Source organism: Salmo trutta, chromosome 30 (genome assembly GCF_901001165.1).
Source record: "Salmo trutta chromosome 30, fSalTru1.1, whole genome shotgun sequence".
Taxonomy (NCBI): Eukaryota; Metazoa; Chordata; class Actinopteri; order Salmoniformes; family Salmonidae; genus Salmo; species Salmo trutta.
The window spans coordinates 656,894-801,072 of NC_042986.1; the positions used below are offsets into that span (position 1 = coordinate 656,894).

The 144,179-nt window shown below is 41.7% G+C and overlaps 3 protein-coding genes across 4 annotated transcripts; 2 read left to right on the top strand and 1 right to left on the bottom strand.

The window, feature by feature from the left end:
• Positions 1 to 1,869: 1,869 nt before the first annotated feature.
• Positions 1,870 to 4,306, top strand: LOC115168927 (whey acidic protein). The gene is made up of 4 exons (XM_029724450.1): positions 1,870 to 2,104; positions 2,474 to 2,620; positions 2,906 to 3,043; positions 3,337 to 4,306. The coding sequence occupies exons 1-4, from the start codon at positions 2,002 to 2,004 to the stop codon at positions 3,471 to 3,473; spliced, it is 525 nt and encodes a 174-aa protein (XP_029580310.1). The 5' UTR covers positions 1,870 to 2,001; the 3' UTR covers positions 3,474 to 4,306.
• A 527-nt stretch (positions 4,307 to 4,833) lies between these two features.
• Positions 4,834 to 39,874, bottom strand: pigt (phosphatidylinositol glycan anchor biosynthesis, class T). The gene is made up of 12 exons (XM_029724449.1): positions 39,281 to 39,874; positions 38,495 to 38,672; positions 34,759 to 34,886; positions 34,127 to 34,227; positions 33,809 to 33,895; positions 27,563 to 27,650; positions 26,088 to 26,185; positions 25,666 to 25,825; positions 21,610 to 21,810; positions 9,808 to 9,973; positions 9,405 to 9,488; positions 4,834 to 7,921 (listed from the first exon to the last, which is right to left on the bottom strand). Exons 1-12 carry the CDS (start codon positions 39,822 to 39,824, stop codon positions 7,672 to 7,674), a joined length of 2,085 nt encoding a protein of 694 aa, XP_029580309.1. The 5' UTR covers positions 39,825 to 39,874; the 3' UTR covers positions 4,834 to 7,671.
• An 18,264-nt stretch (positions 39,875 to 58,138) lies between these two features.
• On the top strand, positions 58,139 to 118,851 carry phactr3a (phosphatase and actin regulator 3a). 2 transcript variants are annotated; one of them, XM_029724451.1, is made up of 12 exons: positions 58,139 to 58,710; positions 88,171 to 88,335; positions 91,407 to 91,571; positions 92,376 to 92,585; positions 93,869 to 94,088; positions 94,740 to 94,981; positions 96,975 to 97,128; positions 116,201 to 116,256; positions 116,936 to 116,997; positions 117,345 to 117,485; positions 117,905 to 117,981; positions 118,386 to 118,851. In XM_029724451.1, the coding sequence occupies exons 1-12, from the start codon at positions 58,599 to 58,601 to the stop codon at positions 118,399 to 118,401; spliced, it is 1,620 nt and encodes a 539-aa protein (XP_029580311.1). In that variant the 5' UTR covers positions 58,139 to 58,598; the 3' UTR covers positions 118,402 to 118,851. The 2 variants fall into 2 exon arrangements, with proteins under 2 accessions (XP_029580311.1, XP_029580312.1); XM_029724452.1 differs by having other exon boundaries at positions 94,812 to 94,981.
• The last annotated feature ends 25,328 nt before the right edge of the window (positions 118,852 to 144,179 follow it).

Here is a 144,179-nt window from a genome sequence, read left to right on the forward strand (position 1 = left end):
ATGTTTTGCAGAGGGGTCAAATACTTATTTCCCTCATTAAAATGCAAATCAATTTATAACATTTTTGACATGCGTTTTTCTGGATTTTTTTGTTGTTATTCTGTCTCTCACTGTTCATATAAACCTACCATTAAATTTATAGACTGATAATTTCTTTGTAAGTGGGCAAACATACAAAATCAGCAGGGGATCAAATACTTTTTTCCCCCCACTGTAAGTTGCCGGAAAGGAAGGAAACTGCTCAGGGATTTTACCATGAGGCCAATGGTGATTTTAAAACAGAGTTTAATGGCTGTGATATGACAAAACTGAGGATGGGTCAACATTGTAGTTACTCCACAATACTAACCTAAATGACAGTGTGAAAAAAAAGGAAGCCTGCACCAAATAAAAATATTTCCAAACACGCATCCTGTTTGCGACAAGTCACTTTAAGTAATACTGCAAAAAAATGTGACAAAGAAATTAACTTTTTTGTCATGAAAACAAAGCATTATGTTTGGGGCAAATCCAACACTACCCACCACTAACCAGGTTTCCATTCAACCTATTTATGCGAGTAAAATCTAATGACATGCCTTATAGAAACAGAAAATGTGTCGGTAAACTTTCCAAATGTCTACAAAACATGCTAGACAAGGTGGGATCTTTTTGTGTCTGTAAAATTAATTATGCGAGAAATGTCGGTGGAAACGCATTTATGCCTAAATATTGATATAATAACCATCATATTGAAGTAAACTTGGAGTCACACGATGACATGTGTGGTCCTCCCACTACGACTCGTCGGGAAAGCATGCAGTTTACTGGGCAACAGATGAAATAAGTTATGATGAACTTCACAGATGAGCTTTGATGCTCCTTTCCAATAAATATCGAGAGTCTTATTTGGGTGACATGATTGTCGATGCTTGGCTTCCGTTTCACAAATAAAAATAACTTGGTTTTTGAATACTCACATGAAAATGTGTTGCTAATTGGACAGAAACCTAGCTACTAAGTACCACTTCATATTTTCAAGCATGGTGGTGACTGCATTCTGTTATGGGTAGGCTTGTCATCGGCATGGACTAGGGAGTTCTTTAAGATTAAATTAAATGGAATAGAGGTATAAGCACAGGCAAAATTCTAGAGGAAAACCTGGTTCAGTCTGTGTTCCAACAGACACTGGGAGACAAATTCACCTTTCAGCAGGACAATAACCGAGTTTCTGACCAAGATGACATTGAATGTTCCCGAGTGGGCCTAGTTACAGTTTTGACTTTAAAAGCTTTAAAATCTATGGCAAGACTTGAATGTCTGTCTAGCAATGACAGAGCATGAAGAATTTTTTAAATAATAAATTGGCAAATATTGTACAATCCAGGTGTGCAAAGCTCTTAGAGACTAACCCAAAAAGACTCTCAGCCGTAATCGCCGCCAAAGGTGCTTCTACAAAGTATTGACTCAGGGGTGGGAATACTTATGTAAATTATGTATTTCTACATTTAATTTTTAATACATTTGCAAACATTTCTAAAAACATGTTTTCACTTTGTCATTATGGGGTATTGTGTGTGTATATGGGTTAGAGAAAAAAAATCGATTTAATCAATTTTGAATTCAAGCTGTAATACAACAAAATGTGGAATAAGTCAAGGGTTATGAATACTTTCTGAAGGCACTGTAATATTAATCAATTTCTTATCTAAGGAAACCACACAAAAATCCTTAGTTTTAGGTTAACAATATTTGCTCATGGATTTGGGAAAGGCGAGTGCCTTTCTGTCCAATTATGAATTTCTATCCATTTGGGGGAACCCTTTTTCCATCTATTAATTGTTATTACATGTGACCTTAGCTCGTGTTCGGCTCCGAACTCGGAATGTAAATTGAGGGGCATAGGGACCCTACAGGCGCATTGTTCCCTGTGCATTCGTCTCTCTTTTGGTCTCTCCCCCTTTTTATGTAATCGATTTGGAGTATTTGCTCCAACAAGTAGGCTCCAGTCTTGAAGTCAGCATGGAGATGAATTCCTCAGCGCTTTGTGCTTTGGCTATTGTTCTGTTGGCAATTGTAGATTTGAAAATAGTCTCTGCTTCTGAAACTGGAGGCAAATCTACAGGTGAGTTGTTCTCATTACTTTGCATTATTTGTCATGAAACATATTTTTTGAAGTAGTGCCTACTACATTTGACTGCTTTGTTGTAGACCTACCTATGTGGTGAGACACACTAGGCTATAGTTGTGCATAAGCCCCTTTGCAACCTATTTTGTTGTTACTTACTAAATATATGACTTTCATTTGCTGTTTGAAAGCATACACCGAGTCTGCGTGTGAACTGAAAAGCTTCTGTTGAGAGAAAATATATTAGGTGAAATTGGTTTTGTAACGAATTGCCGCAAGGTTGCTATGTTACTGCGTAATTACACCGTAATTAACTTGATTTGAGGTCTCCACAGTTCACTCCAACGATTCCTCCTGCTCTCACAGTGCCGACCCTCCAGAAGGCAGGTCACTGCCCGCGGCTTCTGAACGTCGTGCCGTCACACAAGGGATGTGTCTGCGACGAGGACTGTCCTGGAGATGACAGGTGCTGTGTCTTCGACTGTGGCGCCGTGTGTGTCCCACCTGCCTTCAGTAAGAACCTGACTGATTTATTAACAGTGTTCAGAATGCTGTCATGCATTTTCATGTGTGATATGTGAAAAACATGGATGATTCCTATACTTAGACACAAAAATACTTGGGGTATATATAGTGTGCAGTCTTCCCACAAATGCCTATTTATAGTAGGCTAACCATCTCCACACAAATATGAGATTTTCAGAAAATGGTACAGTCCAATTGTATCCATATGTTCATGTCCTTTTGCAGTAAGTTGGGTTCCCTGACATGTATGCTCTGCAAATTGTGTACCAAAAGCAAAGCCAGGAGTGTGCCCTCGCAGACTATGGGGCTCAGGGATGTGTGCGGAGTTTTGTTCCAACGACAGTGACTGCTCCAGTGATGAAAAATGCTGCCACAACGGTTGTGGGCATGAGTGTATTACACCTTACACAGGTAGGAGATGGTCCCAAAGTGACAGATACGCCCCATCCATTATTGCTGCATTACTCTGGAAACAAGAAAGCTGGGCTAGTTATGTACATGTCATGCACATGGGAAGATACATTTCATATACTCTTTTTAGAGCTGAGACACTTAGGAATTCCCAGAGCCATGTATGTCTATATGACCTTGAGCATTGTAATAGTAAGACTTAAAATGGGAACAGCCCAGCATAGACTGACAAGCTGTTACTATAGACCAATGTTGCTACAGTATAACTGAACACCTCTTTTCTGTTACCATAGTGAAGCCCGGTCGATGTGCCCTTCCCAAGGGGACCCCTATGTGTGCTGAATACTGTTACCATGACGGCCAGTGCCCAGAAGAACAGAAGTGTTGCCGGACAACCTGCGGCCACGCCTGTAGCGAGCCATGCTCATAGGACAGCAAGGTTTGGGTCGGGAGATTAATAATGCTAAAAGACTCCTTCTCTTTCAAGAACGCTTGTTGGCTTTTTTGTTTTTTTTTAGAGGGGGTGTTTTTTGTTCTTGTTTGTATTCCAATCAATAAAACGATCTGTGTAGCCTTTAAATACATTCCTGTGCATTTATGACCTTGTTGGTGGAAGCCTTGAGTGCCTGAGATGCCTTTTTATGGGCTTTTTATGGCAGCACTGAGCTACAATAACAAATTATGGAACACTCCAAGAATGGAAATTGCTCAAGTATGTACACGTTTCCTGGCTGTCCACCAGAGTCAGTACATATACTTCTATTTGACCAGTGATTTTGTCTAAAGAAAACCTTCTGGTGTGCTACTACACCTCCCCTAACCTTCAACTCTGCACAAAGTGTCTATGCTCCCTGCCAAGGTATACCCACTTCCCTGCCTAAATGGACTGAGTTAAGCAGAGCTGTTAAACCGGACATGACCATCACTGATTAGGAATGCGGTGGGCTTTTTTTGTTCCACTCTAGAGTGCCAAACACATGCAAGAGAGAAAATTACTGGCTGGCAAAAAAAGGGATCTCTGTGTCTGTCTGTTCTGCTGGAACTTGGCAGGAGTGAGGCCAAGTTTGTTTATAGAGAAAAGAATCAGCCGCTCCCTACCCTACCCTCCACATACACGCATTTCCATAACTGAGGCAATTGAGATGGAATACAGAAAGTGAACTCCTGGACCTGGGGTGTATTCAGTGATGTGAAATGTTCTGAACATTACAGATAGAAATAGAATGAATAGTGATGACACATTGTCTACTCTCAGATAGAAAAGGGAAATGATCTATTCTTCATGATACAGAACCTTCAAGTAGAAATGTAATGTTACATTCTACTGAATAGATCCATACTGTATGGCTTGTCATAAAATTACATCAGTCGTTTTGAATGCTTATGACATGTTATGTCGTCAGAGGCATCTGTGCCCCTTCAGATTTGTCCAGTTTAAATATATATATATATATATATTTTTTTAAATGTTTATTTAAAATAAATGTGTCTATGTAATACTATCAATCAAATGTGTTCATAATTCCTTTATGTCAGCAGATGTCACAAAGTCCCTATACAGAAACCCAGCCTAAAACCCCACCTAGCAATTTTATGAAGTTGGCTTAAACTAGCCCAGATACTGTAGGTTCCCAATCTCCCAACCTCATAACTAGCTACCAAGAAGCCTTTTCAGGTTATCAAGTTAGTGTAGCTAGCTTGTCTAACTAACTTAGCTGGCATGCCTTCTGGAAAGGTTGGTAGACTTTAGAAAAACAAGCAATAACTAAATGTAATGACGAAGACTCACATTTCTTTAAATCTTTTACCAAGATTTAGCATATTTTGTTTATTTCAAAAAATAACCACCACTTAGGAGGATAAAGAGAGCTCAAGAAACATGCAGAAAAAAAATGAATTAATCATAATAATTATGGCTCTAGATTGCAGGAAAAAGCTATTTCAGGTATTTGAAAAACGCAAAATTGTCCAACTTCCAGAGCACCCCCCAGCCATCCTTACATACTTTGTGGCCCCTCAGATTTTTGGGGTGATGATGCCCCTGTATGTCATGAAGACTCTTTTGCTAGATATTGATACAGTTGATCCATGCTTAGTTGCAGCCAAGTGGTTCCTCATAATTTATTCTCAGGAATCCTCATGAGTTCTCTTAGCAGTCCAAAAATGTTTGACTGAGAAGCAGGGATTCACAGCATTCATCAAGGGCACAATCCGATGTTCAATGATCTAGGGCTGTATGTATCAATCGAGAGTAGGAGTGCTGATCTAGAATGAGTTTTGACTTGGATCATAATGGATAATATTATATGGACAGGAGGGACCTGATCCTAGTCTGAGACAATTGAGATTCATACGGCCCCTCTACAAGCCTCCATATATTTCTTCTTTTAAGGCGAGGCACCACAGAATTAAATCTACTTATCGATTTAGATATTTTTTATTTTTTTGTTCCTAAATATGAGTTATTTCAAAAAGTAAACATAAAAATGTCAAAACTTGATGTAAATGTTTATTTGATTTAGTTTATCATACTACCGTCATTCAAATGGACATAAATCCATAATTTTGAAGCTTACTACATTTAGTAATACATCATTCAAAAGCCTTGCCTGGCTACCTAAACTCCTTGCTCCGGCAAAACGTTACATGGAAATCTATTCTAGACCATCTGATTGGTCACAAAAACCGATGGGTTGGGCCAGAGCAGAACACACGTGGGTAAAGTTTGAAAATGCATCATTGGCTTTGATAATGTGACTGGTTAGAGACAATTCAATCGCTAATGACTTTGCATTGTACAACAACCCTCATTTTGACGTCACCCGAAACAACTTCAATGATTACAGTCTCAGATTTTATGTAGGGAACGATTGAGCAGCGGAAGAACAGAACTCAGTTTGAGTCGTCAGGCAATTAAAAGCCCATTTCGTAGAGAATGTTAAAAATTGGACTATATGTAGTAACTAACTTTGAAGAGATTGCGATTGGGTCTAAATAGGTGTTTTGCATTTGGTAAGATTAATTCCTTGTACTGCTCTTTAACTGCCATTTCCCAAAAGTCAGACCTTCTCACATGAAAACATGTTTTTTCTCAGCTTCAGAAGCTTCTGCATTCACCAAATTTTGTGTGGTTATTCTTAGATATATTCTCCAGACGTGTGTAGAGGGAATTGCTGATATGTTGTAAATGTTTTATTCTAGATCACATTTTCTTAAAAAAAACAAAAAAAAACGCACTTTACATATGTGAATTTAGTATTTCACAGATAGAAAGATTAAAACAATATTTATCCACAATTGTCTCTATATACGTCCGGTCCTGGAGTGTCTTAACAAAATGACACCAAATAATTTAGGCTGACATCATCCAGTGTCCAGAAAAACAGATTTGCGGTATATGCAAATGTGCACATATTTAATGAGAGCCTCATTTGCATATTGTAATAGAATATTTCAGGAAAGTTGTAAAACAAAAAGTATTATGTTTTTGTCTACATTCAAGGGGGAAAAAATGTACTTTATTAGGGTGTGGTGCCTTGCCTTAAAGCCATTGGATTAAAACAAAATGACAAATGTTTGGTCAGTTGACCAGTTTTATAGATGTATTTTTTTTTTTATATACCCAAGGTTACCCAATATATCTTCACACATTGGAATGTTGTTCAGTAAAATTAATGTATCAAGAGCAGTTTAATATACAAAGAACGAGCAGTGTTAAAAAGTAAATGCTTAGCCTTAGTCAAGTTCCTAATATAAATGCATGGCAAACTCATTTTTTAAAGTTGTCTGTTGGGTATTTGTGCTACAAAAGCTTACCAAAAGGTAATGCCAATTAGAGAACACTACAACTTCAAACAGAAATTTGGACAAATGCAAGTTAAAATCAACAGTCGTTTCCAGTAGAGATTTTTGGGTTTTCTACAAGTGCAAACGTTTTGACTGGTTCTATGATTAATGAACAAATGTGATATGAAATCCCACGTATCAAAACAAAAAGACAACTGTTTATGAAAGTAATGTAAGTCAGTGCATTTAACATTTCAACATCAACTAAAAATACAAATCTTATTTCTCTCAGTAAAGATTTAAGAGATGAATCTGGAGCCGAAATGTACCAAACGTCTCAGGACCAGTGGTCTTCTAGATCAGCACTCATACTCTGAGACGCTTGATATGTATGGCCCCAGATCTCAGAGGAATGGCTTCCTAGTGATCTATAACAGACAATTACTTTTTCCAGGAACCAATATGAGTTGCAACCAACTGTCCCCACTGAAACCCTGGAGCAAACACTTTGGTTCCTGCCTTAAACGTGAAAAATACTTTATTCTCTGTTTAACTAGACCAACAGCAGTAGTAGTGCACTGAAGAAAGGCCACCCTTTTTGCTTCTCATGGGCAAGAAAAAGCCTTTAACGTCCATCGAATCCATGACACTTCATTAGAGACGTCATTGTTCATCAACTCCTTTATCCTTCACGAAACAAACTTAAGAGTAATTTATTTTCTTTGTCGAAGCTTCCAGAACTTAAAGCGTTATCTTCCTGAAACTTACATTCACAGTTCCCAAGTGATGTAGCCACTGACCTCTGCTGTTGTTGTTGTTGTTTAAGTTAGCATTCTGGCTCATCACAGCAGTGGCACACCCCGTAGCCTGCGGATGATGTTGGCTAGCCGTTTGGCCAGGCCCGGACTGGGCTCCTCCACCTGGAAGGTGCGGGTCAGAAGATTGTAGAGGGAACCGTAACCCACGGCCACCACGGTGCAAGTGAGGCAGATGACGTTGTAGGGCATGCTGAAGTCAGGGGTGGGCAGGTTCACCAGCAAGGGCTCCGTGTAGACCCGCATGAAGTAACTGGACTCCTCTTTACAGGGGAAACTGGGAAGACAGACAAGATAAGGTATTTTTTTATGTAAAAAAATGTGTTTTTAATATTTAAAATTGAACGCCTTTATTTTTACAAATGTAGAGCTAGTGAGATTCCTCTGTGAAGAAAAGTACTATGCAAATGAAATGTCTTATTACAATAACCTACAGTGGTTCCTCCTTTAAAAGTTGCGTCTTACTGCAGTACACCTTGTGTGCTACCGCAGCATTCTGTGGCACGTCATTTAATTCTCAGCCATTTTTTCTGTTACTGCAAGTTATTGCTAGTTTCATCACCAGATGGCATCTTTGAGAAGCATTTGATAGCATTCCGTATTGGCATTACCAGAGAATTTAAAACCTTTTTTTTGTAATAACATAGTATATGGAATTGATTAAGAAATTTGGCTTAATTTATTTGATTAAAATGATGGTGTTTCTATTCAGAGAAAAACGAAACCCTCAGGGTTTCCATTAGGATGGAATGGAAAATACGGCGATGTACAACATGACGGTCGGGAGTAGGCTATAGGATTGGAGGATTCTAAATTGTTTGCCTTCATTAGACAACTGTTCCAATATTTCTGTAAATCAGTGATATTTATTGCCATAGTAATACGTTATCGATCCATAACTAAATCAACATCTGCATTTTGAAAGAATATTTTTTTAATCATTATTTTATTAACGAAATGTGTTTTATTAGGCTACTGAGCAGTCTACAATACATATTGTAGTAAACATTGGAAAGTGCCTAATTCTTTACTTAAGGGAGAGCAGGCCATGTCTGTACTACAGAATGCAGGGCACGTGGGAGACCGGGGTTCAAATCCATGTTGGGGAGGAAGGAGTATGCTGTCCTTATAAATATTTTGCCACAACTTTGGAAGTATGCTTGGGGTCATTGTCCATTTGGAAGACCCATTAGCGACCAAGCTTTAACTTCCTGACTGATGTCTTGAGATGTTGCTTCAATATATATCCACATAATTTTCCTACCTCATGATGCCATCTATTTTGTGAAGTGCACCAGTCCCTCCTGCAGCAAAGCACCCCCACAACATGATGCTGCCACCCCCATGCTTCATGGTTGGGATGGTGTTCTTCGGTTTGCAAGCCTCTCCCCTTTTTCCTCCAAACATAACGATATGATTGGTCATATAAAAACCTTGGGACCCAAACACATGAGTGCTTTAACCCCCCTTGTGGTGGTCTGGAGCAATGAAGGTGTGACGCAATGAAGGTGGGTACTTCTAAGTCCCGTGGTGTAAGCTTGCAACTTTTAAAGGAGGAACCACTGTATGAGAGTTGGGGGTCAATTCCATTTAAAAATCAATGGAATTGAGGAATAGTACAGTACTTTTAAAAGAGGATTTTATTTGGTGTAATTTCTTTGAGATGCATTCAAATTGCATTACCTCAGGTGATAAACTCACACTTAAGACAACTATGTAAGTGCTCAACCACTACTTAAAAAAACAGCCTCATTACTCACAAGCTGCTGAAAAGTGGACATTCCCGAGTGCTGTTGGTATCCATGGCAACGACACTGGGCACGAGAGCGCTGATAACAGAAGACCTGAAGTGAGGGACAACATTGAATCAAATGTCTTCTACTGCAAACCTTAACATCAAGAGACTACAAGCAAGTAGTATCTCAATTTCAGCAATGGCCCCATCTTCATTCAGAATTGAAGCAAGACAAGAGCAAAGGGCACTTATAAAATCTGACAGCACTAGGCACACATTAAAAATGTATTTATACGTAACATTTCCATCACAGTTTGCATTTCATTAGACAGAGACGGATAGAGTACAGAACTTCACCCATAGCATTGCCCTTTTTCAGTTTCTGTAAAAAGTGAACATGAATCAATAAAGTCAAAGTCAAGTGGTACCCGACGTAGAAGCCGTGGTTGGGGTCGGGGGTGTACTCGGTCCACTTGAGGAGTGCCCTCTCAAACTGCACGGTCACCTCGGTCACAGAGTTAGGGGGCAGCTGGACCAGCATCTCGAGCAGGTGGGGCCGAAGGCGGTCCTTGGACGGCTGGTAGTGAATGTAGCCTAGGTAGAGAAGAGGGGAGTAAGAGAAATTGTATTTATTTACTCGCACAACAATGAAAGACAAGTAAAATGATGACTAGGGCTGTTTTTATATGTTTTTTTACCTTTATTTAACTAGGCAAGTCATTTAAGAACAAATTCTTATTTACAATGACGGCCTACCCGGGAACAGTGGGTTAACTTAAATGCCTTGTTCAGGAGCAGAATGAGATGTTTACCTTGTCAGCTTGGGGATTCGATCCAGCAACCCTTCGGTTATTGGCCCAACGCGCTAACCACTAGGCTACCTGCCGCCCCAAATGTGAAGGTCATGGCATTTTGGATGGAGGTTATTTGTCAGCCAAATGACCGAAGTCACCATTATAAAAATCGGTCAAATAGCAATCATTATATAGTTGGAAAAAGTATATGAAACACTAGGCTAATGACTTCTCCAAAAGCTAACTGGAGTCAGGAGTCAGCTAACCTGGAGTACAATCATTGAGACGAGATTGGAGATGTTGGTTAGAGCTGCCCTGCCCTATAAAAAAACTGACAAAATTTGAGTTTGCTATTCACAAGAAGCATTGCCTGATGTGAAGCATTGCCTGATGTGAACCATGCCCCGAACAAGAGATCTCAGAAAACCCAAGATTAAGAACTGTTGACTTGCATAAAGCTGGAAAGAGTTACAAAAGTATCTCTAAAAGCCTTTGATGTTCATTAGTCCATGGTGGGAGAAAGTTCAGCACTGTTGCTACTCTCCCTAGGAGTTGCCGTCCTGAAGAATCCTAGAGTGTCAGCAAAAGACTTACAGAAATCTCTGAAACATGCTAACATCTCTGTTGGCGAGTCTACGATACGTAAAACACTAAACAAGAATGTGTTCATGAGAGGACACCATGGAAGAAGCCACTGCTGTCCAAAAAAACATTGCTGTACATCTGAAGTTCGCAAAAGAGCATCTGGATGTTCCACAGTGCTACTGGCAAAATATTCTGTGGACAGATTAAACTACAGTTGAGTTGTTTGGAAGGAACACACAACACAATGAGTGGAGAAAAAAAAGGCACAACACACCAACATCAAAACCTCATCCCAACTGTAAAGTATGGTAAAGGGAGCATTTGTTAATTCTTACATTGTTACCCCAGGTAATCTTAGGTTGAATTACATACAGTCGGGAGGAACTATTGGATATAAGAGCAATGTCAACTCACCAACATTACGACCAGAAATACGACTTTCCCGAAGCGGATCCTCTGTTTGGCCTACCACCCAGGACAATGGATCGGATCCCAGCCGGCGACCCAAAACAACGACGCCGTAGAAGAAGGGGCAGACGGAGCGGTCTTCTGGTCAGGCTCCATAGAAGGGCACATCGCGCACCACTCCCGAGCATACTACTCGCCAATGTCCAGTCTCTTGACAACAAGGTAGACGAAATCCGAGCAAGGGTTGCATTCCAGAGAGACATCCGAGACTGTAACGTTCTTTGTTTCACGGAAACATGGCTCACTCGAGACACGCTGTCTGAGTCGGTACAGCCACCTGGTTTCTTCACGCATCGCGCCGACAGAAACAAGCATCTCTCTGGTAAGAAGAAGGGCGGGGGTGTATGCCTTATGATTATCGAGACGTGGTGTGATCATAACAATATACAGGAACTCAAGTCCTTTTGTTCTCCTGACTTAGAATTCCTCACTATCAAATGCCGACCGCATTATCTACCAAGGAATTCTCTTCAATCATAATCACAGTCATGTATATCGCCCCCCAAGCAGACACATCGACGGCCCTGAAAGAACTTCATTGGACTCTATGTAAACTGGAAACCACATATCCTGAGGCTGCGTTAATTGTAGCCGGGGATTTTAACAACGCTCCCCAAATTCTATCAGCATATCGATTGTGCTACTAGGGATAGCAAAACCCTAGACCACTGTTATTCTAACTTCTGCAACGCATATAAGGCCCTCCCCCACCCTCCCTTCGGAAAAGCTGACCACGATTCCATTTTGTTGCTCCCAGCCTATAGACAGAAACTAAAACAGGAAGCTCCCGCCCTCAGGTCTGTTCAACGCTAGACCGAACAATCGGATTCCACGCTTCAACATTGCTTCGATCACGTGGACTGGGATATGTTCCACATTGCGGCGAACAACAACACTGAGGAATACGCTGATTCGGTGTGCGAGCTCATTAACAAGTGCATCGGTGATGTCGTACCCACAGCGTCTATTAAAACATTCCCCAACCAGAAACCGTGGATTGATGGCAGCATTCGCGCAAAACTGAACGCACGAACCACTGCTTTTAAATCAGAGCAAGGTGACCGGAAACATGACCGAATAAAGTGTAGCTATTCCCTCCGCAAAGCAATCAAACAAGCTAAGCCTCAGTACAGAGACAAAGTGGAGTCGGCTCAGACACGAGAGGTATGTGGCAGGGTCTACAGTTAATCACGGACTACAAAAGAAAAACCAGCCCCGTCGCGGATCACGATGCCTTGCTCCCAGATAGACTGAACAACTTTTTTGCTCACTTTGAGCACAATTCAGTGCCACTGACACGGCCCGCTACCAAAACCTGTAGGCTCTCCTTCACTGTAGCCAACGTGAGTAAAATATTTAAACGTGTTAACCCTCGCAAGGCTGCAGGCCCAGACGGCATCCCCGGCCGCGTCCTCAGAGCATGCGCAGACCAGCTGGCTGGTGTGTTTACAGACATGTTCAATCAATCCTTATTCCAGTCTGCTGTCCCAATATGCTTCAAGAGGGCCACCATTGTTCCTGTTCCCAAGAAAGCTAAGGTAACTGAGCTAAATGACTACCGCCCTGTAGCACTCACTTCTGTCATCATGAAGTGCTTTGAGAGATAAGATAAGGACCATATCACCTCCACCCTACCTGACACCCTAGACCCACACCAATTTGCTTACCGCCACAATAGGTCCACAGACGACGCAATCACCATCACACTGCCCTAACCCATCTGGACAAGTGGAATACCTATGTAAGAATGCTGTTCATCGATTACAGCTCAGCGTTTAACACCATAGTACCCTCCAAACTCGTCATTAAGCTCGAGACCCTGGGTCTCGACCCCGCCCTGTGCAACTGGACTTCCTGACGGGCCGCCCCCAGGTGGTGAGGGTAGGTAACATCTCCACCCCGCTGATCCTCAACACTGGGTCCCCACAAGGGTGCGTTCTCAGCCCTCTCCTGTACTCCCTGTTCACCCATGACTGCGTGGCCATGCACGCCTCCAACTCAATCATCAAGTTTGCAGACGACACTACAGTGGTAGGCTTGATTACCAACAACGACAAGACGGCCTACAGGGAGGAGGTGAGGGCCCTCGGAGTGTGGTGTCAGGAAAATAACCTCACACTCAATGTCAACAAAACAAAGGAGATGATCGTGGACTTCAGGAAACAGCAGAGGGAGCAGCCCCCTATCTACATTGACGGGACAGTAGTGGAGAGGGTGGAAAGTTAAGTTCCTCGGCGTACACATCACGGACAAACTGAAATGGTCCACCCACACAGACAGCGTGGTGAAGAAGGCACAGCAGCGCCTCTTCAACCTCAGGAGGCTGAAGAAATTCGGCTTGTCACCAAAAACACTCAAACTTTTACAGATGCACAATCGAGAGCATCCTGTCGGGCTGTATCACCGCCTGGTACGGCAGCTACTTTGCCCATAACCGGAAGGCTCTCCAGAGGGTAGTGAGGTCTGCACAACGCATCACCGGGTGCAAACTACCTGCCCTCCAGGACACCTACACCACCCGATGTCACAGGAAGGCAAAAAAGATCATCAAGGACAACAACCACCCGAGCCACTGCCTGTTCATCCCGCTATCATCCAGAAGGCAAGGTCAGTACAGGTGCATCAAAGCGGGGACCGAGAGACAAAAACAGCTTCTATCTCAAGGCCATCAGACTGTTAAACAGCCATCACTAACATTGAGTGGCTGCTGCCAACATACTGACTCAACTCCACCCACTTTAATAATGGAAAAATTGATGTAATCAATTTATCACTAGCCACTTTATATTATATAATGTTTACTTACCCTACATTACTCATCTCTTATGTATATACTGTACGCTATATCATCTACTGCATCTTGCCATCTGATGTAATTAAATGTATCACTAGCCACTTTAAACAATGCCACTTTATATAATGTTCTCATACCCTACATTGCTCATCTCATATGTATATACTGTAGGCTATACCATCTACTGCATCTTGCCATCTTGATGTAATGCATCACTAGCCACTTTAAACAATGTCACTTCATATAATGTTTTCATACCCTGCATTGCTCATCTCATATGTATATACTGTACTCTACACCATCTTGCCTATGCCGTCCGGCCATCACTCACTTATATATTTTTATGTGCATATTCGTATTCATTTCTTTACACTTGTGTGTGTATAAGGTAGTTGTTGTGAAATTGTTAGGTTATATTACTTGTTAGATATTACTGCATGGTCGGAACTAGAAGCACAAGCATTTCGCTACACTTGCATTAACACCTGCTAACCATGTGTATGTGACAAATAAATTTGATTTGATCTTGGTTTGGCGCTGATTTGCTGCCTCAGGGCCTGGACAGCTTGCTATCATCGACAGAAAAATGAATTCCCAAGTTCATCAAGACATTTCGCAGGAGAATATAAGGTTATATGTCCGCCAACTGAAGCTCAACAGAAATTGGGTGATGCAACAGGACAACAACCCAAAACATAGAAGTAAATCAACAACAGGATGGCTTCAACAGAAGAAAATCCGCCTTCTGGAGTGGCCCAGTCAGAGTCCTGACCTCAACCCCGATCGAGATGCTGTGGCATGACATCGAGAGCAGTTCACACCAGACATCCTGAGAGTATTGCTGAACTGAAACAGTTTTGTAAAGAGAAATGGTCCAAAATTCCTCCTGACCGTTGTGCAGGTCAGGAGCTACAGATAACGTTTGCTTAAGGTTATTGCTGCCAAAAGAGGGTCAACCAGTTATTAAATCCAAGGGTTCACATACTTTTCCCACCCTGCTTTGTGAATGTTTACACGGTGTGTTCAATAAAGACATGAAAACATAATTGTTTGTGTGTTATTAGTTTAAGCAGACTGTTTGTCTATTGTTGTGACTTAGATGAAGATCAGATCAAATTTTATGACCAATTTATGCCGAAGTCCAGGAAATTCCAAAGGGTTCACATACTCTTTCTTGCCACTGTATGTGTGTGTACAGTTGTGGCCAAAAGTTGAGAATGACACAAATATACATTTTCAAAGTCTGCTGCCTCAGTGTCTTTAGATATTTTTGTCAGATGTTACTATGGAATACTGAAGTATAATTACAAGCATTTCATAAGTGTCAAACGCTTTTATTGACAATTACATGAAGTTGATGCAGAGTCAATATTTGCAGTGTTGACCCTTCTTTTTCAAGACCTCTGTAATCCGCCCTGGCATGCTGTCAATTAACTTCTGGGCCACATCCTGACTGATGACAGCCCAGTCTTGCATAATCAATGCTTGGAGTATGTCAGAATTTGTGGGTTTTTGTTTGTCCACCCACCTCTTGAGGATTGACCACAAGTTCTCAATGGGATTAAGGTCTGGGGAATTTCCTGGCCATGGACCCAAAATATCGATGTTTTGTTCCCCGAGCCACTTAGTTATCACTTTTGCCTTATGGCAAGGTGCTCCATCATGCTGGAAAAGGCATTGTTCGTCACCAAACTGTTCCTGGATGGTTGGGAGAAGTTGCTCTCGGAGGATGTGTTGGTACCATTCTTTATTCATGGCTGTGTTCTTAGGCAAAATTGTGAGTGAGCCCACTCCCTTGGCTGAGAAGCAACCCCACACATGAATGGTCTCAGGATGCTTTACTGTTGGCATGACACAGGACTGATGGTAGCGCTCACCTCGTCTTCTCCGGAAAAGCTTTTTTCCAGATGCCCCAAACAATCGGAAAGGCGATTCAGAGAAAATTACTTTACCCCAGTCCTCAGCAGTCCAATCCCTGTACCTTTTGCAGAATATCAGTCTGTCCCTGATGTTTTTCCTGGAGAGAAGTGGCTTCTTTGCAGCCTTTCTTGACACCAGGCCATCCTCCAAAAGTCTTCGCCTCAATGTGTGTGCAGATGCACTCACACCTGCCTGCTGCCATTCCTGAGCAAGCTCTGTACTGGTGGTGCCCCGATCCCGTAGCTGAATCAACTTTAGATGGTCCTGGCGCTTGCTGGACTTTCTTGGGCACCCTGAAGCCTTCTTCACAACAAGTGAACCACTATCCTTGAAGTTCTTGATGATCCGATAAATGTTTGATTTAGGTGCAATCTTACTGGCAGCAATATCCTTGCCTGTGAAGCCCTTTTTGTGCAAAGCAATGATGACGGCACGTGTTTCCTTGCAAGTAACCCTATTTGACAGAGGAAGAACAATGATTCCAAGCACCACCTTCCTTTTGAAGCTTCCAGTCTGTTATTCGAACTCAATCAGCATGACAGAGTGATCTCCAGCCTTGTCCTCGTCAACACTCACACCTGTGTTAATGAGAGAATCACTGACATGATGTCAGCTGGTCCTTTTGTGGCAGGGCTGAAATGCAGTGGAAATGTTTTTTTGGGGATTCAGTTCATTTGCATGGCAAAGAGGGACTTTGCAATTCATCTGATAACTATTCATAACATTCTGGAGTATATGCAAATTGCCATCATACAAACTGAGGCTTTTGGCCGTGTGTGTGTGTGTGTGTGTGTATATATATATATATTTTTTTTTGTATTCTCTCCTATGCATAGCCTAGGCAACTGAAGATGTGTTTGCTTCAACACCTTGCTGAACCAAGGAGCAGCCAAGTTTAAACATGTTGTAAAGAGTCCATGTTAACGTGGAAACAGACTCAACCGCACCTGTCATCTTTTTTTATGGCTGGGTTTTTCCTCATCCCATCTCTCCTTATATCAGCATTTAGACGTAAAACAGGCTTCCTTTTATTTTGCTGCTTTTGAGTAAAGTTTGCCGACTTGAATATGAAGTTGATTTTAAAACAACAATCATCCATTATCATTGATTACATGGTTATACAAAAACCGTCACAGCCCTAATAGTGACAGTAACATAATACATAAGTGTAGCAGAGGTGAGAAACCCAATAGCTTAAACAAAACCTTCTCCCATAAAATTATCAATATAAAACATTAGGTAAGTAAGAATTGTGTACAAAATTGTACCCACATTTCTATTATGTAAATAGTTTATGATTAGTGAATACCATAATGTAGTTATTTTGTTAGTTACTTCTCACTATTAGATGAAATGTTACTTTTTTAAAGCCAATTTATCTGTACTGTCCGGATAGATTCACAAATCATGGGAATATGCAGACCTTGTCTCCCACCGAGGCATGTGTTGCTAGGCAACCCCCCTGCACTTGCCCTAGGAACATATAGAGAAGGAACTGTCAGATGCGTCATAATAGCCCTGGAACTATACACACTGGGAGCCACATTTTAAATGGAATACATTGAATACACAGAGCAGGGTAAAAAAATTGCATTAAAACATGATTTAAATGTATTTTTGGAAGGGCTATGGCCACCATTCATGTAATATATTAATTATATACATTAGACAATATTAGGGAGCTATGTCATAGTTTGTTCACTGCAACAACAAAAAAAATGTATAGTGACCCTATGCTTGGTGTGACTTACGAGCAAGAGCAGACCATCCGATATGCTCTTAAATATTGTGATATGCAACCTGGAATTAAAATGTAAGAGGACCAGTGCTATATAGCAATAAAAATAGAACTGGTGAGCAACTACAATTTCACAGAGACAAATCACAAGTTCTTCAAGTTTAGTACTAGGCCTATATCCACACATTTGAATGATCTGCATGATGATGACTGAACTTACAATATACAGCTAGGTTTGGCCTCCAGCCAATTTGTTCCTGAGCTTGTAACTAGTCTGTGGGCTGAACATAATTAGCCTATTAGCAAATAGCCTACTAGCTGCCCAATTCAAAGCCCTTCACAGTAGGTTAAACTAAACAATTAACATGTGGTTAACGGGCTAATTCAATGAAAATCTGATTACAGTGGTAGAATCACCAATAACTATGTTAATAGGCCTACCTACTTTATTAAAATATATTAAATTGAACAGTGTTTCTCCAAAGCAAAACTAGAGTGTCTTGTTTGGAACTAAACTATCGCTGTTTGCAAAGAATTCAATCTGAAATGTCATTATGAATCTAAGCATGTTACTTTCAGAAGACAATTTTCCACCCCAGACATGAGGGCCGAATCCGACTGCATGGTGACAAAATGGGAGGAAAAAGCTATAGGCCTATCGACAAAAATATATGGATAACATAATTGCATCTGTCAAACCGGTAAGCCTCTCTTTCATTTCTTAAATAGTGCTCTAACAAAGCCCCCTTGTTAGTAAAGTGCCTATTCAACTTCAAGCACAGGGCACTGTCCATATTGATCTTAGAAATGGCGATCCACACGCTGCATCAATCTGAACTAACTTTCCTGTAATTATCCAATTATATTCCATTCCCACTAATATTGTAATTAAGCTTTCACATGTCACACATTTATCAAGCTTTTGGTGATTGCTTTTATTTACGCCAAATCATTTGACTGTCAATTTTCTGCTGCGAATAGAGAAGACCATACAGCTGAAGTCGGAAGTTTAAATACATCTCAGCCAAATACATTTAAACTCAGTTTATCACAATTCCTGACATTTAATCATAGTAAAAATTCCCTGTCTTAGGTCAGTTGGGATCACCACTTAATTTTAAGAATATGAAATGTCAGAATAATAGTAGAAAGTGATTTATTTCAGCTTTAATTTCTTTCATCACATTCCCAGTGGGTCAGAAGTTTACATACACTCAATTAGTATATGGTAGCATTGCCTTTAAATTGTTTAACTTGGGTCAAACATTTCGGGTAGCCTTCCACAAGCTTCCCACAATAAGTTGGGTGAATTTTGGCCCATTCCTCCTGACAGAGCTGGTGTAACTGAGTCAGGTTTGCAGGCCTCCTTGCTCGCAAACACTTTTTCAGATCTGCCCACAAATTTTCTATAGGATTGAGATCAGGGCTTTGTGATGGCAACTCCAATAGCTTGACTTTGTTGTCCTTAAGCCATTTTACCACAACTTTGGAAGTATGCTTGGGGTCATTGTCCATTTGGAAGACCCATTTGCGACCAAGCTTTAACTTCCTGACTGATGTCTTGAGATGTTGCTTCAATATATCCACATAATTTTCCTACCTCATGATGCCATCTATTTTGTGAAGTGCACCAGTCCTGCAGCAAAGCACACCCACAACATGACGCTGCCACCCCCGTGCTTCACGGTTGGGATGGTGTTCTTCAGCTTGCAAGCCTCCCCCTTTTCCCTCCAAACATAACGATGGTCATTATGGCCAAACAGTTCTATTTTTGTTTCATCAAAACAGAAGACATTTTTCCAAAAAGTACAATCTTTGTCTCCAAACCGTAGTCTGTTTTTTTTATGGCGGTTTTGGAGCAGTGCCTTCTTCTTTGCTGAGCAGCCTTTCAGGATATGTCGATATAAAAAATGTTGTACCCGTTTCCTCCAGCATCTTCACAAGGTCCTTTGCTGCTGTTCTGGGATTGATTTGCACTTTTTGCACCAAAGTACATTCATCTCTAGGAGACAGAACGCGTCTCCTTCATGAGCTGTATGACGGCTGCGTGGTCCCATGGTGTTTATACTTGCGTACTATTGTTTGTACAGATGAACGTGGTACCTTCAGGCGTTTGGAAATTGCTCCCAAGGATGAACCAGACTTGTGGAGGTCTACAATTTTTTTTTCCTGAGGTCTTCGCTTATTTCTTTTGATTTTCCCATGGTGTCAAGCAAAGAGGCACTGAGTTTGAAGGTAGGCCTTGAAATACATCCACAGGTACACCTCCAATTGACAAAAATTATGTCAATTAGCTTATCAGAAGCTTCTGAAGCCATGGCATCATTTTCTGGAATTTTCCAAGCTACGTAAACTTCGGACCCACTGGAATTGTGATACAGTGAATTATAAGTGAAATAATCTGTCTGTAAACAATTGTTGGAAAAATTACTTGTGTCATGCATGAAGTAAATGTCCTAACCGACTTGCCAAAGCTATAGTTAACAAGAAATTCGTGGAGTGGTTGAAAAACAAGTTTTAATGACAACATAACTATGCGATTATGACTAGTCTCTCCTTGGGTATGACGCTACAAGCTTGGCGCACCTGTATTTGGGGAGTTTCTCCCATTCTTCTCTGCAGATGCTCTCAAGCTCTGTCAGGTTGGATGGGGAACGTTGCTGCACAGCTATTTTCAGGTCTCTTCAGAGATGTCCGATCGGGTTCAAGTCCAAGCTCTGGCTGTGCCACTCAAGGATGTTATTCAGAGACTTGTCCCGAAGCCACTCCTGCGTTGTCTTGGCTGTGTGCTTAGGGTCATTGTCCTGTTGGAAGGTGAACCTTCGCCCCAGTCAGGTCCGAGCGCTATGGAGTAGGTTTTCATCAAGGATCTCTCTGTACTTTGCACCGTTTATCTTTCCCTCGATCCGGACTAGTCTCCCAGTCCCTGCTGCTGAAAAACATCCCCACAGCATGATGCAGCCTCCACCATGCTTCACCATAAGGATGGTGCCAGGTTTCCTGCAGACGTGACGCATTCAGGCCAAAGAGTTCAATCTTGGTTTCACCAGACCAGAGAATCTTGTTTCTCATGGTCAGAGTCCTTTAGGGGCCTTTTGGCAAACTCCAAGCGGGCTGTCATGTGCCTTTTACTGAGGAGTGGCTTCCGTCTGGCCACTCAACCATAAAGGCCTGATTAGTGGAGTGCTACAGAGATGGTTGTCCTTCTGGTAGGTTCTCCCATCTCCACAGAAGAACTATGGAGATTTGTCAGAGGGACCATCGGGTCCTTCTCCCGATTGCTCAGTTTGGCCGGCTGGCCAGCTCTAGGAAGGGCCTTGGTGGTTCCATACTTCTTCCATTTAAGAACGAAGGAGGCCACTGTGTTCTTGGGAACCTTAAATGCTGCAGAAATGTGTTGGTACCCTTCCCCAGATCTGTGCTTCAACAAAATCCTGTTTCGGAGATCTATGGACAATTAGTTTGACCTCATGGCTTAGTTTTTGCTCTAACATGCACTGTCAATTGTGGGACCTTATATAGACAGGTGTGTGCCTTTTCAAATCAATTGAATTTACCACAGGTGGACGCCAATCAAGTTGTAGAAACATTGCAAGAATGATAAATGGAAAAATGATGCATCTGAGACTAATTTCGAGTCTGATAGCAAAGGGTCTGAATACTTACCTTATTTACGCATGTTCTTTATTTTTAAGACATTTATAAAAATGTCAAAAACCTGGTTTTCGCTTTATCAAATTCTCTTCAAAATATAACATTTTAGGTCAGGCACATTTTGTGGCTGCATGAGGCTTTATGATACTGAAGCATGTGCTCCCCCATGTGGGAAGAAATGGCTTTTCCCTCAACTGCTATCAATAGGTAGCTGCCATTTATATCAGGCTTAGGTGGAACAGTGTCAGCAGGTGAACAGCAGCACTGAAGTACTCACTGGGTTTGTTGTCACGGCCCTTGCTGCTGACAGTGAGCGTGTGGATGTAGAGGCGCAGGTACCAGGGCACAGTGTCTAGCAGGAGTACGGGGAAGGCCCGGTATGGGTGGTTGTTGTACATCAGGGTGTGGATCTCTCCCGTCTGCAGCCCGTAGCCGGCCACGTAGCGCTCTCCATGCAGTAGGGGACGCAGCATGTCTCCTGGGGAGAGGGAAGGAGGGAGCGTTCATATTGTCAATCATAATATTACAAGAATATAAACATAATTTCTATGGTGAGTTTTATACAGACACCATTTTATATGCTCTACATGGAAATTAATTTATATCACCATTTTTTTCGGTAACACATTACCTGATCTTACTGTGCAGTAACTAGGGCTATGTAGTCTATTTCAGAAGAAAATAATTGCATACTATGAGTTGTCCCTATGTTATGTCCTGATCTGGCTATGCCAAATGGCTGTGGGCTACACTAGTTCATTTAGCAGACAAGATTTGCTTAGAATTCCATGGCATTATTTTATAGTATGAAGAATACAATTGAACAAAGCTCTAAATGATGAGGGACTGCTCTATTCTGTGTTGAGCGGTTAACAAAGAAATAGATACTCCTAAATGCTTAATTTAGAGTTATTCATGTAAATTTAGTTGTTCTACAAACGTTGGGCTATATGGTTAGATGTTTAATTCATTGTAAGGCTGTATGATATGACTAACGATGATTAGTTTTATGCGCAGGTTGTAGACTCCCATTCACAATTTGACAAGCACTTGATAATGCCTCAAATTTCCCAGCGGCATCCCCTTTGTGGACGTAATGCACCCTAAAAGAATCCATGCTTTTTGCGGCCAGTGGCCGTTGTGCCCTATGAAGAATAGAACAGAACAAAGCTCCAAACGATTTGAGGGACTGCTCACATGCGGCTATTCTGTGTTGAACGGTTAACAAAGAAATAGGTACTCTTATATGCTTAATTTAAAGATATTAATGTAAATTTAGTTGTTCTACAAACTTTTTTTCAAATCATCATTAGTCATATCATACAGACAAGATTTGGGTAAATTGTGAATGAGAGGGCTGTGTTGTGCCTTCCTCCCTGAGTGCTGCATGCTCCTAGGCACCTCTCACTCACATGGCTCTCCATCACGTGTTCGGGTCTTTCTCACAGGCTACAAGTGAAGACAGACATATCAGGGACGCAACTGCGTGCATCCTTATCCAATTCCGAGGTACATATTGAAGATATTGGAAGAACTGTTTATTTACTTTTCGTCAGCCAACAAGATGAGTAGGCCTAACGAACAACATAGTACAAAACTCAACCTATTCTATGTGAGAAATAAATATCCCAAACATATTCTGAGACCATTGTGGGAAGCAATAGATCCCAAATTAATACAACCACTAGCATCAAAAAACCTTTTATTACACAATGTGGCTGATGCAACAGATCAGAACATTTTAGGTTAAAATTGTATTTCTTTACATTATAAGCGCAACAATGTGCACGTGGTAGTAGGCTATAAGGGCGAATGTTCCGTTAGTGGGAAAACACCATTATCAAAACTGACCACAAACGCGATTATGCATGTAATGCTTTCATTATAAAGGTGCATTTTTATAGAAAAATTATTTCCCCCAAACTTGAAACTAACACGGTGCTTATGTATGCCAGTTAGGCTCTACACCCCTTGTAAAGCAGATGAATGTGCTTAATTTTAAGAAGTTATTTGGCCACATTACTTGTGATTAAAAACCTTATCAAAACATATATGCCTATGGTCTAGGTTACATGAGGTGAGCGACTATGATTCGGAAAAGTTGCAAAAAACAAAAGGCAGTTTCTTTTGCTGGACATTTCACAAGTGAAAATACAGTTGAAGTCGGAAGTTTACATAAACAAGTTTTAATGACTCCAACCTAAGTGTTTCAACCACTCCACAAATTTCTATAGTTTTGGCAAGTCGGTTAAGACATCTACTTTGTGCATGACAAGTACTTTTTCCAACAACTGTTTACAGACAGATTATTTCACTGTATCACAATTCCATTGGGTCAGAAGTTTACATACACTAAGTTGACTGTGCCTTTAAACAGCTTGGAAAATTCCAGAAAATGATGTCATGGCTTTAGAAGCTTCTGATAAGCTAATTGACATAATTTGAGTCAATTGGAGGTGTACCTGTGGATGTATTTCAAGGCCTACCTTCAAACTCAGTGCCTCTTTGCTTGACACCATGGGAAAATCAAATCAGCCAAGACCTCAGAAAATAAATTGTAGACCTCCACAAGTCTGGTTCATCCTTGGGAGTAATTTCCAAACGCCTGAAGGTACCACCATCTGTACAAACAATAGTACGCAAGTATAAACACCATGGGGCCACGCAGCCATCAATCCGCTTAGGGAGGAGATGAAAAGCGCAAATCAATCCCAGAACAGCAGCAAAGGACCTTGAAGATGCTGGAGGAAACAGGTACAAAAGTATCTATAAACACAGTAAAACGAGTCCTATATTGACATAACCTGAAAGACCGCTCAGCAAGGAAGAAGCCACTGCTCCAAAACCGCCATAAAAAAAGCCAGACTACGGTTTGCAACTGCACATGGAGACAAAGATCGTACTTTTTGGAGAAATGTCCTCTGGTCTGATGAAACAAAAACAGAACTGTTTGGCCATAATGACCATCGTTATGTTTGGAGGAAAAAGGGGGAGGCTTGCAAGCCGAAGAACACCATCCCAACCATGAAGCACGGGGGTGGCATCAACATGTTGTGGGGGTGCTTTGCTGCAGGAAGGACTGGTGCACTTCACAAAATAGATGGCAGCATGAGGAAAGGAAATTATGTGGATATATTGAAGCAACATCTCAAGACATCAGTCAGGAAGTTAAAGCTTGGTCGCAAATGGGTCTTCCAAATGGACAATGACCCCAAGCATACTTCCAAAGTTGTGGCAAAATGGCTTAAGGACAACAAAGTCAAGCTATTGGAGTGGCCATCACAAAGCCCTAACCTCAATCCTATAGAAGATTTGTGGGCAGAACTGAAAAAACGTTTGCGAGCAAGGAGGCCTACAAACATGACTCAGTTACACCAGCTCTGTGATATATTTGTCTAAGGTGTATGTAAACTTCCGACTTCAACTGTATATAATTCACAAGTGATAGGCTAATATTGTCACCAATCCTACTATTCTTCATTTAATCTTGTCTTTACATAGAGTAAATAATGTGTGATAAATTTGTTTTGATTTAGAATGGACCATTACCATGCACCAGTCTTGAAACAGAGGCAGCGGGAAACAATACATGTCAACTACGCACTTAAATAGCAAATGGAGGACGCTTTTCCCGTGGTTAATTTTCATGCCAGCCAGATTGTTTATCTTCCAAACAGGAGTATAGACTATGTGCTTAATATTAGGAAAGTTAAGAAATAAATATAGTAGGCCTAGCCTATAGAAAGCTGATGGGACCCTCCTCTTTTTAGTAGAAGCCATCACTCTGTTTTCTTCCGCAATTGCATAGCCTACAGAAATGTTGCACAACATGAGCTCATGGGCTTTCATTTAGTGTTTGTTCAGATTTTCAAACACATTTGCATTGATGTCAGAGTGATTAGAGGGACAAGAGAGTGCTGAGTACTAGGTAGTCAGCAAGTTTGGTAGGCTACTAATGACCATCAGCAGCATCAGAGCTTGGAGAAGCCTAATTAACATGACTAAGCGGTCATGTGGAATTTGACGGTCTTCATGACTCGTGACCGCCGGTGTCACAGTAATACGGTCACCGCAACAGCCCTAGCAGTAACTGCAAATTATACTAGTAACATTGTATTAACATGCAGTTTCTTAGTATTTTAGTAACTGCATAATAATTGTATTCTAAATGGGGTTGAGCAATTTTTGTAATTATACAAGACGGATAGGGATTGTTCCTTATTCCACTTGTGTAACAGCAATTTGTGAAGGGAGGGGAACAGACAGTCGAGGGAAAGAAATGTTTTCTGGAATTAATGCTGCTCACGTGTTGTGTTCTTTACAGGTCACTCACCACTCTCAGCTGCTCTCCAGCGCAGCAGCATGTTGAGGGAGCGCGTTTGTCCGAACGTGGCCTGGTTAGTGAGGTCGTAGACAGAGTAGGTCCTCCGGTCCCCAAGCACCACAGCTTGGCTGAGCAGGGGAGTGGTTGGGCTCAGCTCAAACACCTCTCCCTGTAGGGGAAATACAATAACAACAAATGCCTGCATAATTACCATAGAATAACACTTCTCCATAGTGTTGTCTGATGTTTTAAAGTTAACAAAAATCACACACATGCAAGCATTCATATACAAACAGACAAACATTGATTCGCAAATCAATGAATTAACAATAATGCGTATGCACTCAAGAGTAAGATTGTCTGCCAACTGAATAGAATGGAGTTGGGTAAAGTTAGCAGTCATGTAAAGTTAGTAATGTAAAGTTGTTGACCTGAGGGTTGTCTGTGACGTCCACGTACACTTTACTGGAGGAGGCCAGCGGGCAGGCTTCAGTCAGGGTGCGAGAGAACATCTTGAACAGGGACCACTCTGTCAAAACACCCAATAACCAACATCACCATCGTAACATCACATTCATCTTGGCCCCTTTTGTATTTAAAAAGTTAGTGAACAGTCTTTTTCAAGGAGCACAGAAAGGTCAATGTCTGTACACCGCATTAGACAAACTACTTTTATATGAAAAGTTGTTTGTTCTTTATTTCTTTAATTTTATTATTTCACTGTAACAGGTTTTGCAACTTTAAATGCCCTTTAAATCAAGTTTGATATTATTTGAAAAACATGCCCTTTTTGCTTTGTAACATCCAGCTAGCATGCAAATACACCTACCTGGGTTGGGGGGTATCCAGATTTTTATACCGTCCTTCTGTTATCACGGGATTTACAGTATTACCGTCTTAGTACACAAGGGGCGCACATTTTTCTTTTTTAAAGACCACAGGGGGCGACCATTACCAGAAAGCTAACAACATTTGAAAATAAACTAATTGCAAAGACAGACAATCCAGCTCATAACGTTCATACAAGTGTAGGTAGGAGCCACCGAATGTAACGTTTGGTGAGTCTGGGCATTTTCAAACAAATGTGAACGAGAGACATTGTGCAAAAGAACGAAGTTTTGATGCATGCTTGTCTGAAGGAAGAATAGTACTGGCTCTGGAGCAGCATGTGTACACACTGATGAGTCTGTGTGGAGTCGCTAGGGCCACAGGCCTGCCTGCTCTGCTCAGAGAAGAGGGGGAAGGAGCTGACGGGCCGAGAATGGAGAGGAGAAAAAATAAACGCAAGGAAATCAAGATGGCAGCAGTGGCAGCTGTACAGATTACTCATCCAAAGCGATTTGACTTCTCAACCACGGCAGAAAGATAAAACTATATGACGCCCAATCTCCTTATTAACTCAGCCACTTACTTAGCTAACTAGCAAGTTAAACCTAATACACAGCTGCACTCACGAGAAAGGTGAAATGAAGAACGCAATCTGCTTCATCTCCTAAATTATTGCACTGCAGGTATTTGCCTAAAAAGCTAAAAATATTCAGATTTATTGAAAAACTTCAAATAAATAGTTGACAGTATTGAAAAACCATCCCGTATTTTTTTCCACAAATACCCCAGTATGCAGTACATATATATGATATACCGTTCAAGCCTAGCACCTACATGAATCGGTGCAAGGTACATTAGAGCTTGGTAACACCGGTGTGTTTTAGCAATAGTGAGGTGAAATTACTTATACCATTTTCACACTATCATGCAGACCCGAACCGTATTGTGCTGGCTCTGTTATTTTCCTTTAAGTTTCCAGCAAATATATGGTGGATGCATAAACAGGCCAGTGCAGTACAGTTCGGCTCAGCTTAGGTGTGTGAAAGGGGTATAATACTGAATGCAAGAGGCCTCTCACCTCGTTTTCCCTGGCCAGAGGTGTGCAGGTCGAACACCACGTTCAGTGTCTGTCTCAGCTCCCACACTGTGGATTTGCACTTCCAGTCCTGAAACAACCGTAGAGTGTCATATCAAAGCTGGGGCTCATCAAAAGAGACAAGATTTCAAATGGGATTAGGATAGGATGGAATGATGTAGCATGGAAGGAGAAACCAGTGGTTTTGTTTGAGACAATGAAGACAGTGAGACAATTAACGAAGATTCTCTATTCCTACACTCTTACATTCAAAAATTACTACGACCAACTACACTGAACCAAAATATGAACAGAACATGTAACGTGTTGGTCCCATGTTTCATGAGCTGAAATAAAAGATCCCAGAAATGTTCCATACGCACTAAAGCTCATTTCATATCCCAAAAGAAAGATTCTCACTATAATACATTTAAATAGAAAGTTACCACAAATAGATAGGTATTTTCCTTTCCATGGTAGCAAGATCTATCTATTTGTGGAAAGAATTCACCCTGATTTAACTCTTTAGTCATATCCCAGTTTACCTATTTGCTTATGGCCTTGCCTACAGCTAGCGACTTGTTTTTTAAATGATATGAGCAAAACATTTTTATTTTATTTGGAACGGCAAGCCAGACAAAATTAAAACGGGCTTATTTATATAATTAATTTGAATTCGGAGGGCAGAAATTCGGAGGGCATTAGACCTCACACAAGTTATACTTAAATCAGAAGTGGTTCTCTAGCAGATTAGTAAAAATGTCTCAACGCATGTTCAAGAATGGCCTTTTTCTCTTAATTCAAATTAAAACCTCTCACATTCGGTTATTTGAAAAGTAAATCTCCAAACAAAGTCCTCAACTGGCAGCTTCATTAAATAGTACCCGCAAAACACCAGTCTCAACGTCAACAGTGAAGAGGCGACTCTGTCCAGTGTCTGTGTTAATTTGCCCATCTTAATCATTTATTTTTATTGGCCAGTCTGACATATGGCTTTTTCTTTGCAACTCTGCCTAGAAGACCAGCACCCCGGAATCACCTCTTCACTGTTGACATTGAGATTGGTGTTTTGCGGCTACTATTTAATGAAGCTGCCACTTGAGGACTTGAGGTGTCTGTTTCTCAAACTAGACACTCTAATGTACTTGTCCTCTTGCTCAGTTGTGCACTGGGGCCTACCACTCCTCTTTCTATTCTGGTTAGAGCCAGTTTGTGTTGTTCTGTGAAGGGAGTATTACACAGCGTTGTACGAGATCTTCCGTTTCTTGCATGGAATAGCCTTCATTTCTCAGAACACGACTAGACTGACGAGTTTCAAAAGAAAGTTATTTGTTACTGGCCATTTTGAGCCTGTAATCGAACCCACAAATGCTGATGCTCCAGATACTCAACCTTCTCTCTGTGTGTGTAATTTTATATATATATATATAATTATTATTATTATTTTTTTTATTACCAGTCAAAATTTTGGACACCTACTCATTCAAGGGTTTTTCTTTATTTTTACTACTTTCCACATTGTAGAATGATAGTGAAGAAATCAGAACTATGAAATAACGCATATGGAATCTTGTAGTAACCATAAAAGTGTTAAACAAATCAAAATATTTTTTACATTTGAGATTCTTCAAAGTAGCCACCCTTTGCCTTCAATCCAGCTCTGCACAATCTTGGCATTCTCTCAACCAGCTTCATGAGGTTGTCACCTGGAAAGCATTTCAATTAACAGGTGTGCCTTCTTAAAAGTTAAATTGTGGAATTTCTTTCCTTCTTTATGCGTTTGAGCCAATCAGTTTTGTGACAAGATAGGGGGGCATACAGAAGATATCCTTATTTAGTAAAAGACCAAGTCCATTTTATGGCAAGAACAGCTAAAATAAGCAGAGAAACAACAGTCGGACCGCAGAGTGAAGGAAAAGCAGCCAACAACTGCTCAGCATACGTGGGAACTGCTTCAAGACTGTTGGAAAAGCATGCCAGGTGAAGCTGGTTGAGAGAATGCCAAGAGTGTGCAAAGCTGTCATCAAGGCAAAGGGTGGCCATTTGAAGAATCTCAAATATATTTTAAATTAGCTTAAAACTTTTAGGTTATTACATGATTCCATGTGTGTTATTTCATAGTTTTGATGCCTACACAATTATTTTACAATGTAGAAAATAGTAAAAATAAAGAGAAAACCCTTGAATAAGTAGGTGTCTAAACTTTTGACTGGTGTGTGTGTGTGTGTGTGTGTGTGTGTGTGTGTGTGTGTGTGTGTGTGTGTGTGTATGTAATATATATAAACACGCACACACACACACACACACACAGTTGAAGTCGGGAAGTTTACATATACTTAGGTTGGAGTCATTAAAACTTGTTTTTCAACCACTCCACAAATTTCTTGTTAACAAACTATAGTTTTGGCAAGTCGGTTAGGACATCTACGTAGTGCATGACACAAGCTATTTTTACAACAATTGTTTACAGACAGATTATTTCACTTAATCACAATTCCAGTGGGTCAGAAGTTTACATACACTAAGTTGACTGTGCCTTTAAACAGCTTGGAAAATTCCAGAAAATGATGTCATGGCTTTAGAAGCTTCTGATAGGCTAATTGACATCATTTGAGTCAATTGGAGGTGTGCCTGTGGATGTATTTCAAGGCCTACCTTCAAACTCAGTCCCTCTTTGCTTGACATCATGGGAAAATCAAAAGAAATCAGCCAAGACCTCAGAAAAAAAAATGCAGACCTCCACAAGTCAGGTTCATCCTTGGGAGCAATTTCCAAACGCCTGAAGGTACCACGTTCATCTGTACAAACAATAGCACGCAAGTATAAACACCATGGGACCACGCAGCAGTCAATACGCTCATGAAGGAGATGCGTTCTGTCTCCTAGAGATGAATGTACTTCGATGCGAAATGTGCAAATCAACCCCAGAACAACAGCAAAGGACCTTGTGAAGATGCTGGAGGAAACAGGTACAAAATAATCTATATCCACAGTAAAACGAGTCCTATATCGACATAACCTGAAAGGCCGCTCAGCAAGGAAGAAGCCACTGCTCCAAAACTGCCATAAAAAAAGCCAGACTACGGTTTGCAACTGCACATGGGGACAAAGATCGTACTTTTTGGAGAAAAGTCCTCTGGTCTGATGAAACAAAAATAGAACTGTTTGGCCATAATGACCATCGTTATCTTTGGAGGGAAAAGGGGGAGGCTTGCAAGGCGAAAAACACCATCCCAACCGTGAAGCACGGGGGTGGCAGCATCATGTGCTTTGCTGCAGGAGGGACTGGCGCACTTCACAAAAATAGATGGCATCATGAGGAAAGGAAATTATGTGGATATATATTGAAGTAACATCTCAAGACATCAGTCAGGAAGTTAACGCTTGGTCACAAATGGGTCTTCCAAATGGAAAAGGACCCCAAGCATACTTCCAAAATTGTGGCAAAATGGCTTAAGCACTACAAAGTCAAGCTATTGGAGTGACCATCACAAAGCCCTGACCTCAAGCCTATATTAAAATTTGTGGGCAGAACTGAAAAAACGTGTGCGAGCAAGGAGGCCTACAAACCTGACTCAGTTACACCAGCTCTGTCAGGAGGAATGGGACAAAATTCCCCCAACTTATTGTGGGAAGCTTGTGGAAGGCTACCCAAAACGTTTGACCCAAGTTAAACAATTTAAAGGCAATGCCACCAAATACTAATTGCATGTATGTAAACTTCTGACCCACTGGGAATGTGATGAAAGAAATAAAAGCTGAAATAAATAAGTTTCTCTACTATTATTCTGACATTTCACATTCTTAAAATTAAGTGGTGATCTAACTAACCTAAGACAGGGAATTTTTACTTGGATTAAATGTCAGGAATTTTAATGTATTTGGCTAAGATGTATTTAAACTTCCGACTTCAACTATTTTCATGACGTTGCCCTCTTTGGGTACAGCGAGCACAGTTAAACCCCCCCCCCCTCTGCACCAGGCCTTTTCTATGCACCATCCCCCTACCTACCTCCCGCTACCCAGGCTGCTGTGGTCAGAAGGCGGTCGTAAATTCCAAAGGGAATGTCCTGCCTCACAGACCACAGTTTTGAGACATAATGGTTTCTTAGAGAGACAAAGGAATTCTTCCATCTCACCAGATGGGGGAACCGAACGACATTTATGTTCTGGAGAAGGTATAAAAGATCGGTGAAGAATCCAGCTACGAACTGGTCCGCTTGGTGCAATTTTGTGAAACTCATTAGAGACAATATGGCCATATTACCATACTAAGGTTTATATACTAGCCTCAGCGATGAGACTTACATCTAATGGTTGTATAAAATTTAGGAATAAGGATAAAGCTATTTGGAATATGTTGAGATGTTATGTACTTATGTTAATGTGAGAGAATTGTATGTCTGTTCAAAGCTTAACTAAGTCATCGGCACGCCCCCAGGGACACAGACAGGACAAGGCGTCATGTGACAGCCTTTTCTACGTTCAGTATATAAGCCCATCCAGGGTTTCTTTCTGCAGACCAGCTTACCTTGAGAAGAGAGAGAGCCAAGGTTTGACCATGCATTCCTCTACTGAACTTTAACCATACCACGTGGTTGAACTTTTAGACTATCGATACCGACAGAATAATAACAAGTCTTTGATATTAATTACTAGTCTGCAGCTAGAAATTCGGTATCATTGAATGCGAAAACCGACGAAACAGCCATTATATAACGACATTAATGAATGACGCTTTGAAAGATCCATTCTAACACACAGAGACACAGAGACAGAGAACTCTACAAGAGGACGAAACTCTCCAACAAAGATCACGACGACACACTGAGCGTAAATATATATATTGATTGCAATTGTTTCCGAATGAGTGAGCGTTCATGTGCAAAGGATTAGCATATCAATTGTTAATATTTATCAACCCTGTAGTGTCTTCTCAGCTGACCCCCACGAATGATTTTAAGACAATTGATGTATGGATGACTTAGTGAAGACTGGGTTCGTGCAGATAACAACAATTTACGACGTTTGGAATGAGACTGGACGCGAGGTAATAACACATAATTAAAACAAGAAGATAATAGATAATAGCCCTCAACCTTCGATCCAACAGATCCCAGACGTGCTCAATGGGATTGAGATCTGGGCTCTTCGCTGGCCATGGCAGAACACTGACATTCCTGTCTTGCAGGAAATCACGCACAGAATGAGCAGTATGGCTGGTGGCATTGTCATGCTAGATGGTCATGTCAGGATGAGCCTGCAGGAAGGGTACCACATGAGGGAGGAGGATGTCTTCCCTGTAACGCACAGCGTTGAGATTGCCTGCAACAAGCTCAGTCCGATGATGCTGTGACACACCGCCCCAGACCATGACGGATCCGCCACCTCCAAATCGATCCCGCTCGAAAGTACAGGCCTCAGTGTAATGCTCATTCCTTCGACGATAAACACAAATGCCTTACAACATGCCTTCAAGCCCTCAGTCCAGCCTCTCTCAGCCTATTGTGGACAGTCTGAGCACTGATGGAGGGATTGTGCGTTCCTGGTGTAACTCGGGCAGTTGTTGCCATCCTGTACCTGTCCCGCAGGTGTAATGTTTGGATGTACCATTCCTGTGCAGGTGTTGTTACACGTGTTCTGCCACTGCGAGGACGATCAGCTGTCCGTCCCGTATCCCTGTAGCTAAGTCTTAGGCGTCACACAGTACGGACATTGCAATTTATTGGCCACACCTGCAGTCCTCATGCCTCCTGCAGCATGCCCAAGGCACATTCACACACATGAGCAGGGACCTTGGGCATCTTTCTTTTGGTGTTTTTCAGAGTCAGTAGAACGGCCTCTTTAGTGTCCTACGTTTTCATAACTGTGACCTTAATTGCCTACCGTCTGTAAGCTGTTAGTGTCTTAACGACCGTTCCACAGGTGCATGTTCATTAATTGTTTATGGTTCATTGAACAAGCAATATATATAGTGTTAAAACCCTTTACAATGAAGATCTGGATTTTTACAAATTATCTTTGAAAGACACGGTCCTGAAAAAGGACCGTATATATATATATATATATACGGTCCTTTTTCAGGACCGTGTCTTTCAAAGATAATTTGTAAAAATCCAGATCTTCATTGTAAAGGGTTTTAACACTATATATATATATAGCTTTGTGATTATGGGATATTGCGTTTAGATTAATGAGGTGTTCTAAAACTTTTGACCGGTAGTGTATGTGCACTACAGACTGTATTACCTGACACACAGGTCTGAAGTGTAGAGCCTGGGAGTGGAAGCTGCTGTGGAAGAGTTTCTCAGACTTCATCAGGACTGCCAGACCAGCCTAGTGGAAAGAGAGGGGAAACATGAAAGACATGGTTAATCACCACACACACAAAGTCAACTACAATAAAAGGATAACAAAAATAACCACCCAAAGCCAAACACATAAGCCAAGAAGGAAGCCATTGCACACATAGGAGTTGTGGCAGATTTCAGATGTATTGTACTAAAGTCTAAAGCTTTGGCTAGATGCAACTTTCATAAGAGCATCAAACATAAGACAGACAGGTACCTTGGAGCCACAGGGAAGGAGTTTCTTCCACGGAGTCAGGTTCTCAGTACAGACGATCTCCCGCGGCAACACGGCATAGCGGAGGAAGCGCTGGTCTGTTACTGATTAGAGGACACATACAACGTACATGAGATGACAAAAATCAACAGATGAGACATTATGGAGAGTCACATCACTACCGTAGTGTTTCAAATCTTTAACTAACTTCTTTTGGATTCCTTTTGGAGTACAATATGGCTGTTCTAAAGCACTGCTCTCTGTTCAGGAGTAGGAATCTTACCCCACCAGGGCTGGTAAGATTGCAGGCTTATATTCTAGCCAAGATGCAAACCTGAATATGATTAGTTTGGTAGTTGAATGAGGTGTTTTACCGCTTGGCTTGAGTAAAAACTCCCATACCAGCCATAGGATTGCCCACACCTGCTGTAAAGACTCATGGCATTGTCTTTTCAGTTTGACATAACGACAAAGCATTGGTTGGCACTAGGTCATATTCATTGTCACACCGTAGAAGTGTTCCTTACTGGACAATTACAGATGGTACCTGTTTCACTCTGGTGCTTTATGAACACTGCTCTCAGTTCAGAGGTAGGCTAGCTACTGTAGAGACTGTCGAGTGTGAGGAAACTTACCGTTGCCCAAGCCTAGAGGTTTGAAGGAGGCACTGGGCTGCACCGTGTTGGTGGAGTCAATGAAGTTCAGGGAGGCACAGAAGATCCCTGAGAGAACATTGGTCAGCTCCTTCCAGGCATCGTCCACACTAAGGCGAAGGATCAAAACGAATGGTACAGTTACAGTGCCTTCAGAAATAATTCACACCTTGATTTTTTTCACATTTTGTTGCGTTACAGGCTGAATTTAAAATTGTGTCACTGATCTACATACAATACCCCATAATGTGAAAGTGGAATTGTGTTTTTATACATGTTTACAAATTAATTTAAAAAATGAAAAGCTGAAATGTCTTCAGCCAATAAGTACGCAACCCTTTTGTTATGGCAAGCCTAAAGTTCAGGAGTATAAATGTGCTTAACAAGTCACGTAATAAGTTGCATGGACTCACTATGTGCAAAAATAGTGTAACATGTTTAAAATCACTACCCTATCGGTGTACCCCACACATACAATTATCTTTAAGGTCCAAGGTGAATTTGAAGCACAGATTCAACCACAAAGCCCAGGGAGGTTGTCCTATGGTTCACAAACAAGGACACTTACTTATAAGGAAGATGGGTAAAAAGAAAAAGCAGACATTGAATATCCCTTTGAGCATGGTGCAGTTATTCATTTTACACTTTGAATGGTGTAACAATACACCCAGTCACTACAAAGACATAGGCAACCTTCGTAAATCAGTTGCTGGAATGGAAGGAAACCACTCAGGGATTTCACCAGGAGGTCAATGGTGATTTTAAAACAGCTACAGAGTTTAACCTCTCTGGGCAAGGTGGGACGTGACCGTCCCACACTATTCAACAGCCAGTGATATAGCATGGTGCGAAATAAAAAACAGCAAAAATATCATCATTTAAATTTCTCAAACATACGACTATTTTACACCATTTTAAAAGATAAACTTCTCGTTAATCCAACCACATTGTCCGATTTCAAAAAGGCTTTACAGCGAAAGCAAAACATTAGATTATGTTAGGAGAGTACATAGACAAAAATAACCACACAGCCATTTTCCATGCAAGGACGTGTCACAAAAACCCAAAACACAGCACTAACCTTTGACGATCTTCATCAGATGACACTCCTAGGACATCATGTTACACAATACATGTATGTTTTGTTTGATAAAGTTCATAATTATATCCAAAAACAGCATTTTACATTGGCGCGTGATGTTCAGAAAATGTATTCCCACCAAACCTACCGGTGAATGTGCACATCAATTTACAAAAATACTCATCATAAATGTTGACAAAGTACATAACAATTATTTTAAGAATTATAGATACAGTACTCCTTTATGCAACCGCTGTGTCAGATTTTAAAATAACTTTACAGAGAAAGCACATTTTTCAATATTCTGAGTACATAGCTCGCCATCACAGCAAGCTATACAGACACCTGCCAAGTTCGGTGTCACCTAAACTCAGAATTAGTAATATAAATATTCTCTTACCATTGCTGATCTTCATCAGAATGCACTCCCAGGACTGCTACTTCCACAAGAAATGTTGTTTTTGTTCGAAATAATCCATATTTATGTCCAAACACCTCCGTTTTGTTCGTGCGTACAGAGCACTATACAAAGGCATAATGCGCGAGCGCGGTACCAGAGACGAAAAGTCTAAATGTTCCATTACCGTTCTTAGAAGCATGTCAAACGCTGTTTAAAATCAATCTTTATAGTATTTTTAACGTAAAATTGCGATAATATTCCAACCGGACAATAGCATATTCATTCAAGAAGAAAAAGAAGGAACGGCGTGCTCGCAGGATCGCGCATATCCAATCTCTTTGTCCTCAGGCAGTCCACTGATTGACTGAGCTACTATACTCTGCCTAGTGACAGGAGAATGCTGAAAGAACTTTCTGAAGGCTGTTGACAGCCAATGGAAGCCTTAGGAAGTGCAACGTGACCCCACAGACACTGTAGTTTCGATAGAGAATCAAAAGAAGAACTACAATTCTCAGACTTTCCACTTCCTGGTTGGATTTTTCTCAGGTTTTTGCCTGCCATTTGAGTTCTGTTATACTCACAGACACCATTCAAACAGTTTTAGAAACTTCAGAGTGTTTTCTATCCAAATCTACTAATAATATGCATATTCTAGAGTAATAACCAGTTTAAGAGTAATAACAGAGTAATAACCAGTTTAATTTGGGCACGCTTTTCATCCGAAATCGAAAATACTGCCCCCTATACCTTGACAGGTTAATGACTCCGACAAAAGATAATGGAGGATGGATCAACAAAATTGTAGTTAGGCCTACTCCACAATGCTAACATAAATGACAGAGTGAAAAGAAGGAAGCCTGTACAGAATACAAATATTCCAAAACATGCATCCTGTTTACACTCAGTCACTAAAGTAAAACTGCAAAAAATGTGATGAAGAAATGTACTTTATGTCCTGGATACAAAGCGTTATGTGTAGGGCAAATCCAACAACACATGACAGCTTTTTTAGGATAAAAAGAAACAATAGAGCTAAGCACAGGCAAAATTCTAGAGGAAAACCTGGTTTAGTCTGCTTTCCAACAGACACTGGGAGATAAATTCATCTTTCAGCAGGACAATAACCTAAAACACAAGGCCAAATATACACTGGAGTTGCTTAGCAAGTTGACATTGAATGTTCCTGAGTTAAAGTTGACTTTAAAAACAAAATTTGTCTTGAAAATATATGGCAAGACTTAAAAATGTCTGTCTAGCAATGACAAACAACCAACTTGACAGATCTTGACACTTTTTTAAAATAATAAAATGGGCAAATATTGTACAATCCAAGTGTGCAAAGCTCAGACTTACCAGAAAGAATCACAGCTGTAATCGCTGCCAAAGGTGATTTAACACTTATATAAAACAAGATATTTTTTTATTTTCTATTAATACAAATGTAAAAAATTATTTTGTGTATATCATTGACAACAAAAAAAACAACGATTAAATCCATTTTACTCCCACTTTGTAACAACAAAATGTGTAAAAGGTCAAGGGGTGTGAATACTTTCTGAAGGCACTGGATCATTCACTTCAGTGGACATTCCCTTTAATAGACAACTATATCACTTTAATGCCGAGAACTGTAGTATCTGCAACCAGTCACAAGAAAGACATGCCTGTCAAATGTGATATGTTCATGGGCGAAGACTTAATGGACCAAATAATAGCAGTCACAGTTTACAAAATGGGTGAGACTACAGGCTCGTTCTATATGAATTCAATCACTTTCTGACAGCACCCCTTTTGATTTGAAAGAAACCTTCCATACATGTTTGCCCATGGTAGAAGTAGTCAGAAAGGGACTTTTTGGAACTGAATGCCAAAACAGTCAGGAGATAGAGGTGCTCAAATTTTAAACATTTTGCATACCCCACCATGATACATCAACAGTGTCTTCATTACTGAAAAATATAAATGGTTGAGTTTATCTATTTGAAGTCACTTTGACAACTTCTACCATGGGCAAAAATGTATGGCTGTTTCGTTCAAATCAAAAGGGCTACAGCCAAAAAGTGATTCTAATCATATGAACAAGCCTAGAGCAACACATATGTATTCATACAGCTCTTGTTGACACCAGAACCAACTAACAATGATTCAACAGATCTAAAGCTACTCCATTAGCTTCGACAATAAAGAAAGTGAACTTGTAAGGATAAATAAATACACAGTATATTATATACACTCACTCAGTGACAGTGTCCTGGAACCATACCCACAGTTCAGCACCAGGGGGCGATGGTAGGAATGGCTGGCCCCACTGCATTGTCCTCCAGTAGCCCTGAGTGAAGGAGATGTGGAGCTCACGCACAGAGAACTTTGAAATCACCTGGCCCAGCGACTTTGGGAAGAGTCGGTAGTGGGAGACTGAAAATGAACATTTGGGAGGAAACAGTGAGTTTCATAGAACAGTAATATGTTGCCTTGATTTGTAGTTCATAAAATCCATCCTTGAGTTTAGGGGTGTGCACGTACCAGATCTAGGCCTATAATCTCCCAAAAGTGTGCACTGGACATACCTCATACAAATTAGGCCTAGGTCATATGTACTGATGACAATGAATGCACAGTCAACATAGCACAGCAGCAATAAGACACCTGGTTCAACTATTCAACTCATCAAGCCCTTGATTGGTTGAATAAAATGTTTAGTGCTGGGCTGGAACAAAAGCCTGCTCTGTGGGTCTACAGGACCATGACAAATTCAGTGGAGGCTGCTGAGGGGAGGACGGCTCATAATAATGGCTGGAACGGAGCGGAAGGAATGGCATCAAACACATGGAAACCATGTCTTTGATGTATTTGATACCATTTCACTTACTCTGCTCCTGCACTTACCACGAGCCTTTCCTTCCCAATTTTGATGCCACCAACCTCCTGTGCTGGATATGCACTGACGACTGGTGGTGTCCCTGTGTGACTACTTGATAAATTATGTGATTGTCCCACACAGCATATTAAACCACATTATTTACCTTTACTTCCTCGTAAGAAGTCTGTATCCCACATGGTGCGGAACTGGAAGCTGGCGTAGATATCCCCAGAATGCAATGGTCTGATCACCAACTCTTCCTGAAACTGATCTTTTGCGGGCGTTGGTGGAGGGACGTCTGGGGTTTGCATGGTGTCAGGGACATGGTCAGCTTCTTTGACCTCGGTAGCCTCCCATTTCCTCTCCTCTTCCGCTGCCTCTTGGGTTTGGTCTTTTGCATACGGTGCTGGACGACTGTCAAGGTGTTGCATGGTATCATGGACATGGTCAGCTTTGTTGTCGCTTGGGGCATCTGCGGGATTCGTTTCGGCCTCCCATTGCCTCTCCTCTTCCGCGGCCTGGGTTTGGTCCTCGGTTTTAGTTGATTGCAGTGACGCGCCTATATTCGTCTTCGGTGCAATATCAACGGCCCCGCTTTCAGCATCTTTCACATGATTTGTGTCTTCTATGTCCGCTCTAACAAACACATATGTTAATCCGCAAAGAACGAACGCCAGAATAATAATATTGCACTTGTCCGCTGCCATTTTTCCGATTGCTGCAATCTGCGTCACATTAGCAACACTAAAGAAGTACTTCCGGTTCACGAAATTGCGAGGTTTCAAAATAAAGAAAGGTAGAAAGGTGTCAATAACCTGTATTTATTCATGATATATGAAAAATAATTGTCTAAAGGTTAATAATGAAGCATATTTGTTCATATTTATGTGACATTTGCATTACATTTGGGTTTTAAAACGTTCCAGCGTCAAATAAATGCCCCAAATGAGAATCACTGCATATGTAACACATTTTGGCTTAAAGAGCAAAAACTATTATTATATATTATTATATTACTAAATTATGGGTGCCGCAGTAAAAGTATTTTGGGGAATACTAAGTAGGGTCTGTAGAATGTATATATGGTGTCATTTCATGGGGCTGAATAATACGGAGTGTTGCTGGCCTTTTACTGTGGTCAAACACCTTAAAATGCGATGCATCGACACTATTTGGGGGGGCTCAAGATGGCGGCATGGAATGGGCTCCCAAAAGTGTACACTGGACATACCTCATACAAATTAGGCCTAGGTCATATGTACTGGACATGGCGGGAGCCAAGATCAAGACGAAATTTGTAACATTTCTAGCTGAGAAACAATTTTTGTGTTTTCTCACAAAGTTTAGTTTTAGACTGCAGGTGAAATTAGATTTTTCACGAAAATTATATCTAACCATACAATAGCTATTTTGAATATTTTTGTAATTAATAAAACTGAAATATAGTTTTGACGATTTCCAACGAACAAGCTAGCTATCGAAAAGTTTCAGCGTGTGTAGTTAAATTGGCCTGCTAACGTCTTCATAGCTAGTAGCATGTTATCAGGACAAGACCAAACTGTTGCTGAGATAATGGATGTTGAAACTTCCAAGGAGAAAAGAGGCATTGTTGAAACTCACTCATATGCTTGCAGTGTAAAAAAAGGGGGGGGGTGAATGTGATTCATACCCGAATCTTCAAATTTATGGATTAGCAGAAAAATCTGACGAGAACATTGCAGGGCAATAGTCCCGGAAAGAAGCTCGGGATCCTCTGTGGCCGATGATTGAGAGAGCAGGGAAGGAAGGGAAAAGTGCATACTTTGCGGAGCTAAGGCTTTTGTTAATGGAAGGGAAATTCACGCTGACGCCTAGTTTTTTGACTGCTGCATTTATCAAGTGAGTTGTGCAGGACTGAGTTTTATTTGCATCTGATAAAACTTTATATTTCTTGAGGAAAGAGCATTGTTTGTGTGAGCCAAACTTTTTTATTGCAGGGCAATTCGCACTAACACTTAATGTTAGCTTGATGGCTATTCGTTTTACCAATCTATGGTGCAATGTTATTTGCAATTTAAATTAGGTCAACCACTTGCGTGGTGCAAAGGACTGTTTTTATTTGCAACTAGTAAGAACTTTTCTTTTTGTGAGAACTCGATTCATGTGAACGTATACAAGTTTAATATTCTTCATATAGTCACTGTGATAGTAAATGTCAATTTCTGTTGTTTCTATTAATGCCAGGGGAATCCGTAGTATTTTGAAATGGAAATCTTTATTTTTGTATTGTAAGAGTGCCGACTTTTATTTCATTCAAGAAACTCATGCCTGTTCCACAGATGCTGCGTTTTGGAAGTGTCAATGGGGGAATGATATTTGGTTTTCATTTGGTACTAATCGGTCAGCAGGTGTCGCTATTTTAAAAGGCAACTTTAAGGGTCATGTATTGAGTCATGAAGCAGATAATACAGGGAGATGGATTATACTATTGGTAGATGTCAACCACGTTCAATTCATTGTTGTAAATATTTATGCTTCCAATAACAAGTCAAGTAACTGTATTTTATTTAGAGACATTGAGAGGAAAATAAGGAAAATTATGTCTAAATTTCCATTGGCCAAAGTAATATGGGGTGGAGATTATAATACAATATTACATGATAGTCTAGATAGATGGCCTCCTAAGGATAGCAATTCTGTTTGTGAGATAAGGAATATATGTCTAAAGTTAGGTGTTCTAGATATTTGGAGACATAAGAACCCAGATAAGATTATGTTTACATGGAGTACCAAAGATGTATCTATACAATCCCGTATTGATTTCTGGCTGATATCTGAAGATATGGCTGACAAGGTTGATACAGTCTCAATTGAACCATTGATTTTAACAGACCACAAAGGGATCTCAATAAAGCTAAATATGCATGGTTTGTCAACCAAAAAAAGTTACTGAAGGTTACTGGAAAATGAACAAGACTTTACTAGAGAATGAAGTGTTTAAGAAGGAAGTAGCAGGAATTATTGATAAATACTGGAATTGTGCCTGTGTTATGAATACATTTGGAAGTTACTGGGAGCTAATGAAATTTGATATAAGGCTTTTGGCTATTTCATTGGGGAAAGAAATTGCTTGTGCCAAGAGAGAGAAAGAATATGACATCATAAAGGGAATAATGGATTATACTAAAAAAACTGAACTAACCAGGAATTACTGGAGCTATCATCATTGCAAATGCAGTTAGACTGTATCTACGAGGAAAAGGCCCGGGGAGCGTTTGTAAGATCAAGACGAAAATGTATGGAAGAGGGAGAGAAAAATACAAAATATTTCTTTCATTTAGAAAAAAGGGCAGGCGAAAAGACTTCCATATGTAAATTAATGATTAATAATACTCCCAATGAAAATCCAAAAGAAATCTCTCAGCATGTTGCCCAGTTTTATCAGAATCTGTATACATCAGCCCAGTCAACTTCCAATATAGATCTTTTCTTAGACAATGTAGCAAACATTGCTAAGAAGATAGATAACTCATCACAAAAATCCCTGAAATCATTATCTGAAATTGAGATAAAAGACTTTATTAAAAGCCTTAAGAACAATAGGTCCCCTGGAAATGATGGTTTAATAAGTGAGTTTTATAAAGCATTCAATGATAAATTGAATCCTTTTATTCTTGCTATGTTTCAAGAATCAATATAAAAAGGGGAATTACCTCCTTAAAGCAAGGTGTAATTACTTTGATTCCCAAACCTAATAAGGATACTCTTTATATAGACAACTGGAGATCCATTAGCCTGTTGAATAATGATGGGAAATTATTTGCCCTTGTATTTGCTAAGAGGTTGAAACAAGGCTTGCGTCATATAATTGATGAAGAATAATCTGGTTTTATGCATGGTCGACACATTAGTAATAACATCAGGTTGATCTTAGATATGATTGACTATAATGACCTCATCCTTGATGATAGTTTTCTTATGTTTGTTGATTTTTATAAAGCTTTTGACACTGTAGAACATGAGTTTATGTTCAAAGCTATATGTGTTTTGGGGTTTGGTGACTTTTTTTTGAAAGCAGTCCAAACTTTATATAGTGGTTGTACTAGCTCTGTAAAATTAGCTCACGGGACATCCAAAATATTTGATATTGGCCGTGGCATTAGGCAGGGCTGCCCAATTAGTCCATTTTTATTTTTATTGGTTACTCAAATTATGGCTCTTCAAATCAAGAAAATGAATTTTCAAGGTGTTTCAGCACTTGGCAATGAATTTAAACTATGTCAACTGGCTGATGATACCACCATATTTTGAGAGACAGGAATGAGGTTTCTAAAGCAGTTTCATGTATTGAAGACTTTTCCTTAGTTTCGGGTTTGAAAATTAATATCAATAAGTCAGTCATATTTCCACTCAAGGATTGTGTTTTACATGAAGTATATGGTATCCCAATTAAAGATAAGGTTACTTATCTTGGAATTGTTATATGCAAGGATGAAAAACAAAGGAGTGAATTAAACTTTAACCCCATTATTGAGAAAACAAAGAAGAAATTGAACCTCTGGTTGATGAGAGATATTTCATTATACGGTCGGGTTTTATTGTCCAAAGCTGAAGGGTTATCCAGATCGTTTTATGTCTCGTTATCACTTGACTTACCCCCTAAAATTGTAAAGAACTTAGATAAGATTCTTTATAATTTTATTTGGAGGAACAAGCCTCACTATATACAAAAATATACTGCTCAAAAAAATAAAGGGAACACTTAAACAACACATCCTAGATCTGAATGAAAGAAATTATCTTATTAAATACTTTTTTCTTTACATAGTTGAATGTGCTGACAACAAAATCACACAAAAATAATCAATGGAAATCCAATTTATCTACCCATGGAGGTCTGGATTTGGAGTCACACTCAAAATTAAAGTGGAAAACCACACTACAGGCTGATCCAACTTTGATGTAATGTCCTTAAAACAAGTCAAAATGAGGCTCAGTAGTGTGTGTGGCCTCCACGTGCCTGTATGACCTCCCTACAACGCCTGGGCATGCTCCTGATGAGGTGGTGGATGGTCTCCTGAGGGATCTCCTCCCAGACCTGGACTAAAGCATCCGCCAACTCCTGGACAGTCTGTGGTGCAACGTGGCGTTGGTGGATGGAGCGAGACATGATGTCCCAGATGTGCTCAATTGGATTCAGGTCTGGGGAACGGGTGGGCCAGTCCATAGCATCAATGCCTTCCTCTTGCAGGAACTGCTGACACACTCCAACCACATGAGGTCTAGCATTGTCTTGCATTAGGAGCAACCCAGGGCCAACCACACCTGCATATGGTCTCACAAGGGGTCTGAGGATCTCATCTCGGTACCTAATGGCAGTCAGGCTACCTCTGGCGAGCACATGGAGGGCTGTGCGGCCCCCCAAAGAAATGCCACCCTACACCATGACTGACCCACCGCCAAACCGGTCATGCTGGAGGATGTTGCAGGCAGCAGAACATTCTCCACGGCATCTCCAGACTCTGTCACGTGCTCTGTGAACCTGCTTTCATCTGTGAAGAGCACAGGGCGCCAGTGGCGAATTTGCCAATCTTGGTGTTCTCTGGCAAATGCCAAACGTCCTGCACGGTGTTGGGCTGTAAGCACAACCCCCACCTGTGGATGTCGGGCCCTCATACCACCCTCATGGAGTCTGTTTCTGACCGTTTGAGCAGACACATGCACATTTGTGGCCTGCTGGAGGTCATTTTGCAGGGCTCTGGCAGTGCTCCTCCTGCTCCTCCTTGCACAAAGGCGGAGGTAGTGGTCCTGCTGCTGGGTTGTTGCTCTCCTACGGCCTCCTCCACGTCTCCTGATGTACTGGCATGTCTCCTGGTAGCGCCTCCATGCTCTGGACACTACGCTGACAGACACAACAAACCTTCTTGCCACAGCTCGCATTGATGTGCCATCCTGGATGAGCTGCACTACCTGAGCCACTTGTGTGGGTTGTAGACTCCGTCTCATGCTACCACTAGAGTGAAAGCACCGCCAGCATTCAAAAGTGACCAAAACATCAGCCAGGAAGCATAGGAACTGAGAAGTGGTCTGTGGTCCCCACCTGCAGAACCACTCCTTTATTGGGGGTGTCTTGCTAATTGCCTATAATTTCCACCTGTTGTCTATTCCATTTGCACAACAGCATGTGAAATGTATTGTCAATCAGTGTTGCTTCCTAAGTGGACAGTTTGATTTCACAGAAGTGTGATTGACTTGGAGTTACATTGTGTTGTTTAAGTGTTCCCTTTATTTTTTGAGCAGTGTATATTCTCACTAATACCCTAGAACAAGGAGGTCTTGAGGTTTTAGATTTCAATACTCTAAATAATACTTTTAAAATAAATTGGATTCTGAAGTATGTTAAGAACCAGAACAGTATTTGGAATGTCTTCCCTAAGTATTTATTTGACTCTGTTGGTTGTTTAGAATTTTTGCTTCAATGTCATTTTGATGTTTATAAAATCCCAATAAAGTTGGCCAAATTCCATAAGCAGGCAATTTTAGCTTGGATGTTAGCATTTAAACACAAATTTTCCCCTCATATACGATTTAAAAATAAAAAAAATTTTCGTAACTGGTTTGAGAATAAAATTATTTTGGTTGGTCAGTTACTGAATGAGGATGGATATCTACTCTCATATGGGGAATTTCTTGAATAGTTTAAAATTCCAATAACCCCAAAAGAATATGCAATTGTTTTTGATGCGATTCCAAGGGGGGTTGTATCTCTTAAATTCCTCTGTGGTTGATGTAAATAACAGATTTACATGAAAATATTAACATCAAAGCAGTTCTGTTCACAAATGTTCGATGGGATTGAGGTCAGGGCTTTGTGATGGCCACTCCAATACCTTGACTTTGTTGTCCTTAAGCCATGTTGCCACAACTTTGGAAGTATGCTTGGGGTCATTGTCCATTTGGAAGACCCATTTGCGACCAAGCTTTAACTTCCTGACTGATGTCTTGAGATGTTGCTTCAATATATCCACATAATTTTCCTCCCTCATGATGCCATCTATTTTGTGAAGTGCACCAGTCCCTCCTGCAGCAAAGCACCCCCACAACATGATACTGCCACCCCCGTGCTTCACGGTTGGGATGGTGATCTTCGGCTTGCAAGCCTCCCCCTTTTTCCTCCAAACATAACGATGGTCATTATGGCTAAACAGTTCTGTTTTTGTTTCATCAGACCAGAGGGTATTTCTCCAAAAAGTATGATCTTTGTCCTCATGCAAACCGTAGTATGGCTTTTATGGCGGTTTTGGAGCAGTGGCTTCTTCCTTGCTGAGCGGCCTTTCAGGATATGTCAATATAGCTCTTGTTTTACTGTGGATAGATACTTTTCTACCTGTTTCCTCCAGCATCTTCGCAAGGTCCTGTGCTGTTGTTCTGGGATTGATTTGCACTTTTCGCACCAAAGTACTTTCATCTCTAGGAGACAGAACGCGTCGCCTTCCTGAGCGGTATGACGGCTGCGTGGTCCAATGGTGTTTATACTTCCGTACTCTTGTTTGAATGTGGTACCGTCAGGCGTTTGGAAATTGCTCCCAAGGATGAACCAGACTTGCAGAGGTCTACAATTTTTTTGGGCTGATTTCTTTTGATTTTCCCATGATGTCAAGCAAAGAGGCACTGAGTTTGAAGGTAGGCCTTGAAATACATCCACAGGTACACCTCCAATTGACTCAAATTATGTCAATTAGCCTATCAGAAGCTTCTAAAGCCATGACATCATTTTCTGGAATTTTCCAAGCTGTTTAAAGGCACAGTCAACTTAGTGTATGTAAACTTCTGACCCAATGGAATTGTGATACAGTGAATTATAAGTGAAATAATCTGTCTGTAAACAATTGTAGGAAAAATTACTTGTGTCATGCACAAAGTAGATGTCCTAACCAACTTGCCAGAACTATAGTTTGTTAACAAGAAATTTGTGGAGTGGTTGAAAAACAAGTTTTAATGACTCCAACCTAAGTGTATGTAAACTTCCGACTTCAACTGTACATAAGTATTCAGGCCCTTTACTCAGTACTTTGTTGAAGCACATTTGGCAGCGATTACAGTCTGGAAGTCTTGCGTATGATGCTAGAATAGATTTCTCTCTGTAAACCAATATGTAATTTATAGGCCTATTTGTATTGCATTGGGACCAATGGAGTGGGTGGAGTAGAAAGTGTTGCTGGGAATATACTGTAGACCTCACTCCACCAAAGAATAACAACATACAGTGCATTTGGAAAGTGTTCAGACCCCTTCCCCTTTTCCACATTTTGTTATGTTACAGCATTATTCTAAAATGTACACTGCTCAAAAAAATAAAGGGAACACTTAAACAACACAATGTAACTCCAAGTCAATCACACTTCTGTGAAATCAAACTGTCCACTTAGGAAGCAACACTGATTGACAATACATTTCACATGCTGTTGTGCAAATGGAATAGACAACAGGTGGAAATTATAGGCAATTAGCAAGACACCCCCAATAAAGGAGTGGTTCTGCAGGTGGGGACCACAGACCACTTCTCAGTTCCTATGCTTCCTGGCTGATGTTTTGGTCACTTTTGAATGCTGGCGGTGCTTTCACTCTAGTGGTAACATGAGACGGAGTCTACAACCTACACAAGTGGCTCAGGTAGTGCAGCTCATCCAGGATGGCACATCAATGCGAGCTGTGGCAAGAAGGTTTGCTGTGTCTGTCAGCGTAGTGTCCAGAGCATGGAGGCGCTACCAGGAGACAGGCCAGTACATCAGGAGACGTGGAGGAGGCCGTAGGAGGGCAACAACCCAGCAGCAGGACCGCTACCTCCGCCTTTGTGCAAGGAGGAGCAGGAGGAGCACTGCCAGAGCCCTGCAAAATGACCTCCAGCAGGCCACAAATGTGCATGTGTCTGCTCAAACGGTCAGAAACAGACTCCATGAGGGTGGTATGAGGGCCCGACGTCCACAGGTGGGGGTTGTGCTTACAGCCCAACACCGTGCAGGACGTTTGGCATTTGCCAGAGAACACCAAGATTGGCAAATTCGCCACTGGCGCCCTGTGCTCTTCACAGATTTAAGCAGATTCACACTGAACACATGTGCCAGACGGGACAGAGTCTGGAGACGCCATGGAGAACGTTCTGCTGCCTGCAACATCCTCCAGCATGACCGGTTTGGCGGTGGGTCAGTCATGGTGTGGGGTGGCATTTCTTTGGGGGGCCGCACAGCCCTCCATGTGCTCGTGACTGCCATTAGGTACCGAGATGAGATCCTCAGACCCCTTGTGAGACCATATGCAGGTGTGGTTGGCCCTGGGTTCCTCCTAATGCAAGACAATGCTAGACCTCATGTGGCTGGAGTGTGTCAGCAGTTCCTGCAAGAGGAAGGCATTGATGCTATGGACTGGCCCGCCCGTTCCCCAGACCTGAATCCAATTGAGCACATCTGGGACATCATGTCTCGCTCCATCCATCATGTCTCGCACCACAGACTGTCCAGGAGTTGGCGGATGCTTTAGTCCAGGCCTGTGTGGAGATCCCTCAGGAGACCATCCACCACCTCATCAGGAGCATGCCCAGGCGTTGTAGGGAGGTCATACAGGCACGTGGAGGCCACACACACTACTGAGCCTCATTTTGACTTGTTTTAAGGACATTACATCAAAGTTGGATCAGCCTGTAGTGTGGTTTTCCACTTTAATTTTGAGTGTGACTCCAAATCCACACCTCCATGGGTTGATAAATTGGATTTCCATTGATTATTTTTGTGTGATTTTGTTGTCAGCACATTCAACTATGTAAAGAAAAAAGTATTTAATAAGATTATTTCATTCATTCAGATCTAGGATGTGTTATTTAAGTGTTCCCTTTATTTTTTTGAGCAGTGTATTTGCCTCATCAATCTACACACAATACCCCATAACAACAAAGCAAAACAGGTTTTTAGACAGTTTTGCAAATATTTCTAAAAACAAACCCGGAAATATTACATTTACATAAGTATTCAGCCCCTTTACTCAGTACTTTGTTGAACCACTTTTGGCAGCGATTACAGTCTTGAGTCTTGGGTATGACGCTACAAGCTTGGCACACCTGTATTTGGGGAGTTTCTCCCATTTCTCCCATTTGTCTCTGCAGATCAGCTTTAATATTGCAGATAGGTTATAGCTTCCATCAATGTAATTGTTTGCATCATTTCCAATCCCCCATATATTTTTCTGTAAATATATACAGTACCAATCAAAAGTTTAGACACACCTACTCATTCAAGGGTTTTTCTTTTTTTTAAACTATTTTCTATTTTCTGTATTGTAAAATAATAGTGACGACATCAAAACAATGAAATAACACATATGGAATCATGGGAAGGGGGGTACCTAGTCTGAATCAGAGTGGTGCGGGGAGCTGCCTTAATCGACATTCACGTCTTGAGTGCCCGGGGAACAATGAGTTAACTGCCTTGCTCAGGGGCAGAACCTTGTCAGCTCGGGGATTTGATTGTAGTAACCAGAAAAGTGTTAAACATATTTTAGATTCTTCAATGTAGCCACCGCCTTGATGACACCTTTGCACACTCTTGGCATTCTCTCAACCAGCTTCACCTGGAATGCTTTTCCAACAGTCTTGAAGGAGTTCCCACATATGCTGAGCACTTGCTGTCTGCTTTTCCTTCACTCTGTGGTCCAACTCATCCCAAACCATCTCAATTGGTTTGAGGTCGGGTGATTGTGGAGGCCAGGTCATCTGATGCAGCACTCCATCACTCTCCTTGGTAAAATAGCCTTTACACAGCCTGAAGGTGTGTTGGGTCATTGTCCTGTTGAAAAACAAATGATTGTCCCATTAAGTGCAAACCAGATGGGATGGTGTATCGCTGCAGAATGCTGTGATAGGCATGCTGGTTAAGTGTGCATGGAATTCTAAATAAATCACAGACAGTGTCACCAGCAAAGCACCTCCACATCATCACACCTCTTCCTCCACGCTTCACGGTGGCAACCACACATGCGGAGATCATCCGATCACCTACTCTGCGTCTTACAAAGACACGGCGGTTGGAACCAAAAATCTCAAATTTGGACTCATCAGACCAAAGGACAGATTTCCACCGGTCTAATGTCCATTGCTAGTGTTTCTTTGCCCAAGCAAGTCTCTTATTATTATTGGTGTTCTTTAGTAGTGGTTTCTTTGCAGCAATTCAACCATGAAGGCCTGATTCACGCAGTCTCCTCTGAACAGCTGATGTTAAGATTTGTCTGTTACTTGAACTCTTTGAACCATTTATTTGGGCTGTAATTTCTGAGGCTGGTAACTAATGAATTTATCCACTTTAGCAGAGGTAACTGTGGGTCTTCCTTTCCTGTGGCTATCTTCTGTATACCACCCCTACCTTGATTGGCTCAAATGTATTACGAAGGAAAGAAATTCCACAATTTTTAATTGAAATGGTTTACAGGTAACAGTATATACATGAAGCTGGTTGAGAGAATGCCAAGAGTGTGCAAAGCTGTCATCAAGGCAAAGGGTAGCTACTTTGAAGAATCTCAAATAAAATATGTTTGGATATGTTGAACACTTTTTTGGTTTCTACATGATTGCATATGTGTTATTTCATAGTTTTGATGTCTTCACTATTATTCTACAATGTAGAAAATAGTAAAAATAAAGAAAAACTATTGAATGAGTAGGTGTGTCCAAATTTTTGACTGGATATGTATATACTGTGAGAGTTCAGTGACCAGCCGTAGGAAGAGGACCCGACAGCACCCTCCTCAGTGGATATGTACTCAGTGTAAAGCCAATTAGTACACAGCTGGGCCCACTAATTGCTTTGTGTCTTCCTCTATATAGGTGTGCCAGGAGAGGAGCTGGGGGAGAATGGGGGAGTAGCTGTTTGTTGTGTTACTGTCCCTTTTTGGCCACAGCCTTTTGGTCAAAGGCTTAGTTTATGTTTTTGCTTTGTTACGCTGGTGTTTCAGCATTGGACATTCCATGTACTTTTCCACTAATCCTACCACCCCTCCCCTAATTAGAGTAAACTAATGAACAACACTACCAAGGATTTTACTTCCAGCTTATACATACTATATACATTTTACGGACACAGCTATTGTAAAACAGATTATCTTTGTTTGTTTTTACTCCTATCCTTCTGCTACCCTCAACCCCTCCCATCTATTTCTGAAGACCATCCAGTTTGATTTATTTTTGCCATATATTTTTAACTGCTGTTTCACAAGTTCTGAACCTATACATATTTTATTGACACAGTATATTTTACAATAGTTATCTTTTTATTAGTCCCACCCTGCATTTTGGCTGAGCGGCCAGCTCTAGGAAGAGCCTTGGTGGTTCCAAACTTATTACATTTAAGAATGATGGAGGCCACTGTGTTCTTGGCTCCTTCAATGCTGCAGAAATGTTTTGGTTCCCTTCCCCAGATCTGTGCCTCGACACAATCCTGTCTCGGAGCACTACGGACAATTCCTTCGACCTCATGGCTTGGCTTTTGCTCTGACATGCACTGTCAACTGTGGGACCTTATATAGACAGGTGTGTGCCTTTCCACATGTCCAAACAAATGAATTCACCACAGGTGGACTCCAAGTTGTAGAAACATTTCAAGGATGATCAATGGAAACAGGATGAACCTGAGCTCAATTTCGAGTCTCACAGCAAAGGGTCTGAATACTTATGTAAATAAGGTATTTCTGTTTTATTTTTAGTAAATTTGCTAACATTTCTAAACCTGTTTTTGCTTTGTCATTATAGGGTATTGTGTGTAGACTGATGAGGGGGAAAACATATTTAGTACATTTTAAAATAAGGCTGTAACGTAACAAAATGTGGAAAAAGGGAAGGGGTCTGAATACTTTTTGAATGCACTGTATGGTGTTATTCCATGGTGGTCTGAGGTCTACAGTACGTGCCCAGCAACACTTTCTATTCCACCCACTCCATTGGTCCCAATACAATACAAATAGGCATATAAATTCCATATTGGCTTAAAGAGAGAGAACTAATCTAGGTGCCAAAGTAAAAATGTATAATGTAAAATGTACCCTATATTTAATGTGGTCTCAATCAAATGATCCATAGCCTATACTAGGCAATAGGCCTAGGCTATATGAAGTGCATGCTCGGAGAAGCACAGGGAAAAGGTATATTTATAATAAAATGTACTTCCTTCCCAAGTTTTGCGCTGCTGGAATGATGTAAATAAAACTGGCTATACTTCATTACACTCTGGATGGATTTCCCAATCCTAAACCCTGACCTGTCCAGCTCTTGCTGATGTAAACCTTTTTGTGCTGCCTAACCAATGACTGTGCTGTGTATGGTGGCACTTCAGGAGCAGGAGGTGAGTCAAACACTTCTTCCGAAAATCATTTTTGATTTGTAACAAATATCCTTGCAAAAGTATTCATCCCCCTTTTTCATATTTTGTTACGTTACAACCTGTAATTAAAATACATTTTTATTTGGATTTCATGTAATGGGCATACACAAAATAGTCCAAATTGGTGAAGTCAAATGAAAAAAAGAACTTGTTAAAGAGAACTCTAAAAAATAAAAAACTGAAAAGTGGTGCATGCATATGTATTCACCCCCTTTGCTATGAAGCCCCTAAATAAGATTTAGTGCAACCAATTACCTTCAGAAGTCACATAATTAGTTCAATAAAGTCCACCTTTGTGCAATCTTAGTGTCACATGATCTGTCACATGATCTCAGTATACATACACCTGTTCTGAAAGTCCCCAGAGTCTGCATTACCACTAAGCAAGGGGCACCACCAAGCAAGCGGCACCATGAAGACCAAGGAGCTATCCAAACAGATCAGGGATAAAGTTGTGGAGAAGTACAGATCAGGGTTGAGTTATTAAAAAATATCAGAAACTTTGAACATCCCACAGAGCACCATTAAATCCATTATTAAAAAATAGAAAGAATATGGCACCACAACAAACCTGCCAAGAGGGCCGCCCACCAAAACTCACTGACCAGGCAAGGAGGGCATTAATCAGAGGTGCAACAAAGAGACCAAAGATAACCCTGAAGGAGCTGCAAAGGAGATTGGAGTATCTGTCCATAGGACCACTTTAAGCCGTACACTCCACAGAGCTGGGCTTTACAGAAGAGTGGCCAGAAAAAAGTCATTGCTTAAAGAAAAAAATAAGCAAACACGTTTGGTGTTCGTCAAAAGGCATGTGGAAGACTCCCCAAACATATGGAAGAAGGTGCTTTGGCCATCAAGGAAAATGCTATGTCTGGCGTAAACCCAACACCTCTCATCACACCAAGAACACCATCCCCACAGTGAAGCATGGTGGTGGCAGCATCATGCTGTGGGGATGTTTTTAATCGTCAGGGACTGAGAAACTGGTCAGAATTAAAGCAATGATGGATGGCGCTAAATACAGGGAAATTCTTGAGGGAAACCTGTTTCAGTCTTCCAGAGATTTGAGACTGGGACAGCAGTTCACCTTCCAGCAGGACAATGACCCTAAGCATACTGCTAAAGCAACACTCAAGTGGTTTAAGGGGAAACATTTAATTAAATGTCTTGGAATGGCCTAGTCAAAGCCCAGACCTTAATCCAATTGAGAATCTGTGGTATGACTTAAAATTGCTGTACACCTGCTGAACCCATCCAACTTGAAGGAGCTGGAGCAGTTTTGCCTTGAAGAATGTGCAAAATCCCAGTGGCTAGATATGCCAAGCTGATAGAGACATACCCCAAGAGACGTGCAGCTGTCATTGCTGCAAAAGGTGGCTCTACAAAGTATTGACTTTGGGGGGGTGAATAGTTATGCACGCTCAAGTTTTCCGTTTTTTTGTCTTATTTCTTGTTTGTTTCACAAGAAAAAATATTTTGCATTTTCAAAATGGTAGGTATGTTGTGTAAATCAAATGATACAACCCCCCAAAAAATCTATTTTAATTCCAGATTGTAAGGCAACAAAATAGGAAAAATGCCAAGGGGGGTGAATACTTTTGCAAGCCACTGTATCTGTGGAGGGACTGGTAGAAAGTGGACCTAGTGCTATAGTAGGAGTTGACTGTACTGATGGTGACGCTGTTGTCTGGTGATAGAGTTAACTGTGGAGTTGACCCTACTGATAAATGAATAATTTGACACAACAGATGATAAATGAAAATAATGCTTTTGAATCACCAAATCTGAAACAAATTGTATAGGAGTGCAGGGATGCTGCAGAGGATCAGAAAGTTAAGAATCACAAAAAATGTGGGAAAAATTAAATAAATGTTTGGATTATCATGCTATTTCAATGGCAATACATTCCGTTATGCAGCATAATGAAAAATGTGATTTCCAATTTTAGGAGGAAGTTGCCAAAACGTATTGTCACTCAACGTAGTGTCAAAAATCTTAGGAGTATGTGGGACAAGAATAGAGGTTACATTCAGTCTTGTTAATCAGATTGAGGAACAGGTTGAGTTGACCATCTCTTTGAGCCCGTCACCCATATGTAATGAAATATGAGATGAGGGTGACAGCACAAGCTAACTCAGTGCAACACAATCAAAGACAAACTAATTGATACAAAAACACCAATCAAACAGAGAGTGGAGAGGAGAAATGGATTTAGCCTTAAAGAGGACTGTAACACATTTATACATTCTATTGCTAGTGACACCAAGGTGAAATTAAACAAAATGTTACAAACCGAAAAGGTAAATGAGGCTCAGGTACAACACCTATTGCTTGTAGAGAGTTTAAATGATGGGATGTCAACTGCTCAGAGAAGACCATCAGACTCCCAACTTAGGATAAAGGATAAAGAACCTGCTTCTCAACTTCATCTTGATGTAGCCAATAGTTCATATTGGGAATGAACACTTCCACTTAGAGACAGAAAGCTGTGGTAGGGGTCTATCAGATGAGGAAATTGTAAGCTCTATAACAACTGAATCAGATGAGGACTATGTAACTGGAAAGGTTGAAATCGAATAAGCAAGGATACACTGAAATGTGTTTTATCAGTTGAGGATTTATGCTTACCACCTAAAATAATAGTGTTTCCCTTGACTTGTGACAAATGGGACAGGGTCCATTCAGAAAGAATTGGTAAGTATTTTTTATTTTTTTATCATTGGTAGGCCTATTTGCACCTCTGAGAAAAATGTGGTCCAGAAAAGTTAATCTGCAGCCTCTGCTTTTTAAAAAACAGTAGCGGTTGTGGTGTTTATGTGTGCTTGTTCTCTAAAGCAGTCTTGTGAGCGGGCAATGTGAATAAAACATTTCACAATGGCATGCAATACTATATTTTACTTGAGTTATTGGAGAGTAAATGACTTCGTTGAAAGAAGTTAAGGTTTTAAGCTTGAATGATACAGCAGACTGATGAAATTAAGCTATATGCTTAGTAATTAAGTTATGTTTAAATATACATTTGATATTTATTTCATGTAGTGGTGAGCACCAAAATCGATAATTTTATATGATATTGGTATCGTTTTCTATTGTTATGAGCAAGGCATATCGTGATATTGGTTTATTCTTACTGTTAACCTACACTATTCTGTAAAAAAGCATACATGACTATTCCTGTATGCACAAAACCCTCTCACAGACCTTCTCACAGGCTGCTTAGCATACTTAAAAGTGCTAAAACAAAAACAGGCTGTTTAGCCTTCCTAATTGCCTGATGATGGGCCATCAATTGTGGATGGGCTTTCCATCATATTAACACTAGTTGGATAGGTTTATACCACCAGAAAACACCTGGCCCAGGTGTCTGGACTTCACAGAAAAGTGAACATTCACACAGTTGCAATGTATTTTCTCTGAACTGATATGATATCAAAATCTAATTAAAAAATGCAACTGATATTGATATAGATTTTCCATATGAAACAAAATGGTACATCACTAATTTAATGGATGAGGGATTGAAATGAATGAATGTATCATAAAGTGTGTTAGACCATAAATTTCAACTGACACATTTCAGAAAATTGGTGACTGTAGTGACTGTGTACCTATAGCTTGGTTGATATTCATTACATTTACATTTTAAATAAATACGATTTTCGTTTAGATTTAAAAGTTTGCCTTATGTGTTTGATTTTGAGTTTAGTGTGTATATGAGCAGACTACGTGGATAGCACCGGGTAATTTGGAGGTGGTTTCTACAGACCGTATTGAGTTTTTTGTGGGGGTATGATATTTGTGCGTCTGTAACTTACTTTCTCACTCATCATTATTAACGATTCATTCAGGACAATCCGTAATCATGGTAGCATCCACATTAATGTAGACGTGTTTAGAAACATATTATATTCTTATTTACAATTAATGTAACTTCAAAATGACACAATATATTATTTACTATTTATTTATATTGGGCACAAATAATCTGAAACAACCAAAACAAATAGCAAATGCATGCAACAAGTTTGTAGAGTAACAAGCTTGATGTAATCATTGCGTGCTTGGAATATGGGGCCAATATGGGACTAAATACTAAACCTTTAACTACTTTAATACACATATAATTGAATTTGTCCCAAACCTTTTGGTCCCCTAAAATGGTGGGACTATGTACAAAAAGTGCTGTAATTTCTAAATGGTTCACCCAATATGGATGAAAATACCCTCAAATTAAAGCTGACAGTCTGCATATTAACCTCATAGTGATTGTATCATTTCAAATCCAACGTGCTGGAATACTGAGCCAAAACAACACAACATGTGCCACTGCCCCAATACTATTGGAGCTCACTGTATATAGGTTCTACAGACCCTAGTGAGTAATCCTATACATAGCTGTCTCTCTATAAACCAATATGTAATACAGTGGTTTGAATTGTGGCCAATGTAATAGGCGGAGTAAAAGACCAGCAACACTCCGTATTATTCCGTGCCCCATGAAATGACACCATACATACATTCTCCAGGCCCTACTCTACGGAGTATTCCCAACCCCGCTTTTACATCGGCCAATAGAATCATTTTTCTCAGTAAGCCAATATGTACATTTCGATTTTCCCCATATGTAGTTTTAATTTTGTATCATTATTTTAACATTATGCACTATTATTGATTTCGTATCATACGCATAGCGTTTTACCACAGTCTTTTATTTTGAAGCAAAATCAGAAAACCAGAAGTCTTAATGTTGCTTCCGGAACGCGAATGTTGCTGCTGTAACGCTAATACGGAAGACAGTACAGTATGTTCTAATACCAGACAGGCAGAGAGTGGCCCAACTAGGCAGAAAATCTGTCGCCCTCCAACAGGTGGCGTATTTTCGTACACCAATCAAAGTGATTTGATATGGAGGTCAAGAGTTTCGAATTTGGTCAACAACAAAAAACGAATGACTTATTTGCTGCGTGAGGTTTATTTGACTGAATATAAGTTTCGTAATGCTTAAGTTGTTAAGAGTGTACTGATATAAGTAGGACACGTGACATCCCGGCAAGAAAAAAAACACTTTATATAGGAGTTGTCTCGAGATGGCTATGCATATTTATGCATGAGGCTAGCGGCGTAGTGTCTCTCTCTCGCCATTCATTGAATACAGGCGGTTGACGTCAGAGCAGGGTTGACCAATAGGATGAAAGGACTTCCAATGGACACTCATCAAGGCGCAAAATATGCGCATAAGGTCTAAAATGGCTTTGCTTGTTACCATAAATATTCAAGTATTATTAATTGTTTGATCAATTGAACCTAACATATTTACATTTGGAATATAATATAATAATGTATTTGTTTTTCATAGCCTATACAGTCGTTGAGCAGGAGGCTTAGGCTACATTGTCGTTTCTCATGGTATTAAAGCCAATATTAGACATTTCTGTTCATTTCTGTCTATTACGCTCTCTACTATATCAATAGGCCTACTGATCTCCCTTCAGCCAATACCACTAGGCCTATGCAGCTGTTGTCTCTGAATCCCTTCAATGGCATTCATAATTGCATTACATTGAAATATTGGGATACATTGCAGTATTTTAAAAAACAATTCAAAACTAATAACGTTAGTCCTGAGATTTATTCAATGAACCAATTTAACCACGTGTTGATGTTCTGCTCTATACAACCTCATCACCATCCATATACACCAAATCAGCATCATAAATCAGTAGGCTACATTAATAAATTCAGATTGTGTAAGTAGGCAGCCTGGCCTAAATTTGTGTCGCCGGCTACAATGTCGCGAGGAACAATCAGGCAGTAGTGACATTTAAACCGGCACATCCGTATCACCCCTCCCACGTCCACACGAGCGCGCACAGACACACACGCGCGCTTCAACCGTTCTTATTATACTTCAGTGGCTCCAGCATACTAGGAATTTCTGCTCAGCACCCATGGCTCCCCATTAGATGCTCAAAGCGGCTGTTGTCAGAACGAATTATATCTGCACTACTGCTGCTTACTTCTGACCTTGCCTGCCTCTGGTAGGGTTTTGAATATTTTATTCAGTATTCATGTGCTCTATCCCCAATGGCTACATCCGATGGAAATGGAATAGATGTCTGTCTTCTGCATAGAGGCAGATCTCAAAGTGACCCAAACCTACTCACAGAGTCCGGCATCGATCTAGTGCACAGCACAGGTAAGAGACATGTTTTTTTTGTCTGGATATTCAAACGTTATAGGCTATGGTATTGGCGTTTTATTATCATCGTTTTGGCGATAGGCTACAGTAGTCTCCTAAAGCCATCCCAAATTGCTAAATGGGATTTGAGGACCATAGCAGAATAATAAGCACTCCATGCTTCCATTTGACAGAAAATACAATAAAACAGAGATTCGCAGACAATTGGTAGGAAAATATCATGACGCGTTTGCCATTTTCCTCCAGTTCTATTTAAATGAATGGATGCTCTCCCAAAATAAGCTGTTTGTTCGTGAAATGCTATGTGGTTTTGCAGTAAATGTGAAGATTATAAATTAACTTGAGCCTATAATGCAAAGCCTATTGTACACAAACCCATAATATTTCAGACATTGCATCAATTTGAATACATTTATATATAGGCCCAATAAGATTGGACGCAAAGATGACATAGGCTACAGTGAAGAAAGCTCATTGTGTGGTCCATCATTTTAGGCAAAATGTCTAGACACATTTTTGCGTCGCTAGGTTATATTAGGATTCAATGTTACATTGAGCGCACAGACACTGACATTGAGCAGACACATTTATAATGACTATTTGAGCAATTTCGTTCTTCATAAGCCTCGGTTTCGGTGGTAGCTTATATTGGACCTTCGTTCAATGGACCATTGCCTATCCCGACTTGGCCACTGCGCTTGGCAGCATCAATTGGATCCCATGCTGAGGTTGAGCTGATCAAACAGTCATATGATCAATGACCCAGCGTTCCACGTGATGTATAGGATCAAAGACTTCGACGTCAGTGCTGCCCTACATATTGAAGAACATCAATTCCCTATGGTGTGGACCATGCAGGTGTGCACAGAGCACCTAGAGCAATCATAGGCTATTCCCCTTTAAGTTAACGACCTCTCAGCCTACCTCTCAGCTGTTTTCACTTATATGGGTGATCTTTCCCTTCATAAATAAACAGGCCCTCCCTGCCTAGAAGCATGTTATTTACCAACCAAGCATTTTTATTCTCAAGTGCTTTTAGGCATAGTCTGCAGGCTTAATGGCATTTTGTTATAATATTTTTTTAAACAGTTTAATAAAGTATTTTATTGGACAGCTATTAAGTATTGGTGCCAGGCTGTATCTGTTTAAGAAGACAGTATGTTTATGGCTAAATTGAGCAGGTACTTGACCTTTTACTGTTCCCTCTCCCTTTCTAACACACGCACACACGCACGCACCCACCCACACACACACACACAAGTTAACAAGTTAACAGGTAGCCTAGTGGTTAGAGTGTTGGGCCAGTAACTGAAAGGTTGCTAGATCAAGTCACCGCGCTGACAAGGTAAAAGTCTGTCGTTCTGCCCCTGAACAAGGCAGTTAACCCACTGTTCCTAGGTCGTCATTGTAAATAAGAATTTGTTCTTAACTGACTCGCCGAGTTAAATAAAGGTAAAACAAAAAGAAAGCTACAGTGCCTTCAGAAAGTATTCATACTCCTTGACTTATTCCACATTTAGTTGTGTTACAGCCTGAATTCAAAATGGGTTAAAGTGATTCTTTTTCCCATCCATCTACACACAATACCCCATAATGACAAAGTGAAAACATGTTATTTGAAATTTTTGCAAATTTATTGAAAATGAATTACAGAAATATCTCATTTACATAAGTGTTCACGCCGCTGAGTCAATACTTTGTAGAAGCGCCTTTGGCAGTGATTACAGTTGTGAGTCTTTCTGGGTAAGTCTCTAAGAGCTTTTCACACCTGGATTGTGCAACATTTGCCCCAATTTTTTCACAATTCCTCAAGCTCTGTCAAATTGGTTTTTGATCATTGCTAGATAACCATTTTCAGGTCTTGCCATAAATTTTTAAGTAGATTTAAGTCAAAACTGTAACTCGGCCACTCAGGAACATTGATAAGCAACTCCAGTGTAGATTTGGCCCTTGTGTTTTAGGTTACTGTCCTGCTGAAAGGCGAATTAATCTCCCAGTGTCTGGTGGAATGCAGACTGAACCAGGTTTTCCTCTAGGATTTTGCCTGTGCTTAGCTCCATTCCATTTCTTTTTTATCCTGAAAACTCCCCAGGCCTTAACGATTACAAGCATACCTATAACATGATACAGCCACCACTATGCTTGAAGATATGGAGAGTGGTGCTCAGAAATATGTTGTATTGGATTTGCCCCATACGTAACACTTGGTATTCAGGACAAAAAGTTAATTTCTTTGACTTATTTTTTGCCTATTACTTTAGTGCCTTGTTGCAACAAGATGGAATATTTTAATATTGTACAGGTTTCCTTATTTTCACTCTGTCAATTAGGTTATTATTTTGGAGTAACTACAATGTTGTTGACCCATCCTCAGTTTTCTCCTATCACAGCCATTCAACTCTTTAACTGTTTTAAACTCACCATTGCCCTCATGGTGAAATCCCTGTGCGGTTTCCTTCCTTTCCGGCAACTGAGTTAGGAAGGACGCCTGTATCTTTGTAGTGACTGGGTGTATTGATACACCATCCAAAGTGTAATTAATAACTTCACCGTGCTCAAAGGGATATTCAATGTCTGCCTTTTTGTTGTTGTCATATACCAGTAGGTGCCCTTCTTTGCGAGGCATTGGAAACCGTCCCAACTTCTCTTTATATAATTTGTAAACATTTAAAAAAATATATAATTCCACTTTGACATTATGGGGTATTGTGTGTAGGCCAGTGACAAAACATCTACATTTTATCAATTTTAAATTCAGGTTGTAACTCAACAAAATGTGATAAAAGTCAAGGGGTTTGAATACCTTCTGAAGGCACTGTACAATAATGATTGAAGCATTGAAGCAGTGGCTATGATAACCGTGTCTTATACTTGAATGTGCCTACACATGTAGCCTGCACCCATTCACAGGGCACTGCTAATGGACTATACCATAAATACAATTCTGTGTCATTCAAGAGAGCAAAAAGCAGTGTCTGGTGACCCAAAGTACACATTGTCCGTCCTCAGTGTATCATCACTGTGTGAGCGTCGTGGCTCACAGTCTTTGCCAAAGGATTACTAAGCTTTTTACACAGTGGCCTTTGCAGCTGCAGAGACTGACACTGTATTCATCGAGAGAGAGAGAGAGAGAGAGAGAGAGAGAGAGAGAGAGAGAGAGAGAGAGAGAGAGAGAGAGAGAGAGAGAGAGAGAGAGAGAGAGAGAGAGAGAGAGAGAGAGAGAGAGAGAGAGAGAGAGAGAATTAATTAATTGTAGAACGTTCAAGGCAATTTTACCCTCCATCCTTGTTGGGGCAATGCACTGTACCACTACGTTTGTATTATTTCAAGGGCTGATTTAAAGTACTATGGGTTGTATGAAAGGTTTGAAAAACACATATTAGTCTGAGGTGTTGTTGCCAGGACAGGATGTTACTTTGGGGGGGGTTTGCACCCCGCTTAAAGACCTTTAGGGAAAACACTGCAGGGTCCTATATTCCAGTTGGAATGTATATGTAATGCTAGCCATTGTTGTGAACATACCTATTTTTGACACGGTAATGCAGGGCTCTACACTAACTTTTTCAGTTAGTGGCACCAGCACATGATTTGGTCGCATAATTTATCATTTATAATTTATAATGACCTGGCCTGTGTCCCATAATATATCCGCATTCCATACAGAACAAGGCTAATAATGACTAGCCATATTTTAAATAAGCAACAGTCGATGTTCTAAGTCCACAACAATGCTTAAACCACATCTGGGGTAAAGTTTTTGGGTCTGGGAAAAATCTGAGAAATGTAGATTTTGTTCTGTAGTTGGCCTTTAACTCAGGTAAGCACCAACGTAAGTTGTGTTTGGCTAGCAGTGTCGTGCAGTTGTGATGGGAGTTTTCAAAACAAATGACCACTGGATTGATGCAAATAATCATGATTCTGCCAGGTAGGCACAGGCTACTTTATAGTTACCTTTTACTTTTACCTTTCCATCTACCCGCAGATGTTTAGGCTATCATTAACATTGCTAATGGCTACACACACTGCACACACAGGGTTCGACATTCAGGTAAATTTGCCAGCAGTCCGGGCCAGTGTCAACTGAAAGCTATTGGCCCGAATTAAAAAAATACTGACAAAAGCAGATGATTTTATCTTTCCTTTGCGGGCTGAGCAAGTATATACAGGGCTCATACAGACATTGGCAAGTGAAATTCAAGGATTTTCAAGGACTTTTTCAAGCACTTTTATAGTCTTCGCCCATCATGATATTTTAAACTGTTGTGACTCAGATTATTTTGTGTACATGCTCAATTAGCCAAGCGCGCTTTATTATAAAGAACAGCAATTTGATTGCTGATGTAAAAGGTTTGAGTTACGCTCAACCATCATAACCCTCCCCTTCACTCTGAATGTAGACAAGGGAAGTTTATCAGAAGCCTTGACAATATGCAAGACTCTTCAGAATAGTACAGTTAGATAAACATCTGCAAACTATCTATAAAACATCTACTGTGGACTATCCAAATAAAGTGATACCATAAAACCTTTTACACAAACACATGCACGCACGCACACACACACACACCACCCTACTCACACCATACAAATCTTCTCAAATGCTCATTAAGCAAGTTAAGGTAGACCTCAGCACCTCAGCATTTGAACATCTTGGCCATGTACTGTTATAATCTTCACCCGGCATAGCCAGAAGAGGACTGGCCACCCCTCAGAGCCTGGTTCTTCTCTAGGTTTCTTCCTAGGTTCCTGCCTTTCTAGGGAGTTTTTCCTAGCCACCGTGCTTCTACATCTGCATTGCTTGCTGTTTGGTATTTTAGGCTAGGTTTCTGTATAGCACTTTGTGACATCGGCTGATGTAAAAAGGGCTTTATAAATAAATTGTATTGATTGATTGATTGATTCAGCCAACAAATGACAGTAGGAGGAGGATGCTCAACAACAAAGATAGGAATCCACAAAAGGCCTACCCATGCAGGAAAAACTTCCAGTAGTGGACTTATTCTTGATAAAAAGGTGTTGAAGCCCTCAAAAATTACACAAGCAGAGATTTACTTCATCTTCGAAGGCTCGAAGGCTTTGTTCCATGAGATGGACAGAATTGGGTCGTATTTACTAAACGTAAGAAAATTGTCAGAAACAGGGAGATACTATCTGAAGTTGTCCAATAAGAAACACTATTTTTATTTCGGTTTCTGTTGCACAACGTTTTGGTACAGTGTGCCCTAATGAATACAACCCAGGTATACTGTTCATTGAGCTGCCTATGTGCCTCCTCTTCCCAGACCTGACTGAGTTCACACTTCATGCACCTCTTCTCTGCCTCCTGCTCCTGAGCACCAGGGCACCAAATAAAGGAGACACGGGGCCGTATGTATCAAGAGTCTCAGAGTAAGAGTGCTGATCTAAGATCAGGTCCCCCTTGTCCATGTAATCCTATTCTTTGTGATCTAAAAGACAAAACCGATCCTAAATCAGCACTCCTACTTTGAGATGCTTGATACGGCCCAAGCTCTTTTAGCAGAAAAGCTGGTATCAGTAGGAAGTGGCATTAGGAAAATGCCTCAGATCTGAGGCCCATGGGGGACAAGATGGGACAACAGCAGTGAGAAAATGTCTTACAGTTGGAAAGGAATCCTGACACCAGCCTGGACCTGTAGTCAGGAGCAGTAAACTAGAAGTAGTCATGATGTGCTCAGTGCTGTCAGTCAAGTCATGTAGACAATGGACTGGAAGTTACAGCAACTGCGCTTGAAGGTGCTTTCAATTACTATCGTTCTGAGTAACCGGCTTGAGACATAGGCATTTGTCAATAACCACAGTCATCTGTGGCACTTGAAATACTGTCATATATTAGCTTCATTCAGGTCATTTCCATGTTTCCACCACATGCTGAGAATATATATATATTTTTTAAATATGGTTGGAATGTGGTAGGCTTATTATGAACACGAGTTGAATGAAACCAATAATTTGACTTAGCTACCCTCTCATTTGACATGTCTGTGAAAGAGACTTCCTACAACTTAATAATAATATGAATTAAAGTTACTTTAAAATGTGCATTGCGGTCAAAGTTCGATCAGATTGAAGCCTGACTTATATTATAAAGTCTCACGTCTGAGCTTTGTGCTCATTCATGTCATATACATTGCATTCGGAAAGTATTCAGACCCTTTTGACTTTTTCCATATTTTGTTACGTAACAGCCTTATTCTAAAGTTGATTAAATACAATTTTTCCTCATCAATCTACACACAATACCCTATAATGACAAAGCAAAAACAGGTTTTTAGAAATGTTTGCAAATCTATTCAAAATAAAAAACAGAAATACCTTATTTACATAAGTATTCAGACCGTTTGCTATGAGACTCGAAATTGAGCTCAGGTGCCTTCTGTTACCATTGATCATCCTTGAGATGTTTCTACAACTTGATTGGTCCACCTGTGGTAAATTCAATTGATTTGACATGATTTGGAAAGGCACACACCTGTCTATATAAGGTCCCACAGTTGACAGTTAGGGCTGTTGCGGTGACCGTATTACCGCCACACCGGCGGTCACGAGTCATGAAGGCAGTCAAATTCCACGTGACTGTTTAGTCATTGTAATTAGACTTCTCCAAGCTCTGATGCTGCTGATGGTCATTAGTAGCCTACCAAACTTGCTGACTGCCTGGTACTCAGCACTCTCTTGTCCCTCTAATCACTCTGACATCAATGCAAATGTGTTTGAGAAACTTAAACACGTCATGAGAGCCCATGAGCTCATGTTGCGCAACATTTCTATAGGCTATGCCATTGCAGGAGAAAACAGAGTGATGGCCTCTACGAAAAAGAGATGGATCCCATCACTTGTGAATGAAATATTATCACTTGTGAATGATGCCCAGCACACGGAACTGCCTTCCCCCCCCCCAAACTTTTTCTAATCATAGTCGCACACCTCATGTAGCCTAGCCCATAGGCATATATGTTTTGTTAAGGTTTGTATCAGAAGTGGCCAAATAACTTCTTAAAATTAAGCACATTATTCTGCTTTACAAGGGGTTTAGAGCCCAACTGGCATACTTAAGCATCTTGTGAGGTTCAAGTTTGGGGAAGTTTTTTTTTACAATAAAAATGCACCTTTATAATAAAAGCAACACATGCATAATCACGTTTGCGGTCACTTTTGATAATAGTGTTTTCCCACTAATGGAACATTCGAGCTTATAGCATACGCCATGTGTGCATTGTTGCTCTTATAGTGTGAAGAAATAGCCTGATAGTTATCAACATTTTAAGCTAAACGTTCTGATCTGTTGCATTAGCCACATTTTTTTATGCTAGTGGTTGTATTAATTTAAGATCTATTGCATCCCACAACTGTCCCAGACTATTTGTAATATTTATTTCTTACACAGAATAGAATAGGTTGACTTTTCTACTATGTGGGATAATAGATTGACATAGGCTAGTGCTTTTGCTATTCGTTAGGTCTACTCATCTTGTTTGCTGACGGAAAGTAAAAGTGGACAGTTCTTCCAATATCTTTACAATGGATATGCACCTCGGAATTGGATAAGGACACACGCAGTTGTCCCTGATGTGTCTTTCTTCACTTGTAGCCTTTAAGAAAGACCCGATCACGTGATGGAGAGCCATGTGAGTGAGAGGTGCTTAGGAGTACGCAGCACTCAGGGAGAAAGGCACAACGTAGCCACTGGCCGCAAAAGGCATGGATTTTTTTAGGGTGCATTACAGCCACAAAGGGGATGCTGCTGTGAAATTTGAGTCATTATCAAGTGATTGTCAAATTGTGAATGAGAGACAAATGAAGTGTGTACAGCCTGCGCAAAAAAACAAAGCAGAGCTCATGCCTTTCAAGCAACTTTTTTCAAATCATCTTTAGAGTTGCATCATAGAGCCTTACAGTATATTAAGTCAAAACATATAGCCCAACGTTTTGTAGAAAACCTAAAGTTACATTAATAACTCCAAATGAAGCATATAGGAGTACCTATTTCTTTGTTAACCCCTCAACACAGAATAGCCGCCCGCATGTGCTCTCAAAACGTTTGGAGAAAAGGCTTATATTTTATTCAGCTTTGTTCAACTGTATTCTTCATACTATAAAATAATATCAAATAATGCCACGGAATTCTAAGCAAATCTTGTCTGCTAAATTAACTAGAATAGCCCACAGCCATTTGGCATAGCCAGATCAGGACCTAACATAAGGACAACTCAGAGTGTGCTATTCTGTTATAGACTACATTTTCTTCATATCATGCTTCTTTATACCTGTCTAAAATAAATAATGGATTTATTGTGAAGGTGTAAGCTGTATTACATGGATTTTTTTTAGACTTCTCAAATGTAGATGTTCCAAAGGTCTGCATCAGTGGCTTGTAGGCTATGTGTGGAAGCCAGGAGATGCTAAATGTGTTTGGTAATTAACAGTCAATTACCGTGAGACCGACAGTTATTTGCTTGACAATCACCGGCTCACAAAATTTCTTGACCTCCACAGCCCTATTGACAGTGCATGTCAGAGCAAAAACCAAGCCACGAGGTCAAAGGAATTGTCCGTAGCGCTCCGAGACAGGACTGTGTCGAGGCACAGATCTGGGAAAGGGAGGTTACCAAGAGCCCGATGGTCATTCTGACAGAGCTCCAGAATACTTCTGTGGAGATGGGAGAACCTTCCAGAAGGACAACCATCTCTGCAGCAATCCACCAATCAGGCCTTTATGGTTGAGTGGCCAGACGGAAGCCACTCCTCAGTAAAAGGCACATGACAGCCCGCTTGAAGTTTGCCAAAAGGCACCTAAAGGACTCTCAAACGATGAGAAACAAGATTCTGTAGGAAACCTGGCACCGTCCCTACAGTGAAGCATGGTGGTGGCAGCATCATGCGGTGGGGATGTTTTTCAGTGGCAGGGACTGGGAGAATAGTCAGCATCGAGGGAAAATGAACAGAGCAAAGTACAGAGAGATTGTTCATGAAAACCTGCTCCAGAGCGCTCAGGACCTCAGACTGGGGTGAAGGTTTCCCTTCCAACAGGACAACAACCCTAAGCACACAGACAAGACAATGCAGTGGCTTCGGAGCAAGTCTCTGAATGTCCTTGAGTGGCCCAGCCAGAGCCCGGTCTTGAACCCGATCAAACATCTCTGGAGAGACCTGAAAATTGCTGTTCAGTGACACTTCCCATCCAACCTGACAGAGCTTGAGAGGATATGCAGAAAACAATGTGTGGCTTTTTATTGTCCCCAGCACAAGGTGCACATGTGTAATGGTCAGCTTCTTGATATGCCACACCTGCCAGGTGGATGTATTATCTTGGCAAAGGAGAAATGGTCACTAACAGGGATGTAAACAAATTTGTGCACAAAATGTGAGAGAAATAAGCTTCTTGTGCGTGTGGAAAATGTCTGGAATATTTTATTTCAGCTCATGAAACATGTCGACCAAAACTTTACATGTTGCTTTTATATTTGTGTTTAGTGTATTTATACATACAGTGGGGGGGAAAGTATTTGATCCCGAGCTGATTTTGTATGTTTGCCCACTGATAAAGAAAGGATCAGTCTATAATTTTAATGGTAGGTTGATTTGAACAGTGAGAGACAGAATAACAACAAAAATATCCAGAAAAACACATGTCAAAAATTGTATAAATTGATTTGCATTTTAATGAGGGAAATAAGTATTTGACCCCCTCTCAATCAGAAAGATTTCTGGCTCCCAGGTGTCTTTTATACAGGTAACGAGCTGAGATTAGGAGCACACTCTTAAAGGGAGTGCTCCTAATCTCAGTTTGTTACCTGTAAAAAAGACACCTGTCCACAGAAGCAATCAATCAATCAGATTCCAAACTCTCCACCATGGCCAAGACCAAAGAGCTCTCCAAGGATGTCAGGGACAAGATTGTAGACCTACACAAGGCTGGAATGGGCTACAAGACCATTGCCAAGCAGCTTGGTGAGAAGGTGACAACATTTGGTGTGATTATTCGCAAATGGAAGAAACACAAAAGAACTGTCAATATCCCTCAGCCTGGGGCTCCATGCAAGATCTCACCTTGTGGGGTTGCAATGATCATGAGAACGGTGAGGAATCAGCCCAGAACTACACGGGAGGATCTTGTCAATGATCTCAAGGCAGCTGGGACCATAGTCACCAAGAAAACAATTGGTAACACACTATGCCGTGAAGGACTGAAATCCTGCAGCGCCCGCAAGGTCCCCCTGCTCAAGAATACATATACATGCCCGTCTGAAGTTTGCCAATGAACATCTGAATGATTCAGAGGACAACTGGTGTAAGTGTTGTGTCAGATGAGACCAAAATGGAGCTCTTTGGCATCAACTCAACTCGCCATGTTTGAAGGAGGAGGAATGCTGCCGATGACCCAAAGAACACCATCTCCACCATCAAACATGGAGGTGGAAAGATTATGCTTTGGGGGTGTATTTCTGCTAAGGAGACAGGACAACTTCACCGCATCATTTGACGGGGCCATGTACTGTCAAATCTTGGGTCAGAACATCCTTCCCTCAGCCATGGCATTGAAAATGGGTCGTGGATGGGTTTTCCAGCATGACAGTGACCCAAAACACACGGCCAAGGCAACAAAGGAGTGGCACAAGAAGAAGCACATTAAGGTCCTGGAGTGGCCTAGCCAGTCTCCAGACCTTAATCCCATAGAAAATCTGTGGAGGGAGCTGAAGGTTCGAGTTGCCAAACGTCAGCCTCGAAACCTTAATGACTTGGAGAAGATCTGCAAAGAGGAGTGGGACAAAATCCCTCCTGAGATGTGTGCAAACCTGGTGGCCAACTACAAGAAACGTCTGACCTCTGTGATTGCCAACAAGGGTTTTGCCACCAAGTACTAAGTCATGTTTTGCAGAGGGGTCAAATACTTATTTCCCTCATTAAAATGCAAATCATTTTATAACATTTTTGACATGCGGTTTTCTGGATTTTTTTTTGTTATTCTGTCTCTCACTGTTCAAATAAACCTACCATTAAAATTATAGACTGATCATTTCTTTGTAAGTGGGCAAACGTACAAAATCAGTAGGGGATCAAATACTTTTTCCCCCCACTGTACACAGTGCCTTCAGAAAGTATTCATACCCCTTGGCTTATTCCGATTCTTTTTGTGTTGCAGCCTAAATTCAAAATGGATTTAGGAAATAGATTTTCTTTCTCAACCATCTACACACAGTACCCCAAAATGACAAAGTCAAAACATGTTTTGACATTTTTCCAAGTGTATTGCAAATGAAATACAGAACTATCTCATTTATCCTAAGTATTCCCATCCCTGAGTCAATACTTTGTAGAAGCACTTTTGGTGGCGATTACAGCTTTGAGTCATCATGAGTATATCTGTATTAGCTTTGCACATCTGGATTTATGGGGATTTTCTCCCGTTATTCTTTGTAGATTTTCTCAAGCCCTGTTAAGTTAGATGGGGAACAGCAATCTTCAAGTCATTCCACAGATTTTCAATGGGATTCAAGTCTGGGCATTGGCTGGGTGTAACGAGTGCGCTGAGAGTCGGGAAGCAAGTTCAGGGAGTGAGTGTTTTAATAAATAAAATAAACAATGAACATCAAACACAAATGCACCGACATGAAAACAGAGTCAATAACACCTGAGGAAAGAACCAAGGGCAGTGACAGATATAGCGAAGATAATGATGGAGGTGATGGAGTCCAGGTGAGTGTCATAAGGCGCAGGTGCGTGAGACGATGGTGACAGGTGTGCGGGATAATCAGCAGCCTGATGACCTAGAGGCCGGAGAGGGAGTATATGTGACACTGGGCCACTCAAGGACTTTCACATTCATGTTCTGAAGCCATTCCAGCATTGCTTTGGCTATATACTTGGGGTCATTGTCCTGTGGGAACGTAAATCTCCCCCCCAGGCTAAGGTTGTTTACACTCTGAAGCAGGTTATTATCAAGGATTTCCCTGTATTTGGCTCCATTCATTGTTCCCTCTATCCTTACCAGTCTCCCAGTTCCTGCCTGGTTTTCTCCAGATATATACTTTTCATTCAGAACAAAGAGTTAAATTGTTTGCATCATTAGACAACATAATCTTTTGCCTTATGATCTCAAAGTCTTTCACGTGCCTTTTTGCAAAGTCCAGGTGTGCTGTCATGTGCTTTTTTTTCAGGAGTGGCTTCCGTCTGGCCGCTCTCCCAAAAGACCAGATTGGTGAAGTGCTGTAGAGACTGTTGTCCTTCTGGCAGGTTCTTCCATCTCAGTCAAGGAACTCTGTAGTTCCGTCAGGGAGGTCATTTGGGTTCTTGGTCACCTCCCTGACCAAGCTCCTTCTTGCGCAGTTGCTCAGTTTGGTCGGACGGCCAGCTCTAGGCTGAGTCTGTGTAGTTCTATATTTTTACCATTTCCCAATGATGGAGACCACTGTGCTCTTGGAAACTTTCAACACTGTAGAAATGGTTTTATACCCTTCCCCAGATATATGCCTCATTACAATTCTACAGACAGCTCCTTGGACTTCATGGTATAGTTTCTGCTCTGACATGCATTGTCAACTGTAGGACCTTATATAGACAGGTGTGTTTCTTTATAAATCATGTCCAAACAATTGAATTGGCCACAGGTGGACTCCAATCAGAAAGGATGATTAAAGGAAATTGGATGCACCTGAGCTCAATTTGGAGTGTTATAATAAATGGCTGTGAATACTTGTGCAACATTTTCTAAAAACATGTTTTCACTTTGTCTTTATGGGGTATAATGTGTAGATGGGTGAGAAAACAATTATAGTTTGAATTCAGGCTGTAACACAACAAAATGTGGAATAAGTCAAGGGTTATGAATACTTTCTGAAGGCACTGTATATTACACAGTATTAGTGACATTCTACATTTTCATGAGGTGATAGGCCTACCACTGTTTTCTGTCAGTATCATTCATACCATCTCACCTCCCATGCAACTAGTTCATTTCAGGCTTGATCGAAGGCCTACTTGGGTTTCTGTGTTGGTTCTATAGTTACTATTTTACATGTTTTACTCTTTATATCTGATCTGTAAACCACATTTAAACAGATATTCACACCTCAGTTTCCAGCCCCTCACTTTAAATTTCTCTCTGACCACCTCCCCACATCTACATTTTTCACTCATTCATTCTCTCTCTCTCTGGCTGTTTTTCTCACCTGCTGCTTCAGTGTGTCACAGTAACCCTGGTCTTGAAGCCTACCTCTGCTGGGTAGCCCACACTCTCGCTGCATGCAATGTCAGGGTAATTGACGAGTCAGAAGCAGGATCAACTTGGACTCGGGTAGACGTAACATAGTAAATGTAAATCTGTGACACGCCAATTAGTATGATAGGCTATGTTTTGTATGGTACTATGTATTCATTTGTGGATGTCCAGCATCCATTTCGTATGATATGTTACGAATTCCAATTTGTTGTGGCTAACCTTAACTAGGTGGCTAATGTTAGCAAGGAGTTAAGGTTAGGGTTAAGGGGTTACGGTTAGGGAAAGTGTTAGCTAACATTCTAAGTAGTTGCAAAATAGCTAAAAAGTAGTAAGTAGTTGCAAAGCTGCTAATTTGCTAAAGTTGTCCATAATGACATTTGAACACATTTTTTTTACATTTTAGTCATTTAGCAGACGCTCTTATCCAGAGCGACTTACAGTAGTAAATGCATACATTTCATTTCATGCATTTTTTTTTTTTTGGTACTGGCCCCCCGTGGGAATCAAACCTACAACCTTGGCGTTGCACACACCACGCTCTACCAACTGAGCTACAGGGAAGGCCAACCTTTGGGTTGCTAGCCATTCGCGTTATACACCTACCCATCCACCCTACTTTAGTTTTTGTCTTAAGTAACCTTCTGTCAGATGTATTATTATTTGATTAGATTTTTTACTTTTACCCCTTTTTCTCCCCAATTGGTAGTTACAGTCTTGTCTCATCACTGCAACTCCCGTACAGACTCGGGAGAGGCGAAGGTCGAGAGCTGTGCGTCCTCCGAAACACAACCCGACCAAACCACACTGCTTCTTGACACTTGGAAGCCAGCCGCACCAATGTGTTGGAGGAAACACCGTGCACCTGACGACCGTGTCAGTGTGCACTGCGCAGGAGTGGCTAGTGCACGATGGGACAAGGACATCCCTGCCGGCCAAACCCTCCCCTAACCCGGACGACGCTGGGCCAATTGTGCGCCGCCCCATGGGTCTCCCGGTCGCGGCCGGCTGCGACAGAGCCTGGACTCGAACCCAGAATCTCTAGTGGCACAGCTAGCACTGCGACGCTGTGCCTTAGACCACTGCGCCACCCAGGAGGCCTTACCTTCTGTCTGATGTAACCATAGCGAATGTAACATATCATACTAATTTGAGTGTCCCGGATTTACGTTTACTATGTTATATCATGAGACCAAGCTGGCAGGATATGAGTCATCACTTGTGTGGCTAACTGGCTGCTAAAATGAGCACGGCCTCTACAGGGTGGGAGGGAGGCCCTTCTCCGACCTTCTCTTCCCACCTCATTTAGATACTGTATAACGATTGTTGGGTCATCAATAATGGACTTTGGTGAACTAGCCCATTAAACCCATTTCTAGAGCTGTAACCCATTTCTACAGCTTCTAGAGCTGTAATTCACAACGCTGTCAGCTCACGACTCATTCATCTCAGCCTGCCAAGATTGGGATGCCAGTTAAGGCCACCTGTTTGTTGCGGCAAGAGCTCTGTTCATTTTCCTCTTGAGCCACTCATGTTCTCCATAGAGGACAGTAGAAGCACTTTTAGCTTGAGAATTATCACAGAGGAACTCCTAACAAATACCCCCAAAAATGCATACAAATATTAGTTTATATATTGTTTATTTATCCAAGTAATCCCATGCAGGTTAAAAAACTGTTATTGAGAGATGTGGGCTACGACTTGTACACTTGATCCATGAACATGCATTTCATCAGTTGGTTGTAAATGTAGCTGCTACTTTCAAAGTGAGTGACTGTGTCTCTTCAGCTCTCCACTTGGTAAATGAGAGTGAGTGCACGGGAGCATCTGTACTACCCAGCATCAGTCACACAAGTATTGCCACTACTGTTATACTGTCCCCACTGACACCAACTCGCTATGTTCTTACCATTCAACCTGTACTGTAACATCACTGCATATGGTACTGCAATATTATAAATACAAGAACTGCAAGTGAAGTGAATGGGACAAACTGTTAGTGTATGCCTTGTCGAGCACTGCTCACTGTGGGATCGCTGTATTTCCCCACGAATGAAAATGGAACACAGCAGCAACAAGCCTCATGGTTATGCTTATTCCCTGAGGTAGTCGAAGCAAATTAGGCGTTTTACAATGTGTGAACTGTGTGTCTGTGTGCGTGCGCACGTGGATGCGTGCATGTGTCTATATGCATACATGTACTTACGAGCATGTGTGTGTGCTGATGTGTTGGAGAACGGGCACGCCTGCCTGAGCTTGTGCAACACCGAAAAATCACAGATGGAATCAGACTGAGTGGGAAAGCAGTCAGCAGACAGCCCTTTGAGACCGTGGTGGAACTAGGACCCAAGCAAAGCATAGGCCTCAGTGTTAAGGGAGAAAATAATGGAGCTAAAGACAGGAATTTAGGAGGCCAAGCTACACTAGAGTAGAGCGATAAGAGGAAAGCTCTAGTTTTGGCCCTTGTACAACAGAGGACGAGACAGCCTCTGCCTGTGTGAAAATCCAGAGAGATACTGTATTTCCCTGGGCCTGCCTGCTATCTGGCCAACATTACAGGGATAGACTGTGTGAATCTGCTGTAAATACACTTGTTGTAAAAGTTACCTGAGCTCTATTGGGTAGTTTCTGTATTCATCAACATCAATCAACAACTTCTCACCCTTTTTTTGAGGCTACATACCAATACCATGCTCTGGTATCCTTCTATTGTGTTTTCCCTTGTATCCTTTCGTTAGTCATTTCTCCAATCAGAAACAAAAACCTTGGTTTGGCGAAGGCCATATGGTACAATTAAAGCCCACTATCCAGCTGGGTAGGAGGTTGCGTTCAACCCTCCAGTCCTTTCTAATCAAGGGGAGCAAGGAACAGAATCATTGTAGACTAAGGGGCCCCACTCACCCTTTGTTTTGGCTGGTATTACAGCCAATCCTAACTCCCACTTTAGTCAAATGTTCACTTATAGTATCCCATTGAAATCGATGCATTACTTAGTAAAAATTCGACTTAAGTGGAAGTTAGGATTCGCCCCACCATCTATAGTCTGGGTTTCCCACTCTGACAATGTGGCCGATTCTGTCAGAGATAGATGATCAAGGGAGAGGGAATTCCCAGTCCTTTACTCAAATAAACACTGTCTGGGCTGGGAACACAAGGGAATAGAAAGAAGGAGAGAATGAGGGGGAGGGGAGGACTGAAAAAGAACAATGAGCCCAAGGCGGACGAGGTAGAAGAGGTAGTCTTCCCAGCCACTCAATGGATGCCATCATTGAATCATTACCGAGTGAGAGTAGAGGAAGCCCTTTCAGAGTAACTGTTAGCTTGATAAGCACTTACAGTAGAGCAGTATTGAACACAACAATCCTCACAGGCCCTCTCTTGAGATGGTAAATTAAATACATAGCTGTATTAGATGACAGTGATAGAAGGAATTTGGTTGTAAGGGAAATTAATTGATCTATTCATTGTCTCGCCGGACTGTTTTGAGTGTGTGGTAGGATGCAGGGCATTTGTGTATGTGTGTGAGAGAGAGAGAGAGAAGAGAGGGAGATGTATAACACTATTTTATGGATGGTGGGCATTCTGTATGTTTACATGGCAGCATTGGGGATTTCAGCACCATGGAGAGCAAAACACTCACATTGCAGTGGAACTCCTAGGCCTGTATTCACAAACCTTATGAGAGAGAGAGGTATCAATTACAGTGTTACCTGGGTTACCTCTCTATATGCACACACACAATGGATCATAGCTACTTATTCTTACTCATGGTTTATTTTCCCAACCCACTCAGTTCATGTCTCTGTCTTCTTATGGCAGATATGACACATCTCTCTCTCTCTCTTACACACACACACACACACACACACACACACACACACACACACACACACACACACACACACACACACACACACACACACACACACACACACACACACACACACCCTCTAACCCTAATTGTGACCATAAACCTAACCCCTAAGCCTAAAATAGCCCTTCTTCTTATGGGGACCGGCAAAATGTCCCCACTTGTCAGAATTGTCCTTGTTTTACTATCCTTGTGAGGACTTCTGGTCCCCACAAGGATAGTAAAACCAAACCACACACACACACAATTGCCGTTGACACAGTAATGTACACTTGCTGTCTGCGAAAGCTAACGCTTTACTACTGTCTGCTGTATTCAGTGTCCAACTGAATTTGCCATGTGTTTGTGTATTTGTTGAGTCAGAGCATTGGGATCCAGCATCAGAATATCTTTTTACACATTATTATTCAGGATACATCATTCCCAGACATACTGTAGCCCATAACAAGGTTATTGTACTTGCAATAGTACACTGACTTAGTTTATCAATATAATGCTCAACTTATTTCTGAATCTATTCCTTATTCGTGGCTATACATGACTGTAAAACCAGTATGAATCAGAGTAAAACCATCCCACGTAGGTATTATTAACTGTAAATGGTAGTGATTTTCCGTGTTCTGTGCGCCTCTCTTTGTCTTTCCTGCCTCGCCACAATGAGGCTGTAGTGTTGACTCCCAGTAGTGTGTTGCCTGCAGGGGGCCCAATGGAGAGAGCCATTCACACTCATACACACTCACTGGTCTGTGCACACCACGCACACCTACACACATGCACATGCACATGCATTGCGCACACATGCACACAAATAAATAGGTTTCAAGGGTCTACACAGAGAAATGTGCAAACTCCTAACGCATGCACATACACTCTCACACTTATGCAGACACGTATGCACGCACACACACACACACACACACACACTCATGTTTTATATCAATCTTTCAGGCATTGCCCTAAATCTGCGGAATAACTGCAATAAACAAGCACACACCTACCTGATCCTGCTAGTCTCTACAACTATCAAGTAGACAGAAACCACCACCATTCACAAGAGAAAGGGGGCCCCAAAACACCTGAAACTACTTTTTCCTGCAATCTGGAGCCAAAGATATGTATATTTTTCTGCATAGTTATCTAAGCATACCTCTTCACCTGTTCAATTGTAATTTTAACTAATAATGATGCACATTTATTCTTTAGAACTTTTATGCCTTAGGAGTTTAGTACAACTGCCACAGTGGTATATAGTATCATAACCCAAGAATTAAAGCAAGTTTAGTATTCTCTAAAGTTTAGCAACCTTTCCAGTAGGCATGCCAGCTAAGATAGTCAGACAAGCTACTTTAACTTGATCCATAGCCTGAAATGGCTTGGTAGCCAGTTATGAGATTGGTAGATTTGGAACCTATCTAGCTGGATAAAGCCGACTTCATAAAATTGCTAGGTGGCTAGTATTACATTTCTCATTACATTATATTCTAATTTATTCATCAAGTAGGAATCAATAGGCTACGTAGATTGATCAAATTCATTTAAAAACGTACCTCCTGCGAATCCTGCCCATCACCGGAAGCTAAAATAAAATCAAAAACTGTGTGTGTGTCACTCTACACTCTCTCTCCCCTCCACTGACGATACTGTTTGCACGCACTGGAGTAGCTAACATCCTGTCTAGCATATCTTTGCTCCTTGGTGCACCTTGGAAGGAAACACTTACTAGGAAGAATAAGAGGGGATGGTACTCTTTGCCTGGTCCAGTTAGTGTGCCCCCTCTGCAAATTACCGCTGGAAAAACATGGGCTTAAAATGCTTCAAATGTTTAGTAATTCATTTAACATCTGACAAATTAAAAATCAGTACAAATCTGAGGGGGAAGATGCCCTTGTGCCACTTATGGGCATGATGCCTGTCTAGTTTTTTTCTCCCCAATTTCGTGATATCCAATTGGTAGTTACAGTCTTGTCCCATCGCTGCAATTCCGGTAGCGAAGGTTGAGAGCCATGCGTCCTCCGAAACACAACTGCCAAGCTGCACTGCTTCTTGACACACTGCTCGCTTAACCCAGGAGCCAGCCGCATCAATGTGTCGGAGGAAACACAGTACGCATGTGGATGTGTCAGTGTGCATGCGCCCTGCCCGCCACAGGAGTTGCTAGAGTGTGATGGGACAAGGACATCCCGGCCAGCCAAACCCTCCACCGACTCGGGCGACGCTGGGCCAATTGTTTGTCGCCTCATGGGTCTCCCGGTCTCGGCCGGCTGCGACACAGCCCTGGATCGAACCTGGATCTGTAGTGCCTCAAGCACTGCACAACTCGGGAGGCCGCCTCTGTCTACTCTGATAACTGTTGGAAACCAAAGACCTGTGGGTGTTCTCTCTTTTTCTGGCTAAAATGACATGTCTATTCTTAGTGCCTGAGCCTATTATGTGGGTGACAGGAGTTAGGCAAAAGAGACACTTTTAGCAGGACTACAGTACATCCCACTGGGTGGATCTGTTGGCTATGACTTTCAGGATGCTGGATCCTTAGGGTGGTAGTGTGTGTGTGTGTGTGTGTGTGTGTGTGTGTGTGTGTGTGTGTGTGTGTGTGTGTGTGTGTGTGTGTGTGTGTGTGTGTGTGTGTGTGTGTGTGTGCTTGTGCTTGTGTGTGTGTGCTTGTATGCGTGTGTGGGAAAGATTGTAACAAACACACATTACAAATATTGAGTATGGGCCTGTTTTATGACTGTCAGGCTCTGTGGTGGTCACTGTGTGTGAATAGAACATACACTGTCCTGGTCAGGGTACACCACGGTATGTTACAGGTTTTACCCTCAAAGCAGTATGCCAGGTTCAGGCCATGTGACAATGGTGTGTGTGTGTGCATGTGTGTGTGTGTGTGTGTGTATACATGCGTGTATACATGCGTGTTTGTGTACGCGCATGCGCCGTGTTTGTGTATACGTGTGTGTAGTGTACTTGTATGTTTGTCAAAATCAAAACTAACTTAGCTCTTAACCTAAGTAGCATACAAACCAAGATACTAACAAAAGGGCCAAAATAGGCCTCCTTGAAAAGATGTTAAACCGGACTTGATCCTAAGAGTTTTGTAGTGAGGCTGCATGCAGTCTATTTGAGTACTCCCCCACCTGTCCCCAATCTTAACTGAAACATATGGTAGCAAACAAGGCCCTCGGGCACTTCCTATTGGCTGCTCTCCTTTCTGACATTGCTTCTCTCCTTTAAAGCCAGAAGCCCACACATTTGAGAATACCACACATAGACTGGTTTCTCAGACTCAGAGTAAATCTACTTTGTATTTATTATGGATCCCCATTAGTTCCTGCCAAGGCAGCAGCTACTCTTCCTGGGGTTTATTATGGATCCCCATTAGTTCCTGTCAAGGCAGCAGCTACTCTTCCTGGGGTTTATTATGGATCCCCCATTAGTTCCTGTCAAGGCAGCAGCTACTCTTCCTGTGGTTTATTATGGATCCCCATTAGTTCCTGCCAAGGCAGCAGCTACTCTTCCTGGGGTTTATTATGGATCCCCATTAGTTCCTGCCAAGGCAGCAGCTACTCTTCCTGGGGTTTATTATGGATCCCCATTAGTTCCTGCCAAGGCAGCAGCTACTCTTCCTGGGGTTTATTATGGATCCCCATTAGTTCCTGCCAAGGCAGCAGCTACTCTTCCTGGGGTCCAAACACATTAAGGCACTTACATTACATATAAAACAAAATATAAAATAGTACATCATATAACATTATTCCACCACTACATATATACAATACAAAATGTATAATGCCAACATAAAACAATATTACAATGTACATGTGTGTAGAGTGCGTTTGTCTGTACCTTTGTGTGTATCTCTTCACAATCCCCACTGTTCCATAAGGTGTATTTTTACCTGTTTTTTAAATCTGATTCTACTGCTTGCATCAGTTACCTGATGTGGAATAGAGTTCCATGTAGTCATGGCCGTTCTGAGCCAATTGTAATTTCCTAAGTCCCTCTTTGTGACACATGATGACACTACTGAACAGTAGTCCAGGTGCGATAAAACTAGGGCCTGTAGTACCTGCCTTGTTGAAAGTGTTGTTTAGAAGGCAGAGCAGCGCTTTATTATGGATAGACTTCTCCCCATCTTAGCTACTGTTGTATCAGTATGTTTTGACCATGACAGTTTACATTCCAGGGTTACTCCAAGCAGTTTAGTCACCTCAACTTTATACATTTCCACACTATTCATTACAAGATTTAGTTGTGGTTTAGGGTTTAGTGAATGATTTGTCCCAAATGCAATGTTTTTAGTTTTGGAAATATTTAGGAATAACTTATTCCTTGTCACCCATTCTGAAACTAACTGCATCTCTTTAAGTGTTGCAGTCACTTCAGTTGTTGTAGTAGCTGACATGTATAGTGTTGAGTCATCTGTGTACATAAACACTCTGGCTTTACTCAAAGCCAGTGGCATGTCATTAGTAAAGATTGAAAAAAGTAAGGGTCTAAACGGCTACCCTGGGGAATTCCTGATTCTACCTGGATTATGTTGGCAAGGCTTCCATTAAAGAGGACCCTCTGTGTTCTGTTAGACAAGTAACTCTTTATCCACAATATTGCAGGGGGTGTAAAGCCATAATACGTTTTTCCAGCAGCAGACTGTGATTGATAAAGTCAATAGCCACACTGAAGTCAAACAAAACAGCCCCCACGATATCTGTATCATCAATTTCTCTCAGCCAATCATCAGTAATTTGTGTAAGTGCTGTGCTTGTTGAATATCCTTCCATATTTGTGTACTGTAAAATAGCATTGTATCTGCTCAAACACAATTTTTTCCAGCAGTTTACTAAGGGTTGGTAACAGGCTGATTGGTCGGCTATTTGAGCCAGTAAAGGGGGCTTTACTATTCTTGGGTAGCGGAATGACTTTTGCTTCCCTCCAGGCCTGAGGGCACACACTTTCCAGTAGGGTTAAATTGAAGATATGGCAAATAGGAGCGGCAATACCGTCCGCTATTATCCCGAGTAATTTTCCATCCAGGTTGTCAGACCCTGGTGGCTTGTCATTGTTGATAGACAACAATAATTGTTTCACCTCTTCCACACTCACTTTACGGAATTCAAAAGTACAATGCTTGTCTTTCAGAATTTGGTCAGATATAATTGGATGTGTAGTGACAGCGTTTGTTGCTGGCATGTCATGCCTAAGTTTGCTAATCTTGCCAACAAATAAATCATTAAAGTAGTTGGCAATATCAGTGGGTTTTGTGATGAATTAGCTTTTTTTCCCCAAAATTTAATTTAAGGTTCTCCAAAGCTTTTTACTATCATTCTTTATTTTTTATTTTATTTTTTATTATTATTATATACATATATATTTACATAGTATAGTTTCTTTGCCAATTGGTTGTGCTGCCAGGTTTATTTGCTATACCTTAATTTTCTTAAATGGGTGCGTGCTTATTAGTAACTGGAATAAGCAATTTCATAAATGTGTTGAGTGCAGCATCTGGTTGCTCCTCATTACACACCACAGACCAGCAAATATTCTTTGCATCATCAACATAAGAATCACTACAAAACGTATTGTATGACCTTTTCATACACTATATTAGGCCCAGCCTTTGGAACTTTGGTTTTCCTAGATATGGCTACTATATGGTGATCACTACATCCTATGGATTTGCATACTGCTTTAAAGCACATTTCTGCAGCATAGTAAAGATGTGATCAATACATGTTGATGATATCATTCCTGTGCTGTTTTTAACTTCCCTGGTAGGTTGACTGATAACCTGATCCAGGTTGCAGGCACTGGTTACAGTTTGACATTTTTTTTTGAGTGGGCAGCTTGATGAAAGCCAGTCAATATTCAAATCACCCAGAAAATACACTTCTCTGTTGATATCCCATACATTATCAAGCATTTCACACATATCCAGATACTGACTGTTAGCACTTGGTGGTCTATAGCAGCTTCCCACAAGAATGGGCTTTACTCCTGAATGGGAAAGCTGAAAAACATATTGAATACAGAATCTCGATTGAACATGCGTTTAATTCCAGGGTCCGTATTCATAAAGTGTCTCAGAGTAGGAGTGCCTTTAGATCAGTGCCTTTTCAATCATAATGAATAAAATTACATAGACGGGGGGGGACCTCATCCTAGATCCGCACTTCTACTCTGAGACGCTTAATGAATACGGGCCCAGGAGTAGAATAAATCTAGGTGATATTTGTTATATTTGTGATATAGCTCTACCTCATATACAACAGCCACTCACCCATTGACTTTACATAAGGATGCATTTCAAAATAGCATTGTATGGAAAGGTCTGCTGTTTAAAACTGTTTATACAGTAATTTGTTTAAGGGAGAGGATTGATACCCTTTTCATTCTCTGTAATGATATATATACAGTCCCCCAGTGAAACTCTACACACCCCTTGCACAATCTTCACATTTTGCTGCCTTAAAATTACATCTTAAATGGGATTCAATTAGATTTTTTCGCTATCTATCTCAACAACCTACTCCACATTTTCAAAGTGAAAGACAAATTATAGAACATTTTCCAAATTACTTAGAAATACAAAATGAGGATGTATTGATTGCATATGTCTTCACACCCCAGAATTAATCCTTGGTGGAAGCAATTTTGACAAAAACAATGGACATATGTTACCCTAAGAGTTGTGCAAAGTTGGTAGAATATTATTCAAAACAATTCACAGCTCTAATGGCTGCCAAAGGTGTTTCCATCAAATATTAACTCTGGGATGTGAAGACATTAAGACATTCATTTTTTTATTTCTAATTAATCTGGAAAAGGTTCTATGATTTTCTTTCACTCTGAAAAAAAAGTAGGTTGTGTAGAACTGTAGGAAAAATAATTGAATCCCTTTGTAGATTAAATGTTTAGGCAGCAAAATATGAAGACTGTGCAAGGGTTGTAGACTTTCACTAGGCACTGTATATATATATATATATATATATATATATATATATATATATATATATATATATATATATATATATATATATATATATATATATATATATATATATAAATACACTGCTCAAAAAAATAAAGGGAACACTTAAACAACACAATGTAACTCCAAGTCAATCACACTTCTGTGAAATCAAACTGTCCACTTAGGAAGCAACACTGATTGACAATAAATTTCACATGCTGTTGTGCAAATGGAATAGACAACAGGTGGAAATTATAGGCAATTAGCAAGACACCCCCAATAACCACTTGTCAGTTCCTATGCTTCCTGGCTGATGTTTTGGTCACTTTTGAATGCTGGCGGTGCTTTCACTCTAGTGGTAGCATGAGACGGAGTCTACAACCTACACAAGTGGCTCAGGTAGTGCAGCTCATCCAGGATGGCACATCAATGCGAGCTGTGGCAAGAAGGTTTGCTGTGTCTGTCAGCGTAGTGTCCAGAGCATGGAGGCGCTACCAGGAGACAGGCCAGTACATCAGGAGACGTGGAGGAGGCCGTAGGAGGGCAACAACCCAGCAGCAGGACCACTACCTCCGCCTTTGTGCAAGGAGGAGCAGGAGGAGCACTGCCAGAGCCCTGCAAAATGACCTCCAGCAGGCCACAAATGTGCATGTGTCTGCTCAAACGGTCAGAAACAGACTCCATGAGGGTGGTATGAGGGCCCGACATCCACAGGTGGGGGTTGTGCTTACAGCCCAACACCGTGCAGAACGTTTGGCATTTGCCAGAGAACACCAAGATTGGCAAATTTGCCACTGGCGCCCTGTGCTGTTCACAGATGAAAGCAGGTTCACACTGAGCACGTGACAGACGTGACAGAGTCTGGAGACGCCGTGGAGAACGTTCTGCTGCCTGCAACATCCTCCAGCATGACCGGTTTGGCGGTGGGTCAGTCATGGTGTGGGGTGGCATTTCTTTGGGGGGCCGCACAGCCCTCCATGTGTTCGCCAGAGGTAGCCTGACTGCCATTAGGTACCGAGATGAGATCCTCAGACCCCTTGTGAGACCATATGCTGGTGCGGTTGGCCCTGGGTTCCTCCTAATGCAAGACAATGCTAGACCTCATGTGGCTGGAGTGTGTCAGCAGTTCCTGCAAGAGGAAGGCATTGATGCTATGGACTGGCCCGCCCGTTCCCCAGACCTGAATCCAATTGAGCACATCTGGGACATCATGTCTCGCTCCATCCACCAACGCCACGTTGCACCACAGACTGTCCAGGAGTTGGCGGATGCTTTAGTCCAGGTCTGGGAGGAGATCCCTCAGGAGACCATCCGCCACCTCATCAGGAGCATGCCCAGGCGTTGTAGGGAGGTCATACAGGCACGTGGAGCCACACACACTACTGAGCCTCATTTTGACTTGTTTTAAGGACATTACATCAAAGTTGGATCAGCCTGTAGTGTGGTTTTCCACTTTAGTTTTGAGTGTGACTCCAAATCCAGACCTCCATGGGTTGATAAATTGGATTTCCATTGATTATTTTTGTGTGATTTTGTTGTCAGCACATTCAACTATGTAAAGAAAAAAGTATTTAATAAGATTATTTCTTTCATTCAGATCTAGGATATGTTGTTTAAGTGTTCCCTTAATTTTTTTGAGCAGTATATATATATATATAAAATACAGCAGCCCAAATCTGCTCTTGGTCAACCCTATTTGGCATGTTAGTGGAATATCAGATAATTCTGATTTTTGGCATCTAAAAAAGATGCAATTATACAATGTTATCATTCAAGGCAGTACTATGCAATAACTAAGATATAAGGGATCAGTTGCTAGCACGGGCACTCCACTCTTCATAAAGACTGGGTCACTCTGAACTCTGCACCTCCCTTTGTGTAATGGTGGTGCAGGTGTTCTCTAGTCTCTCTCATCAGGGGTCTTAAATCAATGTGTGGCTGCTCACTAGGAAGCATAGACACAAGCATCCTCTCACTCTCTTCTGGTAGTTAGCTGTGTGCTCAGACTGTGGCAGGCCCGTAGGCCATGGCCAGATGGCAGCACAGTTGCAATGCCAGGGGGGTAAGTGAGGAGGTTAGCTGGCATGGCATGGCAGTGGGTAAGGAGGTGGCCTGTTCAAGGGTACATTGTTAGTCCACCAAGTGAAGAGGGTGAGGGGGGTGGGAGGAATGGATTTGAACAGGGCTGACATGAGAAGATCCTGAATCCCAAATAAACCCCTAGCCCCGACACTTGGATAGATATGAGACGATTGGATAGGTGAAAGCGATATGGATACAATTCCACCTGGCCTATCAGAGGGCATGATTGAGCAATTGACATATAAATATCTAGACAAAGCCATATCCTGAGCTTTGAATTGATTTCTGAAGGTTGGTGGATCCATTCGTTTTCACTGTGTGGGATTCGAAACATGTCACTCTAGAAGCCATGTGTACTGTATATGGTGTGTGTGACCTCCATCAACTGTGACATTGCACCATGAAGTGTCCTTCAACAATGCCCTTGAAACACGCTCATAAGGCATATGTTTGGTCTACTTATGCCATTGCACCTATGAACAGCCCACCTTTCAACTCTACCTTAGGACAACAGCCGTTTAGTTACAATCGTGTCTGTCATGCATTCTGTCAGTCATGTTTTATGTCAGTTTACTTTTGTCATTAGAGAGACAGCTGGAAATTAATTGCAATTATTTGTTACAGCTGGCAGTATCGCACTCAGTGTAACGTACTACTGAGATATGTCAGGGAAAGGCAAGCTAAGTAGCGCCAAATACAGAGCAGGGTTGTGTTCATTAACGCACACAACATAACACATTTTATAATGACCTGCATTGGAAAACCAGCATTTATTATTGGACAAGTCTAACTAGTCCTTCCTTGTTTCAATCTGTTTTCTTCCGTTTGGTAGGAACATGAACCTGGTCTTTAAGTGTGTGAACAATGAGGGAGTTCATCTTGGCCAGTCAGCAGGGCACAATTGTTGTGACTATAATCACACAATTTGAAGAACTCTTAGTTACCACAGCTTCCACACTAACAGGGTGTGCATTACAACATATTAAGGCCTATATAAGATGCAAACTATGTTTTTTCCATAGTTTTATTGTGACCGTACAACAGTAACCTCACAACACTGTCAATCATGCTTGAAAATATATTTTGCTCTATATCTGAGGCGTAACACATATCTCTGTTGATTGTGCACTTTGCCTTGTTTCAAAGAGACACTGGAGTCACAGGAAAACAGAGTGTATTAACATCGGATGTGCAGCAGCGATAACATATATTATTTTAGGAGGGTTAGATGTAGTTCAAATCTTTTTCATGTTGAATTTTGAATCTGTCCTGTCATATGTACATGAGTGGAAACCATAATGGCAGTTAAAATTACATTTGCTTTGTTCTCCTTAGTTTCACAGTAAAATACTAGCTGTGGAGCTATACAGAGCAGGTTTTCTCTGTAAAAATATTCCGGTTTTGAATTCACTGACAGCGTGGTTAAACGGGGTGGGGTCCCCAGTGACATGCAGTACCACTGTTGTTCTGAGTTTAGTACACTAGGATTCTTTATTGAATCCTCATTATTATTAGGTAACATTGCAATGAATATGGATTTGTCCTATATTCTTCATATTTAAAACATCCTTCTTAAAGTTTATAGCACCTGTGATAACTAGAATACTATATGCAGAGTCTACTATGAAAATCATTGGACTGTCATGAACACTTCTCATGCTGCAATCATAAAATCCCCCTTTTTTCACACAAAATGTATTTTGCTTAAATGTGATTGGGTAAGTCTTCCAGACTTTTAGCACTTGTAGGCTAAACACTCGCAACAGCTGGAAGACTAATACATACTGTGGACAATGTACATTACTGCAAAGAAATGGGGTGCTGCCTAAACACGACACATGGATTTAATTAATCCAAATGTACATTAGCATATTAATTGAAATTGTATTGTTCACCACATGTGGTACAGCACATTCATGATGGAAATTTTACATACTTTTTTAATATATCCCCATCTGGTGAACAAAAAAATTCTGAGCTTTCTCCAAATTCAATGTTATCTGTTACTAAATGTTTTAAACATGTTTCCCTCTATGGAAAATGTAGAAATACTTGATATACATTATGAATTACTGTGCTCTGATTGGCTGCTGGAGATTCTCCTTCCGTATAGCAACAGCCTAGAATCCCCCCCTCAACTCTCCTCTCCTCCCTCCCACCTAGCCCCCCCTCCCCTTTTCTACTCACTGACCTCCTCCATGCTGCTTACCCCCTTCCCTGCATGCAGTTGGGCTGCTCTGCCTCCAAGGAGGCTCCTCTCCACCGACTGACTGCAGCATCTGGATGTTGTCGCCATGGCAACAGCAATGCCCCCCCCCCCTCCTCCTTTCTACCTCCCCCCTTCTCTAATCTCGCTGTGCTCGCCGCCGCGCGTCTTTAGGCTTGACCTGGATTCCGTTGTGTGCTGGTTGACAGTTAGTCGGCCAGACGTGCGTGCCGGTCAACTGACTCGTTTCTCCATTATTTGGGGTCAAACTCCAGAGCCCGCTTCTCCCCCACATCCCATCCCATGCATTTGTAGAGAGAGAGAGAGAGAGAGAGAGAGAGAGAGAGAGAGAGAGAGAGAGAGAGGCATGTTGCACACGGCATCGGGGCTCTGTCCACCCTCCCTCTCGGTGCTCCAACAACACTCGGTTCCTCAGTGAAGTGAGGTTTTCCAGTCATTTTCCCCCTGTTTTGTTGAAAGCCTCTGTAGCCTGTACTGACTACAGAAACCAAAATGTCTGCCTCCTGCCTGTTCCTGTTGTAGTGGGTTTAGTCACACTAATGTTTACCGCTTGGATTCTTTCTGGTCTATTAATTATACATTTCCTATGTATGTACCCTGTTTGTTTGTGATTGAATGTGAACACAACACATCAGTAAGACTATGTGTACATTAGTGCAGCTGTTGTGTTGGCCTGTGGCCTTGTGACTCACGCAGTAATTCAATGAAACTTAGTTCTCTTCTGATGTTGAGGAGGTGTTGATGTCAAACCAATCACCCCGGACGGTTTTCTGTACATACTCTGGTTATGCCTTCATGAGAACTTGTTTGGGTTGATGCACCTGTTTTGCTCTTGGCTGTGGCTTCTATATCCAGTGCTCCATCTTTAGTAGCTGTGGAGTCTTGCTGTAGAGTTTCTCTTCTCTAGTGTTAAAGGGGAGAGCTATAGGGAAACCATATGTTAATCAAAATCTATTTATTTAAAATAGGTTTAATTTGCATAATGAATAGGGTGAACATTGACACATGACATGATTTGCATAATTGACTGCTAACTAATATCCATCCTCCCTGTTTGCTACACACCTTTCTGGTTGCAGTGGAGGTGATGGACCATCAGAGGGTGCTGCATACTGGCTGCCTGGTGTCGGGGGTCCACACCCCGCCCATCCGCCGCAACAGCAAGCTGGCCAGCCTGGGGCGCATCTTCAAACCCTGGAAGTGGAGGAAAAAGAAAAACGAGAAGCTGAAGCAGAGCTCCACAGGTGAGTGAGTGAGAGTGAGAGTGAGAGAGAGAGAGAGAGAGAGAGAGAGAGAGAGAGAGAGAGAGAGAGAGAGAGAGAGAGAGATATGGAAACTACACAAACATGCACACATGCAGGAGTAGTAGATTATGAGTAAAAGGACTTGAGTAATGCCCCAAATCTTTAAAATGGCTTCCTCTATCTCAACTTACCATGACCCCAAATAGGACTCTCCATTTCTGTCAGATCAGGGGTCATGAAAGAAAGGACACAAAAAAGGAAGCCACTTCAGAATAGGGTCGTTCCATTTGGAATTAATCACTTTTTGACCGCACCCATATTGCATACCCCACCATACCATGAGACATCTTCATCAATGAAAAATATTAACGGTTTGATATAATTTAAAAGCTTACAATCAGGTTAGTCAAACTATTTTCTCATGTATTTTTTAACCTTTAACATGAATTTTCTTAGCGCGTAAACTCTAATGTTTTCGCATATGCTGTAGCTTAGACCCTAATTTTCATCATCTGAGGTGTTTGTGTTGTGCACGTCATCGGTTAAGACAGCTGCATACCGTTGAATACAGGGTGCGTGTCATTTCAATCACTTCAGGCCACTACAATTTAGCTGGTACACCATTGACATTTAAAACTACCACGAAGATGTCCGCTGGTCTATCCACCACCGAATGTCAACTTAAATGCAAATGTATTTTCTATTATCTATATTTCTATGATTTCAATAGGTTTCCTATGGAAGATCGACAGTATAATTTAAAACAAATTATATTCCCATTCAAGTCAACATTCTCTGATTCTCTATTCAAGAGTGTGCTAAGTCTCAACCGATTGCAGGCACAACACAAACACCTCAGGTGATGTAAATTAGGGTCTAAGCTACAACATATGCACAAACAAAAATGGGTGCGTGTATAACAGAAATGGCAAGCAACCAAAAGGCTGTGAGTTTGAATCTCATCACGTATAACTTTAGTATTTTAGCTACCCCTTCCCTAACCTTAACCCTTTAAGCTAACCCTTCCACTAACCTTAACCCTAACCCCAACCCAGCTAGCTAACGTTAGCCACCGAGCTAGAATTCGTAACAAATCATGCATTTTGCAAATTCGTAACACAGAGTACATGTTTTGCTAATTCGTAACATATAATACAAATTGTAATTCATCACATACGAAATGGGGTGTGGCCATCCACAAATGAATACATACAGTATTTTTTTATTTAACTAGGCAAGTCAGTTAAGAACAAATTCTTATTTACAATGATAGCCTACCGGGGAACAGTGGGTTAACTGTCCTGTTCAGGAGCAGAACAGATATTTTTAACTTGTCAGCTCAGGGATTTGATCCAGCAATCTTTCGGTTACTGGCCCAACGCTCTAACCACTAGGCTACCTATCATATCATCCTAACTGGAGTGTAAATTGTTTTCCCCCTCATCAATCTACACACAATACCCCATAATGACCAAGCATTAACAGCTTTATAGAAATTTTTGCAAATTTATTAAAACTGAAATATTATATTTACATAAGTATTCAGACCCTTTACTCAGTACTTTGTAGAAGGATCTTTGGCAGCGATTCTAGCATTGAGTCTTCATGGGTATGATGCTACAAGCTTGGCACACCTGTATTTGGGGAGTTTCTCCTATTGTTCTCTGCAGATCCTCTCAAGCTCTGTCAGGTTGGATGGGGAGCATCGCTGCACAGCTATTTTCAGGTCTTTCCAGAGATGTTCAATCGGGTTCAAGTCTGGGCTGTGGCTGGGCCTCTCAAGGACATTCAGAGACTTGTCCCGAAGCCACTCCTGCATTGTCTTGGCTGTGTGATTAGGGTCGTTGTCCTGTTGGAAGGTGAACCTTTACCCCAGTCTGAGGTCCTGAGCGCTCTGGAGCAGGTTTTCATCAAGGATCTCTCTGTACTTTGCTCCATTCATCTTTGCCTCAATCCTGACTAGTCTCCCAGTCCCTGCCTCTGAAAACATCCCCACAGCATGATGCTGCCACCAACATGCTTCACCGTAGGGATGGTGCCAGGTTTCCTCCAGACATAACGTTTGGTATTCAGGCCAAAGAGTTCAATCTTGGTTTCATTAGAGCAAATAATCTTGTTTCTCCTGGTCTGAGACTCCTTAAGATGACTTTTGGCAAACTCCAAGCGGGCTGTTATGTGCCTTTTACTGAGTGGCTTCCATCTGGCCACTCAACCATAAAGGCCTGATAGGTGGAGTGCTGCAGAGATGGTTGTCCTTCTGGAAGTTTCTCCCATCTCCACAGAGGAACTCTGGAGCTGTCAGAGTGACTATCAGGTTCTTGGTGACCTCCCTGACCAAGGCCCTTCTCCCCTGATTGTTCAGTTTGGCCAGGCGGTCCAGCTCTAGGAAGAGTTTTGGTGGTTCCAAGCTTCTTCCATTTAAGAATTATGGAGGCCACTGTGTTCTTGGGGACATTAAATGCTGCAGCAATGTTTTGGAACCCTTCCCCAGATCTGTGCCTCGATACAATCCTGTCTCAGAGCTCTATGGACAATTCCTTCAACCTCATGGCTTGGTTTTTGCTTTGACGTGCACTGTCAACAGGTGTATGCCTTTCCAAAACATGTCCAATCAATTGAATTTACCACAGGTGCACTCCAATCAAGTTGTAGAAACATCTCAAGGATGGCCAATGGAAACAGGATGCACCTGAGCTCAATTTCGAGTCTCAGGTGCATCCTGTTTTTTATTTTGGAATACATTTGCAAACATTTCTAAAAAAAGGTTTTTGTTTTGTCATTATGGGGTATTGTGTGTGATTGCTGAGTTTTAATTTTATTTTTATTCCCTTTTTGAGTAAGGCTGTAACTTAACAAAATGTGGAAAAAGTCAAGGGGTCTGAATACTTTCAGAAGGCACTGTATGTATGGAAAGTTTGTTCAAATCTAAAGGGGTGCAATCAAAAAGTGATTAAAATCAAAGGACCGACCCAAAATGTAATGTAGTCATGCTATGGAGACCATGAGTGTGAAATAGAAGGTAAAACTTGTAGAATACTGCAGACTAAGCCCTGTACGTTGTCTCCCTGCAGATGTGGCATTGTCCAGTGGGTGCATCTCTCCTGAGCCCGGCTCCCCCTTGCAGGGCTCCTCAGACGGGACAGGCATGTTGGGGAGTTTTGGGGGGTCGCTCAGCGCCACACTCACGGTCAGCAGTGTGGAGTACCTGGGCCCAGAGGAGGAACTCCCCCCGCCAGGTAGGACAGCCCAACAACCCTACAAAGAAAACTAAGACCCAATCCCAAATCCTATGGTTTATTATGCACTTATGGAGATCTGAGAGGATTTGATTGGTATATATGATGAAACTTCCACCTCCTAGCCTGTCATAGGGCAAGGTGGAGCTACAGTCCTCAGTATTTGGACAGCGAATATTTATTTATTTATTTTGGCTATATACTCCAGCATTCTGGATTCGAAATCAAATTATGAATATGAGCTGAAAGTACTGAATTTCACCTTTTCTACTTTGTCCTCCTTTAGAAGAAGATTAATTATTTGACACAGGACAGGATAGACGAGAAGTCTACCATCAACCGTATTGCTTTCGCCAGTGACACATTTCAGAGTAATCAAACTTACAGAGGGCCATGGAATTCGACTGAATCCTTCGTGTGTATCTTTGATAATAGTTTATAGGCATGTCAAAGGGACTATATAGACTTTCAAAATATATTTTATTTTTTCTTTATAATTGTGAACAATTATTTATAAACTTTTGACAGTATTTACCATAGGAGAAACTCAAGATACATGATCTATGATATGGAGAGATCACCATTTTATTATTCATGTTCTTATACTGTACAAATTATTCAAAGTAGGTTATGTTTCGCCACGTGATACTCACAAGAGCCACTAGGGGGCAACGGACAAAATGTAAAAACAACCAGAATGGTACTTATAATAGCATTGTTCATTCACTGACAACAACTATCTCACAGTGAATGGTGGCACCTGATTATACTTTGATTTAACTTAATTAAACAAATGTCTTTCAGCGGCTGAGCCTCCAGAGGATTGTGAGCCAGAGGAGGAGAGCAGTCAGAAAACAGAAGAGGAGGAAGAAGAGGAGGCGCAGCCTGGTGCCGATGCCTCCGATGAGGTCCAGGAGGGCATAGAGGAGACGGAGGAGAGACTAGAAGAGGAAATACCTCGGGGAACCACGCCACCTCCAGTAGCGGCCAAACCACAGCTGAGCAGTGGCGAGGGTGAGTAGGCTAGTGTAGTGTACCAGGGTAGGGGTCAATTCGAATCAAACTCATTCCGATTCCAATTTTTCCTAATTGAAAAGCATTGAGAAAAATTGGAATTGATTGAAATGGAATTAACCCGGTTGGAGTATATTAATAGGAAGGGACCATCATGCCAAAACACATAGGTCTGCGAATACATACACATGTACTGCACTCTCAGACAAGGGTAGTGTGAACCCCACATGTAGAAGCACACAAACACCCAAAAACATGTGACGGAGACCATCCATGTACGGCCGACCAGGATTCGATCTCACATCAACAATGACACAAAACAACAAAAGCTAGCATGCTTCCTTCCTACCATTACCTTACCAATAGTTTTGTTTGGCTGAGGGTAACACTACTTTGTCACGGCATGATGGGTAGTACTAGCACACACAGCTAACTAGCTGACATCTGCTACATATACTGTACACAACACACCAAAGGATCACACATCTCTGCATGAAGAGGATGGCAATGTGGATCACCCATACCACTAGAGTAAGAGTTTTTAAAATTCACATAGAGCATGCGATTATTGTGGATAGTCAGATTAATATAATAGTTCGATTAAAATGTTTACATGCTTTGCAAAAAGGCCGATTTCCCTAATAATCCTGTTTACATGGATACATCTGAAATCAGGCTACCTGATGGCACTCTGATAAATGCAAAACATCGGCAATCAAAATAAACATTCTACAAAATTGACCATGTTATTTTTGAGAAGCATATTTGATTCTGAAAACTACTTCTAAGACGCATACATTCAGTTGTTCTGAACTCGGCTTGCTCGGCTGGTGCTAGCACATGCACAGATCAAATAAATTGCTGGAACGCCGATTAAGGTGTTTACATATCCTAATCATTTGAAAGATTGCTCAGAAAACCAGGTGTTTTAATCGGCATATGCTTACTTCGTTTTTTGACTTTACACCGATTAAGATAAGCTGAGTAAGGTGTTTACATGACTATTGCATAATCTGCCTACTGCCATAAACAGTGTAATATGGAATTATTCCTGTACATGTAAACGTACCCATTGTGGACCACTCAAATCGTTTTGAGACACTGTGCTGTCATAGGCAAACAAAGTACAGATTTTCAATTGGAGTCATCTGTAATACATTACATCATCTAAACATCATTGGTATCAGTTATTACATTGTACATAAGGTCATCTATACACATGTATACATAAACAAATACAAAGTACAGTAGATACCTGACATTTGTCTTTATTTGCCCCTCAGACCCATCCACTGTGTCCTCATACTTGGCCAACTCTTTCCTGCCTAAGGAGCCTCCCAGGGCTCCCGAGAGCCTAGCCCCAATGGTGTCCCTGCGAGGGCCCCTCTCCAACCCCTCAGGGTCTCCTCACCTCACCAATATTATGCACCCTCCAATGCCCCCTAGCTGTATCATGGAAGAACTACAACGAGCCTTTGCCTCAAAGGCGAATCGGCAAGAAAGGTGAGGAGCACAACCCATTCACTGCAAACAGCCATATAATCTGTGACCGGGAGTTCATGTTGTCTCTAATGTTTGGTAAAACTTAAAGCCTGTGGGTAGAATTCTTTATAACTTGTTATAAGCATATATGAGCCTTTATAATGTCTTATAATAAAGTTTATTATAATAAAATGTTAGGTCTCTGTATCAACAGTTCCACTGACTCAAAATGGCTGGTATTTAGTCAGGCTCATTATGAGATGATGATAAGACATTATAAACACGGTCACACATGCGACTAGACATTCTCATGTCTTACAATGCATTATAACTGGATCATAATGCATTATACCTACTGGTGTTGAGTAAAGTGTTATTTAATGTTCAACCCAACATATAACCTCAACATCATTCCTTTCAGTGATGTTACAGCCAATTAGCTTACTACCGCCATGTTGCATTTTCACTATCCCATAATTGAAGAACCCAGTGTTCACTCCTATGGTATCTTCACCACATGCTCACCCATCCATGTTAACTCCTACCTGTTACCTTTCAAATTGACCCAATACTACCTCCCATACTAACCTGCACTGCCTTACTCACCCATCCATTAAACCCCTCCTGTCCTGTTAACCCCCATGCTCCCTCCTCCCTCCCGTGTCCCCTCAGTGTGCATGGGCCTGCTGAGCCGTGCTCGCCCCCTTGGCGGCGCTCTGACGGGCGGATCTCTCGTTCCTCCAGCTCGGAGAATCAGTCGGTGGCGGGTGGTGGCGTTGTCGACTGGCTCCACCAAGCGGAGAGGAAGATGGAGGCGGAGGAGAACAAGGAGAACGTGCGGCTGGACCAGTGCTTCTCCGACAGCTCGGGCCTCCCCCATGATCAGGACGACTGGAACGACTCTGTCATCTCCGGTGTGTCCTTTCTTAATGGAAAGATTGCATACAATGATATCCACCAAATGAACAACATAGATTAATGACATCCCTCTTGTTAAACTAATTCCCAAGCAATATACAGTTGAAGTCGGAAGTTTACATACATCTTAGCCGAATACATTTAAACTCAGTTTATCACAATTCCTGACATTTAATCCTAGTAAAAATTCCCAGTCTTAGGTCAGTTAGGATCACCACTTTATTTTAAGAATGTGAAATGTCAGAATAATAGTAGAGAGAATGATTTATTTCAGCTTTTATTTCTTTCATCACATTCCCAGTGGGTCAGAAGTTTACATACACTCAATTAGTATTTGGTAGCATTACATTTAAATTGTTTAACTTGGGTCAAATGTTTTGGGTAGCCTTCCACAAGCTTCCCACAATAAGTTGGGTGAATTTTGGCCCATTCCTCCTGACAGAGCTGGTGTAACTGTCAGGTTTGTAGGCCTCCTTGCTCGCACACGCTTTTTCAGTTCTGCCCACAGATTTTCTATAGGATTGAGGTCAGGGCTTTGTGATGGCCACTCCAATAGCTTGACTTTGTTGTCCTTAAGCCATTATGCCACAACTTTGGAAGTATGGTTGGGGTCATTGTCCATTTGAAAGACCCATTTTGCGACCAAGCTTTAACTTCCTGACTGATGTCTTGAGATGTTGCTTCAATATATCCACAATTGTCCTACCTCATGTTGCCATCTATTTTGTGAAGTGCACCAGTCCCTCCTGCAGCAAAGCACCCCCACAACATGATGCTGTCACCCCCATGCTTCACGGTTGGGATGGTGTTCTTCGGCTTGCAAGCTTCCCCCTTTTTCCTCAAAACATAATGATGGTCATTATGGCCAAAGAGTTCTATTTTTGTTTCATCAGACCAGAGGACATTTCTCCAAAAAGTACGATCTTTGTCCCCATGTGCAGTTGCAAACCGTAGTCTGGCTTTTTTATAGCAGTTTTGGAGCAGTGGCTTCTTCCTTGCTGAGCGGCCTTTCAGGTTATGTTGACATAGGACTCATTTTACTGTGGATATAGATACTTTTGTACCTGTTTCCTCCAGCATCTTCCTTTGCTGTTCTTCTGGGATTGATTTGCACTTTTTGCACTAAAGTATGTTCATCTCTAGGAGACAGAACACATCTCCTTCCTGAGCGGTATGACGGCTGCGTGGTCCCATGGTGTTTATACTTGCGTACTATTGTTTGTACAGAGGAACGTGGTACCTTCAGGTGTTTGGAAATTGCTCCCAAGGATGAACCAGACTTGTGGAGGTCTACAATTTTTTTTCTGAGCTATTGGCTGATTTCTTCTGATTTTCCCATGATGTCAAGCAAAGAGGCACTGAGTTTGAAGGAAGGCCTTGAAATACATTCACAGGTACACCTCCAATTGACTCAAATTATGTCAATTATCCTATCAGAAGCTTCTAAAGCCATGACATCATTTTCTGGAATTTTCCAAGCTGTTTAAAGGCACAGTCAACTTAGTGTATGCAAACTTCTGACCCCCTGGAATTGTGATACAGTGAATTATAAGTGAAATAATCTGTCTGTAAACAATTGTTGGAAAAATTACTGGTGTCATGCACACAGTAGATGTCCTAACCGACTTGCCAAAACTATAGTTTGTTAACAAGAAATTTGTGGAGTGGTTGAAAAAAGAGTTTTAATGACTTCTGACTTCAACTGTATAACAATTCAAAAATAGACTTAATTTTTTTTACTTTCTAACTCCTGGTCTAAACGTTTTTGGGGAAAACAGACAGACACAAATGGCAGACACGGCTGTTTTAATCTGACAAATTTAAAAAGCCTGTTTTTTTTTTGTGGGCATTATGAACTCTCCTAAAGTTGAGATGTCCACGTGATTTACAAGAAGGTTTAAGTTGCATATGAACATTTTAGGTTCGGTTTCTGTCCTGTGAGAGTGATCTCGAAGTGATCGCTGACGTCGTTTGTGTGTGTGTGTGCAGGTACACTACCTCGCAGGCTAAGGAAGGAGCTGTTGACGGTGAAGCTTCGGAATCGGCCCAGCAAGGAGGAGCTGGAAGACCGGAATATCTTCCCGGCACGGACTGAACAGGAGCGTCAGGATATACGCCAGCAGATCGAGATGAAACTTGCCAAGTGAGTAGTCATCTTTTCTCCTCACCCACTCCTTTCTCACTTCATCTTTCCATAATACCTCACATCGTCTCATCACCCCTTTTTCTCAAAAGGCATTGCAGAAGAAGGTCCAAGGAAAGGGACCTTGGATCTTCTTCTCCAATATGGTTGGGAAGGAGGCAAGGAGCAAGGAATGGCGAAAAGGCCATTTGAGAAAAATTACATCCTGTAGGCCGAGCTCAATGACACCTCTTCCTCTTCAACATCTTTCCTATCCTAGAACAGGGGTACTCAACTACTAATTGAGAACGTCCAATGACACAAATTCCCTAGATGGCAAAGGTACGGATGGATATTGTCCTTTATCAGCACTGTGGAACAGTGTAGTAACAAACATAGTCATCTAGGACTTAGGAAACATGTTGTTATATAAAATGTACATTAAATGAGACTAAGAATTTGAATTAATTACAATTTCTTTCGAATGTAAACATGTGCAAAATTGCATCAACATTGCTGAGGACCAAAACATTTAAATAAAATAAAGTGCATGTTTTCTGGAGAACAAAGTTTAAAAAAATAAGTTGAACTAAAATTAAAATGCACAGAACGTCACTGTGGGCCATGCAATATTCATGTATAAGTCACTCTGGGCCTTGTCCTGCATTAATGAGAGAAATGACACTTTCTGTCTCCTGCCAATGCTTTGAACTTAGGCACAAACGGTGTGAGAGCAACTCTGAGACACTGGTGCAGGTGTTCATTGGTGAGCCTGGTGCAGGTGTTCATTGGTGAGCCTGGTGCAGGTGTTCATTGGTGAGCCTGGTGCAGTACTTGTTTTTAATGAAGTTAATTGTGGAGATGGCTGATTAACCGCTGTATGTGGAGCCAAACATGGTCAGGATTTAGTGCCAGTTTCTTGAGACCATGGACATAATCTGCAGGCACTATCTTTCCCAGAAAGTGACAGGGTCCATCACTCCATTTATAGTGATTTCACATCTACCCATCTGAAGATCTGTTTTGCTTCTTTTGACAACCTTGTCACATTTGTGACCAAGAAGGTGTTCTGGATGAGCAGCAGCAGTTCTCTTCCAAAAGTGAAATCATTAAAGCGAGCCTTGAAGTTATCCATCAGCTTCTGGATGAAATTAACATGGTTGGGAACAGCTTTGTCTCCCTGCGTTTGCACCAGAAGATTGGGGAAGTGGGCAAGTTCTCCCTGGAGATAATTCACCAGCATTACCAGCATTACAACCAAGAATACAACTTTCCCGAATCGGATCCTTTGTTCGTACCCCCAAGGGCAATTTAACTGATTCCAGTCTGTTCCAAAAGACTGCGGGCGGAAAAGAGGTATTCGGAGTGGACTTTTAGTCCGACTCAGGAGGTGCACACAACACCCACCACTTCCGAGTCTATTACTCGCTAATGTTCAGTCTCTGGATAATAAAGTTGACGAGCACAGAGCGAGGATTTCCTTCCAGAGAGACATCAGGGATCTGTTTCATGGAAATATGGATCTCTCGGGATATACTGTCCATACAGCCAGTTGTGTTCTCAGTTCAATGCGCAGACATCCATAAATATCTCTCCGGGAAGAAGATGGGCAGGGGTGCATGTTTCATGATTAACTACTCATGATGTGATTGTGATAACATACAGGAACTCAAGTCCTTTTGTTCACCCGACATAGAATACCTCACAATCAAATGCCGACCTTATTACCTCCCAAGAGAATTCTCTTCGGTTATAGTCACAGCCGTGTATATTCCCCCTCAAGCCGATACCACGACGGCCCTCAAAGAACTTCACTGGACTTTATGCAAACTGGAAACCACATATCCTGAGGCCGCATTTATTGTAGCTGGGGATTTTAACAAAGCAAATTTACCAAGTTCTAACAACACATTGTTTGTAGTATTCGTGCTGCTAAAACACTCGACCACTGCTACTCCAACTTCCGGGATGCCTACAAGGCCCTCCCCCACCCTCCCTTCAGCAAATCTGATCACGACTTCATTTTGCTCCTCCCTTCCTATAGGCAGAAACTCAAACAGGAAGTACCTGTGCTAAGGACTATTCAATGCTGGTCTAACCAATCGGAATCCACGCTTCAAGATTGTTTTGATCACACGGAATGGGATATGTCCCGGGTAGCCTCCGAGAATAACATACACGAATACACTGATACGGTGACTGAGTTTATCAGGAAGTGTATAGGAGATGTTGTACCCACTGTGACTATTAAAACCTACCCAAACCAGAAACCGTGGATAGATGGCAGCATTCACGCAAAACTGAAAGCGTGAACCATCGCATTTAATCATGGCAAGGTGACTGGGAATATGGCTGAATACAAACAGTGTAGTTATTCCCTCCGTAAGGCAATCAAACAGGCAAAATGTCAGTATAGAGACAAAGTGTAGTCACAATTCATCGGCTCACACATGAGACCTATGTGACAGGGTCTACAGACAATCACGGTATACAAAGGGAAAACCAGCCACGTCACGGACACCGTCTTGCTCCCGGACAAGCTAAACACCTTCTTTGCCTGCTTTGAGGATAACACAGTGCCACCGACGCGGCCCGCTACCAAGGACTGGCACCAAGGGCTCTCCTTCTCCATGGCCAACGTGAGTAAGACATTTTAGCGTGTTATCCCTAGCTGCTTCCTCAGAGCAAGCGCAAACTAGCTGGCTGGAGTGTTTATGGACATATTCAATCTCTCCCTTTCCCAGTCTACTGTCCCCACATGCTTCAAGATGTCCACCATTGTTCCTGTACCCAAGAAAGCAAAGGTAACTGAACTAATTGACTATCACCCCGTAGCACTCACTTCTTTCATCATGAAGTGCTTTGAGAGACTAGTCAAGGATCATATCACTTCTACCTTACCTGACACCCTAGACCCACTTCAATTTGCTTATCGCTCCAAAAGATCCACAGACGATATCACACTGCACACTGCCCTTGTCCATCTGGACAAGAGGAATACCTATGTAAGAATGTTGTTCATTGACTATAGCTCAGCATTCAAAACCATAGTACCCTCCAAGCTCATCATTAAGCTCTAGGCCTTGGGTCTGAACCCTGCCCTGTGCAACTGGGTCCTGGACTTCCTGACGGGCCTCCCCCAGGTGGTGAGGGTAGGTAACAACACCTCCACTTTGCTGATCCTCCCCACAAGGATGCGTGTTCAGCCCCCTCCTGTACTCCCTGTTTACCCATGACTGCGTGGCCACGCACGCTTCCAACTCAATCATCAAGTTTGCAGACGACACAACAGTAGTAGGCCGGATTATGAACAATGACGAGACAGCCTACAGGGAGGAGGTGAGGGCCCTGGGAGTGTAGTGCCAGGAAAATAACATCTCACCCAATGTCAACAAAACAAAGGAGCTGATCGTGGACTTCAGGAAAGAGCAGATGGAGCACCCCCTTATCCACATCGACGGGACCGCAGTGGAGAACGTGGAAAGCGTCAAGTTCCTCGGCGTACACATCACGGACAAACTGAAATTGTCCACCCACACAGACAGTGTGGTGAAGAAGGTGCCTCTTCAACATCAGGAGGCTGAATTAATTTGGCTTGGCACCTAAAATTGTACAGATGCGCAATTGAGAGCATCCGTTTGGGCTGTATCACCGCATGGTACGGCAACTGCACCGCCCTCAACCGCAGGGCTCTCCAGGGGGTGGTGCGGTCTGCCCAACACATCACCGGGGTCAAACTACCTGCCCTCCAGGATACAGCGGCCCTTAGATCTTCTGCACAGATTCTGTCAGACCTGGGCCCTGACAGTAAATCTCAGTAAGACAAAAATAATGGTGTTCCAAAAAAGGTCCAGTTGCCAGGACCACGAATACAAATTCCATCTAGACACCGTTGCCCTAGAGCACACAAAAAACTATACATACATTGGCCTAAACATCAGCGCCACAGGTAACTTCGACAAAGCTGTGAACGATCTGAGACAAGGCAAGAAGGGCCTTCTATGGCATCAAAAGGAACATAAAATTCGGCATACCACTTAGGATCTGGCTAAAAATACTTGAATCAGTTATAGAAACCATTGCCCTTTATGGTTGTGAGGTCTGGGGTCAACTCACCAACCAAGAATTCACAAAATGAGAAAAACACCAAATTGAGACTCTGCATTCAGAATTCTGCAGAAATATCCTCAGTGTACAACGTAAAACACCAAATAATGCATGAAGTGCAGAATTAGGCCGATATCCGCTAATTATCAGAATCCAGAAAAGAGATGTTAAATTCTACAACAACCTAAAAGGAAACGATTCCCAAACCTTCCATATCAAAGCCATCACCTACAGAGAAATTAACTTGGAGAAGAGCCCCCTAAGCAAGCTGGTCCTGGGGCTCTGCCACTGTGTACTCTCTGTTTAGGGCCAAATAGAATTCTGTTACTTGACACATTGAAAAGAATTTACAAAAAAACAGAGCAAACTAGAATGCTATTTGGCCCTAAACAGAGAGTACACAGTGGCAGAAATCTTTGACTATGTACAGACTCAGTGAGCATAGCCTTGCTATTGACAAAGGCCACCGAAGGCAGACCTGGCTCTCAAGAGAAGACAGGCTATGTGCACACTGCCCACAAAATGAGGTGGAAATTGAGCTGCACTTCCTAACCTCCTGCCAAATGTATGACCATATTAGAGACACATACTTCCCTCAGATTACACAGACCCACAGAGAATTTGAAAACAAATCCAATTTAGATAAACTCCCATATCTATTGGGTGAAATACCAGTGTGCAATCACAGCAGCAAGATTTGTGACCTGTTGCCACAAGAAAAGGACAACCAGTGAAGAACAAACACCATTGTAAATACAACCTATATTTATGTTTATTTATTTTCCCTTTGTACTTTATTTAGCACATCATTATAACACTGTATATAGACATAATATGACATTTGAAATGTCTTTATTCTTTTGAAACTTTTGTTAGTGTAATGTTCACTGTAAATGTTTTATTGTTTATTTCACTTTTGTTTATTATCTGTTTCACTTGCTTTGGCAATGTAAATATGTTTCCCATGCCAATAAAGCCCCTTAAATTAAAACAAATTGAAATCTATCCCCCTTTTTGTCAACTTCCCTTTGATGGCCTCATGGTTATCCTCTCCCGTGTGTGTGCTTCCCGATTTGTTAAGCCCAACAGCTCCTCACAGAATTCCTTCTTTGTTTCATTCTAAAACCTGACAAACACCAGAAGCTGGGCATTATCAGTGTGATTCATCCACAGCTAATGAAATGCATGGTGCATTCTGAATGGCCTCATCAAGTTGTGAAGTTAAATCTTCAGCAAATATTTCAGTTCTCATTGCTGTGGAATCGGACAGTGGGAAATGTTTGATCTTTTCTCTGAGTTCATATTTTTGTTTACCTTAAAGCAAGGCATCAGCAACTTCACATGTGCGCATTCTTTTACCGTCTCAGCGTCTGAATTATTTTTTGTTTTCCCAAAACCCAAACTATCCTCAGTGAACACTCCATTGCACATTGTTGGGCTGTAAGGGAATTGACAAGGACTTTAGTGGACTTCTCATATTGGGATTTGAGTTGGTTAATCTTGTTTGTTCTCACCTACGTTTTCAGAGGATACGTCTGATCGAATTTATTATGCCTGGTGCCATAATGGCGTTTAACATTGGTCCTTTTCACGAGAGCTATGGACTCACTGCATATCAGTCACATTGGTTTTGTGCTAGTTGCGGAGAGAATGAATACTGTTCCGTCCACTCATCTTTGAATATACGGTTTCCAGAGTCAACTTATTTTTTACAAGCCATATTAAGAAAGATAACGGTATCTAAGCTCCTATCTGTGATATTTACAGTTTAACCGCGGTTAAATCTTTCTGTTTATTTCTGCCTGTTTATTTCTGCCTGTCCCAAGGTTCCGCAGAGGATATTTGGATTAATGTGATTGGGTAAAATGCGGCCTCTTGTATTTGCATATAACCACGCGATTGGATTAGACGGGGCACTAGTAGAGACGGGCGTTGCTTTGGGAGAAAGAGAGAGAGAGTGAGAAAGAGAGGTTGCTGAGTTAAAGAGGCCCTCTGCGTCCGGTTGATTTAAAAAAAAAAGCTGTCTAGGAACAATGGTTTGACTTTTATATAACAACATGCGATGTTGTCCGGTTCTCTGGGTCTGGGTCAGGACCACGGTCCGCCAGTTGAGTTGGGCGGCCCTAGAATGTGTGTAAGCAGACCTGGGTTCAAATCATATTTGAAATCTTTAAAATGCCTGCCATATGGGTAGGGTTTGCTGTTCTGGAACTATTCTACTGGTAATCATAAATAAAGTACTTGAAAAATGATTAAAAATAGTTCTTGAACCCAGGTCTGGATGGAAGACATTAACCTGAAGGCTCTTTATGATTGCATATGAATGTCAATATAAATACAGTAAATTCCAGAGCGACTTACAAGGGCAAATAGGGTTACCTGCCTTGATCACGGGCACATTGACAGATTTTTCACCTATGAATGTCCATGAGAGGAGAGTCTGAAAGGTGAACAATGAGTGATAGGAAGGGATGAAACTGTAAACTTAATGGTAGTGGTTATGTAATGTTGAACAGTGGAGGGTTTAGAGCGGAGGTGAGAAAGACAATCTGATCTAGGGGGATTATCTCCTTGGCTTGCATTGACTTGATTTGCGTCCGTCCGTTAATCTGGCATTGTTTTGTACATACTTTGGAATTGATGCTTGGACTCGGCCAATCCTGATCCTGGATCAGTCGCTCTATTTTGTTGGATTAATTTTACAGCGGCCAGGTGCTAAACCAGCTGATTGAACTAATCAAGGTCTTGACCAAACCAATCCGTAATTGAGGAAGAGAGATTTCATCACCAATTGGAGTCAGATCCTGCAAACTCGAAATGTGGTTCATTTGTGGACCTGAGTTATACAATTAGAACGTGTTTCACTATGGTGGTAAAATACCCAGATTCCTTCTCAAGAGCAAAAACTCTTTGATTTCAAGAATGTTACTGGAGAGTTAAAGATAATAAATCAGGAATCCTGAATTTCCTGTTTTCTATTGCCTTATTTGTGTTTGTGTACTGTTTTGGTTTACTGAATGTGCCAACCACACACAAGACATTCCCTCACAGGAAGTTATTAGAATTCGAACTTCCAGTAACAGTCTTAGCTCTGTACAGGCCAGCAGGACACTATGGATGTGGATACATCACACTTCTCTAAACAAAAGCATTTAGAGAATGTTCTCGTATTGTATGGTTTCTTATTTGCTGAAAAACACAACAGTTTGGTACGAGAGCAGAATGTGAAGGAATTTAAGTACTACAACTGCTGTGTTTCTCATCACCATTTTGTGAAGCTAGGGGTACACCATCATGTTACGTAACCAGCCATGTAATAACTCACAGTTGAGTGCTACTCATCTTCAAGAAAAAGATTTAACAGTCAGACTCCCATAGAAACGATCAACCTCAGGCTATTCTTAGTTCCGCTCGGACCACAGGGTCTTCAAAGTGTAATATTGTCACTGGACAACAAAAACAATTCACTTCCAGCTGCAAACAAACACCTTATGTAAAAGGCCAGAGCAAAGCAGCATGACTCCGGCTTGCGTAAGAGCCCCAGGCCACAGGCAGTGTGCTCTGTGAAGACAGGGGGTTCCTCTAGCATGGGAGTGAGATGTGGAGCTGTCTGGGGAGAAGGTCACATTGAGAGCGCCATTGTAGGCTAGTCACACAAAAGACCACCGATCTGCACAAAAACTACCATAAAGCATTATAATTTTTTCATTTTAATGGATGTATTCGATGCACACAATGCAATTGCAAGTTGTATTTGGAACTTCTGTCGAATAATATGCTTTCCTGTCAATTTGAAATATTATAGTTATTTTGCTCACTGCTCAATGATCACGTGCACTGCCATTTGCTTCTGCGAAATTCTGTCTTGAGTGTGTAAAGAACTGTCACCAAATCCTGGTCTTGGAGAACAACTGTGTGTCCTGTAGGCAATGTGTACTGAATTAGGCCCATTGAGATGAACTGCTGAACAAAATTCAGGGGACCGCTATACATCTAACATTTCTCCCCCTAAATGTCTTAGTTTTGACCGTTGAATTAAGCCTGGTTATGATGTGATTGTTTGGTTGAAACTAAAACCTGCATACACAGTGGGCCTCCAGGACCAAGACTTAGAGCCCTGAGGGATCACTGTGGAAAATAACTCACAGGAGCATAGGGCACAACTCAAGCAGCCGGTCCCAATTAGTTTGCTACATCTTCCTCAGTGGCTCCCTGTGAGTTTTGCAGGGTGGAAGCAATGTGGTGAAAGCTCCACCACTACATTGCTCCTACCTATCCAGACTACTGAAATCAGCAAACATTAAAAGGGAAGGGGAAGGGGCAGGTGTAGGGATCGGTTTGGGATTATCCTACTATATTGCAATTTGTGCTCCCATTTTCTAGCCACAGTTACCTCCAGACAAAATAGAGACCACATATGAAAAGGTGCACTGTAAATGGTAAACGTTCCGATTCCCACACCAGTGTAGACATTTTGTTGAGGTCATGAGCTGCTTATTCATTCTTTACGTGGTGCCATTAGTGCGTACAGTGCATACGGAAAGTATTCAGACCCCTTGGACTTTTTCCACATTTTGTCACGTTACAGCCTTTTTCTAAAATTGATTCAGTTGTTTTTTTACCCTCATCAACCTACACACAATAATACCCCATAATGACAAAGCAAAAACAGGTTTTTCTTAAATAATTTAAATATTACATTTGCGTAAGTATTCAGACCCTTTACTCAGTACTTTGTTGAAGCACTTTTGGCAGACATTATAGCATCGAGTCTTATTGGGTATGACACTACAAGCTTGGCACACCTGTATTTGGGGAGTTTCTCTTTATCTTCTCTGCAGATCCTCTCAAGCTCTGTCAGGTTGGATGGGGAGCATCAGTGCACAGCTGTTTTCTGGTCTCTCCAGACATGTTCAATCAGGTTCAAGTCCGGGCTCTGGATGGGCCACTCAAGGACATTCAGAGACTTGTCCCGAAGCCACTCCTGCATTGTCTTGGCTGTGTGCTTACGGCCATTGTCCTGTTGGAATGTGAACCCTTGCCACAGTCTGAGGTCCTGAGCAGGTTTTCTTAAAGGATTTCTCTGTACTTTGCTCCGTTCATCTTTCCCTCAATCCTGACTAGTCTCCCAGTCCCTGCCGCTGAAAAACATCCCCACAGCATGATGCTGCCACCGCTTCACCGTAGGGTTAGTGTCAGGTTTATTACAGACATGATGGTTGGCATTCAGGCCAAAGAGTACAGTCTTGGTTTCATCAGACCAGAGAATCTTGTTTCTCATTGTCTGATAGTCCTTTAGGTGCCTTTTGGCAAACTCCAAGCGGGCTGTCATGTGCCTTTTACTGAGGAGTGGCTTCCGTCTGGCCACTCTACCATAAAGGCCTGATAGGTGGAGTGCTGCAGAGATGGTTGTCCTTGTGGAATGTTCTCCCATCTCCACAGAGGAACTCTGGAGCTCTGTCAGAGTGACTATCGGGTTCTTAGTCAACTCCCTGATCAAGGCCCTTCTCCTCGATTGCTCAGTTTGGCCGGGCAGCCAGCTTCTTCCAACTTCTTCCGAACTTCTTCCATTTAAGAATGATGGAGGCCTTCCCCAGGTCTGTGCCTTGACACAATCCTGTCTTTGAGCTTTACGGACAATTGCTTCAACGTCATGACTTGGTTTTTGCTCTGACATACACTGTCAACTGTGGACCTTATATAGACAGATGTGTGCCTTTCCAAATCATATCCAATCAATTGCATTTACCACAGGTGGACTCAAATCAAGTTGTAGAAACATCTCAAGGATGATCAATGGAAACAGGATGCAACTGAGCTCAATTTCGAGTCTCGTAGCAAAGGGTCTGAATAGTTATGTAAAAAGGTATTTCTTTATTTTTATAAATTTGAAAACATTTCTAAAAACCAGTTTTTGCTTTGTCATTATGGGCTATTGTGTGTACATTGATGAGGGGCAAAAAATATTTTATCAATTTTAGAATAAGGCTGTAACGTAAATAAATGAGGAAAAAGAGAAGGGGTCTGAATAGTTTTGGAATGCGCTGTATAGGTGCCCGTTTGCCGTGCATGCTCCATATTTTGGTTACACTGCGCTTTTTCAGAGAGGGGAAAGCCCATCTATATTTAGCCCTAAAGATGGTGGAGAAGAGGGAAGCTTAATGGAGGAGTAAAGCCTATTTCCCAAGGGTACTCTTAATGAATGACAAAATAGTCTATAACTCCGGGCTCAGATCTCCCAAGATGACTCCTAGCTTAGATTGAATCGTCTTTTTCTGAGCCTCTTTCCAGGTCGGAGAAACCACCAGCCAGAAAAAAAATCCGAAAAAAAGATGCTGTCCTAGCTTATCACTGGGATAATGCCACCTTGCCTGTCCGTTGTCACAGAGTGAGATGACCTTTCCATCTATAGCACTCTGCTCTCTGCCTGCCACTTCTGCTGCGGTGGCACTTCGCCGGTGCTATTCTTAGCTTGGAGACTATTGAATAATACATCCCGGTGCACTCCTATCTCTCCGCCTCCCCACTCCTCCTCAAAGGTGTATTATTGAGGAGTTATGTGAGGAGAAATGGTGGGGGGAGAGCAATACAGTTACAGTAGGCCAGAATGCAGGAGATGGGGTTTTTCCATTTTAAAGGAGAGCGGAATTCCGAACTCATTCATATTTTTTTTTATGACAGAATAGGAGCAGAAGAAGGGAGACAGAGTAATGGGAGCAGAAATGTGTAGAGTTCATGCCTCAATGGAACCAGGATCCCCACTACAGGGGAAGTGTATGGTTTCGGCGGCGAGAGCATTACCCGCTTGACCAGACTCCGGGCCAGCAAGAGGTGTGTTTTGTGGAGAGATGGTTTATTGTGACTGCTCGCTGCAGTCTGGCTGCCTTCTTTTGGCTGCCAATTTGTGGCTGAAGAAGAAAAGGAAGCTAATGCCTACTGCAACCACCCACTCAAGGTTGTCTATCCTTTTCTCTCCAGGCACAAGCAATGCTTTACATATTTATACTAGTATTAGGCAATTTGAGTAATACCCATCTAGCACATAACATTCTGAGAACCAAGTTTCTTAGAGTTTGGTGGTGTGTGGTTGTCCTATGGTTATTTTGCATACAACCTTCCCACAACTTTCTCGGAAAGGTGCAGGATAGTTGCTTGGCTTTGGAACATTCCCAGTACATTTAAGGAACTTGATTAAAAAATATATATATATATTGGTATTTCATTACTTTAACAGAACGTTTCCTAAAAGTTCAAACATGGTTACATTTAATTTACATTTTGAAATGTTCTAGGAGCATTTCCAAAATGAGATTGGGAATGTTCACAAATAGTCCAGATAACGTTAAGAAACAAATGTTCTTCTGTGCAAATTTTAGTACTTCAGCATAACTTTTCTCACAGGTGTCCTCATGGTTCTATTTAAAATCATAATCTCACATTGTTCCAAGAACATTAAGAAACAACGTTCTTCTGTGGAAATTTCAGTACTTCAGCATAACGTTTCCTACAAGTTTCCTCATGGTTCTATTTAAAGTCCTGTTCTCAAATTGTTCCCGAGAACATTAAGAAAATGTTCCATAAAAACCACAAGAAAACTGTAGTAACGTTCAGAGAACATTCTAAGAATGTCATTAAAAACATAATCATTCTGTTCTCAGCATCAACGAAACTCTCTCTGTCCTCTATCTTGTTAAGTGTGTTCAGGTGTGTTGGCCACCGCCTCCTAATTGGCCACACCTGATCTTAATGAGTGCTTGTTTCCTTTGAAATGGGGTCTGTTTGAATAGCCTAAAATGAACAACTTTCTATGAGTTTAAAAAACATAGCAAACTAGCTCCATCCTGGTGGCGCAGTGGACTAATTCCATGGCTAAAAAAAACAGAAGATCATAAGTTGAAATCTCACTGATGCTGTGTCACTATAAAAAAAAAGTCTTTGCATGATTAATTCCTAAGCAAATTCATTTCCATGTGTCCTATCTGTGCTTGGAGTTCAAAACAGTTAAACTAAGCTAGCAGTGTTAAGTCTTATTGAAACATGTTCTCAGAAAGTTATTTAATAACCTCTAATTTCCGTTCTCGGAACGTAAATTAAACCTCCCAGGAAAACTTTCAGGGAACCACAGTAAAACCTCCTTGCAAACTAAAATGTTACGTTCCCGGAACAGACAAAATTCACTTCCGTGCTCAGAATGTTTAAAAAACCTTCAGTTTTACCGGTCAGGAAACATTGCTTCGTTCCCAGAACCAATGGTAACCAAAAATCTACGTTCCAAGAACTTCCAAGGAACCAAATGTTCTAGCTGGGTATAGGCCGGATTCAATCCAAGGGGTGTTATAAAGCATTACACTATAACAGACTTTTTAAGGTAATTTACTTTTGAGCCGATATGCGTTTACCATGCCTCTGCGAATGTTTGGGAAAAATGCCTTTAAAAGGTGCATTGTTGGCTGAATAGCCATTTCAGGACAGTGGGTACCTATATGTAACTGATGTGAAATGGCTAGCTAGTTAGCGGTGGTGCGCGCTAATAGCGTTTCAATCGGTGACGTCACTCGCTCAGACTTTGAAGTAGTTGTTCCCCTTGCTCTGCATAGGCCGTGGCTTTTGTGGCGCGATCGGTAACAATGCTTCGAGGGTGTCTATTGTTGATGTGTGTAGAGGGTCCCTGGTTCGAGCCCAGGTAGGGGTGAGGAGAGGGACGGGAGCTAAACTGTTACATATACACCTGCAATACACTGCATTATCATCCCATACGGTATGTTCAAGAAAAGCAGATGTTCTTAACTGTATCTTAGACAGCTGTCCTTGGGTCAAAATGAAATGTATAGGGTAGGAAACATCAAAACATCTAATGAGCCCTTAGTCTCTAGACTTTCCGTTTCCAAATACCCTAAATTAAGATATTACTTTTTTGCCAAGAATAGCCAATGTTCTGCACATACACACAGCTATTATTAGGGTTCCTTGGGAAGAATCCATTGTCTTAAATATGTCCACGAGAAACTGTCGCTAAGCCACCCAGCGGCCAGGTCAATGTCATGGTGATATCGGGTCCATTGGGGCTTTGAGAGTGACTCCATTTCATTTGTTGAAAATGTTATGTCACCACATCTGTTGGAATGCCTTTCTCACACACTCACACTGGAGTGACAGATGTAGGATACACAGTGATCTCCAAAAGTATTGGGACAGTGACAATTGTGTTGTTTTTTTGGCTCTGTACTCCAGCACTTTGGATTTGAAATTATACAATGACTATGGGGTTAAAGTGCAGACTGTCAGCTTTGATTTGAGTGTATTTTCATCGATATTGGGTGAACCGTTTAGAAATCCCATACTTTTTGCACATGGTATCCTAAAATGGGGGGACTAAAAGTATTGGGACAAATTCACTTATGTGTATTAAAGTAGAAAAAATTAAGTATTTGGTCCCATATTCATAGCACACAATGGCTACATCAAGCTTGTGACTACAAATTTGTCGGATACATTTGCTGTTTGTTTTGGTTGTGTTTCAGATTATTTTTTGCCCAATAATGTAGTGTCATCTTGGAGTCATTTTTATTTTAAATAAGAATAGAATATGTTCTAGATTAATGTGGATGCTCCCATGATTACGGATAATCCTGAATGAATCGTGAATAATGATGAGTGAGAAAGTTACAGACGCACAAATATCATACCCCCAAGACATGCTAACCTCACACCATTACAATAACAGGGGAGGTTAGCATTTTTGGGGGTAGTATGATATTTGTGTGTCTATACATTTCTCAGTCATCATTATTCACGATTCATTTAGGATTATCTGTAGTCATGGTTCAAATCACAGTTCAAATCCAAAGTGCTGAAGTAAAAAAGCCCCAAAAAACAAAAATGTGTCACTGTCCCAATACTTTTGGAGCTCACTGTAGTTGGTGGCTAGTGTTGTGAAGTTCATTTTTTTGTGGAGGACAGACTATTATACTGCCATGTTCACAAATAAATGTCTTATTGGACAAAACAAGTTTGATTTGAATTGAGCATATCTGACACAAGATTGTGTATTAGACTGACAATACTTTACATAAAATCATGCAGAACCAATAAATATTAGGTGTTAAATTGAAAAATAAATGCTGTAATTTGTGCATCTCTGGAAATACTAAAATAACATGGGCCTAGTATTAATGTTCCTTGGAAAATGAATTGATCACAAAAATAAGTTAATGAATTATTCAACAGTATTGCTAGTAGCAAGTCTGTATTGACATTGATTCTTATAAATGCTGTATAAATGTCCGAACCTAGCACAACTGTCTAAAATATCATAAGCCACACTCTCAACTCTGTTTCTTGTTTTTGTTGTCATTTCAGTCAACAATGTATAGTTTGAAAATATGTTAGCAACTGTCATGTTGATCTCATGGACTCCTATGAGTGGTTCCCCAGCTCCACCCCTCAGCTTACCAAACAAAATGGCAAGGTTAGGCTTTTGAAATTATAAGTCTCTGTTCTCAGTCATTTTTAATTAAAATTTTTATTTAACATTTATTTAAATAGGCAAGTCAGTTATTAACATGTTCTTATTTACAATGACAGCCTACCAAAAGGCCTCCTGCAGGGACGGGGACTGAGATTAAAAAATACATATAAAATAAAAATATAGGACAAACCACAACAAGAGAGACAACTCAACACTGCTGCAGCGAACTGAAAAGAGGAGCGACCCAGGGATGTGTGCTTTGGGGACCTTTATCAGAATGTGACTGGCAGAACGGGTGTTGTATGTGGAGGATGAAGACTGCAGTAGATATCTCAGATATTTTATAAATAAGCATCAACCAGTGGGTCTTGCGACGGGTATACAGAGATGACCAGTTTACAGAGGAGTATAGAGTGCAGTGATGTGCCCGATAAGGAGCATTGGTGGAAAATCTGATGGCCGAATGGTAAAGAACATCTAGCCGCTTGAGAGCACCCTTGCCTGCCGAACTATAAATTATGTCTCCATAATCTAGCATGGGTAGGATGGTCATCTGAATCAGGGTTAGTTTGGCAGCTGGGGTGAAAGGGGAGTGATTACGATAGAGGAAACAAAGTCTAGATTTAACTTTAGCCTGCAGCTTTGATATGTGCTGAGAGAAGGACAGTGTACCGTCTAGCCATACTCCCAAGTACTTGTATGAGGTGACTACCTCAAGCTCTAAACCCTCAGAGGTAGTAATCACACCTGTAGGGAGAGGGGCATTCTTCTTACCAAACCACATGACCTTTGTTTTGGAGGTGTTCAGAACAAGGTTAAGGGTAGAGAAAGCTTGTTGGACATTAAGAAAGCTTTGTTGTAGATTGTTTAACACAAAATCAGGGGAGGGGCCAGCTGAGTATAAGACTGTATCATATAAATGGATGAGAGAACTTCCTACTGCCTGAGCTATGTTGTTGATGTAAATTGAGAAGAGCATGGGGCCTAGGATTGAGCCTTGGGGTACTCCCTTGTTGACAGGTAGTGGCTGAGACAGCAGATGTTCTGACTTAATACACTGCACTCTTTGAGAGAGGTAGTTAGCAAACCAGGCCAAAGACTCCTCAGAGACACAAATAATCACAAGAATGGAATGGTCTACCATATCAAAAGCTTTGGCCAAGTCAATAACAATAGCAGCACAGAGGTGCTGACCTGTTACACCCTCTACAACCACTGTGATTATTATTATCTGACCCTACTGGTCATCTATGAACATTTGAACATCTTGGCCATGTTTTGTTATAATCTCCACCCGGCACAGCCAGAAGAAAACTGGCCACCCCTCAAAGCCCGGTGCCTCTCTAGGTTTCTTCCTTGGTTCTGGCCTTTCTAGGGAGTTTTTCCTAGCCACCGTGCTTCTACATCTGCATTGCTTGCTGTTTGTGGTTTTAAGCTAAGTTTCTGTACAGCACTATGTGACATCAGCTGATGTAAGAAGAGCTTATAAATACATTTGATTGATTGACATTGCTTAGAATCAAGGGCAATGGTGACATCATTGAGGACCTTTAAGGTTGCAGTGACACATCCATAACCGGAGCGGAAACCAGAATGCATACCAGAGGGAATACTATAGACATTAAGAAAGCCAGCCAGTTGATTATTGGCAAGTTTTTCCAACACTTTTGATAAACAGGGCAAAATAGAAATAGGCCTATAACAGTTAGGATCGGCTTGATCTCCCCCTTTAAATAACGGACGGACCGTGGCTGCCTTCCAAGCAATGGGAACCTCCCCAGAAAGGAGAGAGACATGTTAAAAAGGTTGGAGTATCACGTTTCAGGTAAGACCCAAATGCAGATTGTGTCGTAGTAACAATGTTTATTACAGAAACCAGGGGCAGGCAAACGACAGGTCAAGGCAGGCAGGGGTAGATTATCCAGAATCATGGGGCAAAGGTACAGGACGGCATGCAGGCTCAGAGTCAGGGCAGGCAGAAAGGTCAAAAACAGGGAAAACTAGAAAGCGAACTGGCAACAGACAAACAGAGAACACAGGTATAAATAAACAGGAGATAAAGGGGAAGATGGGAGACACCTGGAGAGGGGTGGAGACAATCACAAAGACAGGTAAAACAGATCAGGGTGTGACACGGAGATAGGCTTGGCGATGATAGGGGCAGCAACCTTAAAGAAGAAAAGGTCTAAACCATCTGATCCAGATGTTTTTTTGGGGTCAAGTTTCAGGAGCTCCTTTAGCACCTCGGACTCAGTGACCACCTGCAGGGAGAAACTTTGTAGTGGGGCAGGTGAAAAAGAGGGAGAAGGGTCGGGGCTAGTCGCATTAGAAATGGTGGGAGATGAGGAAATGTTGGACGGGCAAGGAGGCATGTCTGAGTCAATTAAGAATCCTGACTCAATGAAGTGGTGATTAAAGAGCTCAGCCATGTGCTTCTTGTCAGTAACAACCACATCAACATTAAGGGACATGGGCAGCTGTGAGGAGGAGGGTTTATTCTCCAGGTCTTTAACTGTTTTGCAGAACTTCTTGGGTTTAGACCCACAGAGAGAGAACTGTTCCTTAAAGTAACTAACTTTGGCCTTCCGGATAGCCTAAGTGCACTTATTTCTCATTTGCCTGAATGAGAGCCAGTCAGCCTGAGTATGTGGGTGTCGAGCCTTTCGCCAAATGCAATTCTTGAGGTGGAGTAACTCTGCAAGATCACGGTAGAACCAGGGGCTGAACCTGTTTTTAATTATAATTTTCTTTATAGGGGTGTGTTTGTTAACAATACCACTGAAAATATAAAAAAAGGCCCAAGCCTCTTAGACAGAGATCAAGCTGATTCTATACCATTTTACAATTGAAGCCATTGTATTTTTTATGCTGTTCAATGTCATCATCCATCTCTTATGATCAAACCCTAAGACAAACAGTACAATGATTACTAAATGTAATAACATTGATTACGTTTAGTCGTCTTGTCGTAATAGTCGTACTATTACATACATTATCTTGAATACAAGCATGTGTAACCGATGTGAAATGGCTAGTTAGTTAGCGGTGGTGCGCGCTAATAGCATTTCAATCAGTGACGTCACTCGCTCTGAGACTTGAAGTAGGGTTTCCCCTTGCGTTGCAAGGGCCGCGGCTTTTGTGGCGCGATGGGTAACGATGCTTCGTGGGGTGTCAGTTGTTGATGTGTGCAAGGGTCCCTGGTTCGAGCCCGGGTTGGGGCGAAGAGAGGGACGGAACCTACACTGTTACACATGATTATTCTGTATTTGCATTTCATTGTATGCATTTGGTATGTATATACGTTGCCTATAACTGTTAGGGCTCCAGCACCTTGATCACCCCTTCAGAGGGAAAGAGCAGCAGTTTGGGAGGGCAATGGGCACTACTGCCACAATACCCAGCTGTGGCACGTAAGTGGCGAGTTCAGCGCGTGCGACTTCAAGGTGTTTGACCTGACTTTGGTCCTCACTCAGAGCTCTGGAATTGAGGTTTGAAGTTGGTCGGGGGCGAGACATGCTGTGAGGTTGTGTGGTGCGCTCTGTCTCGTTACCTTTATCTTTTGGGCGGTGAGTTTGCCACATGCACTGAGGGCTGAGCCCTATCTATTATTGATATCAAAGTCTTTGAAATGCTCACATGCACAGGTGACTCCAAAGTCATGGGCATTTGGTTTTTGTGGACTGTTTGAAGCTTTGATGGTGAGGTTAAGCAAACATGAATTAGTCATTATTTTGAGTTGCTTATTTGTATGACCCTGGGACCATCTTATTAGTATCCCATCATTTTTATTACATTTTAAGAAAAAAAGTATATACAGTTTTATTATCAGTTTGAGATAGGCCTATAGATGTGTTGTAGCTGGCTACTCATATCAGGAGTACATACATTTTGATAGGTGTCGAGATAGTAAATAAAAGCTAATTGTAACCTATTTTACAATTCGAAACAATAGCATTTGAACAATAGAAGCAACTTTGTGAAACAGAAATGTTGTCTGAGTGATCGTGGATAACTTGAGTGGGAATCTCGTATGCACCTCCTCCCGACAGCAAATGATACATTCAGTCGGGAAAGGAGGGAGGCTCGCCTGAGTAGCGCATCACGACTCAGTTCAAGAAGGGTGCTGCCTGTGTGTGTGGAGTAGACTGCAATGGATGACAGTGAAGCGAGCAGCGGCACATGCAACAGCAGACGACAGTAGACCTAGTGTTTGTTCTTCGTCTCTCTGATATTACAAGATTTGAGACAATAAGATAAGACAGCCAGTGGTTTCAACAGCGGTAAAACGTGAAATAGAAAAAAATCGCGCGTCTGTGGGTATTCCAGATGTGGGGGGCGCCTCTAGTAAAGCATCATAGTCGAGGTTTAGACGCGAGATGGAAAAACAAGGTGTTCCCCAATAGAACGACTACATTGAGGAGAATGATAGGCGAACTTGGTTTAAAAGTCTACTTATTTGATGTTGACCTAGCTTGAATCGAAAATGGTTCAGAACGTGGTTCTGGTATTTTTTCGCAGGAGACTCAGCCAGAGGCCGAACGTTGAGGAGTTGGAAAGCCGGAATATTCTAAAACGTGAGTTGTAAAACTGCCTTTTTATTTACATTTCTGCACTTTTTATGTTTCTTTTCATTGAGTAATGTGAAATTCATGCGCAGGTCCTAAATGAATCTACCAAGGTAGACAATACATACATGTATTATGATACACACATTCACTCATGCAAAATTCAGGAGAGGTAAAGGATGAGCACACATTGTTTCCCAACATACATACTGTAACATGACTTGATGTTGAGAAATTCGTTTCGAAAACTGACCAACAGCACATATTATTTTGGGCAGGCTACAGCGTTGTGTTTCTCTTACATAAGGGTTTTTATTTCGAGATATGGGAATTTGGATCTGACCCTGAGTGAAACAAGATTTACACTTAGACCAAGAATTATGTTTAAAATGTTCAAATATACATATATATATATATATATATATATATATATATATATATATATATATATATATATCCCCATTGATTTGTAATATCTGAAGCCTAATCGGTGTCTACAGTCAAACAGTGGGACACTGGTATTGATTTCATAATCATTCACCCATAGATAAGGTTTAGGGTCAAACAGTGACATCACTGACTTGGATTAGGGGGAAAACTGATGAAAATCAGTTGAAACCTCAAGTGTTCTTATCAGTGTCATTGTATTAGGCCTATCACTAATTGTATTATTCTCATTGGTTTAAAGAGAGAAATGACCAGACCGAACAAGAGGAGAGGAGAGAAATCAAACAGCGGCTCAACAGAAAGGTATGTTACACTTTTTATTACACTACTTAGTTACTATGTATTATTCTTAATTTATTGTTATTATTGTCAATGTAATAATACACTAACAGTAAGGTACACTATGCAGACATCCCATTACTCCTGACTGAAGTACTTGTTCTGTTTTTATACTTTATTTCATGCTATACACTAGTTGTATCTTTGTTTTGGGAAGTGCTCTGGATAAGAACATAATAAGACATACAAATATTTGTCCAACAAAATCTTGTATAAGCCTGCTATGGCAAAATCGTTACTTTTATGAGAGCAGCATTATGATGCCAAAACCACAGATGAATACAGGAATTTCAGACCATTGTGTATTTCAGCTCAATCAGCGGCCCACAGTCGACGAACTACGGGACCGAAAGATTCTCATCCGCTTCAGCGATTATGTCGAGGTGGCCAAAGCTCAAGATTATGACAGGAGAGCAGACAAGCCCTGGACCAGGCTTTCGGCAGCTGACAAGGTGTGTGTGAGAATGTCAACAATGTAAAAAAAAAGGATCCTTCGACTGCATCTCTCATATTTCACATTCCACACAAAATTAATGATTCCCCACTCAAATGGCAAAGTGACTGGCACATACCCTTTTTTGAGCATTTTGTGATGTAGGTTACATGTCCTATTTATTGCCCTGGCTGCCTCCTCCATAGAGCCAGAATGTCTCACTGTTTTCTAGCTAGCTTCAGCTTTTTTTCTCACTCCATATCTCAGACTATGTCCTTGTGGCTAAGACCTTGTTGTTGTCATCTTTCTTTTGTTTACTACGCTCTCCGTGCTGAGTTTTGCAGACTGTGGGTCGATGCATGCGAGGGTCGATGGGTGCGTGGTAAGCCTCTGCATAAGGATGCTCTCTAGTCTAACGCTCGTTTTCTTCCTCTGCAGGCGGCTATCCGAAAAGAGCTGAACGAGTTCAAAAGCACTGAGATGGAGGTGCATGCCTCGAGCAAGCACCTTACGAGGTCAGTGTGTGTTCTGTGCTTGCTTCTATTCTTGGCTGCGGCTGACTCTATTTTTAGCTCCTTTTACATGTCTAGAAAAGGTCCACAGAGCTGAAGATAGATGCGTAAAAGGGGAGGAGGGGAGTCCTTGCTTACCTTCCCCGCGGCCTGATATTGGCAAGAGAAATTACAAATGCTGTCTGTCCCCAATTAAGTGTGTGTGGTAAACGAATGTCCTCCAGTCGATTTGTACCAATGATCTAGGGAGACAGCAGCCCCACTCCCCCGGTACACATTGCCGTGCTAAAAATAGCCTCACAAGATTGATGAATAGCTGTAATCATAACTAGAGGGATTACAAAGGCACCTTCTGCGCTCATGACTCTTCCTCCCCCTCCCTCGTCCCCCTTCCTTTCCTTCTGTAGGTTCCACAGGCCATGAATACGAAGGGGAGATACTTCTATGAAGAAATACTGCTGAGCCTAGAATTTTCGGTTGCTGCGTCGGCAGCGGTTAGAAAACTGCCGGAGCACTTAAGCCATTCTTCCAGAGCCCGGTCCTTTGTCCGCAGGGTGTCCTCGATTCCTCCAGCACGCCCCTGGCCTTCATCGATAGGAGGGGTGGACGGATGGTGATGTTTGGGTGTGTGGCAGTGAATCCCAGAGGCTGTCTCCCCACTGAGGGAGCTGCCTGGAAGCAGAAGACTAAAGACGGAACCCCGGACTCCGTCTGTCTGCCTGCCCATCGGTTAAGATGGAGCCCGAGGGAAGAACAATCTACTTCGATCTGTGTGCGTGTGTTTTTTTATCAGTCTCCTTTGAGGTGGCAAATCCGTACGGGGAAGATGACGGTTGTGCATGTGACCAGCTTCACCTTTTACATAAAAAAAAGAAAGTGTCACTTGGGGGGGGGGGGGGGGGGGGGGGACTGTGGGACTGTGTGGTCGGTCAGGGGGTAGATTTTGTACCAACTGTATATATGTCAATCTGAACCGGACTGTCAATGTCTTTACTGAAAATAGAAAACCTTTGTAAGCACTACTTGTCTTCAAAATACAAGGTCTTTAAAAAATGTTTTTGCCTCCTCTTATTTGTGGTAATCAGCATATTTTTTGGAAAGTATTAATAAACGGATTGCTAGGCAGCTGAACAGAGAGCAATAGTAATGTCATCTTTTTTAGGCACTACCAGAGGCTCACTCCGTCATGGCATGTTGGCCAAAGAAATGTTTTTTTTTGTCGGGGGGGGGGTTGGATAAAGGTCTGTGGTAAATAAGGTCTGTGGTAAACACAGGCTTAGGAGATATTACACGTTTTGTTCTATGAGATAATCTTCATCAGCTAACATAATTTTTTGTGAACTTTTAAGTATTTATGTAATCAAAACAAGCTCATAAAGGCTTCATTAAAGTCATGTTAATTGACTGATACTGTATTATCTCATAGAACAAAATGTCTAAGATATCCTAAGCCTGTATTAACCTCAGACCTTATTTTCGGCATATATCCCAAAACCCCTGTCTTTCCCCATGGATTTCCAACTAACTGGAGGTAGAAAATGCTAACTAATTTCAGTTTTTTAGGACTACAAGCTGGCGAGCTCTATATGTAAAAGCAAAGACTCGATCCAGCCTTCCCCTTTGTGTTGCTCAGAAAGTAGTCAGGTACAGGTAAGCAGGGTGAATGTGAGATTTGTGAGTCTGGCAATGTGAGATTATATAAAGCATAACAGTTACTCAGCAAAGGAAACAAACTATTTGTCCATTGGAATAACGTGAATAAATTGAAGTACTACTTTCCTATTTCCCTGCCAAGTAAGGTAGTTTAGTTTATCTGAATTCACATTATAAAACATTTTAAAAGTGAAATAAACTTCAGGCAACATTAACAGCAGGCATGCCATTAGAACAATTTTCACAGAAATGCATTATATATTTTGAAAATACTACTCGCAGCGAGAGACGGTTAAAACCGTAAAAAAGCTATTAACAGTGTCAAACATCACTGCAATAATACATAAATTAATTCATAAATATACAAATGATATATTAATATCATATAAATTAACTTTTTATACTTTTTAAATAAGGCATGTATATTTTTTAAGTTATGCTCAATATATTTCATTGATCGCAATTAACGTAGAATGATGAGAAAACTTAATGGAACACAAACATATCTTATAAATGTGCAGAGGTACTTGATTTGGGTTTAGATCCTTGATCCCTCAGGCAGGAAAAGAGTCTGTAGTCCTCTCTTCACACTCAGTATGTCCTGTCTTGTTAAAGGGAGAGACACAAAACACAGCGCTCAAATACACTCGCAACACCTCAGGGGGTGCGGTCTCAGTCGGCGCTTGTAAAGTCAGCACTTTGAGTATGGCCTACAAAAGAGGGACCTCTTTAATGCTGCGTGAGTGGAAGGGGAATTTACACTGACCATCTTCTTGAAGGGTCTGCCCTGAACTGACTTCATACCTTTCCTCATCAAGCACATCTGAAAACAGCAGGTGACTAAATGTTTTCTAAGGGTTTGAGCTCTTCAGTGCCAGACAGAGTAGACAGAAGAGAAAATGGGGATAAGCACAATGCCATATAGATCTGTCATTCTCATTGAAAGCAAGCGATAGAAGCGGTAGATCTGTTCTATGTACGCTATGTCTATGCTTCCCAGTCTTAAGTTTTGTTTTTGAGTCTTACTTTCAGTTTGGTAAATCAGCTTGAAACAGCTGAAAATACAATATTTTTGGTTATGGGAAAGATATTTCACAGCGATTTAGATCGTACAATGATTCTCTACACTACACTTGCTTGTTTTGTCACATAAACTGAAATTAGGCAAACTATTAGAATTTTAGCAACCAGGAAATGGCGGAGGGATTTCTGCACAGTGCATTTTTAAATCAAATCAAACTGTATTTAAAGTGCATTTAAAGTTTGATTTGATTTAGTCCTATTCTTTAACTTAGATTGTTGGTTGAAATGGAGATGTGATTTAATTAAAGCCAGACTCAGTGGCACAGATGGAGCTGTCCAAGCAGAAGATGCATCTCTTTCAAAAGTTGATATTTAGTTGCGTTGTCAACCAAACACAATTCAATATTACTTTTGTAAGACCAAGAATAGCCAAATGTTAAGGCAATCTTACAAACTACTAAACCTTAAAATGAGTAACACATGGCTACATTTTGAGGTTACTGTAACAAATGTCTTCTTATGTAATCATAGAAAGTGTGCATGAGGAGGGTCGTAGGTCTGTGGAAATCTTCACAATTGCTATAATAATCTGCACATGCATGTAGCCTACTTTAATGTAATCTCAATTAACTGCAATCCAGGTCATTTGCTTGTGCTATTAGATCAAGCACAGTGATAACACATTAAGTTGTTGTATAAATAAACAAAATATCTAACATTGTTTTTCCATTTGAAGTTTAGTGTACTAAACCAAAAATCTGACATTGATTTTCCATTGGAATTTGGTTGAGCTTTTAGATGGTTGAAAGCATAGTGATAACACATTTGGAACTCAACAAATTCCTGGCTGTCTTTTTGAGTTAGTTAAAATAGGTTGGAATCTCACTGATCAGCGTATCTACCAAATATTACCTAATTCACAACGTTGAAATTATGCGGTGTGCCCAGTGGGTTGGCTGTTCCTCTTTCCCTATTCTCTGTACTTGTTCCAAATGGAATTGTTTGATTTATGACCAACATAAGAGGGCTAAAGTTCGGAAGAAGTAAGGGGCTAAAGTTTGGATAAAATCCACACCTGAGAGGTGAAGATCCTCTCCTTGTACTCCAGGCTGTGACACACGTTGGTCTGGAAGTTGCTTGAGGCTCCGCAGTCTGATGAGGGCAAAGGAAGAGAAGAAAAGAAGAAGAGCCCAAGAGAGAGCAAGCGAGCCAAAGATCAATGTGTGTGAAAGAGAGAAACGAGAAAATGAAATATTCAAATACAAAACCAATACCACCATCACGTTTGCATCTTTTTGTGGTGTTGTGAATAAAAAAATAAAAACACACATTTTGAATCAATAAAAAAAAACTCTGGCAGTGACTTTCTTCTGCCTATTTTTTGTTGTTGTTGATATTTATTGAACTGTCCACAAAATAAACGTTTAGATGTAAGGGTCAAACGTGAGAGAAGGCCCTAATACGACAATGGGAGATGAGACCAAATGTTATTTCTCATCACAGGAGAGATCAGGTATTTTTCTTATTCATTATGTTTTAAATGGGGGCTAAACTCAGTTTTCCTCCTAATTAAGAAAAAAAGGGCGATTTGCATCTTGGGGGTGTAGTTTAACACATTTTGTTATGTTTGCTATATCCTACCCTGTTAGTTATTGTTGTTTGTTCCTCTTCACTCACTGTAGTTGAGTTACCCCAAACAGCCTGAGCCACTGTATTATCTATGACTTTGACTAAAGGAATGACACTTGTGTTTGTGATGCTAACGTTAGTTTGAGTAGGAGAGAAGTTTTAGCCACACCCGTTGCTGACAGGTGTATAGAATTGAGTACACAGCCACACAATCTCCATAGACAAACATTGGCAGTAAAATTGCCTTACTGAAAAGCTCAGTGACTTTCAACATGGCACCGTCATAGGATGCCACATTTCCAACAAGTCAGTTCTTCAAATTTCTGCCCTGCTAGAGCTGCCCCAGTCAACTGTAAGTGCTGTTATTGTGAAGTGAAAACGTCTAGGTGCAACAATGACTCAGCCTCCGAAGTGGTAGGCCACACAAGCTCACAGAACGGGACCACGGAGTAGTGAAGCGCATAGTGTGTAAAAATTGTCTGTCCTCGGTTGCAACTACCGAGTTCCAAACTGTCTCTGGAAACAACATCAGCACAAGAACTGTTCGTCGGGAGCTTCATGAAATGGGTTTCCATGGCCGAGCAGACGCACACAAGCCTAAGATCACCATGCGCAATGCCAAGCGTGGAGCAGTGGAAACGCATTCTCTGGAGTGATGAATCATGCTTCATCACTCCAAATGGCAGTCCAACAAACAAATCTGGGTTTGGCAGATACCAGGAGAACACTACCTAACCCAATGCATAGTGCCAACTGTAAAGTTTGGTGGAGGAGGAATAACGGTCTGGGGCTGTTTTTCATGGTTCAAGCTAGGACCCTTAGTTCCAGTGAAGGGAAATCTTAATGCTACTGCATACAATTACATTCTAGACGATTCTGCGCTTCCAACTTTGTGGCAACAGTTTGGGGAAGGGCCTTTCCTGTTTCAGCATGCAATGGCCCCGTGCACAAAGGGAGGTCCATACAGAAATGGTTTGTCGAGATTGGTGTGGAAGAACTTGACTGGCCTGCACAGAGCCCTGACCTCAACCCCATCAAACACTTTTGGGCCAAATCGCCCAACATCAGTGCCCGACCTCACTAATGCTCTTGTGGCTGAATGGAAGCAAATCGCCTCAGCAATGTTCCAGAATCAAGTGGAAAGCCTTCCTAGAAGACTGGAGGCTGTTATAGCAGCAAAGGGGGGTCCACTCCATATTACTGCTCGTGATTTTGGAATGAGATGTATGACGACCAGGTGTCCACATACACTACAAGATCAAAACTATGTTTTGTTCGTTGTTTCATGTCAATCAAACAAGTTCCGAGGGACTGTGTTATAATGACTCAATTGGGTAATTCTGCTGTCTGTAAAGAAATGGGCGGGCTGTAGGTTGATTCTGCAGCTACGATTGGAAAGCGTGGGGCATGCTCCGACCATTTGGGTGCTGCCAGACAGCTGTTCCGTGTTAGTGGGCATGATTGGAATCCAGACCCAACCCTCAAATATCGGTAACATCATTAATTTCCTAAATCTATCAAATCTCTGTTTTGGAAAATATTGTCTTTAATGACCAAAGTTAGTCAATTTCAGGACTAGAATTTATGTTTATGACTACTAACAATGCCACATTTACCATTGTGCTATCGTGAGAATGATTGTTGAGAAATCTCCACTTAATAGATTCACTGTTGCTATCGAAATCATTCCAAAGGGTAGGTTCAACAGAGCAAATTAAATGTAACCATATCAATCATATATCATCAATTACGCTATTTAGGCATACAGCATTTGGGAAGTCATCAACAGCTATTGTTGAAAATCAGCCCAGCATTCATTTAAGCAATACTACATGAGAAGCCATGTGTTATGACATTTTTATCATGGCTGGTAGACCACCAAAGCCATGATAAAAATGTCATAACATTTAAAAAAAAAAAAATATTTCACCTTTATTTAACCAGGTAGGCCAGTTGAGAACAAGTTCTCATTTACAACTGCGATCTGAAATATGAACTTGAGTGTATTATTATACAATGGGTTAACTGCTGTTAAATAATCTTAAAAAGCAAGATTATTTCCCAAACCATACATTTTTTTACAAAACGTGATGCTACATTCACTAACACTGGTTGTCAAGTGCAATTTTATGCGCTCACTGATCGTTAGTGTTGACTGCCATGTAAAGCAAAACTACCTAATCGCTGATTGATAGTTCTAGAACTTTGCAGGTCGCTATGGCAAACAAAACTTCCCCCCTTGCTAGCTAGCCAACTAGACAGCTAACACAACCACTTCAGACTGAAGTTGGAAAGAGCAAACTAACTGCGTTTCGTTTTACCTGTTCTTCTATTGACATTTCTTTGTATATATACACACAAATTATGTTGATTCACGATTTCGACTGGGTGAGAAAAGCTGCTTGTCTGTCCTGTCCCGACTCCAAACACCTTCATAATTTCCGACACAGTGGAGATCGAATTTCAATATTGCAACAAGGTTGCAAATGTCAGAGATAATGTCCAAATGCTTTTTACAGTGGAGATCAAGTTTATAAATTGCATAGTTGGGCAGATGAGATAGTGGATCTGTAATAGTAGTAGTGCGTTGCTAGGTAATGATGTAAACAATGGCACTTTTTATGAATGTACTGGCCATGAGTATGTTGTTTACTATATCATGGGCAGGATAGACTAACAATGGGAATTCCAAACCACCCGTTGTATAATTAAGTGATAATGCACGAGAAGCCAGTGTTTGTTGGATATATTGGCAAGAGAAGTCGAGGTCCGGCAAACCGTGGCAATATATCCTACAAACACCTGCTTCGAGGGCATTATCACTTTTATACAACGGGTTACCAACATATTCAAATAATGATCGACATATTTTAATTAAAAACGTTATTTTGATAAATATATTTGTACTATTTCATCCTTCCACAAGATATAGTCCCGACACAAATCTAGGGTTGCTAGAGACGCGACCCAGTCGTTGGTTCTTTTTGTTCTGTATCTATGGACGTGACCCAGTCGTTTGTTCTAAATGTTACATTTTACATTGCATACATTTCATACATTTTTTCCCCCGTACTGGTCCCCCGTGGGAATCGAACCCACAACCCTGGCATTGCAAACACCATGCTCTACCAACTGAGCCACACGGGACCATTGCCATACTGACTGGTAACGTTCTTATCCCTTGCTTGCTAGCTAGCCAACTACGGCTAACTTACAGTCACGTCAAACAGTGCAGCCAGAATAACAGCAAAGTAGCTGCATTTGTTTAAGCTGTTTTCTAGTGACATTTATTTGGATACATCTATAACAATGAGCTAAATCAGGCACAATTTCCCCTGGCATAGAAAATGTGCTCTCTCGTTAGGACACTGTTGTTCTGAGGAGCTAGCAAACAACACAGCTAACACAATCACTTCAAAGTGAAGCTGGAAAGACTGCCAACTAGCTGCATTTCGTTTTACCTGTTTTCTATTGACATTTCTTTGTATATATATATCCATAAAAATGATGCCAGTTTACTCATGATTCCGACTGGCTGAGAAAAGCTGCGTGTCACGTTCATTACTATGGGACAGTTGGAGATTGAATTTCAATATTGAAACAATGTTCCAAATTTCAGAGAGACAGACAGCAAGGTTTATATAATTCTCCGCTATTGAAAACCAAATGCTAGTCTAAAAGAAATGGGAGATAATGTCGAGATGCTTTTTATAGTGGAGATGAACTTCATAAATTGCCTGCTAGGCTGATGAGGCAGTGGATTGCACAGTGAGATGGAACAGAGTAAATAGGCATGTCAACGTCATAGCTTTCACCGGTGGTAACTTGTTTTAACCAATCAGCATCCAGGATTTGACCCACCCGTTGTATAACTAAAAACAGACAATACATATAGGCCTAGGGTTTCAACACTTGGTTGATTCGAAATATATCAATATAATAGCTTCACTTTTACAGTTGAATGAGAAGTCATTGAAAATGTGCTCTTTTTGGGTGGATTACTCAATTCCAATTTGACTGATCTCAATTTGAATAGACCCCAACCCTGATAAATATAATGAGCACACTTTCTAAGAACAATTTGAGATACTGTCGTTTTGTTCTGAACAGTCATGTGAATAGGCATGCTATGACCACATCCTGAAGAAACAAGTTACTATCAGTTCTTTGGAGACAGATCCAGCATCAAAGACAACAGATATACTTGTATTTTGGTCACAGTTAATCTCCCCTAAGTTATAAATTGGGCAATGTGTTATATGGTCCTTTTTAAATGGAGCAGGTGATGATTAGAGGCTAGATTGCAATCTTTGCAGTATGACCTTTCGAGCAGGTGGAACAACATTTTCCCACTTTTCCCACACATTTCACACTCCCCGAATATGGCACACAAACACGCACGGGTACACATTCTCTCTCACCTTCTGGTCTCTTTCTCCTGGTGTGAGCGGAAAACCACAGACTACTTACTCCAGTATGTCTAAGGAGAGGCGAATTGATAACAGTGATTAAATCAACATACAGTCAACTAAAGCCCAGGAGGACTTCCCATAAACAAACCAAAACTGAAAATGTTTTGTTATTTGGAATACTGCATTGTCAGGGATGTATCTTACTATTAAATAGAGTTTGTTTGAGTTCAACTATGTTGAATCTGAAGGGCTAGGTTAGTATACCCTTTAAAAGTAATGCAGATACATATCATATGGGCCCTGTCATTGTTTACAGCACATACACGCGACCAGTTGAGAGCATCTGCTAATACAGGTGTTCTCAAAGTGGGTTCCACAGGGTCTGCAGAGGTACTGTAGTGGGTCCGCGGCCAGATCTCAATATATATCCAGTACAATACATGACCAAAAGTATGTAGGACACCTGATGGTTGAATATCTCATTCCAAAATCATGGGCATTAATATGGAGTTGGTCCCCTCTTTCCTGCTATAACAGCCTCCACCTTTCTGGGAAGGCTTTGCACTAGATGTTGGAACATTGCTGCGGGAACTTGAAACAGGAAAGGGCCTGAAACAGGAAAGGGCCTTCCCCAAACTGTTGCCACAAAGTTGGATGCACAGAATAGTCTAGAATGTCATCGTATGCTGTAGAGTTAAGATTTCCCTTCTGGAACTAAGGGGCCTAGCCCGAATCATGAAAACAGCCCAATATCATTTGTGGAAAAGGCTCATGGAGTTGGTGGAATCGCCCTTTAATTCATGGCCACTTGCGCAAATGGGACAGAGAGCTTTAATTAGGTCAGCTGGAAAAGTCTGACAGCTCTCACTGCTTTCTCTCCCCCAACTACATCTAATGTGTGCTTTCGCGAATCAACGTAAACACACAGAATCAGTTCTCTTTCTTCTGAACTATCTGATGTGCTCAGAAGAGTGGGCCATCAGTTATTGTTTAAAGTAAATACCACAGAGCGCGGCTTGGAGCGCACGCTTCAAACCTATTGTGTTATATCAATGGACAATGATCACGGCCCTACAGATCATCACCGGACAATTATTCCATTTACATGTGGTTAAAATGAAGACAAACATGAAACTATGAAACTTAATTATTATTTGCTAAATTGATAATCCTGAAAAAACTGATTGAGATTATAGATTGAATAATTGATAACTGATCGATGTATTTGCATTATCATAATTATGATAAACGGTTAGGATCCTAAACGACTCAATCATGTTTCATATTAAACAGAATTGTTGAATTACTTCATTATGCCTTCCCAGAAAGGTGGAGGCTGTCATAGCAGGAAAGAGGTGACCAACTTCCCTGTGGCTCAGTTGGTAGAGCATGGTGTGTGCAACGCCAGGGTTGTGGGTTCGATTCCCAGGGGGCCAGTACAAAAAAAATGCATGAAATTAAATGTCTGAAATGTATGTATTCACTACTGTAAGTCGCTCTGGATAAGAGGGTCTGCTAAATGACTAAAATGAGAATGACTGTTGTTATGATTTTACTTTTGTGATTATGAATTTGATTTGATACATGTTATTCTTGTTTACGTGCTGTAGACTTGCTTATGTGCTGCTGTGCGGTTTGTTGCTAACCTTACTTTGTTACCTGCCAACTTTACAGTTTTTACTTTTTAATTAACATTTATATTTTTAGTTTTTCCCTAACTCAACTTTTTTCATTCATCTTTTTCACCCCGATGCCTTCTAATTGCAGTCGCTGTACTCATAATATACAGGAGAATGATCGCCTTATGGCGAGGATAGACGCAGTCGTTAGGCAAGGGTAATTTAAGTGTAGGAAAGGATGAAACAGCGTCTGTGCCATCAGTAAGTACAGATAGTAGTATAAATCCCTCGCACAGTCCCTGCAGCCGGACAATTTTCTCATGGCTTCTGGAAGGAAATGCTGTCGGAATACTTAACCAGTGTCGCTCATTCAGCTGACAGAAACTTTCAACCAGTTCTCCCCATTAAGCAATGGGTCGGAGTCAGAGGCCGAGCCTTCTCTGGTCTCTACTCCTCCAGTTACGGGGTCTGAGATGCCGAAGCCTCCCACCATAAACTCTGACAAATTGAAAATCCTAGTCATTGGCGACTCCATTACCCGCAGTATTAGACTTAAAACGAATCATCCAGCGATCATACACTGTTTACCAGGGGGCAGGGCTACCGACGTTAAGGCTAATCTGAAGATGGTGCTGGCTAAAGCTAAAACTGGCAAGTGTAGAGAGTATAGGGATATTGTTATCCACGTCAGAGGTCACCAAGCGCAACATAGCTTCAGCGTGTAAATCAGCTAGAAAGTTGAGTCAGCATTGAGTAATTGTCTCTGGACCCCTCCCAGTTAGGGGGAGTGATGAGCTCTACAGCAGAGTCTCAAATGCCGACCGCATTACCTACCAAGAGAATTCTCTTCGATCATAATCACAGTCGTGTATATTCCCCCCCAAGCAGACACATCGACGGCCCTGAAAGAACTTCATGTAAACTGGAAACCACATATCCTGAGGCTGCATTTATTGTAGCCGGGGATTTTAACAAGGCTAATCTGAAAAGAAGGCTCCCCAAATTCTATCAGCATATCGATTGTGCTACCAGGGCTGGCAAAACCCTAGACCACTGTTATTCTAACTTCCGCGACGCATATAAGGCCCTCCCCGCCCTCCCTTCGGAAAAGCTGATCACGACTCCATTTTGTTGCTCCCAACCTATAGACAGAAACTAAAACAGGAAGCTCCCGCCCTCAGGTCTGTTCAACGCTGGTCCGACCAATGGGATTCCACGCTTCAAGATTGCTTCGATCACGTGGACTGGGATATGTTCGCATTGCGGCAAACAACAACATTGACGAATACGCTGATTCGGTGTGCGAGTTTATTAACAAGTGCATCGGCGATGTTGTACCCACAGCGTCTATTAAAACATTCCCAAACCAGAAACCGTGGATTGATGGCAGTATTCGCGCAAAACTGAACGCGCGAACCACTGCTTTTAATCAGGGCAAGGTGACCGGAAACATGACCAAATACAAACAGTGTAGCTATTCCCTCCGCAAGGCAATCAAACAAGCTAAGCGTCAGTACAGAGACAAAGTGGAGTCACAATTCAACGGCTCAGACACGAGAGGTATGTGGCAGGGTCTACAGTCAATCACGGACTACAAAAGGAAAACCAGCCCCGTCGCGGATCACGATGCCTTGCTCCCAGACAGACTAAACAACTTTTTTGCTCGCTTTGAGGACAATACAGTGCCACTGACACGGCCCGCTAACAAAACCTGCGGGCTCTCCTTCACTGTAGCCAACGTGAGTAAAACATTTAAACGTGTTACCTCTCGCAAGGCTGCAGGCCCAGACGGCATTCCTGACCGCGTCCTCAGAGCATGCGCAGACCAGCTGGCTGGTGTGTTTACAGACATATTCAATCAATCCTTATCCCAGTCTGCTGTCCCCACATGCTTCAAGAGGGCCACCATTGTTCCTGTTCCCAAGAAAGCTAAGGTAACTAAGCTAAATGACTACCGCCCTGTAGCACTCACTTCTGTCATCATGAAGTGCTTTGAGAGACTAGTCAAGGACCATATCACCTCCACCCTACCTGACACCCTAGACCCAAACCAATTTGCTTACCGACCCAATAGGTCCACAGACGACGCAATCGCCATCACAGTGCACACTGCCCTAACCCATCTGGACAAGAGGAATACCTATGTAAGAATGCTATTCATCGATTACAGCTCAGCATTTAACACCATAGTACCCTCCAAACTCGTCATTAAGCTCGCGACTCTGGGTCTCGACCCCGCCCTGTGCAACTGGGTCCTGGACATCCTGACGGGCCGCCCCCAGGTGGTGAGGGTAGGTAACAACATCTCCACCCCGCTGATCCTCAACACTGGGTCCCCACAAGGGTGCGTTCTCAGCCCTCTCCTGTACTCCCTGTTCACACACGACTGCGTGGCCATGCACGCCTCCAACTCAATCATCAAGTTTGCAGACGACACTACAGTGGTAGGCTTGATTACCAACAACGACGAGACGGCCTACAGGGAGGAGGTGAGGGCCCTCGGAGTGTGGTGTCAGGAAAATAACCTCACACTCAATGTCAACAAAACAAAGGAGATGATCGTAGACTTCAGGAAACAGCAGAGGGAGCAGCCCCCTATCTACATTGACGGGACAGTAGTGGAGAGGGTGGAGAGTTTTAAGTTCCTCGGTGTACACATCACAGACAAACTGAAATGGTCCACCCACACAGACAGCGTGTTGAAGAAGTCGCAGCAGTGCCTCTTCAACCTCAGGAGGCTGAAGAAATTCGGCTCGTCACCAAAAACACTAAAACTTTTACAGATGCAAAATCGAGAGCATCCTGTCTGGCAATCGAGAGCATCCTGTCGGGCTGTATCACCGCCTGGTACGGCAGCTGCTCCGCCCATAACCAGAAGGCTCTCCAGAGAGTAGTGAGGTCTGCACAACGCATCACCGGATGCAAACTACCTGCCCTCTAGGACACCTACATCACCCGATGTCATAGGAAGGCCAAAAAGATCATCAAGGACAACAAGCCCCCGAGCCACTGCCTGTTCACCCCGCTATCATCCAGGAAGGCGAGGTCAGTACAGGTGCATCAAAGCAGGGACCGAGAGACTGAAAAACAGCTTCTATCTCAAGGCCATTAGACTTCTTGGGGCTATTTGGGACGCTAGCGTGCCACCCGTGGCGCACCCTATCAACAGCAGTTGCATTTCAAGAGCGGCAAATTTGAAACCAAATAAATGTCAAAATTCAAATTTTTCAAACATACAACTAACTTACACCCTTTGAAAGATAAACATCTCCTTAATCTAACCACGTTGTCCGATTTCAAAAAGGTTTTACGGCGAAAGCATAAAGTTAGATTATATTAGGAGAGTACATTGACAATAGCTGTGTGTAATGTATTGTCAATTCAAAGACAGGCGTCACCAAAACCATAAAATCAGCTAAAATTATGCACTAACCTTTTACAATCTCCATCAGATGACACTCCTAGGACATTATGTTAGACAATGCATGAATTTTTAGTTCTATCAAGTTCATATTTATATCCAAAAACAGCGTTTTACTATGGCGTTGATGTTCAGGAAATCGTTTCCCTCCAATAACCGGCAGTCAAGTCAGCACAACAAATTAAATAATTAATATTAGAAAACATTGGTAAAATATTATATTGTCATTCAAAGAATTATAGATTTACATCTCTTGAACGCAATCGATTTGCCAGATTTAAAAATAACCTTACTGGGAAATCACACTTTGCAATAATCTGAGCACTGCGCCCAGAAAAATACGCTTTGCGATACAGACTAACCGCCATGTTGGAGAGATCTAAAATTGAAAATACTATGTAAATAATCCATTACCTTTGATTCTCTTCATCAGATGTCACTTCCAGGAATCCCAGGTCCATAACGAATGTAGTTTTGTTCAAAAAAGCTCATCATTTATGTCCAAAAAGCTCCGTGTTGTTAGCACATGATCTAAGCCAGCCGGACTTCACTTCATGAACGAGGGGAAAAAATATATTTACGTTCGTTCAAACATGTCAAACGTTGTATAGCATAAATCATTAGTGCTTTTTTTAACCAGAACATGAATAAAATTCAAGGCGGACGTTCTCTTTTAAACCGTATTGGAACGAGAGTACCCAACATGAACTCGCACGCCAGGTGTCTAATGGGCCATCACCGTTCCATGGCTCTTGTTCGGTCAGATCTCACAGTAGAAGACTCAAAACACTTTGTAAAGGCTGGTGACATCTAGTGGAAGCAATAGGAAGTGCCAAAACATTCATCAGCCCCTGTGTGTTTCAATGGCATAGGCTTAAAGGCAATTCAACACATCAGGTATCCACTTCCTGTCAGAATCTGTCTCAGGGTTTTGTCTGCCAAAAGAGTACTGTTATACTCAAAGATAAATTTCATAACAGTTTGAGAAACTATAGGCGGTTAAAACCTGTTGAGGCCACGGGTTAGCAATGAACCCTGAGACGGGATTGCTAGCAAGGCTGGAAATTCAAAACATCAAAAATCTAATAATTTCAATTTCTCAAACAATCAACTATTTTACACAATTTAAAAGATAAACATCTCCTTAATCTAACTACATTGTTCGATTTTCAAAGAGGCTTTACGGCAAAAGCATAAAGTTAGATTATGTTAGGACAGTACATAGCCACAAAAGTACAAACATCCATTTTCAATTCAAGGTCAGGCGTCACCAAAAGCAGAAACCAGCTAAAATTATGCACCAACCTTTGACAATCTACATCAGATGACACTCCTAGGACATTATGTTATACAATACATGCATTTTTTGTTCCATCAAGTTCATATTTATATCCAAAAAACGCATTTTACAGTAGCGGTGAAATTCAGATTTTTTTCTTCTCTGAAATGCTTCCGGTGAACAACGTTACAATTTTCAAAATTACTATTCAAAAACATTGGTAAATTATAATATTGTCATTCAAATAATTATAGTTCAACATTTCGTAAATGCTACTGTCTTGCCAGATTTCAAAATAACTTTACTGGGAAATCACAAGTTGCAATAAACCGGGTGCTGTGCTAAGAACAAAAGGGTAGGCTAAACATGTTAGCATCATCTTGTAACCATGTAATATCAATAATACTATTGTCAATAATCCATTACCTTTGATTATCTTCATCCATTGGCACTTCCAGGAATCCCAGGTCCACAACAAATGTGGTTTCTTTTGACAAAGTTCATAATTGATGTCCAAATAACTCTAAGTTGTTCCATGTTGTTAGCGCTTCGGTGGCTACTAAAAAGTAGCGCGGGGTGGGGGTGTGAAGTCACGGCGAAAAGTTAAAAAAGTTACAAAAATAATCTATTTACGTTTGTTCAAACATGTCAAATGTTGTTTAGCATCAATCTTTAGAGCCATTTTTACCGACCTCACCTGTGTTTTTGAAAAATGTCTCGTGTCTCATGATTGCGCAGGTGCAGGCCAAAATGGAAGTGACAACATCCCAGGGACGTCAACTTCCCTGCATTCTTATTTGCTCTCTGTTCATCATAGAAGCTTCAAACAACTTTATAAAGATCGCTGACATCTAGTGGAGGCCGTAGGAGTTGCGAAATGAATCCTTTCTCACTGTGGTATCTAATAAGCAATGACTCAAAAAAATAGTACAGCCACAAAATTCTTTTTTTCTCTCAGGTTTTCTCAGGTTTTTGCCTGCCATATGAGTTGTGTTATACTTACAGACACCATTCAAACAGTTTTAGAAAATTCAGAGTGTTTTCTTTCCAAATCTGGTAATAATATGCATATCCTAGCTTCTGAGTTGGTGTAGGTGGCAGTTAAAAATGAGCACATATTTTTCCAAAATTCTCAATACTGCCCCCGTAGCCCGTAGAGGCAAGGTTCGTCAGGACTTCAAACAGCCGAAGCTAAGTAACATTAACATGATGCCTTCTAATTGCAGTCGTTGTACTTATAATATACAGGAGAACGATCGCCTTACGGCAAGGATAGCTGTGCTGCAAGCCCAGCTTCAGACACAATCGTTAGGCAAGGGTAATTTCAGTGTAGGAAAGGATGAAACAGCGTCTGTGCCACCAGTAAGTACAGATAGTAACGTTAGTATAAACCCCCTCGCACGGTCCCCGCAGCCGGACAACTTTCTCATGGCTTCTGGAGGGAAACGCTGTAGGAATGCTCAACCGGTGTCGCTTATTCAGCCGACAGAAACTTTCAACCGGTTCTCCCCATTAAGCGAGTCGGAGTCGGAGGCCGAAACTTCTCTGGTCTCTACTCCTCCCGTTGTGGGGTCTGAGACGCCGAAGGCTCCCACCGTTAGCTCTGACAAATTGAAAACCCTAGTCATTGGCGACTCCATTACCCGCAGTATTAGACTTAAAACGAATCATCCAGCGATCATACACTGTTTACCAGGGGGCAGGGCTACCGACGTTAAGGCTAATCTAAAGACGGTGCTGGCTAAAGCTAAAACTGCCGAGTGTAGAGAGTATAGGGATATTGTTATCCACGTCGGCACCAACGATGTTAGGATAAAACAGTCAGAAGTCACCAAGCGCAACATAGCTTCAGCGTGTAAATCAGCTAGAAAGACGTGTCGGCATCGAGTAATTGTCTTTGGCCCCCTCCCAGTTAGGGGGAGTGATGAGCTCTACAGCAGAGTCTCACAACTCAATCGCTGGTTGAAAACTGTGTTCTGCCCCTCCCAAAAGATAGAATTTGTAGATAATTGGCCCTCTTTCTGGGACTCACCCACAAACAGGACCAAGCCTGGCCTGTTGAGGAGTGACGGACTCCATCCTAGCTGGAGGGGTGCTCTCATCTTATCTACGAACATAGACAGGGCTCTAACTCCTCAAGCTCCACAATGAAATAGGGTGCAGGCCAGGCAGCAGGCTGTTAGCCAGCCTTCTAGTTTAGTGGAGTCTGCCACTAGCACAGTCAGTGTAGTCAGCTCAGCTTTCCCCATTGAGACCGTGTCTGTGCCTCGATCTAGGTTGGGCAAAACTAAACATGGCGGTGTTCGCTTTAGTAATCTCACTAGTATAAAGACCTCCTCCATTCCTGCCATTATTGAAAGAGATTGTGATACCTCACATCTCAAAATTGGGCTACTTAATGTTAGATCCCTCACTTCCAAGGCAGTTATAGTCAATGAACTAATCACTGATCATAATCTTGATGTGATTGGCCTGACTGAAACATGGCTTAAGCCTGATGAATTTACTGTGTTAAATGAGGCCTCACCCCCTGGTTACACTAGCGACCATACCCCCCGTGCATCCGGTAAAGGCAGAGGTGTTGCTAACATTTATGATAGCAAATTTCAATTTACAAAAAAAAAAAAAGACGTTTTCGTCTTTTGAGCTTCTAGTCATGAAATCTATGCAGCCTACTCAATCACTTTTTATAGCTACTGTTTACAGGCCTCCTGGGCCATATGCAGTGTTCCTCACTGAGTTCCCTGAATTCCTATCGGATCTTGTAGTCATAGCAGATAATATTCTAATTTTTGGTGACTTTAACATTCACATGGAAAAGTCCACAGACCCACTCCAAAAGGCTTTCGGAGCCATCATCGACTCAGTGGGTTTTGTCCAACATGGCTCTGGACTTACTCACTGCCACAGTCATACTCTGGACCTAGTTTTGTCCCATGGAATAAATGTTGTGGATCTGAATGTTTTTCCTCATAATCCTGGATTATCGGACCACCATTTTATTGCGTTTGCAATTGCAACAAATAATCTGCTCAGATCCCAACCAAGGAGCATTAAAAGTCGTGCTATAAATTCTCAGACAACCCAAAGATTCCTTGATGCCCTTCCAGACTCCCTCTGCCTACCCAAGGACGTCAGAGGACAAAAATCAGTTAACCACCTAACCGAGGAACTCAATTTAACCTTGCGCAATACCCTAGATGCAGTTGCACCCCTAAAAACTAAAAACATCTGTCTTAAGAAACTAGCTCCCTCGTATACAGAAAATACACGAGCTCTGAAGCAAGCTTCCAGAAAATTGGAACGGAAATGGCGCCACACCAAACTGGAAGTCTTCCGACTAGCTTGGAAAGACAGTACCGTGCAGTATCGAAGAGCCCTCACTGCTGCTCGATCATCCTATTTTTCCAACTTAATTGAGGAAAATAAGAACAATCCGAAATTTATTTTTGATACTGTCGCAAAGCTAACTAAAAAGCAGCATTCGCAAATGGAGGATGGCTTTCACTTCAGCAGTAATACATTTATGAACTTCTTTGAGGAAAAGATCATGATCATTAGAAAGCAAATTACGGACTCCTCTTTAAATCTGCGTATTCCTCCAAAGCTCCATTGTCCTGAGTCTGCACAACTCTGCCAGGACCTAGGATCAAGGGAAATACTAAAGTGTTTTAGTACTATATCTCTTGACACAATGATGAAAATAATCATGGCCTCTAAACCCTCAAGCTGCATACTGGACCCTATTCCAACTAAACTACTGAAAGAGCTGCTTCCTGTGCTCGGCCCTCCTATGTTGAACATAATAAACGGCTCTCTATCCACCGGATGTGTACCAAGCTCACTAAAAGTGGCAGTAATAAAGCCTCTCTTGAAAAAGCCGAATCTTGACCCAGAAATTATAAAAAACTAAATCGGCCTATATCGAATCTTCCATTCCTCTCAAAAAATTTTGAAAAAGCTGTTGCGCAGCAACTCACTGCCTTCCTGAAGACAAACAATGTATACGAAACGCTTCAGTCTGGTTTTAGACCCCATCATAGCACTGAGACTGCACTTGTGAAGGTTGTAAATGACCTTTTAATGACGTCAGACCGAGGCTCTGCATCTGTCCTCGTGCTCCTAGATCTTAGTGCTGCTTTTGATACCATCGACCACCACATTCTTTTGGAGAGATTGGAAACCCAAATTGGTCTACATGGACAAGTTCTGGCCTGGTTTAGATCTTATCTGTCGGAAAGATATCAGTTTGTCTCTGTGAATGGTTGTCCTCTGACAAATCAATTTTAAATTTCGGTGTTCCTCAAGGTTCCGTTTTAGGACCACTATTGTTTTCACTATATATTTTACCTCTTGGAGATGTCATTCGAAAACATGTTAAATTTCACTGCTATGCGGACGACCCACAGCTGTACATTTCAATGAAACATGGTGAAGCCCCAAAACTGCCCTCGCTAGAAGCCTGTGTTTCAGACATAAAGAAGTGAATGGCTGCAAACTTTCTACTTTTAAAACTTGGACAAAACAGAGATGCTTGTTCTAGGTCCCAAGAAACAAAGAGATCTTCTGTTGAATCTGACAATTAATCTGGATGGTTGTACAGTCGTCTCAAATAAAACTGTGAAGGACCTCGGCGTTACTCTGGACCCTGATCTCTCTTTTGAAGAACATATCAAGACTGTTTCAAGGACAGCTTTTTTCCATCTACGTAACATTGCAAATATCAGAAACTTTCTGTCCAAAAATGATGCAGAAAAATGTATCCATGCTTTTGTCACTTCTAGGTTAGACTACTGCAATGCTCTACTTTCCGGCTACTCGGATAAAACACTAAATAAACTTCAGTTAGTGCTTAACACGGCTGCTAGAATCTTGACTAGAACCAAAACATTTGATCATATTACTCCAGTGCTAGCCTCGCTACACTGGCTTCCTGTTAAGGCAAGGGCTGATTTCAAGGTTTTACTGCTAACCTACAAAGCATTACATGGGCTTGCTCCTACCTATTTTTCCGATTTGGTCCTGCCGTACATACCTACACGTACGCTACGGTCACAAGACGCAGGCCTCCTTACTGTCCCTAGAATTTCTAAGCAAACAGCTGGAGGCAGGGCTTTCTCCTATAGAGCTCCATTTTTATGGAATGGTCTGCCTATGCATGTGAGAGACGCAGACTCGGTCTCAACCATTAAGTCTTTATTGAAGACTCTTCTCTTCAGTAGGTCCTATGATTGAGTGTTGTCTGGCCCAGGAGTGTGAAAGTGAACGGAAAGGCTCTGGAGAATCGAACCGCCCTTGCTGTCCACTGGGATTCTCTGCCTCAAACCCTATTACAGGGGATAGGTCACTGGCATCCTGGTACTCTTCCATGCCATCCCTAGGAGGGGTGCATCACTTGAGTGGGTTGAGTATTTCTTCTGCCTATCCAGTGTCCTGTGTGAATTTAAGTATGCTCTCTCTAATTCTCTCTTTCTTTCTCTATTTCTCTCTTTCTTTCTCTCTTTCTGTCTTTCTTTATCTCTCTCGGAGGACCTGAGCCCTAGGACCATGCCTCAGGAGTACCTGGCCTGATGACTCCTTGTTGTCCTCACTCCACCTGGTCATGCTGATGCTCTAGTTTCAACTGTTCTGCCTGCGGCTATAGAATGCTGACCTGTTCACTGGACACGCTACCTGTTCTAGACCTGCTGTTTTGAACTCTCTAGAGACAGCGGGAGTGGTAGAGATACTCTGAATGATCGGCTATGAAAAGACAACTGACACTCCTGAGGTGCTGACCTGTTGCACCCTCGACAACCACTGTGATTATTATTATTATTTGACCCTGCTGGTCATCTATGAACATTTGAACATCTTGGCCATGTTCTGTTATAATCTCCACCCGGCACAGCCAGAAGAGGACTGGCCACCCCTCATAGCCTGGTTCCTCTCTAGGTTTCTTCCTAGGTTCTGGCCTTTCTAGGGAGTTTTTCCTAGCCACCGGGCTTCTACACCTACATTGCTTGCTGTGTGGTGTTTTAGGCTGGGTTTCTGTACAGCACTTTGTGACATCAGGTGATGTAAGAAGGGCTTTATAAATACATTTGATTGATTGACTGATTGATTCTGTTTCCTTTGTTATGCAGCACACAAAAAAACTATCCAGTAAATATACCACTTTGTGGTTAAAGGAATTTCAGTCTCAGTCTCCTCCATTCCTCTCAGTCACCGGACCCGTGACCATCTGTTCGCCTTCACTATTGTCAGTCATCCTACTTGTCCGGCTACACACACTGATTCCAATAAGCTTTCACCATTATTCCTCCTCCAACAAACTTTACATTTCTCACTATGCATTGGGCAGGTAGCGTTCTCCTGGCATCAGCCAATCCAAGATTTTTCCTTCGGACTGCCAAATGGTGAAGCATGATTCATCAATGCTACAGAGTCCAATAGCGGCGAGCTTTACAACACTCAATGCTTGGCATTGCGCTTCGTGATCTTAGGCTTGTATTCGGCTGCTTGGCCATGGAAATCCATTCATAAAGCTCCCGACGAACAGTTACTGTGCTGACATTGCTTCCAGTGGCAGTTTGGAACTTGGTAGTGAGTGTTGCACCCGAGAACAGATGATTTTTACACGCTACAGCACTCGGCGGTCCCGTTCTGTGAGCGTCGCGGCTGAGCCATTGTTGCTCCTAGACGTTTTCACTTCGCAATAACAGCACTTACAGTTGAACAGGGCAGCTCTAGCAGGGCAGAAATTTGACGAACTGACTTGTTGGAAAGTTGACATCCTATGACGATGCCACATTGAATGTCACTGAGCTCTTCAGTAAGGCCATTTTACTGCCAATGTTTGTCTATAGAGATTGCATGGCCGTTTCCTTGATTTTATACACCTGTCAGTAACGGGTGTGGCTGAAATAGCCAAATCTACTCATTTGAAGGGGTGTCCACCACAGGAGGTTGATGGCACCATAATTGGGGAGAATGGGCTTGTGGTAATGACTGGATCGGCATTATCAAATACATCAGACACAGATTGCCAGGTGTTTGATACCATTCCATTTGCTCCGTTCCAGACATTATGAGCCATTCCCCCCTCAGCAGCCGCCTGTGGTGTCCACATACTTTTATGTGTGTACATACATACATACATACATACATACATACATACATACATACATACATACATACATACATACATACATACATACATACATACATACATACATACATACATACATACATACATACATACATACATACATACATACATACAGTAGCAGTCAAAAGTTTGGACACCTACCCATTCAAGGGTTCTTCTTTATTTTTTTTGACAAATTTCTACATTGTAGAATAATAGTGAAGACATCAAAACTATGAAATAGCACATATGGAATCATGTAGTAACCAAAAAAGTGTTATATTTTATATTTAAGATTCTTCAAAGTAGCCACCCATTGCCTTGACAGCTTTGCACACTCTTGGCATTCTCTCAACCAGCTTCATGAGGTAGTCACCTGGAATGCATTTCAATTAACAGGTGTGCCTTGTTAAAAGTTAATTGGAGCAGGGGCTCTGCTCTGCGACTGACCATGTGTTGCTCCCAGCCTGTTGTGTGTGTGTGTGTGTGTGTGGTGGGGCCTTGCTGCTCAAGGACATATGGGCAGTCGGTGGCACCTTTGATATTGATGTCAATAACCCTGCAGTTGCCAGCTCGCTAAGTAGTTTATATTTGTGTACTACTAATTGACCTGTGGTTGTGAACTTGTACATTGACAAAGGAGACGTACTGCTGGACAGTCTTCAGAGACTGCTTGGAGTGCAGCTCCATCTGCCTGGATCAATTCTGAAAAAGTACCCCATTGTCATACTCAAGTAAAAGTGAAAGTCACCCAGTAAAATATTAGAGTAAAAGTCAAAGTATTTGGTTTTAAATATACTTAAGTAAATATAATTGCTAGAATGTACTTTATCAAAAGTTTAAAACATTTCAATTTTTTTTCTATTAAACAAACCAGATGGCACAATTTTCTTTATTGACGGATAGCCAGGGGCACATCATTTACTGTTGTGTTCAGTAATATACTGTCGTAGCTCATTTCAGTATTGAATACTGTTGCTTTAAGAATGTATCAGGCATGTTGTGCGTGAACGGAGGTGTGAGGATTGGATGAGTGCATTTTGTACGAGTTGTTAACACGTTGATCTGAAGTAAAAACGTTTAGTTTAATTGCACAAGTAAAGTAAGGTACAGATATCCCCCAAAAATATTTTTACTTAACTACTTTACGCCACTGCACTTAAGGTTTCTCAAAGAAACCAAAATCCTCATCACAAAGGCATAATGATTAAAGGGGAAGTTCAGGATTTTACAACTTGTTCGTTTATGGCCGAGGTAAAACTGCAATCCATGGTTTGGTTTTCAACCATCTTAAGCTACCATTAGCTAACAATCAACGGAAGTGAATGGGACATGTGTGCATGTTTAATTTAAATGGCCAAATCATTGTAAAGTAACATCAAACCAAATATGAAGTTGATGTGGCATGCCAGCTTTACTGTACGAGTCAATAATACAGTGGGTAATTTGTTTTTGAAGGATTTGGCGGGTAAAAACGTCTCTTGGGTCCAACCATAGAAATACAATTCCTAGAACAGTATTCCCCATTCAAGTCCTCAATGGGTCTGTGTGAAAAGTAGACTGGCAGCTACATTGAGTGTACTCATAGGAGTAATGGAGGAAGTAAAAGCAACATTCTATTTTCTATGGGTCTAACCTGGAATTTCCTCTGGAGCTCAGAGCTGAACTGGCGACACATGGGGCGCATGTCGTGAGGAAGGCGAGGCAGCTCCCCCTCGGCCTCCACGTCCATACTGGCCTCCCAGTTGGACGATGTCACCATGTGGGACGACACCACCCCGCTAAGGTCCCCCTCTGGAGACACGTCCATGACTAGGGATAACACAAATGCAGGCACATAGTCATGAACACCCTCACAGGAGCATACAGTCATGAACGCACACAGTCACAAGGACATACATGGGCAGCAACATCATGGCTTAAACCACCTTAAGACAGAGAGCTCTTCATCGACTAACGTGTTTAAAGCACTCCATCTCCCACATGTACTGGATGTGCAAGTGCATCCTTCAAGCTTCAACCTGCTCAATGAATTAAGATAAATATGGCAGTTGGTTTGACTAAATCATAACTATTATTACTGGTTCTGAAGAACCATGGGGGTGGGTGAATCTTTGTCGTAAAGGTTTTGTGGATTGCTGTACCCATAAAGATGCATGACATTTAAGTGTTCTATTCAATTCCATAGCTGTACCTGTGTCATGAGCATTCTTGCTGCTCTGGACGTGGTGATATGTTTTCGTGGTCGCCCGGTTTGTTCCTCATCCCTTCTTCCCTTCGTCAGAGCTACTCTGTTCCTCCCATGCCTGAGTGTGGAGGTTAGGCTTGACCACTGAGATGGAGGAAAATAATTGAACTTTTTATTAAAGAGGTATTTTATGAAGTGGGAGCTGGTTTGCCAATTATGTGAACACATACAAAAGTGTACGGATGTGTATCGAATATTGTTGAAAATAAATAAAAACGTTGAAATGCCATTCTCACTGGGTTTAAACAGTTTCCTGGGCCTCATCTTGACCGCCTGGCCCCCTCTCCGTGTTCCTCGCTCGCTCTCCCTCCCCCTCCGCGTTAGTGGGTGAGGGGTGGCAGTTGTGGCACTTGAGCCCGGTGCAGGGACCTGTGAGAGGGGAACCAGACCAGATGATGCTAGATTAAAGATCAGCTGAAATAACTTATCCCCATCATTATTACTGCCAATCTTTCTTTGTGGACACAGGTGTTAATAACAGCATTTTCTTTCAGGGGGTTACAGCTGTGGTCTTTTGCCTGATGGGTGAAAGCTACATTGGTCCAGCTTGTGCCCTCACTCAGAGGATGGGGTTTTCTAGGGGGTAACAGTCATTTGTTAACCCAGAAGTTTGCGGTCGAAATATTGCGTTAGTCCTTTTGAGCAGAGCCCAATGGTCATAAATAGTGCACTACATAGGGAAAAGGGTGCCATTCCAGATGCAGCCCTATAGTTATTTTGTGGTTATGAAGGGCTCGGCAGACACTAAATTGGTGCCTACTACCCATAAGCCCGGAAACGCTATTGAAATAACTTTTCAGTCTCAGTCTCTGTGCCCAGGGAAACTGGCCCTTAGTATTGCGGTGGTCAGAGCTGCTGGGTTGACCACCTCCACTCGGGTTGATGACGTCACTGACCCAGATGAGGACTGGCTCAGCGTCACCACGGAAGACCAGCGACTCCTTGTCTAAGGAGGCGGGCAGGCCCGGGAGCCAAAAAGAAAGGTAATTGTTCTGTCTCCTATAGAAGACTGCGACTGGAAGAAAGGGCGGCGCCGACTTCTGCAAGGCCGTGGGGCGAGGAGGCGTGACTGGGCCAGGGAAAGAATGGGCTGGATAGGGTTCAGCTGGGGCTGCAGAGGGAGGGGGAGATGGAGGGGCAAGTGAATATGGGAGGCCATTGAGGATATCTGGGCCGGTATGAATCAAATGTTGGATAAAAACTTTTAAAAAGATATACAGTCGCTAAAAGCTGCCAACAAAAGTTAGTTATCAAGATGCTCACTAGCAGTAGTTAACATTAACAGACAACATGAAATGTAACAATGTTGCATACACCGAAGTTAACATAGCTTAGTCAAATACATCTTTGTCAGCAACAGATAATCACTGCAGTAGCCACTCTACAGTTCTCAAAACATTTCAATACTATTGTGCAACATGTAGGTGTAGGCTACGTTCTACTAGTACCAATACCAGCTGCACACACAACAGGATGAGGGGAATCTCATGCAAGACCTTGCGCTATGGTCACACTACCTCAATTCAACTACTAAGGAGTTAAACATACACCTAGAATTTCCATCTCAAAATTGTCAGAAGAGATTTGGCGCAGCATTAGTCCGGTATCTTACCTCTAAGGCACTGGGTCTCTGGGCGTAGAGGCTAAGAGTTTTGCCAGTGGGAGTGAGGGAGCCTTAGCGTTGCTGTCACTCCTCCTCCCAGGGGCTCTGTAGAAGGAAGAGGGCTGGAAGCGGGTTTGGGGTGCAGCTCCAGGGCAAAGGAGGCGGACAGGGAGCCCAGCGTGGTG

Bases quoted from the DNA above. Each gene is read 5' to 3' on its own strand.
- LOC115168927 (XM_029724450.1), top strand. From the start codon at position 2,002: ATGGAGATGAATTCCTCAGCGCTTTGTGCTTTGGCTATTGTTCTGTTG. The intron at 2,621-2,905 runs GTAAGAACCTGA...GTGTACCAAAAG, and splicing joins GTGTGTCCCACCTGCCTTCA to CAAAGCCAGGAGTGTGCCCT. The intron at 3,044-3,336 runs GTAGGAGATGGT...CTGTTACCATAG, and splicing joins GTGTATTACACCTTACACAG to TGAAGCCCGGTCGATGTGCC.
- pigt (XM_029724449.1), bottom strand. From the start codon at position 39,824: ATGGCAGCGGACAAGTGCAATATTATTATTCTGGCGTTCGTTCTTTGC. The intron at 26,186-27,562 runs GTGAGAGGCCTC...GTGTTTTGACAG, and splicing joins CTCTGGCCAGGGAAAACGAG to AGTGGTCCCTGTTCAAGATG. The intron at 7,922-9,404 runs GTGAGTAATGAG...CTGTCTTCCCAG, and splicing joins TGTCCACTTTTCAGCAGCTT to TTTCCCCTGTAAAGAGGAGT.
- phactr3a (XM_029724451.1), top strand. From the start codon at position 58,599: ATGGCTACATCCGATGGAAATGGAATAGATGTCTGTCTTCTGCATAGA. The intron at 58,711-88,170 runs GTAAGAGACATG...TTCTGGTTGCAG, and splicing joins CGATCTAGTGCACAGCACAG to TGGAGGTGATGGACCATCAG. The intron at 91,572-92,375 runs GTAGGACAGCCC...AATGTCTTTCAG, and splicing joins GGAGGAACTCCCCCCGCCAG to CGGCTGAGCCTCCAGAGGAT.